This window comes from Rhinolophus ferrumequinum, chromosome 12 (assembly GCF_004115265.2).
Source record: "Rhinolophus ferrumequinum isolate MPI-CBG mRhiFer1 chromosome 12, mRhiFer1_v1.p, whole genome shotgun sequence".
Lineage (NCBI taxonomy): Eukaryota > Metazoa > Chordata > Mammalia > Chiroptera > Rhinolophidae > Rhinolophus > Rhinolophus ferrumequinum.
In genome coordinates, this window is record NC_046295.1 from 63,326,490 (window position 1) to 63,456,866 (window position 130,377).

At 36.6% G+C, this 130,377-nt stretch overlaps 1 protein-coding gene across 6 annotated transcripts; it reads left to right on the forward strand.

The window, feature by feature from the left end:
* Positions 1-910: 910 nt before the first annotated feature.
* Positions 911-86,644, forward strand: MUSK (muscle associated receptor tyrosine kinase). 6 transcript variants are annotated; one of them, XM_033123395.1, is made up of 17 exons: positions 911-1,321; positions 12,198-12,324; positions 13,057-13,208; positions 15,643-15,770; positions 16,975-17,116; positions 27,236-27,265; positions 37,089-37,118; positions 43,989-44,113; positions 54,023-54,182; positions 64,251-64,257; positions 70,117-70,380; positions 75,679-75,854; positions 76,504-76,527; positions 81,888-82,089; positions 82,600-82,791; positions 83,947-84,095; positions 85,480-86,644. In XM_033123395.1, the coding sequence occupies exons 1-17, from the start codon at positions 1,243-1,245 to the stop codon at positions 86,160-86,162; spliced, it is 2,670 nt and encodes an 889-aa protein (XP_032979286.1). In that variant the 5' UTR covers positions 911-1,242; the 3' UTR covers positions 86,163-86,644. The 6 variants fall into 6 exon arrangements, with proteins under 6 accessions (XP_032979286.1, XP_032979287.1, XP_032979288.1 ...); XM_033123396.1 differs by lacking the exon at positions 27,236-27,265; XM_033123397.1 differs by lacking the exon at positions 27,236-27,265 and having other exon boundaries at positions 37,092-37,118.
* The last annotated feature ends 43,733 nt before the right edge of the window (positions 86,645-130,377 follow it).

Consider the following 130,377-nt stretch of genomic DNA (forward strand, 5'->3'; position numbering starts at 1 on the left):
GATTTAGAAGACTATGTAGCCAATAGAAATAATGAGGTAGTGCCACATATATTAACATAGAAAAGTCTTGGAGACTTTTCTATCTTTTGGAAGCCACTCTTTTGTGCCTTCAGAAGAATCTACTGAATCTACTGCAAAAATTGGCTGACAGCATACAGCTGCTGACTCAGTGGACTCACGAGGCCAAAGAATGAGGGTGCTACCAATGCAAGGGGAAAAAAATCTCAAAACAATGCAGTAAGTGCAACGATAGAAATGTGCACAAAGATATTATGGAAGCCAGAGGAGGCAAACTAATACAACTTTGAGAAGACACGGAATTTTGGTTCTGGTGCAGCTGCCAGGAGGAGATGACGATCAAATTGAGATAGGTGTTAGCTGGGTGGGGAGGAGGGGAAAAGCATTCCAAGAGGCTGGAACAATATGAGCAATTCATGGAGGTAAGGAAGCTATAGATACAGGAAGGCATCGGCTTGTTGCTAAATATTAAAATAAGAGGTACAGATGGATTATAAAACAGGAGGCTAACGAGGTAGACAGAGTCTGGCAAGGCCTCCTATACATTAGGGAGGTTTGAATATGTTTTCATGTAATGAGGAGGTTACATGAACAGAAGTTAGAGGGTGGTAAGACAGACACAAGGCAGAGAGAACAGACAGGAGGCTGTCACTGTCGTTCAGAGAAGATGAATGTCTAAAAAGGAAGTTGGGATAGCGTGATACTAGTTGGAATCAAAGGAGGGGAAAAAAATCAAGGAATATTGAGTTGGTAACATCTGTAAGTATTGGTAATGGGTTGGATGTAAGAGGTGGAGTAAAGGAGAGGGAGGAGTCACAATTAGATACACCCAGGGCTCTGGTGTGAGTGGAGAGGTGGTGAGCTGAATCAGAAGATGAGCAAACCTTTACCTCGGGGAATACAGCGGTGGTTGCAAAAGGCATCTGGTATTGTCCTTCTGCCACTGTCTTAAAAGGGATTCTAAAGGGATTTTCTTTCCCTTGTTCCTCCAGCCGTACACTTGCATTACTGGCCTAAGTGGATACTCACCAGCTGGCCGTGTCCATCATTACGGCCAAGTCTGAGAATTCCTGAGTATACTTAGAGCCTGTGGAGCTGCTGACACAAACAGTCATTAGCAGACGACACTTTTGCAACAAACTATGCTTTAAAATGTAAACTGTTGGGGGCATTTTCCTAGAGTTGTCCAGAAGGAACTTTCTCCTGCCTGAGCCTGGATTAACCATGAGAGAGCTCGTCAACATTCCACTGGTACACATTCTTACCTTGGTTGCCTTCAGCGGGACTGAGATACTTCCAAAAGGTCGGTTTGAGCAGTTTTATCTTGTTGTTGCCTGGTTACAGTTCTAAAGCGCGTGTGTGCTCTGATCATGGCCGATTCGTATTACGGCAGCCTTAGGTTTTACTTGGTGAAGTAAGGACGCAATGTAGGGAGAGGGAGAAAACTATATAAATTGATGGATTGATGTTTTTCTTTCTACCGGTATCCCCCCCCACCTTAAGCTGTGCAATTAAAAGTTCAGCCGTACACTTCATGCACAGCCCTCACTTGTACAGGAAACATTAGCAGGTAGAAACGTTAAGACTGCAAGTTATCAAGGTCTGTTTTGTTGATGTGTATGTCAAACTTCAGGGTGATCTAAATGGGTGATGAAAACCTTTTTGCTCAGTTTGCCGGGAATATAATCAACCCTCCTCCCAGACATCCAGAGTGTTTGCTTCTGAACAAGAGTTCTTTCTATTTTCAGTTTGATTTTTTACAAAACTCTTCATAACGATTTTTAGCTCCTAAAAAATCAGAATTAGAGAAAGATGCACACAATTTGCCTGTTTGTAAAAAATGCCTGAAGACAATGGGTTCTCAGTAACTTTGAGGCCGAGTCATGATTTGGCTTGGCAAGAGACTATGAAGTTTTTTTCAGAGCCTCTGGAATGTACCGGAAATAACACCACCTCAGGGGAAAGGAAAGCAACTTAAGAAACTGACAAACACCTGTTGCAGTAGCAAGCATGTCCGTAGTGATATGGTTACTGGCCAGTGTATTATGAAACTGAGATAAGTGTATTTCAAACCAGGAAGAAAGACTGGAAAATATGTGATTTGTAAAGTGACTGAGGGCTTTGTTGAAATTGGAAAAAAAAAAAAAAATGAGAAAGCAGATTGAATGGTACTAATTAAAGAGTTTTCAAATTAAATGTATTATAGTAGAATAAAGAGTTCTGTGTTTTATGACATACTCAAATTAATTATTTTCATTTAGATTATTTTATCAAGAACTGAACATGCTTGCATTGTATATCTAAGTGACAGTAGAATCTGTATGTAGGTAGGAAACATAGCTTTAGATTTTGTGGTTCACTGAAATTTCTGAAGCCACAAGGTCAAGATTCAAACACAGCTTTTTTCACAGTCTGATTTCATAGACATGTTGTTTTGTTGCTGTCTTTTTCCATTTTACATGAGCAGAATGGTATCTTCAAATGGATTTCAAAATTTAATTGCCAACCAATACTTTAAGGTAAAAGAGAATTGAGATCTTTTCAAATAGCTAATGATAGCCAGAAAGACTTAACATTGGCTTTAGATTATTTTAATACTTCCTAATCATACAACGATGTCTGGTAAGACAGCACCTGGATGTTTGGACTTAGGGATTGGTAGAAATCTTATTTGTGCTATCGTAAACCACAACGTCACATAAAAATGACATGGTTAAATGCTAAAATTTACTAAAATTTAGTCTCCTAAGGAGCAGAACAATTGATTTTGATGGCTTAAACTAGAATTTGGTGCATGAAAAAACAAACAAAAAAACCCTCTCTATATGAGCAACTCCTAATTTATGTTCTAGAAAGAATTGATCTTCATTTTTCAAACTTTAGAGGTAAAACCCTTAATTCAAATGCATGCTATCTCTATTTTGAAAACTTCAAAACATGGTGGCAGAAAAGTAACAAAGTCAAACATCCTGGGTTTTAAATAAAATAATCAGATTGTTTCTCCAACTTTGTTTATAATGTATTTACTACTATAGCTAGATTGTAAAATCAAAAAAATTAAACCAATATTTTGCCTGAAACTAATAACAAAAAATAAATAAAAAGTTTATATAAAGAATGAAAACAAACCAATATTTTGCCTACTCTATTGTATTTATTGTAAAATCTAAATTAGTATACATTTAACATCAACCTTAGCCCAAAACACCAGGTGTAGCAGAGCAAACATCGATTAACTACATGGCCAGTACTGAGAATAAACATTATCATGAAAACACAGTCATTAAAATTTTAAACGTCAAAGTTCATAGAATATATTGATACAAAAAAACACAATAATATGCTATGATCTTAATATTTTTTAAAGTAATAAAAATGTTCCACACAAACTGTCTCATAGTTGTTTTCTCTATTCTTGGCAGAAGGCAATTTTTAAAAGAGTTTTTTACATGGTATACATTTTTCTTTAGTCCTTTATCATGAATAAATCAGGGAATCTGCACAATAATATATATTACAAAACAGACTGACAGATTTAAAATACTGTAAGGGTACTGAGTGGATTGTTTTCTGTCAGCATGCTATTTTCTCCATATAATTAATAACTGACTTTGTAGAATTAATAGTTTATTGTTTTTGTTTTAGTTTAATTGAAATTCCTAATGTTCAAAGACAGGAGGGAGAGTCACTATCTTTCTGGATCATTTTGACTAATGATACTTCCAACGATGAGTTCAATATTATAACCCACAAGTAGCAGAATTTTACAAACCAAACATACTTCAATAATATTTCATGTTTTATCGGTAAGTAATAAGTGTACAGTGGAATTTAAATTCTGTAGAAGTATAGGAGTTCATGTAAGCAGCACTGAATTTTTAAAATATGCACAAAGAACTCCTGTCCAAACTCCACTTTTAAAATTGCCCCATTTACTACCATACCTACCGTGTGTCCCCGAAAATAAGAACTAGCCGGACAATCAGCTCTAATGCGTCTTTTGGAGCAAAAATGAATATAAGACCAGGTATTATATTATATTGTATTGTATTGTATTGTATTATATCATATGACCCAGTCTTATAGTAAAATAATACTGGGTCTTATATTAATTTTTGCTCCAAAAGACGCACTAGAGCTGATGGTCCGGCTAGGTCTTGTTTTCAGGGAAACACGGTAGAAGTTTTTGAGTCGAGCGATTTATCTTTAGATATATTTGAGTAACCTTCTCTTCTAAATCATACATATACAGGGATAGGATTCACAGACCCGACATATGACTAATTCAGAGCAGGCACAGCTGTCATTGAAATCCAGGACACCAAGTCCTGGATGAATGTTTTATATTGATGTGCATTGGAAGAGTAACTCATTACGTGTTTGGGGAAACACAGTTGCTTTACATACTATTGACCTCAAAGAACAGAAAGAAAGAGCAGAAATGGCAAGATTTCTGCATGTTCCCAAAGGTGAAGTAGATAGCTTTGCAGTGAAATAGGACTTGCAGTCACTGGGGGAAAGTGACAAGTGGGGATTGAGTAGAGACCCTGAAGGTAGTGGTCCTGTTCAGGAAGATGAAAGCAGTGGACCAGAAGGATTACCTGCGCCATGCTGAGGACCTGGCTGGGTCTGGAGACTACACCTTCCCAGTGGCCCTGATCTGCACTGTTGTTTCACTTTGTCCAACAAAATTGTAAGAGCAGCGAGGACAGCCAGTTGGATTAGTTCAACACTAGTGATTTCCAGGGTCAGTGCAGTGAAAGGACTAGAGAGTAAAAGAGTTGAGAGTCTATGGCAACATACCATGTGGTATAAGATGAATAATGAAGAAAGTGAAATGAGGACATTAAAGGACGGGAAGAGAATGCTAAGATCAAATTTATTTCCCTAGTCTCCACTGTCTTTGTGTCGTCAGAGAAAGCATGTCACCTCTGTGAGTCTCGGCTTCCTCATAAAATGAAGAAGTGCTTACCGGTGCTCAACACATAACGTTATGTACTATGCTAAGGATTGTCAATGACCGGTGAAATCATCACTCCTGGGTGTATGCACATTTTAGATGAATCCCTATAGATCATGTCTTAACCCAAAGAAATGCCCTCAAGAGAGGCCGTTTCAGAAATTCCAACAGGCTGAGCCAAAATTCTTACCTGTCTATGCCCAAGGTCATTCCTGAAGTTTAGGACCAAGAGTGTGTTCTGTAACAAAGAAGCGATGATACAGCACTAATAAGTGATTATTGAGATTATCAATGAACCTTACAAGTTTCAAAGATAGCATAATAAAAAATAACATGTGTTATTACATCACCCGTAGAATACATGTGTCAGTTTCTAAGATAGGCCAAACGATGAGCAATACTGAATATCCTCTTTCTTTGGGGGCTTTGGAAAATTTCCAATACCAACGTGTTGTCTCATACTGAAAAAACAATACTGTATTCATGATGTTAGAAAAACATGAATATGATCCAAGTCTGAGCCCTAATTTTACCAAAACAGAAAGGATCAAATACACCTGACTTCTTTGTTTACTCAATCATTTGGTCGTGCTAATCAGCAGCTTCAATCAGAAGTTGGTGTGTCAATGACCATGTGCAAGAGACCATCGAAGGGTAATCCATGTCCTTCTCATTGAGTACCTAGTATTCAAGTTAAGTTACTCTTTGGGTCCAGAAGAGTATAGTGTTCATTTTCATGTATTTGTTATTCATGTGGTCCTTGGATTGAGGGAAGAAATAGTGCCCTAGCTTAAACAGGCTCTGGCTGAGATGAAAGCTGGATAGCAGTATGAAAGTAAACAAGAGACGTCTGCTGAGTCAATAAGTATCATTAAATACAACTATGTGATTGTGTCAGTAAAAATTTGAAAGCAGATTTATTTGGATAATTTTGGATTATGGGCACAATGGACTTAACCAACTATATTCTGCCTATAGAAATTGATATTGATGTAAACCTTATTTTCCCCTGTCTGTAACTACCGTGTTTCCCCCAAAATAAGACCTAGCCAGACCATCAGCTTTAATGCGTCTTTTGGAGCAAAAATTAATATAAGACCCAGTATTATATTATATTATATTAAAGACTGGGTCTTATAGTAAAATAAGATGGGGTGTTATATTAATTTTTGCTCCAAAAGACGCATTAGAGCTGATGGTCTGGCTAGGTCTTATTTTCAGGGAAACACAGTAGTACTATGCTGAACACCTGGTATTAAAAGATAGGAACTTTAAACCAATTTTAACCTTGAAGTTCAGCTCTATCACTTTGTACTTTTGTTATGTTTAGACAAGTTATTTAACCATTCTTGGCCTCCATTCCTCATCAGCAAATGTAAATAATAATAGTATCAGCTTTTATATTTATTGTGATAAATAAATGAGATAAAGAATGAAAAATATAATACACATCCTATAGCAGGTTCTTAATTTTAGATTCAAAAATTGTTAAAAAAAAAAAAAAAAACAGAGTCAAATTACATAAGACTGTCATGCCACTGAACGTTATGGGAAAGTGTTCCTTAGTAACACCTCACATATTTTTCCATGTCTAAGTTTGTCAAGACTTTCTAACATTTACTTGTGTGGTCTTAACTGATCTCAACAGCGTTTGTGTCACCTCACTGGAAAGACAATATTAATAGTATGTCTATTATCTCTGTCACTTCTGCATCTGTGTATATTTGAGTGAGGAGAAACTAATGAATAAAGTTTATTTTTTTATAAAAATAATACATGCTCATTAAGCATGATTTTGAAAACACAAAATATACAAAAGTGGAAAGGAGAAAAAGTCACCCATACTTATAGGACTGTTAACATATTCTTCCAAAAACGTTCTTCCAGTTTTTTCTACATATCCTAAAAAAAGTATGATTATAAAATTGTTTATATATGTCTACTGCCTGTCATTTTTACTTGACACTAAAATATGAGCATCTTCTGTATTATTAGTACTCTTCAAAATACTATTTGTAATGGCTGCGTAAATAATATCCTGGTTAGATAAGAGTTGCTGGTATATGTTTAATACCGGCTTCTCTAAGGAAAAAAAGGCCCTGATTTGTTGATTTCTCTAGTTGAAATACTCCAACCACAGCCAGTTTCAGGTAACAACAGTGAAATGGGAAGAGACGTGCAATAGCATGTCTTTATATAGTATTTCTATCATACAGACACATTAACTGTAAATAACCTCAAGAACATAGATAATAGTAAAATGCAGTAAAATAATTGGGAAGTGGTCAATTTTGAGTATTATGACTTTGTTTTTAACATAATTCAATATACGTTTATATAACTCAGCTTTTAATAATGGCTGTATTTAACAATTGTCTCACAAAATTCCTGAAAAATTAACATTTGGCTCTTGCAAGGCAGTATGAGCCAGCCCCGGCAGTTTTGTTAGGAGACACAACTGTGTGTCTAACTCTTCTCCCACTTTTGTACAGTAAATACAACTTAGTACAATCAATCTGTTTTATGCCGTAAATGTCATCTAGAGGCCTTTCCATTTAAAGACTATTTCCTTGGGATAGATTCCCAGAAGTAAATACGAATGTACATTTACATGCAATCCATGACCAGAACAATTGAACCGTTCAGGTTTCTGTTTCTAAATCACAGCATCAAGTAACACATAGGGGTCAATAACACCGGGGGCCAAAAACAATTTGAAGAGCTTTATGTATGTTCATTTATTTCATCTTCATGACAAGCCCATGTGTTTGTTTACTTGTCATCTCTAGTGGAGCAGGGAAGGGATGGAGCAGAGATATGAAATCAAGCCCTGTGCTCGAGTGCCTCTCAATGCCTATTCGCTCCAGAGTCTGTCTTTCTAAATAATGAAATCATTCAATGTTATCAATTAACCTTTGGGCCCGTCACTACCTGCATCCCACAAACTTAATCTTTTTTGCTTTTATCTCTTAATATCTACGTGATTAGACAATAAATCGCTTATTTTATTCATTAGTTGTTTAGAAAATATATACTTTTTTCTTAAGAGATTGACTTTCTCAAACTTTGTTATCATCTAAAGTTTCCTTCCATTGCATTGAAAAAGGAACATTTCTGCGGTATTCTGATTTGTTTAATTTTTTATTACAAAGATAATACGTATTCATATTTTTTACACTGTAAGATACAGCAAAACAAAAATATAAAATTATACATAATGCTTACACCTAGGGGAAAATGCTTTTTGGTAATGATTCATTCTTCTGTTCTCTTGTTCATATATATGTTGTGTGTGTGTGGGTGTGTAATTTTCTTTAAAAACTTATAAGCCTGTGACTTCCTTGTAATGTTTGGCTTTGGCTTTATTTAAGTCTATATTTTTAAACAACTATATTTTATGATTGTTGTATCTTCCCTATTGTTCATTTTACCATTAAATACCATTTCTCTTCTTTTTATAAATGCTTGTCACCTTATATTTTATTTTTTATATTAGTACTGCTTTATTGCTTTATCACTTTAGTATTTACTTTGTACATATTTTCCCTTCTGTTTGTTTCCAATATTTCTGTTTTACTTATATGTATCTTTGTTTTTAATCCTGTATGATAGTGTCTACCTTTTCATAGGTCATTTTATAAAACTGGCATTTACCGTGATTTCTGATATATTTGGGCATCTTTCTTCCACATTATTTTGTGCCTCCCATTAACCATGCCACTTCTTGGTTTACTTATCATCCTTTTCTTCTTCTTCTCCTTCTCTTCTTTTTCTTCTTTCTCTTCCTCCATTTCTCTTCCTCCTTCTTTTGATTGATAAGTTCTAGTCCCTCTTTTTTTCCTGCTGCTTTGAAAGTTTTGGTTTTTAATCTATTCTTTTAGTGATAACCATTAGTAATTTTTTTCTTTTGTACTATATCCCCTGTACTTTACAACCCTGTGACTCTTTTTATACTTGGCAATCTCTACTTCATCCCTTTCACCTTTTCATCCATCCTCCCAACCCTCTCCCATGTGGCTTCCATCAGTTTGTTCTCTGTATCTATCAGTTTGTTCCTGTTTTGTTTGTTCATTTATTTAGTTTTTTTAGATTTCACATATAAGTGAAATCATATGGTATAGATCATTTAGATATGGATACCATATGATTTCACTTATACGTGAAATCTAAAAAACAAAATAAACAAAACGTTAATAAAATTTTAGCGTGCATTTAACATGCATGGTTAAATACATTTTTCTCCTATGTTTGTTGTTATTTCGTACTTCTGTCATCTTCCTGTTTATGGCAAAGAGCTTAGCATGTTTTAAGTACCCATGGAACTTTTTCTCTGAACTTTCATCTTATAATTGTTTACCTAGAATCTTAGCTTCATTGTTTTTTAAACACAAAAATTAGTGGTTTGTTTTTTTAACATTCCACAGTGTGTTAAAATTGCAAATTCATGTTTTACCACCATCTATGCTTACTATTGTTTCTTATTTCTCACCCCTTTTTTGGGTATAAGTTATTTTTTACTGAGTTTATATACTTCAGTAACTGTTTCAGAGAAGGTCTATGAGTGGTCAGTATTTTCAGTATTTGTGTCTTTATCATCTTCATTTTAAAATTATTATCAAAATGGCTATAGAATTTCAGGCTAACAGTTATTTTATCTCAGCCCTTTAAAAGGTATTAGTTCATTGCTTTTTGGTATCAATCATTGATGAATAATCTGAATAATTTCATGTCAGCTTGATTGGCATTCCTGTTAAGGTAACTGAACTTTGTAGTAGAGTGTAAGATTTTCTATCTTTAATTTTCTGTAGTTTTAATCCAAAATATCTAGGGATAAATTTATTTTTCTTTATCTGGCTTGTCATTTGCTAGGAACTTTCAGTCTTAATATTCATGCTTTTTTTTTTTCAATTTTGAAAAATGAGCAGCTATATATCACTTTACATATTGCTTTTAGGCCATTCTCTCCGTTTTATTTTTCTGGAACTTGTATTAGAAGTACCTGTCAATCTATATTTATGTCTTTTAACTATTCTTTAATACCTTTCCTTTCTTTATTTCTCTATACTGAATTCTGTATGTTTTAACAGTTATTGCGTAGAAGTTGGAAAAGGGTAGCCTTGATACCTATACATGTTATTTTACCTAAAATTTCCGCTCTCTTATTTCAACTACTTTCTTTCAACCTTTAAAAAAACTTATGCCTCTTATAAAGGCCTCAGAATATAGTCCAGTTCATTTAAGCAATACATCAGTCAGTTTGTTAACCCTGGGGATAGAAAGAGGTCTAAAACATGGTCCCTGACCTAAAGCTCAAGCATTTTATAATTGAGTGTGGGACAAAGATATTAATAGATCATGTTAATAGTGTCTGTGTGGCAAGTGCTATAAGAGTGACATATACAGGACAAACTAAGGTTAAGTAAAGGGGCATTTCACCCTATCTTACAAATCAGGGAAACTGGAAGGAGATGATGCTTAAACTGGATTTTAAGAAAATAATAACATTAACAAGGGAAATATGGACTAAGTGAAACACTCCCAACCGCCACGTTCCCTCACTCCCAGCCAATGGGTGTGCCTTTGAATTCACTGGAAAAATAAGATTTGTTAGATAATGGATGCATCTTTTATGGCCAGTTTGTATTAGGTGTTTCATGAGGCTGTCACCGTCTACCCCACATCTAATACATTGTTCACACAGCTTACTTGGCTTTCATATGCACCTTTCATATGAAATGACCATATCATTTATTGTCCAAACCCAGGCATTTTTGGAGCAAAAGCAGCACGATTAATAGTTATACTGGGATAGCAGGCATAACTGATTATCACTCCATGCGTCTATCCTACCTTGTCATCTAGATTGTGGGCTCTCACAAGGCACCGGTATGGTTTACACATCCTTTTACTTCTAGTCATTACCCACTAATCCTTCTGTCCTCTGCCCCAATCCTAGGTAATCACTAATATATTTCCTGTCTCTATAGATTTGCCTGTTCTGGACATTTCATAACAATGGAATTGTACAATATGTTGTCCTGTGACTGGCTTTTTTCACTTCGCTTGTTTCCAATCATCCATGTTGTAGCATGGATCGGTACCTCATTTCTTTTTATTGTCAAGTAATATTCCACTGCATGGATTTTGTTTATCCATTAATTTGTTGGCAGACACTTGAGTTGTTTCCACTTTTTGGTTATTGTGAATAACACTGCTATTGAAATGGTGTACAAATATCTATTTGAGTCCCTGCTGTCAACTCTTTTAGGTATATACCCAGAAGTGGAATTACTGGATCATATGGTAATTCTATGTTAAAGGTTTTGAAGATCCATTATACTGTTTTTCACAGTGGCTGCACTGTTTTACATATCCACCAGCAATGCACAAAGATTCTAACTTCTCCACATCCTCACCAACATTTGTTGTTATCTTTCTTTTTGATTATAGTCATTCTCGTGGGTGTGAAGTGGTATCTTATTGTGGTTTTGATTTGCATTTCCTTAATGGCTAGTGATGTTGAGCATAGTTTCATGTTCTTGTTGACCATGGTATACCTTCTTTGGAAAAATGTCTCTTTGGATCTTTTGCTCATTTTTTTATTTGGGTTATTTGCCTTTTTATTATGGAGTCTTTTTCTAATCTGCTCATATGCAGATGTGAACTCTCTGTAAGTCTGATGAAACTTAAATTTCAAAGTATCTTATTTGCAGGAGCCTCTTATAAGACTCTCAGTGGACTCTAGCAATGTGTTCATTTGAACATATGTCTTATAGAATGTGGGGGAAATTATTTTAAAACCATTGTTAAGATTGTTGTCTCTTTCCATTCTGACTTCCCTTTGGTCATAGTACTTCCCTTCAAGTTGATTGGGATTGGGGTGGCCACAGATATTTTGTATTCATAATTTTATATATTTTTCCTTAAAGAGGGCACCCAAGTTATATAACTTTTGGTTTCACAAAGCCTGAATCTGCCCCTACTCATATATAATAAATTCTAAGTCATACTCTGCTGAGAGCCTTCTTGTTTGGATTCTCAAATGCCTAGTTTAGAAGCAGAAACAAAATTCTCTCTACAAACTGTTCCTTCCTTTTGGTAAATTTCTGCCATGGGAAATATAATTCTCACCCAGGTATGTGGTGGTCTCTGACTTCTTACACAGGGTTAGTCAACAGCATCCTAGAATGCTCTCATTTTATTCCTCCTCTCCTGTTAGCTCCTGTCATCACCACTCCTCTTGAAACGGTGGATGCCTTAGTCGAAGAAGTGGCTACTTTCATGTGTGCAGTGGAATCCTATCCCCAGCCTGAAATTTCCTGGACTAGAAATAAAATTCTCATTAAGTAAGTACTCTGCCTTTCTCTGGTAAGAATGCCCACTGCCTTGAGATTTAACTTTGACATAAATGCAACCACATCTCTTGGCAGTACTAAAGTTTACCTTCTAGAACATATAAAATGCAGAATTCCACATTTTACAAAGGTAAGATCTGACCTTCAGTGACGTTAAGAGACTTGCCCAAAGCAAAACAGTAATTTAAGTGACATGGGGAAGTCAGGACTATTTGCAGTCTATGTATTCCAGAGAACTAGAAATGGACCTGGCACATTTTAGGCTTTTAAAAAATATTTGTTTAGTGAATGAAAAAAATACTCAGTTAATAGTTACATCGATAAATATTTAACCCTTTCTGCTAGTCACATTTCTGTGTGTGCATGTTCATTATCTAGCTGTTATTTCCCAGTAATTATAGGAAGAGGACTCATGTATCTTGCTAACAATACACTTTCCTGAATACAGTAAACTTTACATTTGTTCTTATCAGTAGGCATCACCTTTGGAAAGCATTGTTGAAGGACTCAATGGTGCTTTGATTATTGGAACCTAGCAAAGTTTAGAATATAATGTTAGCTTTTTATTATTACATAAGGTTATTCCATTAATCAGAATTCAGTCAAGTTTCCTTTTACCGTTAATCTACTTCCTCCACTGACATGGCATCCGTTCGATCAGTTAATCCTAGCCAAAAATTTGCAGATGAGGCCCTAACCTGCCATTTCCTCTGTGACCTGCAGGCTCTTTGATACCCGGTACAGCATTCGGGAGAATGGGCAGCTCCTCACCATCCTGAGTGTGGAAGACAGTGATGATGGCATTTACTGTTGCATAGCCAACAACGGTGTAGGAGGAGCTGCGGAGAGTTGTGGCGCTCTGCAAGTGAAGATGAGTGAGTGAGAAAGACAGTCCCATATTGATTTTAAAGTTGACTTGCTATACTTTGAGATAGGTGGTAAATAGAGCCTCCTACATATATGGAGATTCAGCAGCTAGACAAGTTCAAGTTCAAAACACAACCCCGAGGCAGTTAATGTTACACTTTGTATTTCTGCCATCAATCACCATCCTCAAGGCAAGTCTCTGAGTTCTCTACCCTCTCCATCTTCTTGCCTTTACACAGCTCTGTTTGTTCCACTCTGGCTGCTTTCCCTGAGGAACCTCCCTCTTAAATTTTTACTGTGTGCCTTTAGAACAGCTCCATTACAACCATACACACCACCACCACTTTTTTTTTAATCTCTAACCTCTTAACAAACATTTCTCCTATTCTTTCACCTTATTTCAAGCCTGATTTTCTTGAGTGCCTTTTCAAACTTGGTGACTTTTCTGCTTAAATGGAGGTTATTCTTTCCCCACTTCACGTCCACATGTCACGGCTGATCTCCTCGCCCTCACTGTTGCATTTAAACTATTATACTGTGCATTCCTGTGCCACATCTGTCCTCTCATGAGGACTTATGCCATCTGACCATGCTCCCCTCTAACTCATCAAATCATCTATTCACTTCTAGGCACTCCCCCAAGTGGCCATCCCAATCGTTACAATTTTGGAATGCTTCCACACTGTTTGGTAAAGAGCTGCTTCCTGAGACCCCCAAGGTCCCTGCCCCCATCACTATTACAACTAGTCTAGGACCTTCCTCAGGAGTTCCCTCTCCTAACTTCCTTATGGTCCATCAAATAAGGACTCAATGCCGGCATAGCAGAATACCTCCAGCAGCCTGCTTCAGTCAGATGACCGGTTCTGATTCATCAGTGCCCATGTCTCCACCCAAAGTATGTTCCCTCAGAGTGGGGAATCCATTGTCCATGGTTCCACATCAAGACTCAATTTATCCTTAGTTTGCTTTATATTCAATTTCCCCTGAGGGTTCTCCTCACTGCTCACCCAACAGATCTATTTCACTGAGAAGATAGGATTTATTTGCTTTCAACAAAGGGTTCATGCCTAAGACATTATTTGTGACTTAGGTTTGCCACAGGGACCAATTCAGGGAACCCAGTAGAAGGAATGGATAATACTCTCTTTAACTATATCACAGGAATATCAACTCCTAAGCTAAGTTTTTGCCAGCAGTTATAGGACCACCCAACTCACAACTGAGGTGCCTGGTCATTATTTACTGCTATTGATCAGTAGGACTGGTATGCAGTCAAAAGTTATAGCAGGCAAAGTGATAAAGTTATAACATTTTCTAAAGCCTGTCCCGAATTTTTGCCACAGTGCAGGGCCATAGCAACTCGAAATGGCAATAAATACTTAGGTTAAAAATCAACAGACCATGCAGTTTTTGCAAATATCACTTACAACTACCACCAAATCACCTCCCTAACACATGTGCACAAACACACAGTTGAAGTAGAAAGAAAAAAATCTGTATTTTATGCTCTCCTCTGTCAAAGTAACAAATTGATTATGGCACATGACCTGAAAGAAATAAAATGCATCTATTTATCAGTAGTCTCTTCTGCACAAACAGTCCTCTGTTTTGCATCTGTAACATAAGATTACAACAAAAGAAATAAATTTAGTTTTCATTATTTTATGAATGTTTCAAGTAGTAAAATAACTGTGTCCTGAACTTGTTGATTCTTCTATGTATTAGATTTAATATCTTCTTCCTCTGAAAATATAATATTAGAGAATAAAAATGATCTGACATAAACTATTTCTTCTGAAAGAATTAATTTAAGAGTGTTTCATTGAATAGTAAATTACCTAAGTTTGCTGTGTAGAGTTACCATAAATTGCATGACAGAAGAGCTCTGATTACTAATGTAATATCTGGTTTACTTTCTAGAGGGTAAATCTATCTAATTTTTAATCATCAAATTTAATAGTCAAATTAAGATGAAAATTAAAGGGAAAGTAAGTCATAATTCAAAAATATATAAAAATATAAGCTTAAAAGATTTTTTTCAAATGTTTCATACCTGTTTCTATGAATTAAGTAATCTTGGATTGTTATGGTGACGGCTTATTTTCATCAACTTTTTATTAACTACCTTTCAAAGAAAAGAATACTATAAAAACTTCAAACTCCTACTGCTTCATGAATTTGTATTTTTCAAGATATTAACAAAATAGACATAACCTAAGCTTTTCAAAATGTCTTCTGTTTCATGTCCACTAAAAACCTGTCTTGGTGAATTTGTTTCATATCCACCAAAACCTGTCTTGGTGAAGCACTTGGTGAATTTGTAATACAATATGCCTAAAAGTACTCTTAAAAATGATATTTAAAATTAAATAGAAAGTTAGGAACTCTAAGTTTAATGAAGCCATATTGCCTTTTTAATTTTGAATTTTTATTTTCCTTTAGAACCGAAAATAACTCGTCCTCCCATAAATGTAAAAATAATAGAAGGATTAAAGGCAGTTCTACCATGTACTACAATGGGCAATCCTAAACCATCAGTGTCATGGATTAAGGGAGATAGCGCTCTTAGGGTAAGTGATTATTATGTTAAAACATGTTCTTACTACATTTTTGCAAACTTACAAACTTCAATTATAAGGATTTTTTTTTCATATACAACATTTTAAACAGATTTAAATATTTCTGTTTCCATCTTTGCAAATTGTAAGGCAGCCCAGTTAGGGCTGGCTAGGGAAAAAATGAGATGGGAGCCAGTAGTGTTAGGGATGAAAAAGGAGGCAAAGCTAAAGCGAAGCTAGAGGCTTTTTTGTTGGTTGGTTTGTTGGTTCATTGGTTGGTTGAACGTTTATTTTTTAACACTGACTCTTAGAGATTTAAGAAACACAAAAGACGGAACCAGGCTTCAGACCTGACAAACAGCTTCCGGGAGGAAAGAGAGAAATAAGTTTTGGAAGAAAAGAGAATACACTGAAGTGAAGTTAGAGCAGGAAGAGTCAAGACAAGACTGGTGAACAAACAAACATCTTGACAAATACCTCAATCATAAAGAGTAGTCAAATTCAAAATGTATTGTTCACATACTTATTTTGTACTGCTTTGGTGTCTAATACCTACATAATAGAATATTCCATGGGAAATACATAGATATTGATATACGTCAACTAATTGAAATAAAGTATACAATCAATTAGCTTTGTTTTATTTAAAATAAAACACATATCGTTAAATATTTACAGTAATCTATTTAATTCTCTGGCTTTCCTTTTGTTATAAATATTGAGGCATTTCCAACAATCAAAGCAAGTAACAATCTATGTATGTTACTGCATTTAGAGTCCCAGAAGAGTAGGTAAATGTAGTATTTTAACTTCACAAACCAAATTTTGTATTATTTATAGAACTTTTCATTTTTTCAAAGGGCATATATTAGCTTCAGGATACTCTATAGGGTGTGCAGTAAATATGGTAGTGAAAAAGCAATGCTTTTAATCAAACAGACTTGGAAGTGACTTTTAAGACATCAGATAAGCCTTGGAGTGATCATATGATGAAATAAAATAAAAATAAACTATATCTTAATGAGATTATTATTAAAGTTAATTTAGGTAATCTTGTACTATCTCATTTAATATTGTACGTTATACATAAGTGCCAAATAAATGTTCAAATGATATTTTTGATGATAAAAGTGATGACAATAACATGATGAAAGATGGCAAATGTGTCCTTGATAGAACGTGGACATTTAAAAATGCATGTGCCTATCCCTGGCAGGAAAATTCCCGCATTGCCGTTCTTGAATCTGGGAGTTTAAGGATTCATAATGTGCAAAAGGAAGATGCAGGACATTATCGATGTGTGGCAAAAAACAGCCTCGGGACGGCATATTCCAAATTGGTGAAGCTGGAAGTTGAGGGTAAGGAGCTGCATTCCTTCCCGTAACAGTGTTATCAGAGGGCCTCACGTTCCACTGTGAAGGCTGTAGTTTAGCTTGCAAAAGCAGAGATGTTGGTAGGCCAGTTACCACCTCAACTTTTCCAGATACTAGACTATGAGGTCAAGACCATGGCAAGAATAATTGAAAGGAGAAAGAAAATTTCACTAGTATAACAGGTCATATTCTATCTATTATCTACAATCACTGGTAATTTTGACCAAAACAGATTAAATTCACTATGATAAGAAAACAATAGAATACCACTTTAGAACTTCTGCCTGGCTTAGACAATTCTCCCTTGTTTATAAATTTGAAGACACTCATTTGATCTTTTGTGGTATACAGATATGACTTTCAAAAAGATATCAAAGAAAAACAATGTTTTCGCATACTGTATTCTATCACAAAGGGCTGAGAAAAGTAAAATACTGACCTCAAGTGTACAACGAAAACTGGTCCTAGTTCTGTAAGTCACATTGTCAAAATATTTTTCATTTTTTAAAATGTTCATGGATAATCAATTAATTCAACAACTGCTTGTACAATGTCTTAACTGAGAAATCAGAATCCAGATAGGGCTAGCTGTTCTGTCTATTTGGTTGTGGGATCCTTCTTGACCTAAAATTACATCACATTTTGCTGAAAAGTAGAAACTAGTAGCACGCCTGTGCTAGGTGAATAAACTGGGTACAAAACTCTTCCCAGTTCTTCTTGTTACAAACCATGGGATTAACCTATTTGGTTCCCAGTTTTCTCGGCTGTACAATAGTGTTTACTGTGAGTATAAAATGAAATAAAATGTTAATAGTTCTTAGCAGCATGTCTGGCCCTTTGTAAATACTCAATAAGTGTCACCTAGAAGAACCATCACCTATTTTTCTGCTTTTATCCGATTGATAGAGTGGACTATCACATACTTACACAGTTATATTCTAGTTAAATTGGGGAAAACTTCCAGGGTTCCCCATAGCTTACTTTGATTCCATCCTATTCTTAAGACAAAATTTATCCTTTACGCCATCTCCTCCTTCTCAATTTTACAGTTTTCTATTAGCTCCTTTAAGATTATTTTTTATTTCCGAGCTACATCTTCCTCGCACAGCTTTAATTATCTCATTTTCCATATTTACTTCTACTTGAGGCAACATTTTTATTATGTCATTGCATCAACTGTTCATAAAATTTCTATTAGCTCTTCATGGAAAAGAATGTGGTTGGTGGGAATAGTGGCTGTCAGATATAAAAAAGATGTATTTTCAGCATAGTTTTGCTATAATTTAATATCTTCTAAATTATCAATGCTATATAAAGCTCAGTCTGCAACAACCAGTTGATATTAATTATTCAGTGAAAAATAAACATACAAACACACTTAGATACACTGAATCTCTGCCTGGATTCAGTGTTTTTTTGAACTATATATGGAATGATACAGAATTAATGTTATCCATTTGTATACAATATCACAAAGATTTTCCTCTTCAATATATTAGTTTCTATATTACAATATACACTACTGATTTTTTAGGTCACTGTCTTCACAGATATTGAAATCACTTGCTCTAGATTTGGCCTAGAGAAAATTATCAAAAATCTCAATTAATTGGAGTCCAATTACACAGTTTGGTCTTGTCTTGCCATTTAACTTTTGTATCATGCCTATCAGTAAAACTGAATACTCTCTTCTTTCTTCCTAACATTTAAATGGTCATACTCATTACTTTAACAGTTAATAAATGCTAGAGGATTTATTAAACCTGCTAGTATTGAGAGCTCATAATAGTTAGAGTTACTCTAACAGTAGGTAAGATGATCATTTTAGCATACATGTCTATCTCTTCCCCATTCTAGACCCTATTCAAATAGCCAATATGCATGAAAATTTGTGACATGCTTAACACAGTTGTTGGTACATAATAAGCATTTAGTAAATGGCATCAAGTATAATTATTACTATTAGAACATAAAAATGACAGCAAATCTGTTTTGGTTCTTGAAGCTCAGAAAGGTTGGCTTCCACTTAAAAAATTGTTGAGGCATTTCCACAAAATGTAATGTAGACATGACCTATTTAAAAGGAAGTGCCAATTCAACCAACTTGTTCAGAACTAGTGAAAAACAACTGAGAGGCACATAGAAGAATCTCAAAAGTGCCAGCAAACGCCTGCTAGGTTGGCAATGGTGAGGGTTAAAGATGAATCTGGGCCATAGTCAGCCAGGGCAGATAAGTATTTGTTACGTATTGTGTCAGTGACTCTGCAAATTACTTTGAGCAAATTAGAATGAGAATGCCATAAGTGCCATCTGATACTGAGCTACACTTATTGCAAATGGGTATGCCAGGAAAAGATAGGGCTTTGTTGGCCATTGCTAGCTTCTGATGAGGATAAGCATTGCAGACCATAGATTTGGTACAGCATGTTTAGTAAATGTTAGGTGCCACAACAAACATAAAAGAAACACCCTTCAACACAGAAGGCAAGCTGTCTTTTTAGATTGTCATCCTCCGGCTTCTGGATCTCTGGAATGGCAATGCAAAGATATTCTACCCTTCTGTCTTATCTTACAAAGTTCAGACAGTGACCTACAAAATGACTGATGGAACTATCTCACTGAAGCATGGTCAAATATGGATGTTTTTCTAAAAGAATAAGCAATGGGATGTCTAACATTTTAAAATGCTAAATGCCTTACGTGAATTGTTTTATTTAATTCTCACTAACAGTCTGTGAGGAAGAGTCTATCTTTGTGCCATTTCAGGAAACTGAGGAACAGTGAGGATAACTAACTCAAAGTTGCAAAGATAGAGGTGACTCGGAAATTAAGTAATGCTGAATCCTGTCTGTTCTGTTAAAAAACAAGATTATCATGTATGACGTTGTCAAGAACAGTGTCAGAGGAGGATTATGGAAGAAGCCAGAATTCTGTAAATAATGGAGAATAGAAAAAAATAGAGAGTTGGGTATAGACAAAATTTTCAATAAATTTCCCAGAGAAAAGGGTGGAGTCAAAAAAAATGAGCAGTAGTTGGAGGTATATATGGCATAGAGGTAGTGTTGTTTTAGAAGATTGAAAGTGTTAAAATATAAATGAGAATGAGCCCAGAGAGAAGGAAAATTTGAACATACAAGAGAGAAGGGGAATAATTAAGGGAATATCAGTGGTGTTTGACAAGGCAAAATGGATGTGCATTCAGGGGACAAGTGATGCGATGAACTTTATACAGCGGGTGACCACATGTCCCAGTTTTCCCAGGACATTCTGGCTTACACCTGTTGTCCTGGAATAATTATTAATAGAGTCCCTCTTTTACTTTCAAAAGTAGCCAGGCTTTGATGATAAGTTATTATATGATCACTGTACTTAGACAGGAAGAGGGAACTTCCTTCCTTGTAACAGGAAGAATGGAGGAAGGGATGTATTCCCGTAGAAAGGAATCAATGAGTTTGGTGGATGGAATTTAAGAACGCTCTGTTCTGATGGTCTCTTTATCCTCTAGGAAGTAGAAAGTAAGACTATCTTCTGAAAACACTTCTGTAAAGGAGGGGAGAGGGATGAGGAGAGTAGAAGGTTTTAAAATAGCTGTGGGGAATGGGAGAGGTGACTCACAAGGGAAACCAGGATTCCTGGGTGACATCAAGTAGAGAACAGGACGTGAATATCGAGTGGTGTCAATTTGCCTCATTGCAGCGTTTTTTTCCCCAGCATTGCTCAGCACCAGGTGTACATTCAGAAAAAGTAGAAAGCTAAATCCAAAAGCAAGATACAAGCATTGGAGTTTTGCCAGGTATGAAAATAGGGCAAAGGATTTGAGAAGATTTCCAGAGAATGGTCGAAGCAATGAATCACAGAATCTTTATGTACCAAATACACAAACCTAGGATTAAACACTTATCACTCCAGCATTTTGACAGACAAGATAAGATGAAAATCTTCCAACTATAAACATCCAGAAATGCTGGGTTAGTTGCATAACTCACAAGAATAAAATGTAAATCTCCAGAGGCCAGGAAATGAATAGGAATTTAAAAAATAGAGCAGTAAGCTCATGAGCTGGTTCTGCATTGTCCTGGAGGTAATAAGAGACATGCCCACCTCTATAACCTAGAATATGGTTTTAAGACTCTTAAGGGACAGGAGGCAAAGTCTTGAGTCTCTGTGAAGTGGAGGTTAGCATTGAGGTCCTTGCATAAAGCACAGAGAAGCACAGAGATGAAAAGATGGACCAGAAAAATTCCATCCATGGGCACAGAAAGACAACACAGAGGCTTGTCTGTCTCTACCTGAATTCTAGGTGTGAGGGAGGAAAAAATAGGTCTTCTTATGAATAAATATGCAACACATAAGACTGTATCTCACGTAAGTTTGATATACTGCCAGCAAAGTCTGGAATTTGCCAGCTGGAGAAATTTACAAAAAACAAAGAAAAATACATTAGGAAACAGAAAGGCTGTTCTGATAAAAAATTAAACATAATTTTAAATGAAAAATATGATTACAATTAGAATTTGATGGATAAGTAATGGTATATTAGAGATAAAGAGATAATTCATGCATTAGAAGTTAGTTCTTCGAAATTTCAAATTCAGTGTGGAGAGACAGGAAAGATGAAATTATATTTAAGAAATAATTAAGGCTATGAACTACAGAAAGAGAGACTAGAGAAAATATAATAGGCTGTACTCAAAATCATGACTGGGAACTTGCCAACACTGATGAAAAACTTGTCAAGTGCAAGATGCATACCAAGTCCTGATCTGTAAAAATAAAAAGAAGATACATAAATCGTTTCACACGCAGATGCATCATAATGAATACCAAAGACAAAATGATGATCTTAAATTATTAAAGACAGATTACTTATAAAGGACAACAATTAGAATGACAGAAATAGAGAGGGTTTAGGGAAGCCAGCACTTTCAGCTATTCCTATAATTTGGTATAGCCTAGTGGAGGTCTTTTTGGGTATTTTGTTTTTTTTTTTAATAAAATCAAACTTTAAATTGTGTATAGATTTGTCTCAGTAATTTAACTCCTAATAATTTATCTAGAGAAAGTATTTACACAAATGTATGTTCAAGAATATCAAAAAGTGGGGCTAGCCCGGTGGCTCAGGCGGTTGGAGCTCCGTGCTCCTAACTCCAAAGGCTACCGGTTCGATTCCCACATGGGCCAGTGGGCTCTCAACCACAAGGTTGCCAGTTCAATTCCTCAAGTCCTGCAAGGGATGGTGGGCAGCGCCCCCTGCAACTAAGATTGAACAGGCACCTTGAGCTGAGCTGCCGCTGAGCTCCCAGATGGCTCAGTTGGTTGGAGCGCGTCCTCTCAACCACAAGGTTGCCGGTGGGATGGTGGGCTGTGCCCCCTGCAACTAGTAAACAGCAACTGGACCTGGATCTGAGCTGCGCCCTCCACAACTAAGATTGAAAGGACAACAACTTGACTTGGAAAAAAGGCCTGGAAGTACACACTGTTCCCCAACAAAGTCCTGTTCCCCTTCTCCAATAAAATCTTTAAAAAAAAGAAAAGGAAAAAAAAGAACATCAAAAAGTTATTTATAATAGCAAAAAAATTTTAAAGAATTTAAATTTGCATCAGTAGGGGACTGACAAAATATGTGATGAAATTCCATGTGGCCATTAAAAAAAATGAGATCAATCTGTACGTACTGACTTCTAAAATTATCCACCACATATATGACTTGGGTCTGTTTCCCATCTCTGAGCCTCAGTTTTCTTATCTCTAAAATAGGAGCAAAAAAACAGCACCTACCTGTTAGGTTGTTGCAATGATTACATGAATTAATATAGGTACAGTGTAAACACAATATAATTATTTGCTGTTTTATTATTATTTGTTTATAAGTACTTACATAGTGCTTACCATGTGCAAGGTAGAGTTCTACTTCTTTAGAAATATTAACTCATTGGAAATATTAATGTGTTCATTAGTGAAAAGTAGTTAAAGAACAGTGTTATGTCAACAAAATGAAAAGGCATCCTAATGATTGGGAGAAGATTTTTACCAATGATACATCTGATAGGGAGTTAACATCCAAAATTTATAAAAAACTTATACAACTCAACACTAAAAAAAACAGACAATTCAACTAACAAATAGACAGAGGACCTGAATAGACATTTCTCCAATGAGGACATATAGATGGCCAACAGACATATAAAAAGATGTTCAATGTCACTAATCATCAGAGAAATGCAAATGAAAACCACAATGAGTTATCACATTTTGATAGCCTGTCAAAATGGTTATCATCAATAAATCAACAAACAAGTGTTGGTGAGGCTGTGGAGAAAAGAGAACCCTCATGCACTGTTGGTGGGATTGCAAAGCGGTGCAACCCCTATGGAAAACAATTTGGAGTTTCCTCAAAAAATTAAAAATAGAACTACCTTAGGACCCAGCAATTTCCACTCCTGGGTATTTATCCAAAGAAATCCAAAGCACTAATTTGAAAAGCTATATGGACCCCTGTGTTTACTGTAGTGCTATTCACAATAGCCAAGATATGGAAACAACCGAAATGCCCATCAGTAGATGACAGGATAAAGAAATTGTGGTACATTTATACAATTGACCATTACTCTGCCATAAAAAGAATGAAATCTTACCATTTACAACAACATGAATGGCCCTAGAGGGTTATTATGCTAAGTGAAATAAGTCAGACAGAGAAAGACAAATACCATATGATTTTACTTACATGTGGAATCTTAAGAAACAAAATAAACAAATTATCAAAGCACAAACAAACTCATAGATACAGAGAACTGATGGCTGCCAGATGGGAGAGGGGTTAGTGGGCTGGGTGAAAAAGGTGAAGGGATTAAGAAGTACAAATTGGTAGTTACAAAATAGTCACAGGGTTATAAAGGACAGTATGGGGAATATAGTCAATAATATTGTAAGAACTATGTATAGTGTCAGATAGATACTAGACTTATCTGGGGGATCACTTGATACGCTATATAAATATCTAACCACTACCCTGTATACCTGAAACTAATATAAAATGATACTGAATGTCAACTATAATTTTTAAAAAATAATCATAGGGATATAAAGTACAGCATTGGAAATATAGTCAATAATATTGTAATAACTATGTACAGTGTCAGATAGGTAACAGACTCATTGGGGTATCACTTTGTGAGGTATATAAATGTCTAATCACTATGTTGTTTTGTATACCTGAAACTAATTTAAAAAATTGTAACAATAAAAAGTTTACAGGCAAAAGCAAATAAACAAATAGTGTTAATATATTATACATTAGAATACATATATCAAATTGTTAACAGTCATCATCTCTGCATATAGAATTACACAGGGGTTAACTTCTAACATATATTTTATATAGCTCTATATTTTTTGAGCTTTTTCAAAAGAGACCTTTATAATTAGGAAGAATTAATACATATATTTAGGCTTTGGAAAAAGTTATTTTTTCCAAACATATCACTTTTGATAAAAGTGACATCAACCTTTCTGTTCACTAGTTTGATATATATTTTTACTGTTCTGTTGCTCCATTCTGTTCTAGAACAACTGAGGGATAGGAAAAATTTGTCAAAGGCAATTAATCCCTATGTTGATTAGATATTCACAACATTTGGCTATTGGCAGAAGAATTAAGGTTGAAGGTGAGGTCCTAATGAACAGAATATGGAACATGCCATTTCCTCAGGGAAGGAATCAATCCATAAAAAAAGTAAGCTTGAGGCCCGCAAGAATAAGTAAGGGAGCCACCACGATGGAGTGGGAAGTGAAAAGATTCAGAGATCCAGAGCTGCTGGTGGGTTCTCTCCCCACGAGACTCGCCTTTCTCACTTATAGGCAGAAACCTGGAATTTATAATTTTATAGTGACTCAGAAGATCCAACACTAAAATTCAATTTGGATTCTGATTTCTCAGTGAACATTTTCTACACTTGGTTGGGTGTTATCATAAAGCAAGATAAAGGTAAGTTTCCACAGAAAAGTGAAGCACTACTAGGTGAGAACTATGTAGGTATAGTGATTTGACACTGGCAGGGGAGTCTCTGTGGTTTCCCAAATTCCATAGTCACCTGCAATGCAGAAAGGATTTGTTGATCTCACAACTGTGGAGGCTCTTTCTTTGAAAAGCTTAACCTCTGTGACAATGGGCTTTAGGAGCAGTTTCGTGGCAGGATGTAATGAGGGCCCAAGAAATCTATGTATCATATTTTATAGATTCTAATTTTTGAAATATTTTAAAATATTAAAATGGAAAGCATCTCAGAGTCATTGGTTTCTTACAATCACCATTGGCTAATTTTTGTTGTTGTTGTTTCTTTGTTGTGCATTTTAATATCTCTGAAACTGAGATTTGTCTTATTTGTCTTAAAGGCAATCAATCACACCTGGCTTGTGGCTTCTGCTTCTAGTAAGACCATTCCTTAGCTGTCTCCAAATGTGAGAATGAATATACAATGATAAAACAAAGATAAATCAATCATATTGGCTGATAAAGGTTTCCTTATATTAACTAGAAATGTTCCTTCTGCTTGAGATCATTTATTTTCATTAGTTCCTCATAGAGATGAAAGCATCATGTTCAGTAGCGTGATTCCATGTGGTCTTTCCCCAGCCCCCCAACATTTATATTTGCTGCATATTGGCTTTGTTAGATTGAAAACAGAGACAGAGTGACTTTCAGTGCCCTGTAGAAGGAATTCTCTTCTAAGTGAAGAGTCTGGTGTGTGTTTCTCCAATCTGCTTCATGTTCTATTAGGTATGGTGTGTATCCAAAGAATGATCAACGTATCTTTACTGAAACAGTTTTCTCCCGAGTACTCTAAAGGACAGAAAGACAGACACATGGCAGAGTGATAGGACAATGAAATGTCTTATCGCACTTTATGGAGAGGCTGCCATCATGGAGGCTTTAGATGACCTCTGAAGTGTAAGATTCTGATTTTACTTGTGTTTTTGACCAGAGGGATATTCGCCCTGTAAAAAATGTGCTTAATAAACACTACATCACAGAAATTAAATGCTTTTAATATGATAATGTAATTTCTTCTTGTTTTATAGCCAGAGGTCATTGTTACTAGTTTTTAAATCATTGGGAAAGATCCATTTAAAAATTTACAAATATAATTTTTTCGTATTTCCCTTATATTCTCACATATTTCCCTTGTATTTCCTTTATATTCTTTGAGTTACCTATTATGAAATGATTTATTTATTTGGAGCTGAGTGTGGATCTTACTACATTCAGAATCCTCCTTTGTGTATAGAAACTGGTTGAGTGTAGAATACTTAAGATCCAAATTAAAATAGACGGATGTTGGAATGTATTGGGCTCCCTGTTGATTGCATTTGCTATTACTTTGTTTACGCTTGGAGCTTTAAGCTATTAGGAAAAGATTGGGCAAAAGTGAAGCTGGAACCAAGGATGGTTTTCAGTCAGCAATACCAGTGGGAAGTGGTTGGCTGGCACCAGTACAAAGCTGCAAATGAAAGCCCTAGCAGCAGACAAAGAACAAGAACAGAGCCCTTTTAGGTAGAGTGTTATTGCAAGTTTCCCTAAGGTTTAAACAACTTCTCATTTGCATGGGGCCTCCAAAGCAGAAGCCTGTGTCAGCACTTGGGAGAGGCATTTTGGGGAGTGAGGATGGAAGGCCAGCCATTTGGCAAATTTAAGTGGCCTCTGTACACGAGTCTCCATCACTTGTCAGCACACTTGAGTACTGCCAGTCCATTGCTCAGTTGAAAGGCTTCACCACATGCCCTTAGGGTTGACCAGGTATATCGGAGGCATTTTTTTTTTTGAAGAATGTGTGCAGACATATGCAGTATATAAGACAACAAGTAGAATTCCAAACGACCAAATCAAATCATTAAATATGTATATAATATATACATATTATATAATATATATACCATATATGGTATGCAGGCAAATGTCAATAGATAAAACGATAAGATCAGGACTGGTTTCAAAAATGCTAGATTTCTGGCTGCCTTCTTTCCTTAGTGTGTCCAGAGTAGTGTAAGTGATCATGTAATGTTTACACAACATTTGATTCGCTTTTTCCTTTGTTTATGCTGCAGCTCTTAATATGACAAATGCCACAGAGAGAGGTATTTAACACCCCAAATGTGTGCTGTGCTCTCAGTGATTGCAATTTTAATCAAATTTGCAGTGGTCCTGTTCCCGGCATCAGTTCTACTTTGTGATGCCACTAACAGGTTTGATTTGCTGTCATGAGTACACTGTGTATTTAAAAGCCAAACAAAAGAAAAAGGCATAAACATTTGATATCCTGGGGGGCAATCAAGGGGAAAATTAAATCTGCATGATGAATAGGATGCATGCTCTAAGAAAAGAGTTTGACCCATTTGTTCTGACTTAAGGGGATATTATGTTGCATTCTCATCTGAAGAGTTCTGTAGTACTTTCAAGAAACAATGCTAAAGTGGTCCTTCTGTTGAAGAGTTATCAGTAAAGATCTCTAAGAAAAAAAAAGTTATATAATGATTATAGCACTTAGATAATAGTTTAAATTAAAAAACAGTTAGGCCCTCTTTAATTACAGGTTTGAAGAAAAATGTGCTTCAAAGATTTGCCTTAAATCATTTAAGATAATTGAATTATTCCATATAATGTTGACATATTGTTTGAAAGGCGATGTTGTGAGCTGAAATTTGCATACTCTAATTGAAGTAAGATTTTATTTCACTTTTTATGTATTAAAATGAGATGCACAAGTGCAAACATACATATACCAAAGAGGAAAAGTTCTTTCTCTTTAATGCATGAATTCCTCCAACAAAGATTCGTTGAGTGATTTTCCAGGCACTAGGCAAGACAGAGAAGGCCATGACTTCACTGGGCTTCATTTTGAAATGTAACTCTTTTGAATCATGCAAAGATATCAGGGAAAGCTATTAGAACTCTATGGTGATACGGAATTTGAATAATATTACATTCAGTTATTTCCTTCAGAAATCAAATATATGACTTTCAATTTTTAATTAATATAGTCATTTCCTCGAATGCATACAAGTTTCCATGACTATAGAAGGCATGCATATTCTAGAGGGAACTAAATGTTCTGGCCAATAACATAGACTCTAGACTCTTGAGAAAACTGTTTGGGCTCCAGAGTCTAGAGCAAACAGCCTTAGTACAAATCCTGGCTCCACCACTTACTACCTGTATAACTACAGGCAGTTCACTTACGTCTCTTTGTGCCTCAATTTCCCCACCTGTAAAATGGGGTGAATAATACACTTGATCTCATAAGTTGCAGGAGGATAAATTCAGCTAATGTACTTAAGGTTCTTACAAGAGTGCTTGGCACAGAGAAATCACTCAAATAATAGTTATCAATGTTAGTTCTAGGGCTAATGTAATTTCTATGCAACAAAAGCAATGATTTAAATACATGTGAAGACAATTGCAGCTCTTTATTCCATGTCTCATCTTTCTCTTTGAGGTTGAAGCAATACAAAGTTGAACAGCAAAAACTAAATTTTTATTTCAAATAGAGTAGATTTTGATTCACTTTGGTGCTGTCAGAAGAGGAATCATCAACTTTAAATTGGATTGGGCCCTAAAAGTCATATAATTCAATCCCTTACTTTACAGATAAGGAAACTTGAGACCAGAAATTACTACTTTGCTCAAGTTAGCAAGGAGCTCGGATGTCATGATCCCAAGGCGCAGATATCTTCCATTACCCCATTCTTGAGTCTTTCCTTTCACTATATTTATTCTGTGTAGATCAGTACTCTGAAGTGTTCACATGCTTTAGCATCAGATAAACCTGGGTGTTAATCCTGACTCTGCCACTCACTAGTTACGTGAGGTTGCATCATTTACTTAACCTCTGCAAGTGCATTTCCTCGTTTGTGAAATGGGGACACTGTCACTTAGAACATAGGGTTCTTAAAATGGACCAAGAGAGCATGTATCCAGTGTCTATGTGGTAGCTCTTTCATAAATATTGGCTGTTGTTGGTATTGTTGTCTGTTGTTTACATTGTTACAGAGCCGGATGATTCTACCCAGAGACTATTGCTGGTTAGGCTTCTCAAATTTCACAAACAGAATGTCAACATTACCAACTGCTTCTCTTGTTTCCAAAGAACATAAATCTACCCTCAATCAGCAATGCTTTGTACCTGCATTCTTGGTACTTGTATAGAGATTATAACTTCGAGTTGGCCCCACTGTGACAAGTGATATAAGGCAGCTTCTCTAAGAAGCTGTGTGAAGATGTACCTTTACTGGAAAACTAGAAAGGGCTGTTTAGAGTCAACCTGTCCAAAGAAAAATAGTATAACAACATGAAAGTCCAGGCAACCTTAGTGAATATCCTGAGCCTACATCATATTCTACTCACTAGAAAAACATCTATTTGGCAAAAATCTTACTGAAAATAGTGATCATTCCATCATACACTGCTCTGAAGTAAATCTCAAGTGAGAAATTGCTTTAAAATTTTAGGGGGAAATGGTCTCTTCTGAGAAACTGGCATTTTGTTTTCCTTCTTATGGAGAGAAATGTTTATTTTCTTTTGCCTCATTCTTTTGTGCTACCTGGCTTGTATCTCAGAATCCAATTTGATGTGCAAGTTACACTAAACCAACCAGAAGTCTCCTTTTCCCTGATATTAACGTGTTGTCATTTAATTTAATTTATTGTCACATCATTGATTATACGCACTTCAAAAATTCTATGGAAAGAGATGGAAATAATGAAACTGATGGATTAATGGAACTTTTCTTTCAAGGTAGTAGTTCTCAAACATCAGCGCAGACCTTATTATTAATAATAATGAGATCTAGGAGGCATTCCCCAGAGATTCAGATCAATAGGTCTGTGGTAAGGCCTTTTAACAATTTCCCAAATAGTCCTGATGTAGGTAGTAGTCAGTCTATGGACCACACTTTGAGAAACACTGACGTAAGGATTTCTACTTGGAATGTTTTTATTCCAGTTGAAGCTTGCAAATTTAAGGAGAAAGTTAGCGTATCTACAATTAGTAGGAGAAATGTTAGGGCAGCTTCAAATTTACTCATTTGTTGAGTGCCTACTGTACTCCATATAATGAGGTAATTCCTAAGGATACAAAGATAAATAAGACATGGCTTGTTTCTTGAAAAGTTTTCAAATATAGTGAGGAATATAGACATGTAAACAAGTAATTACAATAATTGAAGTTCAATATATTTGCAATGATAGAAGTTTGTAGGATACATACTCAGGAGGGGAAGAGGTAGTAAAAGGTCACAGAAAGCTTCAGAGAGGTGAGGTCCAACAGGGCTTTGATTGATAAATAGAAACCAGTTCATGGTACAGATCATATCACAATGAGAAATGGAAAAATGCAGATTTATCATGAGAGCACAGGCTGGCAGTACCTCATAATCAGGGAAAGAAAGGACTAGAGCATTTCTTATCTATTCATGTGTTACAAAAACCAGAATGAGCTGTGATTTGACTCACAGGCTAACACTGAGATTAGATTATACTCTATGGTATCCATTCTTGGACATAATTTTTAAATGAGTATATGTCTACCATCTTGTCTGCATAGAAACCTAGAGTTTGGAGGCCTATGGCCCTATTTGGGCACCTAGAATCCCATCTCAAAGGCCATGGAAATCCAATGCCACTTTAGACAACTGGGACCCTATGGGGTCACTTAAGATTAAGGTTTTGGCTCCTGTTTCTTTTCCCAGCTAAACAAAATTAAAAGTTAAAGAAATTAAGATTAAATAATTTCTGGTTTTTAATAAACTTTAGCTTCTTGACTGCTGTGAGAGCTCAGGTATCTTCCTTTTCATAAGAGTAAGTCAAAAATGTTATTTAAAAGTAAACTAAACTTTTGATAAATATACCATGATTATATAAGATGTTAATATTCGAGGAAGTCGAATGAAGGGTACTGGAACTCACTATGCTATCTTGCAACTCTCCTGGAAATCTAAAATTTAATTTCAAAACAAAACTCCTTTAAAAGGGTAAACTAAGAAAGGCTTCTGTTTTGGCAATTCAGCAGGCTAGCATCCTCTCCCGTTTAAAATCAGAAAAAATGATTTGTTTTGAAAGAATTGATTTGTTTTAAGAAAAAAGTGAATCAGAACTGAAGTCCAACTTTTTTGTGGGCTTATGGTTCAACTTCTAACATGTTTTCAGGGACCATTTTAACAAAATATTTTTATAGTTGCTCTATCGGCATCTGAGACTGAAATAAAAACAACTGAACTTCGTGTGGGCTCTGTTGGAATTAGTTGGTAAACACTTCGTGCTCACAGTCACTATTCACCCATCCCTATTTACAAGCTTGGAAATGTTATCATCTCAAAGGCCACAGAGATGATTCCAACCCAAGCCACTTGAGAGAATCATGATGTCACAGCGACAGGCAAGTCTTACTTTGAGAAGAGAGTGGCTGTTTGTGAGGGTCCTGTGTATGTTTTCTAAGGCAGCGTGCATTCTGGTGGCTTCTGAGATGGAGCCACAGTGGATAAACCTCCTCAAGCATAACTCTGCTTCAAAGGGGACAGAAATGTAAACAGTGGTGGCACACCAGGATTCCGGTATGTTTGCTTTAGCTACCAAGAAGTCAGGAAAGAAAAACCAGGTATTGACTTTGGTTTATCATTATGAATATCAGGTTTTCTTTTAATGAATGGAAAGCAAAAAGAAGAATCTGTTCAGAAACAAGTCCCACACAGCCTCGATGGGATTACTTTTCAAGCACTCCTGAGCCAATGCTTTTTTTAAGTAAAAAACAAAACAATTAAAATGACCCTTTTTGTTCTTTATAATGCTTGTCTTCTAACAGGCATCTCTGACTCAATAACTTCTAAATAGAATGCTAGATGAAACAAATGTAGCCTATTTATGAACAGATTCAAATAATCTAGTATTGATCGGCATCCATGTTTTAAAAACAGGGTCTGAAGAGTGGATTTCTCTTTCTCCAGAGTGATTCCTCTCTTTTCAGATAATTGAGCAATGGATGTCAGCACATGCTTTTAACACCCAGAAAAAGGGTACTCAACATGATCAATATCTGGAACGCAGCCAGCTAAGGGAGATTAAAATTTAAAATACAATAAAATTTAAAACCAACCCTTTTAAAAAGTCAGTTGGAGGAACAATTTTCATGAGTCAGAAGGATACTCTAGAGATAGAAATAGCTGAGAGAGAGAGGAGAGAGAGCGAGAGAGAGAGACAGAGAGAGAGAGACAGAGAGACAGAGAGACAGAGAGACAGAGAAGACCTGGCTTCAAAATTAGCCTTTAACCCTTCTAGTGTGTGTTAGCTGCCTATATTAATTAATTACTTTGTACAAATCATTTCATTTCATCGTCTCCATAATTCTATGAGTTGGGAACTGATATCTACATTTTCTGCATGAAGAAACTCAAGTTTAGAGAAACTGAACAGTAGCCCAATCAAACAGCTCGTAAGCAGTGCAGTGAAGATTCAAACCAGACCTGCCTGCCTGGATTGTTGTAAGGGTATGAGTATAACTGCAAAGAAAAACGACCCTAATAAACACAATTTTGATTTCCCAATGTCTAAGTATGTCCTTATAAAAAGCCTCAAATGGTTGTTCTTAGAGTACCAGACGGTCAGGGATTTATTTAAGAGATTGACTATGAAGAAAATGATAAACAATGCCATTTCATGAAGAGCAAGAATGTGCTACTTCAGCCTCTGTGCGACTTCAACTCTAGGTAGCTAAATTCCTATTATCTTCTTGGCACTCTTCACTCTTTCAGTCGAAAGAATGCAAAACTATCCCACACCGTCAGCCTGTTTTCTCTTTGGTTTTGTTTCTTTTTCTCCACAAGGTCTACCTGACCAGTATAATTTTACTAAATGCGTTCCTTTTATTTCTACCAGGGAAACTTGATGGCTTTCCCTCCTCCCATATCACAACACATTTCCCCACTAAATTCCTTCGCTAATCGATTAACACAGTGAATTGAGTAGGAAAAACGTATTTTTACCTTTCCTAGAATCAAATCACACACACGCAGACACACACACAGACACACACACACACACTCATGTTCAAAATCGAGGAGCTAGACCTTAATCAGTAGCAAGTATAAAAATGAATACTGCTTATGCATGCTTTGCAATGACCCGCCTATATTATTATATGACTGCAAATAAGAACTTACGCAAATTTACATTCACAGAGATAGAGAATTTAGAAAGAGTCTTTTATTCTTTGTATGAGATCGTATGTGTATGCCAGTTTCAGTTCCAGGTAAGTAAAGGGGGTAAGCAAGGGGTTCATAAGTGAGCAAACAGGATGGTGAACGGAGGCTAGCAAGCTTGGAAAAATGAAAATATTTGATGGATTTTTCAACCCCAGTGGATAGAAGTAGAAACTAGGTCTTATGGGTGACCTAGAGTATAAGGAAACCAGTTTGAGTTTGATTTAGAGCATATTCTTTTTCTTAAACAGAGCTGTTTAAAATGGGTTGCTATGATAATATTAAGTTGCCCGTAAATCAAAGTATTCAAGAAAATGATGGATATACTATTTAACTTGGATGTTGACTATCTCAGATTATTCAAAAAAGAGAAGTCTCTGATTCCCTATTATAAATATCCTACTGAACAATCCCAAGAATGCAGAGAAGGAAAATTCATCATTAATCTCTCTCTCTTTTTTAAAGAGATTGTGCTGGATTTTAGGGGAGAAAAACAAAAAAAAAACAACAACAGAAGTAAAGTATGATATGCTGCTCCCTTCCCAAACCCGCCCCCCCCAAAGATTACAAATCCATTTGAAAGACAAGATCGTGGATGCATTACACACAAAGCAGTTAAATGAGAATTTAGCAATTAAATGGGAATAAAGACCATGAAGCAGAAAATTTAAAAATTTATAAGTGGTAAAACAATAAATTCAGAAGTCAAGAGGGATCACAGTCTAGGCAAGCAGGATATATGGAAAAACCAGGACTACAGTTTGACCTGGGAATGACAATCTCATACACTGAATGGGTGTGCTCAAGCTTAAATAGATTTTGCAGATTATGCTTGCATTATTGTCTCTAATTTAAAGTAACCTCAGTTGTGTGTGAATGTGTATACATATGTGTGCATATTAATACATAAACATATATAAATATATATATGTATAAAGATTTATATTTGCATTTATGCATGGAAAGACATTTTAAGAGTCTGTGTATGAAAATGTAATTTCTGATAAAACTAAGCCTCATCCGAGGAAAAGGGCAAATCTTAGATACTCCTTTAGCTCTTGAGTTGGTTCTATGTATCTGCAGTGAAGGAAATGGCTGCATTCTTTCAAAACTTTGCACTGCTTCCAATTCCAAACAAACCAAGCAAAAGGAACAATAGCCACAATAACAACAAAGTGAAAACTAGCAAAGAAAAATCAGCATTATCCTCAGAGTATAATACACTGAGTACAGCCTAGGAAAAGATCCCTGGAGCAAAACTGAAAGGAAACTCAGAATTTTCCTGCACTTGCTCCAGAACCTTAGCAAGAGTAGTGGAAGAACAGTAAAATGATGAGTGAATCTGATTCTCAAAACTTACGGAGGCCCTTCAACATTAGTAGAATAAAATTTTGGAGTTATAGCAGCTAGGGAATAAGACACTTCCTGTATGAGTCCCACGCCCATCTTAGCTTCTTGTAAATAGTTATTTTGCTGGCAAAAAAAAATGATATTATATTTTCCAAGCTGGGAAATAATAAGCACAATTGTGCTGAGGTACTAGAAAGAAATGCCAGCCCAAAGGTATTCAAGTGCAATTTTTCAGGCCTAGCCTGGTCCAACCATGGACCTTCATTTATTTCTTCTGATTAAGGTCTGTGTTACAAACAGGGGATCTCTGTAGTTTTTCAAATGTCCAGTTGACCAGTTGTAAGTACAGGAAAAACTCATATTTATCCAATACTTATGCTTTACCAGACACTGTTAGGGATGGTGTAAAAAAAACAATTGCTTTGTTTAGAGCTACATTCGACAGATAACCTCTGCATCTACTTTAACAACCACAAATGTATTCAATCTAGAACAAAATAACTCCAAACCTATAGGAAAGTTTTATACATTTATTTATGCCCAATTTTTGAGGGCATGCCCAGAAGCTAGATCTCAATGCATTGAGAAAATGCTCCAAAGAAGGGCAGTTTTGCAGCTTATTTTATACATTAAAATTGAAGGAGAAAACATAAGGAAGGTACATGAAATCCTTTGGTGGTAGATTAAGGAGATGGGAGAAAGTAAAGTGAGGAAATCTCTTGGATTAGATAAAAAGCAAAATGGAGATACACATACTTCTTTTATACTGGTGGGTGCAGGATAGTTAATAATTAGAGATGGTATGCTGGGTACAAGATAGCAATGAGGGGTTCTGTGCTCTGGTGCCTGTGGTTGTGCCCTGAGAAGTCTAGAAAAGAAAATTACTCTGACATTTCAAAGGTATGTCATCCTAGATTCATAAGAACAGTGCACAGGGCTCACGTAAGGTCAAGATTGGCCTTTGCTAAGGAAGCTATAAGCCTGGGACCTGACTACCCACCCAGTGGAATTTATGATCAGACCATCCTGTGTGGTTCCTTTCTGTCACTGAACTTGTCAGGCCTGCCATGTGTCCCCCTGAGCATGTCAGGTTTATTACATAACCCCTCTTTGGTTCACAGAAACTTTAAGTAGTCTTTGACCTTAATACTTAAAATAAGAACGTGCCACTGACTTTGTTGGTGAAAGTAGGAAAAGTCCAGACAGAGTAAAGTCTAAATAGGAAATTATAATGCACTTAAATTGAAGGGGATTGGCTGTTAAATGTAAAAATGAGGACTTCTCACTACGATGCTAAGTAGAACAGACAATTTGAGGCTCTAAAAAATTTCTGGCTTTGCACCTGCAACATATCTGTGAGTCGCAGATTCCTTGTCTGGAAAATGGGCTGAATAATATAAATTATGCACAATCACAGGGATATGGCCAGGGTAAAATGAGATAATGTATAATGTATGAAAATATCCATAATCTGTGACGAACTATGCAAATATATTCTTACCGTTAAATGTAGTTAACGATACCATTGCTGTTTTATACTTCTAAACACATGTTGCAATTAGCTTTCACTAGTTCGAAGAAAGGTCTAAATTGCTATGAACAAATAAACCTTCCCAGAAAGAAAAATAGAACTCCATGCAGGATCTACATCTGACACGCTTATAGTAAACACTTTGGAACAATTAATTGTTGTCTCTTTTCCAGGATTTTTTTTTTAATTTATAAATTCTCAATTCTGCATAACCCATTTAGACATTTTTACATTTTTTCTTTATAGCTTATTTCACTGGTAGTTTCCTAGAAGATAGTGATCTGCTCCTCTCTGCTCTCTGAGCAGAGGAGAGAATGTCTGTTGGTGACAGGCTCTGCTCTGCAGAAAACCCCTAATCCTCTGTTTACCACAACATGAGGCTATTGCCATAGAAATGATAGCTGAGATCCCAGATTCAACATCACTGACTTCACAGCAGGGCCTTGTAAGAGGCAAAGCCAAGTTAACAAGGGGAAACACAATTTGTAAGAATAGTAGGCAGTCTGTTGCCTTGAAAGAAAGGGGAATTGTCAGCATTAAAATAAAAATGCATGAATAACTCTGTTGTTGGGTATGCTGTAGTTTATTTTCTGTGTAGTATCTGACTAAAAGTAATAATTTGAAATTTTATTTCATTTAATAGTTTGCTTTTAAAATGCCAGCAGTTTCTCTTGATTGCATTTGTTTCTGACTGAAATAAGGAATAAGCAGATTTAATTAATCTTGTTGCACAATTGATATTTCTGTGGTCCAAGATTTCCCTTTTCATGATGTGTTGTTTTTGTTTGTGTGTCTATTGTATTTGTTTGTTTTGTCTTGTTTCTATTAATAGAAGAAAGTGAACCTGAGCAAGATAATAAAGGTATTTTTTTCTTTCTTCTGCACTGTTTCTTTTTAAATGTGTTGTTCTATTCATTGATTATTTCTGCTGACGTTATAAACAACTCTAAGTGCCATTATTTTGTTAGAAAATACAAATGATGTTAATATGGTGAATATTAAATCAGCATTTAACAGCATTATTAGATAAGCTGCTTTATTACATACTTATTGGACCATTTATCTTCTATTAAAAAAAGATGAGTCAACATAATGTTTAAACTTAGTATGCCAAATTCTGAAAATGCAACAAAGTGAAATACATAAGTCAGTATGAGAATATAAATCTCACACAGATTGGAAAGAAAGTTACACTTTGACTAAAAGCCTTTTTTTTTTCTTTTCCTTTTTTTTTTTTTTTGATGGGGATAATGTTACAATTTTTGGAGAAATGTAAAATGTCAATGTGCCAGATTAGGTTTTTATTATTACTACTTCAAGAGGACAATTATGTACTACTACTCCAAACCAAACCAATCAAACTTAAATTAATTTTAATTGTACACAGATTATATATATATATATATATATATATATATATATATATATATATATATATATAATATATATATGTATTATATATATATAAAATATAATATATACATATTAAAAAATGTTTAGAGGAGAGTGGCTGGAAATTGAGTTTGTTTGGGAAAAACCCTACTGTAGAATAAGAGTTTTCCTTCCAAGAAAGCACCTTCCATCTTAATTCAGACTCAAATTATGTGCTGTTCTAACCTAAACTTTTGTATTTTTTGAATGAAATTCACAAGCCCTCATATAATATAGTTTGGCTCAAGGAATAAACCTTAGGTCGGTATTATTTGAAACAGCACCTCCTTTATCTTAGTTACTCAAATAAGATATTTGAGAGGTTTCCCTATTTCTAAATAACAGGCTGCTTACAACTAAATTTAGATAAAATCCTTTCACTTGCTCCTGTGTAATTTTTCTTAGTTTAGTTTAGTTTTTGCTTATGTTTGTTTTCAATTTACTCCTATCAATCATTGCTGGCTTAAATCAAGTAACCTTAAAAACCTCTTTAAGAGAAACTAGAAAATAATAAAGAACACGAGGAAATAAAATCCATGTGAGCTCATTGTGTCCTTTGAAATCATTGCTCAGAAACAGAATTTACAAAAGACTTAAGTATTCCTGTGGTCTTATTCCCTTACCAAGAAAAGAGACGTAATGCATCGCAAGCCAAACTGCTCATTAATTTCAGGACTTAATTTGGATCTGTTGCCCATTAGGCTTTCCATTACACACTATTGCAATTTCAGAGTGAATAATGGCTCTATCTCCTTATCACAAATTCATATTACCCCTTAAAGTGATAATCAATAATAAAACTTATTATGTCATTGAAAGTGCTTTGAAAAATGGAGTGGAGAGAGAATAGAATATGGTTATTATAAAGGGCTTTGGAATCACTGGCTGCTTAAGCCCATTTTGAAGGTAAGAATCTCAATCTGCAGTTAGCACTGTTAACTTTTCCAAAAGAAATTAAAGGTCCAAACTCATGAATACCATGAGAAAAAGCCCCTGGATAGACTGCCCTTGTCTGTTTTGTACGTTGGAGATGAACAATGGGAAAGCAAGTGGGAAAGAGCTTATGCCGAATTGGATACTGATGGATAAGACTATCTATTGAAGGAAGATTCGATCACTTTTTTCTTTAAAAATCCATATCAAAACATTTGTAAACAATGAAACAATATGGAATCAATAATAGACAAGTACTTCCTTATTACATAAAGAAAAAAAAACCAGTTGGAAACATTTTCCAAATTACTAAGTAACGTCATACCCCTTCTATGAAGAAGCTTGTTTATGTAACAGAAATACTTCTCTATAGTCTTTCATGCAAATAAAATGCAAGTAGGGATATTCAATGGACATTTTACTTGATGTGAAACATATCACATTACTTTTACAATTGATGACCTAGAATGTATTTTTAGTTTGTGGCTACCACTAAAAGAATGGGAATTTATTATTGAATTATGCCTAAGTTTGTTATTACAGGTGCATTATTATCCATGGAGGTTAGTCTGGCATTGTTTTTTTTAATTGCAACTGGCTTTATTGTTTTCAATGTTTGATAAATGTGGTGGAATTTCTTTCACCAAGCCTTCATCTTTTATGCTTGGAACTGGCAACAAATACAAATGGGTATAAAAATATCAGCTTTACTGCTGATAAAACTGGATTGAAAAATAAAGCTTTCTATTCCTTCATCCAAGAAATAGACTAACATAACTTCTGTTTTCTTATCCTCCTCAGCCCCTTGCTACCCTTCCACCTTTCACCCCGGGTTGTAGGACAGAGAAGCCCTGAACTGGGGGACTTACTTATTGCACATTAACCTAATACCCTTCTTGTTTGAAGGGTAACTGGGAGAATGATGGCCCAGAGAGGGCTGTGATAGTCATAACATGTACAAGTCCCTTTCTCCAACCTCAACAATCAGAGGAATCATTCATTCATTCATTCATTCATTCATTCATTCTTCATTCCTCATTCAACAAATATTTATGAATGCCTACTGTGTGCCATGTAGGATTCTGGATCTATCTATCTATCTATCTACCTACCTACATACCTATCTACCTGTGTACCTATCAATCAGCCTGTGTTAATGAACAAAACAAGCTCTACCCTTGTGATGCTTACATTTCAAGGAAAGAGATAGCCAAAAAACAAACAAACAAATGAATCAATGGTTAAGACAGGATGCTATGACAAAACATAAATAAGGATAAGGTGATGGGTCAGAAAGCATTATGGTAAGGAGACATTTGAGTTGAAACCCAAAAGACATTTGCAGCCTACTTCGAGGAAGGGAAACTGGCAGGAAGGGTGGAAGCTATGTTTCAGTATTGAAAAAAGGGGGCAAGTTTCTATTTTATCCTTTGGCAAGTATGTGGGAGTGGAGGAGAGACCAGCTTCCCTTTTTACTCCTGGCTTTTTTTCCCTTCGTAACTCATTGTTCTTAACAATAAAACCCATCATCAGCTAAGGGTATATCTGTCCCCTTGGAGGAGGAGACCAGCAGTTTGTCAGCACACTCTCACATTCATGAAGCCACCTGCAATGCCAATAGTGTTCCATTATGTCCCCTTCTGTGCTCCACTGGACCTCCCAGAAGGTTCTGGGACAGAGCAGTACATTAATTAACTCTAAGACCACGTTGAACTCCAGAATGATAACTGACTCTGTTTTATTTACCATCTCACATTATGCTTAGCTGTGTTGTGCAATATGTATGGATCATCATCAGAGGTTTTGCAGTGAGCCCAAATGATATTCCAGACAAAAGGAGGAAAAGAAAGCTGTCAATTACAACAAAATAAACCCTCCCTTATTATTAAATTTCCAGGAAGAATTTAAAGTTCCCAAATGAAAACTCTTCCATTTATAAATTAAAGGGAAAAAAATCTAGATTTCATTCTTTCCTAATTTCTTATCCCTCTCACCTTCAGCCAGAGGCTCTCATTCAGGTTCAGGGAAACCGTCAGTGTTATCTTCAATGGCTGATGGCTACAGTTTTAGAGCACCTGTGAGATTGAAATAATCCCACTCCCAGTATCTCTAGGATCCTGCTTTTTAAAGATTCTCGGAGGCAATGGGACCCATAAAATGATCATTTTAGTAGTCTCACGCTCCAACAATTTAGGACACACAAGTATAATAACCCCAACCCCTACAAGAGTTGTTTCAACCAAATAATGAACGTGGACTCAATTATGGTGCGCAATCTAGGTCTCCATTATTGTTGCCAGAAAACATTAGAAAAGAGGAGATAACCTGGGTTCGCCCTTACTAGGGTGCCAGTCAGTCTGTGCTACTTGTCAAGGGTCCACAACCTGTGAAAGCTAAATTGGGAGAAATCTATCGGGTGCTCAGATGGAGCATCATGTTTGTCACTCTGGAGGACATGTACACTGCCTCCTAGCTAGCTTATCTTCTTGAGAAATTTAGAATTTCCAAAGGGGCCAGCGTCTGTCACCTAATGTTGATTGATTTTCCTTCAGACCCATCTAGCATATTTGCAACACTTTATTTACTATTTCACCTTTGAGCCTTGTTTTTCTGGAACTTCAATAGACGTGTAGCCTTCACTCTCTCTTTTCAGAAGGCATTTTCAGGCTTGACTACCAGGACTGGCTCCATAATTTGTGAATCAGGTGCAAATGACAATGCAGGGCCCCTAGTTCAAAAATCACTAATAATTTCCAGACACAGCGGAAAATTAAAGCAACCATGAGGCCCTCTAGGTACATTGCTCTGTGGGAATACACAGGTCCCTCGCTCTTGGAGCAGACTAGGCTGACCACAATAGCTATTGCCACTCCTCTTGCTATGGCTGCAGATATTGCCTGCTAGGGAAAATTTACCCTGAGTCCCACATTTTGTTTCAAGTTAGCATCATGCCCCATAGAGTTCTGATCTAAAACTGTTGTGGATATTTCTGAAGCTCTTAGGACTGATACCTCTGCCAAATGTTTCTCCTCAGAAGCCTACCTTTCTTCAGGTTTTAGGTTTTTCTAGAACTTATGCTATTTCAATGGCAGAAGTATGTGTCCTAGCACATGTTTTTTTCTGGTGCTGTGGGGTAAGCTCCATTGCAATTATTTTTTAAATTGTAATGCTATTATACAATTTTCAATCTTATAAATAAGTAGATACAATAATATAGTAAGTTCCCATGTTCCTATTCCACAACAGCAATAATGACCAATAGTCTACCATTTTTGTTTCATCTCTCCCACTACTATTTTATCGCTGAGCAGGACACCGATTGCCACTCCTCTTGCTATGGCTGAAAATCCCAGACATTAATTCAATCGATCCATATGAACTATAATGTAAGGAGTTTACTTTTTTGTTTAACATAATCACATAACCATTTTCATTACCCACACATCCCCAGTTAACACTAATTTCTTAATTACCCTTTATTACCAGGACGGTGCAATTTTTATCTTATTGTATTAAAAAAAATGTCTTTTTTACACCTGAATTGTTGAAAACAATCTAAACAAGATCCACATATTACATTTGGGGTTATGCCCCTCAAGTCTTTTTCAATCTCTAATGGTTCCCTCTTTCTTTTTTTCCCGATGCCATTCATTTGTTGAGGAAACAAAATAATTTGCTCTGTAGAATTGACTATATTCAGTATTTGATTGAATTGTATCCCCACAGTGTTGTTTACCATGTTTCTCAACCCTCTATTTTTTGTAGGTTGGCAATTAGACCTCAGGACTTACTTAAAATCAGGCTCAATTTTGTTTTTTCTGGAGAGGAGGAGCAGATTCAGTTGCATTAAGATACTTGATTCACTTTTTTAAAAAACCACAAGTTGCCTTGAAGTTAGCACCTTTCTTGCTTTTCCTTTCTCCTGGCTTTTGAGCCCAATATTTGTATTTCTAGCATGCTTTTCTAAATTCCATCTCTTAGAGTCTTCAATATCAAAAGATAGAAAGTTGAATAAATCTGAATGTGCAAATCTGAAATTAGAATCCAATTGCTAAAAGCACCCAATTGTCAAACAAATCATATATTCCTTTACCTCCTTGAATCATGCAATCTTTTTTAAGAGGTATTAAAAAATCAGATCAACTTCTAACACAGCTCTGAACTTGATCTATTCTTGTCCTGTATATCTCCTGTCTAGTATATACAGGTACTGTCTCCCCTGTACTTTCCTTTAGAATCCAAACTCTACAAATTTCAGTTAACTAGAAGAACTAAGCTTTAAAGAATTGCGTTAATTCGGGTTTCTTAGTCTAATATTATTTTTTGAACTTAAGTTCTGGGTGGGAAAATGCAAGGACACAAAATATTATATTTACAGTATAATGGGCAATTTAATGGTTTAACGAACACTGATTTGAAGTCAGAAAACTTGAGTTCACGTTTCTCACCCATCAGTTTTTTCTTAGCTAGGGAAAAAAACTTAAATTAACCGAGATTTAGTTTCTTCATCTATTTAATAAAAGCAGGAATCTAGCTGAACTTTGATGCGTCTTCCAAGTTTAGTGATTTTGTGATTCTAAGTATCCTTCAATATATTATACACTCTGAGTCTCACCTCCATTCTTTAGTTATAGGTAAAATTTCTTTTCACATCAAAAAAACTTCATCTTATCTAATCAGTGGCGATTCAGCCTCAGAAAGGAATATAAATTACTCATTCACCTGTCCACACATGGCCTAGAATGTTCCTTTTCTTTTTGGCCCAGTATGCTCATATTCTGAAAAGTTTGACAGATTTTTGTCTGTCCTCCTGCTATGATACAGTTGAAGGTGTAAAGCATTATTTTGTTAATTCAATTAAATGCTATTACTTTGGCCAGGCACTCTTCTAGGTACTGAATGAAACAGGCAAGGTTTTTGGTTGCTGACAACTCATATAAATCTACTGGGGGGAGACAGACAATAGGCAACAAATAAATAATTTCAGATAGTGAAAAGGTCTGCAAAGACAATGAAACAGGATGATGAAAAAGTGAATGGGGGGAGCGTTACACATTCTGCTGAGTGGTCTAAGAGCATTTTTCTGAGAAAATGTCACTCAAACAGACTTGGATGGCACAAGGAATCTCGTGCATGAAGACCTGAGGGATGAGTGCTCTAGGCTGAAGGACAGCATGGATAAGCTCCCAAGTTGGGAGCAAGCTTGGTGTATCCTGGAGAGGTGAGACATGTAGGGTCATCGCATAAATGGCTTAGAAACCAGGACATGGCATTTGGTATTATCTTTATGAGAGGGAACATGGAAAGATTTTACACAGGAGAACACTCCCTACAGGAGAATCACTCACCACTTCTATTTTCCTAACAGTTTTTGCCAGAATCCTGCGAGCTCCTGAATCCCATAATGTCACCTTTGGCTCCTTTGTGACCCTACGCTGTACAGCAACCGGCATGCCTGTTCCCACCATCACCTGGATTGAAAATGGAAATGCTGTGAGTGCCTTCTGTATGGGGACTTGTCTGGGAAAGAACTGCTGGTGGTGCATTTCAGGATACACCATATATTTGTAGAGTTATCCTAATCTCTGTCATTGGTACCACCTGTACCTCCGTTTTTCAAAGACTTCCAATATTTTCATCCTAAAAGTCACTGCCATAGAAATTGAACACCATGGGTTTACTTCTTTCCTTATATCATGGGAAATAGTAGAAAACAAAATTCTTTCTTTATGCCTTTGTGTTAAAGGGAATTGTTAGCGATTCCTTCCCATACAAGTAAAATAATTTTCACAAAACTCATCAGTTTACGAATTAGTTCACTGCTGGAATCTACTTTGATGAAAAGGCATCCAGAATTAGAACCCATATCGGTCAATTCAACATTCTTTTCTTTTTTTATACTGGTTATAATAACCAACATATATTAAGTGACTGCTATAAGCTAGGCCCTGTCTTAAGCACTTCACATATAAGTATTCATTTGTTCATTCTACAAATATGTATTGAGCATCTCCTGGGCATCAGGCACTATTCTAGGCATTGTGGACACAGGAGCAAATCAAACAGGCAAAGTTCCTTGCCCTCAAAGAGCTTACATTATGATAGGGAGAGAAAAATGGTAAGATAAAACAAATAGAATAATATGTATTCTATGTGGATCATGTCCAATGCTTTGGAGAAAAATAAAGCAGGAAAATGAGGCAGAAAGTGCAACCTTAGCAGAAAGATTCCATTTTTCAGGAGACTGGTCAGGGAAGCCTCATTAAGATGAAGACATTTGAGCTAAGGTCTAAAGGAGCTGAAGGAGGAGGCTATATAGATAACCTGGGGGAGATAACTTGGGGGGAGGTAACCGAGGAAAGTCTCTGAGATAAGAGTGCACTTGGTATGTGAGAAGAACAGCAAGTAGGTCAGTGTGGCTAGAGGGCAGTGAGCAAAGAGAAAAGAGGTAAGGGGTTTGTTTAGGGGTTGTGGATCATATAGGCTTGTGCAGGTTGTTGAAAAACCTTTGGCTTTTATTTGAGTGAGATGGGAGCCATTGTAGGTCTGTTTCTGTTGTCTGTTTTTCTGCTGACTCTTGTTTATTGTGTTTTGTTTCCTTCTGTGCCTCCTTCTCTTTGACTACCTACTGTTTTTTGTTTTGTTAAAAAAAAAAAAATGGCAGGGATTAATTTGAGGTCTAGTTGAAGGTACTTTTCTCCAGAGAGAATTTTTGTTTGTTTCTGCTAGGGATTAGAGGCTACTACTAATCTCAGACTACCTTAAACTAAATTCAAGGTTTGAAACTTCTTGGACATCCCAGATAATATTAACATAGTCTACAATTCTTTATGTGGGTTATTTCACTTGTAGTTCACACTGATATCTCCCTGACATCTAGTTCTATGAGATGTTAGTTTATTGTATCTCTTATTAGACTCCTCACCTTTATGTAGCCTGAGTTTTTATTTCTATTTTTTCATTCCTTGTAGCCATCAAAGGAAAATTAATATTTTCTAGGATTGTGTGGCGGGCCAGCCGCCACAAATCGAACAGTACCTGAATGGGGGAGTGGGAATGAAAAAAGACACTCACACAAAATGATGATGCGGCCGGTCTTCAGTGATCCTGAAGCCCAGAGTTTACTTTCCGTTACCAATTTATACCACCTGTGTACGTGCAGCTTAACAATCATGAGTGTGCATTACCTCATTGAGAGTAAATTTTTAACTTCTACATAGAAACTACAAAATCACTGAAACTTCCCCAAAGTCATTTTCTCAATGACAAAGCCCACCAATTACCCTGATAATCATCAATGATCTGTGTCGGGGAACTGGCCGTTCCCACCTCATTCCTCAGCAGCTTGCAAGCACCCTCCAGTTGCAGGCAGAGACAATGCCTCAGGAACTAAAACTGAGCCAGTCCGCAAGGCTTCAGAATAACAAGAAATCATGGCTCCCCACAGGATTGAAAAACTCTCTGAGGAGAAATAAAAGCTTCTAAGTTTGTTAAATCTGTTAAAAAGATTTTTTCAGATTTATTTTTAATGTGAGAGTTGGTCTGAATAACTTAGCTTACCAATATTTGAATTAGGAACCTGTAATAGATTATTATTATAATGATATTTTATAGACTTTAACCATTTGTCTATTTATGTTTGATTTGTACTCAGTTCCTAGATACTCTTTGAGGTTAAGAATATTTATTTTTAATCTTAATTTAATGTGTTTTAATGTAAATATATTATAAAGTCAACAAAATACCTGGTCATCAATTATTTCAATTGTAGTTTTTCACTTTAAATTGCAAACTTTCCATTATGTTAAATTGTCATACTAGAATACATTGCTTTTTAAGTTTAATTGTATTATTTCAATTTGCTGTAATTTTATTTAGGATTATTGCATCTATTTGCAAAAATGTGAATGGTCTATTCTTTTAGTGAGCTATCATGATCAGGTTTTGTTAAAATATTATACAAGCCCTACAGAGTCAATTGGCAACTTTACATATTTACCTTTGATACAGAACTGGAGGTGAGGAACTTGAGATCAAATCTCTCTGAAACTCAAGGACATTTTCCTCTACCGTATCTTTAATTATTGCTTCTCTCGTCTCTGCATGTTCTCTACTTAGATTTCTGTGAAATGAATTTCTTTTGAAATTAAATATTTCTGATCTTTATACTGTGCATATTTGTATGAAGGGACAGGGGGAGGCCTACTTAATCTATCCACCTTTTCTCAAGCTCTAATACCCACCATAAATGTCCACCGCAGGAACCCACTAAAGCTCTAGTCCATGGACAGATGCTGCAGCCTGGTGCTATGAGGATACATAATAGCTCCAAAATTCTCCAACAACTTCACTAACTCTCTCAAAGTCTGCTCCTACCCTTACATCCCTGCTATCTGAACTTTGGAATTTTCCATGACTACCTAGGGAAATTTTATCCATTCTCCTCTCAGTAAACCTCTAATTTTGTGTTTGGTTTCACCTACTGAGTTGGTATTCATTTCTTTATCAATCCAATCCCACCTCTTTCTGTCTTCCAGAAATTGCTGAAAATTTCTGGCTCATTGATTATGATACCTTTCCATCCTTCTATGGATTTATTTTTCATAATTGTAGGATTTATTTCTCTTTTGAGATTTCAAAATGGAAAAAGAAGAGTTTGACATGTAGATTAAGATTGTTGTTGTAACTCAGGAGTTGAATAAGCATGATTTGTTTGTAATACAACCTTATTTAATACTTTATCTGCCCTTTTAAGTTTATTCATCAGGGTGAGTTATTTTTCCACCATTGAGGCTTACCTTAAACATGCTCTGTGACTTTTCTGCTCACTTTTAGGTGATTTAAAACCACTAACACCATCCTAATTTAGTCATTTTAAGTGTCTAATCCTAAATAATAACCCAAGCCTCCAACTACATTCACAAGTGAGAATTTTTCCATCCCCCATTTCTCAGGACTCTTGCAGGTATGCACCCGCCTTCCACACAAGTTCTGGGCGGGCTTCTTAGCTCATATTCATTCTTCCCCTACTTCCTAACTGCTACTTATGACTCCTACAGGTTTGAGGTGGGAGGGGCAGTAATTAGAGGGGAAAAGTTCTAATCTAACTGACACTCTTTTAAGTTTGCTTTATAACCCTGTGCCTGACAAGTATTTAAAACTGGCTCTTTCAATTGTGAACACACTCATGATTCGTCAGAAATCAGGAAATTCTCCAGATGATACTATGATGCCTTTTCCTTAGTATAGTTATCTCCCTCTTAGCCCCTAATTTCTTAGTTAATGGGAAGTCTTTCTGAAGTTCCTTTTGGAAGGATTGAAAATAACTCCAACTCAAGTCTTCTATTAAAACTTCGTATCTACAAACTCTTGGGTCCAGATCATTGAACAGAGTTACTCCCTCTTTCCTCCTTCCGTTGAATCTGCTAGGTAGCCTGATTCTGCCTCTTAGATTTTATAGGTGGAAATTAGATACTTGCCTGCTATGTCAACAAATTCCAGGTGTGTCAGGGTTTCAAAACCACCCTCATTTTGATGAACTCAGAAAAGCTGTTATACTGTTGCTTATAGTTTATTAGTATGAAAGGATATAGGCTACAATCAGTAAAGGGTAATCAGTTGTTCTCTCCCGCTGGAGTTCCTTGGAGAGCACTTAATTCTCCCAGCAACGATGTATGACAATATGTACAACGTATTCTACCAGGGAAGCTCGCGTGAGCTTTGGTGTCCAGAGTTTTTACTGAGGGTCAGTTACATAGTCACGTGGAGCCAATATGACTGACTTTAGCTAGTCTTCAGCCCCTCCAAAGGTCAAACTGGTACAGCATGACCTAGGGTCCCTGGTGAACAAAAAAGATATTCATCACAATTTACATTGTTAACATAAACTATCTGGCATGACTCAAGGTCTCATGTATACAAAGACGTGCTTATTGGACAGGATATTCTAAGGGATAAGAAGTTATCTCACTCAGGGGCCAGCTAAAGACCCATGCGCAGGTTTTGGATTGTGCAGGGTTTGAGCATCTGAAGGCCACTGAGTTAACCCTTTACTACATTGCAGTGGCCATATATCAATTCTCTAGGTGGTTCTATTAAGGACCCTCTTTTATGCTGTAAGGAGATGGGGTGCACTTTCAAACCAGTCCTTTTGGTGGGGTGAAGATGGTTTTCAATACAGCTGAACAACTCAAACCTTGATTAGTCATCTAAAGGGTTCTTAATTATTATGATTTTTCATGTTTTCCAGCATAGTATCTCTCCAACTTTTCATATCTTGGCTTCAGTGTCCGTATATTATACTACAATATATTAATGATAGCATTTTAAAGTCAAAGGAGTATTCCAAATGCGAAGAGAAAAAGGAGAGGAAGGGAAAAAAGAGAACTAGGACACTGGACCTTGGAAAGGAAGAAGGGGAAGGGAGAGAAGACTGTGTAAAACAAAGTGCATCAGTGTGTGAACTGTGGATGGATGTTGTAAATCAGGAAAAAGATGTCAGATTCTAAGGCTACCCCATCTAATGAAGAATATCATCTTGCAATAGCACCCTGTACGGCTTACAATTCATTTATTATTTTTGTTTTCACTATTGTTTTTGCTGAAGGGTTTTTTGTTGTTGTAAATGTCCCTCTTCAGCTAATGTAATTTTAGGGGAGTCCATTCACCTCTCAGACATTGATTTTCCCATGTCCACAACGACAGAGATGTTAGGTCGCTGGAGAAGATGATCTCCAATACAACATGAGAACTAAAGTTCTCTAATTTTGCTATGTTACAAAAAGTAACTTGTAGACCCTGCTCTTCTTTAGCTCTTTAATTAAATCTCAGTGTCATTTAAAATTTGAATCTCATTTGGCAATGTGTTTTGTGGCTCTTCCATGGAAGCTGTTGTAGTTTCTTAAGGCTCTTAGGATAGTGTAAAGATGTGCACTAAGAAAACTAAGAGACTGACAATATGACTTTACTAATTTGTCTTACTCTGTGAAAACAGTAATAAAGAAAAGATATATGCTTTAAACAAATTCAGTGTTTTACAAAGGCTCTATCAGTTTAGAACTGGAGGATGCATGATTATTCTGTGTTGGAGTTGAGGAGTAATAAAAAGTCAGGTGGCTTGAGTTAGTTTGGGTCTTACTGAGACCCCAACTCAATCATTCAAGAAGTCATTCACAAAAAGGAGAAGGCAAAATAGATCCATTGCCTCAGATGCTAAAACAGGAAAAAAAACAAATAGTAATTTTTTCCAGGAACAAAGCAAAAGCACATCTGCATGTCTCATGGTCAGAGAATGTGTGTTGCTCTTACTGCCAGTTTTTGGTCTTGGTGATATTCACCAAGTCCAAATCAAAATTGAGATAACTTTGCCAATGCTGACACACACAAATCACAGGAAATGGAGACAATTTCAGGACTTTCATGTTGTACAAGTAGCAAACCAGAAAATCTATTATGGAGCATAGGGAAGAGCCCACAGCCCTGATAACATTTTGGGTGGCCCGAATGAAGATGAATGCAGACCGGAGAGCTGTATGGCGCAGTATAAAACAGTTTGAACTGTGGCTGTTCACTAACTACAAGCCAGTGAACTAACTTCACTAACACACTACTAAGTTCAACGGGTACTCTAAAAGATGTAAATGCTCCTTTTTCCTCCTCTGTGAACCAATAAACTAACTCCCTGAACAGTTAGAGCCAAAAAACAAGAGAAAGGCAAGCAATGTTCCCCAAAGTGATCAAGAACAATTTTGCTTTGTTCCTGTGGAAATGTCTTTTATTTTTCACGAAAATTTGTAGTCTTAGATGAACTCAGAGTGACCAGTAATATTCCTCTTGTTTTACAACATTGGAATAGTAGTTTGATGTGGGTAGAATAGAGCTTAATTTCCTAAAAGAAAATATCCTTGTACTTGGATAACAAGATTTATTTAAAGTTATAATATCTCTATCATTTTGGCATTCAATTAAAAAAAATGTAGAAAAATTGCAGGTCATCTTGCTTTGTTCAATAAATACAGTTCCTAAAATATTTTGAAAGTTGAATCATTTTAATTTGTTAGGAGAATTTTATCAAATAAATAGACAAATCATCTGTGTTGAGTTGAGTTTTTTTTTTTTTTTAAGGGAGACTAACCCATATTTTACACATATTTTTAAGAGGCAGTATTTTAGGTTTAAAGTACATAAACTTTGGTGTCATCTTATCTTACTAGCTGTGTAAATCAAAATAATTTCATACATCAATTTTTATGTGGAATATTTTAGCAGTCAGATTGGAAGAGGCCAATATTTACGGCTATGCTGATCAGAAACAATATGGACAATGTTCTCAGTCTATTATCCCTTTTTCTATGATGCATAGACAAACCTTATTACAACTCTCTGAACAAGAACACCACGGGGCCACACCCTAACAGTTTCATTAGATAGGCCCAGTCTGCTGGAAATATTTGCAAGACAAGTCCACTGAGGCCCAAATACCTTTTAAAAGACTTCCTATGCTAACTAAGGTCAAATCTATGCTAAGGTCCATAACTGGGGGTAGATTTCTCTCAAAACACAATTATTAATGTCTTAATAAGCCACCTTCAAAACACTTTCCCCCACACATCTCAGGTGTGAACTATTACGCCTATTTAATAGAACTTCCTGTTTGCCGTGTGTTGAGTCACTATCTCAGAAAGAGAATACCACACACAGAGCAGTAAGCTGTATATCCAACTCCTCCAGGTCACTGTACCTACCTGGGGGACTTGGAGAAAATATTGTTATGTACTGGAAACACCAGATACCGCCACCTAGGCCATACCTTGGTCAAAGGTCACAGCAATAATCTGAACTCATCCCTTTGATCTTTTGAACTTGAAGGGCAAAATGATCAACATGGAGGGAAAAGGATTGTTTTTATTTTTAGGTCATCAAAAATACTAAACTGTTGGTCAGGATGATCCACGCAGAAAGAAAAACAAATTCAAACTATGACTAACAAGGCCTGCTGTGCATGAGTCACCAACTGGATCAAGCAAGGCCTCTGGAAACAGGAGGAAAAGCATTCAGGAGCCACATCATAATCAAGCAATGAGCCTCATAACTTGGTCTATTCGCTGACCTATTTCAACACCTGGATGAAGTCCAGGAGAAGGGAGGTCAGGCAGTTTAAAAACCATCTCTTTTTCCTCCCAAGAATGTTTTCAGTGACCTTGAGGAGGTGTTTAGGAATGACTTTCTTAGGTGTGAACATGAAAATAGTGAGGCTGCAGTCAGCACTAGGGGATTACTCTTTCTGAGTTTTTTCCAAGGCATTATACTTCTCGAAGGAGGGAACTAACTGCGAAGGAGGAAGGTAACTGTTCCGTAGATCTCACTTCTACAAACTAGAAAGGGATATTTATAAATAAAATATCCTTAGAGTATACAGCATGTCGATGGAGCATAGAGGTTTGAGGTCTTTAGCTTTTCTCTCATTGCTGCCTTGTATTAAAATTCAGGGAGAGTCCAAAATTGTATTTCAAATTGCTCAGTCCTCTAGATCTAACTTGTTCCTCAAACTTGGACGCTCAAATTTTTAAGTTGCACTTCCGATAAATAACATAATGATGAATTTGATTTGAATTCCCAACCAAGTATGTGTCTCTTATTTTTCTCTCTGCCTTGTCAATTTCTCATAGAGTCCAGGCTGCTTATCTGGGGAAAGTGCCACAATACTTGATCTGACCTGGGACGTTTCCCCAGTTAAGGTAAACTGATGTTCACACAAACCAATTTTTATCAGGAGGATGGACACTAGTAATGCAGGTAGAAAATAAAAAGACAATGAAGCTAATTGGACAAACTTTCACTGCCTGATTGCTACAGAGAGTGCTTGGTTCCAGGGGCAGGCAGCTACCTGGCAACAGAAGGAAGAAAGCTGGTCTCACACCAGGGCTTCCCTCCCCCTTGCTAGTCTAATTGTGAAAATCCTCCTTCGAGCAACACAGTAAAACATCTGGCTCCAAATTTCTCATGTCCAGCCTCGTTCCCTTCTACTGGACGGAGAGATCTCTGTCGAGGACCCCAGGGAACCCACCTCCACTAATCCGAGATAAAGTATGGCAAACCAAAAGATGATTCCTTAGTGGTCATTCCATTCAAATTTCCCTCAAACTTGCATTTTCCTCTTCATGCAAACAGGGATGATTAAAGAATAATTATTAAACAGATGGCATCCGTACCGAAGAAAAGCGTAAATCACCATTTTTAAAAATGCCACCAATCTGATAACATTTAAGTCAGACATTTGTTTTGCTCCTGGTTGGCTGATTTGCTGAGGTTGTCGTTGTTACTGTTCTTGTTTTCTAATGATTGTTCATTTGTTCTCCACTTGTAGGACTAGGGAAAGCCCTGTAACAATGATTTAAAGCACAGGTTTTTGGATCAGACAAACTAGGGTATAAATTCTAACTCTGCAACATAATAGAACATACTGGGCAGCAGTCTTTCTCACAGAGTTGGAATAATGATGACTAATAAATAAGACACTTACGTATATCAACCTGTCAATTATATGCTACATGCAATTGATATCCTGCTTCTTCCAGGACATTTGATTTTCTGATTTAAGTAAGTTTGACATGATGTGTTCATGCCTCAGAAACAGAATTGACTTCACAACCATTTTTTCTTGATAACATCCATCTATCTGATGTGCATTTGTGGGGAACTAACAGGAGTTATGAAAATAAGTCCAAAGTATACAATCTTTCATTCCTGACCGTTTCTATCTTCAAAACATAGAAATACATCTTGGAGGATCCACAAGTATATCTTTCCTACATTGTATTAGTTATCTATTGCTGTATCACAACCATCCCAAAGCTTAGCGGCTGAAAACAACAACCATTTTATTCATGCTCACAAATCTATGGGTCAACTGCGTGATTTTGCCGAGTTGGACCAGTACTGCCTGATCTTGGCTGATCTAGCTCCTGTGATTGGCAAGTCGATTGGGTGCTGGTTGGTCTAGAATGGCCTTCTTATATATCAGGTGGCTGTTGTTGGCTCCCAGCTAGAGCAATGGGAACAATTGGGCCATGTGTGCCTCATCCTTACAGAAGGTTACAGGTTCCAAGAGCAATAAGAAAGCAAACCACAAAGTGCAAGAACTTTGTAAGTCTCTGTCTTTCTAAGTCATGTCACAAGGCCAGTCTAGATTCAAAGCATGGGGAAAGATGCGACGTCTTGAGGTAAGAGCTACAAAGTCACATTGCAAGGTCATAGGCATATGGAGGGACGTTTGGGGCTATTTTTGCAATTTACTGCATGCCTTTTGATTCTAATCTTAATCCTTTTTCTTTCAAGTATGCTGATGGAGCAATTTAGGGAATCCTTGACCAAATCTCTTCTTTTCTCCCCCTACCGCACCAGGTTTCTTCTGGGTCCATTCAAGAAAGTGTGAAAGACCGAGTGATTGACTCAAGACTGCAGCTGTTTATCACCAAGCCAGGACTCTACACATGTATAGCTACCAATAAGCATGGAGAGAAATTCAGTACTGCAAAGGCTGCAGCCACCATCAGTATAGCAGGTAGGATGGATTTTCACCAATTGCATTGCTCCAGGAAAAGAAAAGTCTTGGCACTATTCCACAACAGCATAATAATGGACAGAAATCTTTTTTTCTCTTTTCTCTTACCTCCAGTCCCCTTTTGGACTATTTCTCCTTCATGGGACACTCACAGAGGTTGACCTTAGATAATGATTTTGCTGATTTGTTTGACTCAAAAACTAAATTCTCAAATACCTGCCCAAGTACTGGGTTAACAGCTACGAGGAGCTCATTCGCTCCAGTGTTGTTCTGGGCCGCAAGTTTATGTCCTCCAGTCTGACCTTCTTGCATCGGAGTTGTTAATGCAGTTGTCCTTTCTTTTCTTTTCTCTCCTTTTCCTCTCTCTCTTTCTTCTTTTCCTCTCTTTTTTTATTTCCCTCTCTGGGTGAATCAAACTTCCCAAGGCTCTCAAAGAGTAAGTTGGTAGGTATTTAACATGGCTGTGCCAATTTCTTCATGGCTATTTCTTGTGGGCATTTTTCACTTAGAAGTAAGTGATCTTGTGGTCTTTCCTGTTTCATGCAAGCGGCAGCAGGACTCACAGGTGTTTTCAAGGAAAAGGGCTGACACCTGGATTTCTAGGATATTTGTGTTGGGGTATCAAGGTTTATTTTTAAAATTTAAATGTTCCAAAGGCTTCTGAGAACACATGTGGAATTCCTAGAGATGAAAATAATCCCTGTATCAGGAAATGCCTAGCATGTTATATTCATAGTATGCCTACCGCCCGTGAGTCAGCAGAGATGCTTGTTCTCACACAGAAGTCACACATTGGTAGAACCTGTGCCCGAGGCCAGCTTCCAAGAGCCTGGCTATTCTTATTACAGTGCCACTTCTTTGATCTTCCCTAATGGGAAGTTTCCAGTAATTTTGTGATTTTTAATATGAGGTGACTAGAGACCACAGGGAAATATATAGGCTGGCCCTCTGAGGCATGCCCATGAAGGAAAGGGAAGATTCCAAAACCAAGGCTGCCTTCTGCCTTCTTTTGCAGCAATATGTCTCCCTGGATTATCTTGAGACATCATGTCAGTTATTCTAAGTTTTCCACTGATGGGAAATAATTTCTCCCAGAGAAAATGGGTGAGAATCCTAACAGTAAATTCAACTCAATTTAACAAAAAACAATAAAATGATTACTAGTTACATGGTACTCTATTGTTTGTAAAGTATTCTTACATGCATTCATTACATACACGGATTCAGGCCATTGTGTTAGGTAAAGTGATGCAAACTTAATTAACAAATGGGATAATTAACAATGGAGTGCCTTCCAGGGACTTTCAGTCTAGAAAAGAAGTCAATCAGCCATATATTAGGTTGGTGCAAAAGTAATTGCGGTGTTTGCATTTCTTTTTTAACCTTTTCAACCACAATTACTTTTGCACCAACTTAATATATTATGGCACAGATTATGTTCTGTGGCAGAAGCATAAACAAAATACAACAGGAACACGAGAGAGGGAGAGTTTAAGGGAATGGAGCAGGAGTCATGAGTATGAGATGAAAAGGCTGAAGTGTGCTCAGAAAACAGCAAGTTAGTTGGCATGGCTAGAACATAATGAAGACTGGGAATGAGGTGGACAGAGGCAGAAAGGTTGCAATGTGGGTTCCAGCCAGGTATTAAAGAGCCTAAGTAGGTTGAATGTATTCTTCAATCAATGCGAAGTCATTTAATTTTAGAGGAGACAAGTAGTAAGAGCGAGGCCTGATGATTAAATTCGCGAACTTGTTGCAATGATGTTGCTAACCTTTTTTGATATCAGAGAGATTATTCATTATGAATTTGTACCAGCTGGACAAACAGTTAACCAAGTTTACTATTTGGAAGTGCTGAAAAGGCTGCATGAAAAAGTTAGACGATCTGAACTTTTCACTAACAATTCCTGGCTCTTGCATCATGACAATGCACAAGTTCACATGGCATTGTCTGTGAGGAGTTTTCAGCCAGTTAACAAATAACTGTATTGGAACACCCTCCCTGCTCACCTGATCTGGCCCCCAATGTCTTCTTTCTTTACCGAAGATAAAGGAAATATTGAAAGGAAGACAGTTTGATTATATTCAGGACACTTAGGGTAATACGACAACAGCTCTGATGGCCATTCCAGAAAAAGAGTTCCAAACTTGCTCTGAAGGGTGGACTAGGTGCTGGCATCGGTACATAGCTTCCCAAGGGGAGTATTTTGAAGGTGACTATAGTGATATTCAGCAATGAGGTATGGAGCACCTTTTCTAGGGTAAGTTCACAAACTTAGTTGTCAAAGCTCATATAGTCATTTATATCCTTTATCAAATTAATAGAAGTTGGGTGTCAAAAGTTTGAAAGGCATGGCAAGAAGTTAGGAGGCTATTCCAGGAGTCTAGAAAAGTCATAAAGTTCTGAACAACAACAGCAGCAATGGGTACAGACAGAAGAGAACAGATGCATGAGACCTATCAGGATAGAAATGATAAGATGTGAAAGTGCTTGAATGTGGCAATGTTGTAGAATAATGAGTTAAGACGTATCTGAGATTTGAGGAGGTGTCTAGGACAAACAATAATAGATAACACAAAACATGAGAACATGAGAAGATTCAGGAGAAAATAAAATAATTAAAATTTTGATGCCTTTTAATTACTTGAAATTATTCTAGTCTCATTATCTTATGTTTTATTTGATATTTGATCAATACCCAATGTTGTATGTAGGTCCAGAGAAAAGAATCTATAAAATGTGTATCTGAATTCTTAATTCCTCTACCTTCCTCCTTTCCACAATATACCAAGCTGGAGGGACTGATCAGGGATGCTCCTTTAGTAGTAACCTTCAAAGCCAACCCATCGTAAGTACGAAAGCAGAGGTATAACCAATAAGAAGAAGAACCTTATAAAACGGGTATACTTACCCCACAAAGGCAAATTCATCACATGGACATGATTTCCTGATGCTGAAAGCACTACAGAACATGACTGGTACCATATTGTCTACAACAACACTGCCCCTTCATCTTTGTCCTAGCCCAAATGAGAACCTGATCTAACTGCATTAATGAATACAATCTGCCAACAGAGGAAGCTGTAACCACGCGCTCCCGCCACCCCCCAAATAACAGTATTTTCTGATGTAAATAGAGCCTTAATGTGTGGACAGGCAACATGGAAAGGTAATGTCCCAGGGTGCAGGGCACAGTGATCAATGTTGAGAATTCAGCAGAGTGAGGATTGGGGCAGTCAGCAATGGCAGCCCAGGGGAAACAGCAATCGAATTTGCGTGGGAAAAGGGCTGGTGGGAGCAATGAATGGACTGGCACGGAGCAGCAGAGAGGGATTGGAATCTGTTGCAGCAGCAGCGTTGAATGCAAATGAGGAGCTCTGACCTCAGTAGGGGCAATGGTCATGTAGACTGGAACCAGCAATGACTTGACTTTAGTCAACAGACCTGGGACTACCTATTTAGCAAGTGTTAGCTACTGTATTTGAACTAATAAGTGGGAATCCTTCTGCATATGGAAGAAAATGTTACTAAGATGAGTAAAGAGAAACTCCCTCAAGTTGCTAATTCATGAAAAACTACAAGACCACTTGTTCAGCCTCTGATCTGTTTTTTCCGGTTGGGTCTTACTGATGATGAGGAGATTTGAAGCTCACCTGCTTTTCCTAAATTTTCCCCAGGAATATCTAATGAACGTGTCTCACAGGTGCAGTGGAAGAAGACTGCGGAACCCCATCAGACATCTGATTGTTTCTCTTCATCTCTTTAACCTGTTCTTTTCCATTAAACTTGCTAGATGCCTCATGACGGTCCTTCTGCCATCATTGAGGAAACTACCTTCCAACACAGGGTGCTGCCTGGACCCCATTCTAGAGAAGTGTGGCCACTTTGGTAGAAAAGAAATCTGTTGAGTCACTCTAATTCAGAATCATTTCAAAGAAGCATGGTCTTATGCTCCCTTGATCTTCCAGAACTTGGGTGTGGCATCTGCTTTCTCTATTTCTGTTTTCAGCCCCTCTCTCTTTTGGCCTCTGATTGGGTTGGCCAGAGGTCCAGAGCTTTGAGTCAGGTATGGTGCCTCTCCTTGACATTCTAGCAATGCTTTCTTACCCCAAACTCTCTTTTCTCTCATTTCAGTGAACCTCATCCTACTCTACTGTTCTGTAGTCAACAGCCCCCTTTGTCACATTCTTCCTGTCTCACTTTGAAGCTTTTACTCCATCTGTTTATTTACTCATCCCAGCGGGGAAAATTGGAAATGGAAAAATCTGGTCTAGTGGTTAGCATTAAGTCTAATGATACTTCTAGTGTTTAAGTACAAGAAAAAAATAAAGATCAGCCTTTATTTTCCCAAAACTCTTCCATGTGTATGTCCAAATCCTTATGCATTGTTTGAGAAATGTGATATACTTCTTTCTGATTCATTTACATTCACTGTTAGTTATCAAAAGGAGTCAGAAAAACTTTTGGAACTTCTCTCTATGAACCAGGAAGTTGCATTTCCCCTCCTGTCATAACCCCAAAAGGTTCAAGTTGCAATTTAAACTTGCCAGGACACCAGATAGTTGGCAAGATGCCTTCTCTTTGTCATCAGAATCCCTTGGCCCTGTAGCAGAGACCAGCAAGACACCAGAGATCAGCTCATGGTCCCTCTAATGAGCATAGTCCTGAAAGAGGCAGAGGCCATCAAAATAGACACAGGTATTAATTCTACCAAACATTTAAAGGAGAATTAACATCAACCCTTCTGAAACTCTTCAAAAAAATTAAACAAGATAGAACATTCCCAAACTCATATTACTAGACCAGCATTATCCTGATGCCAAAGCCAGATAAGGACACTACAAGAAAAGAAAACTACAGACCACTATCCTTGATGAATGTAGATGCAAAAATTCTGAACAAAATATTAACAAACGAAATTCAGTAACACATTAAAAGGAGCATACACAATAATGAAGTGAGATGTTTCCCAAAGGTTCAAAGATGGTTCAACATATGCAAATCAATAAATGCGCTATACCACATTAAAAGAATGAAAGATAAAATATGATTATCTCAATAAATGCAGGAAAAGCGTTTGACAAAATGCAACATCCTTTTATGATAAAACCGCTCAACAAATTGGGTATAGGAGGAATATACCTCAACAAAATATGGGCCGTATATGACAAACTTTCAACCAACATCATACTCAACAGTAAAAGGTTGAAAGCTTTTCCTCTAAAATCAGGAACAAGACAAGAGTATCTACTCTCACCACTCCTATTCAACATAATACTGGAAGTCCTGGCCAGTGCGATCAGGCAATAAAAAGAAAAAAAAGGCACTCAAATAGAAAAGGAAGAAGTAAAACTGTCTTTGCACATGCTATTATCTTATGTATAGAAAATTCTAAGGACTTCACCAGAAAACTCCACCAGACAATTAAGTGAAATTGCAGCATACAAAATCAACATACAAAAGTCAGTTGTGTTTCTATACATTAATAATAAAACATTTGAAAAAGAAATAAAAAAACCATCACATTTATAATAACATCAAAAACATTAAAATAGGAATAAATTTAACCAAGGAGGTGAAAGATCAATACTTTGAAAATTCTAAGACTTTGATGAAAGAAATTTAAGAAGACATAAATAAATGGAAAGGTATTCTGTATTCATGGGTCAGAAGAGTTAACATTATTAAAATGTCCATACTATGTAAAGCAATCTACAGTTCAATATCTATCAAAGTTTCAATGGCATTTATCACAGAAAAAGAAAAAAATGAAAGAGTTGACAAGTGTCAGCAAGGATGTGGAGAAAAGGGATTATTTCAGCACTGTTGGTGGGAATGTAAATTGGTTCAGCCACTATGGAAAATAGTATAAAGTTTCTTCAAGAACTTAAAATTGAACTAGCATATGATCTAGCAATCCCATTTCTGGGTTTATACCAAAGAAAATGAAAACAGGATATTGAAGAGATATCTGCACTGTCAGGTTCATTGCGGCATTATTCATAATAGCGTCTGTGAATGGACCAATGGATAAAGAAGATATGGTGTATGTACATAATGAAATATTATTCAGCCATAAAAAGAATGAAATCTTGCCATTTGCGACAATATAAGGATGAAATTCAAGGGCACTGTGCTAAGTGAAATCAGTCAGATAGAGAAAGATAAATACTGTATGGTCTCATTTATATGTGAAATATAAAAAAGCCTAACTCATAGAAAGAGAACAGTGGTAGTTACCAGGAGCTGGGGGTGGAGGAAGTGGGAAGTTGTTGATCAAAGGGTACAAAATTCCAGTTATAAGATGAGTAAATTCTCGGAATCTAATGTACAGCATGGTGATTATAGTTAATAATACTGTATTATATACTTGAAAGCAGCTAAGAAAGTAGATCTTAAATGTTCTCTCTCTCTCTCTCTCTCTCTCTCTCTCACACACACACACACACACAAAGTGGTAATTATGTGATATGATGGAGGAGTTAGCTAATGCGATGGTGGTAATCATTTTGCAATATTTAAGTGTATCAAATCAGCACATTGTACACCTTATACTTATATAATGTTAATCAATTGTACCTCAATAAAGCTGGGGAAAAATAGACATAGGGATAAACGAAAGGAAAATACATATTTGTATTTCCCATTCAGAATGACATTGATAACACTCCCACCTTTTGCAATGACCCTTCTTTGGACTGACCTCAGGGTCTGGAGCTTCTAATCACTAAATTTAAAACTCAAATGAACATATGTAGCATGACCAAAAATGGGCAGTAAACAGAAATATGATGGGTCAGCATTGGAGTCCCCACCTTCCCACATACAGTAGTGTCCCCTTATGGACAGGGAATATGTTCCAAGACCCCCAGTGGATGCCCTAAACTGCAGATAAAACTGAATGCTATATACTATGTTTTTCCTATACAGACAGTTAATTTATAAATTTATTTTTCCTATAAATACAGTTTAATTTATAAATTAGGCACAGTAAGAGATTAATAATAAATAATAAACAATAAATTAATGATAAAATAGAACAATTATAACAATATGCTATAATAAAAGTTATGTGAATGTGATCACTCTCAAAATATCTTACTGGACTGTACTCACCTTTCTTCTTGTGATGATGTGAGACGATACAATTTCCTTACGACGATAGAAGTGAGGTGAATGACGTAGGCATTGTGACATAGCATTAGACTACTATTGACAACCTCTGCATACAATTTGGTTTTCTTTCCTTATTAAGTCAAGAACTTTTACCTTTTTACTTAAAGGAAGCACTTTACGACTTCTCTTTGGCATCTCTGAATTTCCCCCATTACTACTCTTGCACTTTGGGACCACCGTGAAGTAAAATAAGGGTTACTTGAACACAAGCTCTGTGATACTACCACAGTTGATCTGATAACCCAGCTGGCTATTCAGTGACTAACGGGCGGGTACCGTCTACAGCAGGGGTGTCCAAACTTTTTTCAACGGTTTTCACCAAGGGCCATATGCGGTAAAATACACAAAGAGCCGGGCCACTCACTGGAAGTGAAGTACGTATTGCCTCACCTGGTTTATTTAAGTAAACTAAATATATTTTTGGAATTTGCTGCGGGCCAATTAAAAATGGATCGTGGGCCGCAGTTGGCCCACGGGCCGCAGTTTGGACACCCCTGGTCTACAGAGTGGAGACACTGACCAAAGGGATGATTCACATCCTGGGCCCCATGAAGCAGAAAGTCACGAGATTTTATCACGGTGCTTAGAATGGCGCGTAATTTAAACCTCATGAATTGTTCATTTCTGGAAGTTTCCATTTAATATTTTCAGATCGCAGTTGATTATAGGTAACTGAAACCACAGAAAGCGAAACTGCAGTTTTATTTTCTAGGAGTTGATGTTTCACACTATTACATAAAATAAATAGAACTTTGGGTTATACATATTTTGTAATCAGTAGAGCTGACTGAATGTACTACCAAGTTTCATGCGCTCTCTCTCGTGTCTGATAGTCACACTTCCCCTAATACTCTCCCCAATTATGAGACATACGGTGATGTAGGAGGAGCACGTGATCAACTATACTACTCACTGCTTTAGCCATGATAGGTAGAGAGTGTCTTTATCAACAAACAGACACTATCCCCTGGCATTTCATGGTGGCTTTATCTGGTTTCATAGTGATTAAAGGTTTTTTTGTTTTTAATAAAAGGGAATATAATAAATGAGTAACAGCCAGTAGCCACACTGAATTGCTACCAGCTATTCTGCAGGTAGGCAAAAGAGTTAAGCATTCCTTTAACAATCAGGCAGCTTTCGTACATTAGAGTCGCTGTATAGTTTAGAAGACAGCCAAACTTTTACTGACTTTTCCAGATAATTTAAAAGATACTACAAATGTTGATGACTGTTGAGATTTTTGGAATTTTTAAAAATTTAAGTTTTGAGATAAAAGCACTTGTTTGTGATTGCAAGGTTCTTGGACCTCTTTCCTCACTCTCCCCAAAAAAGGAAATGTGGCTGGAGAAATTCCTATAAGAAACACATGGAATCCCAGTGAATAAAAGCATCCTCTGATTCTCTTAATATTCTTGAGACAACCAAGCACTCTTAACTTAATTTCATTTTTCTTTATCTACTTGTCCTTGAAATAGAAACCTATCTAATTTTATTATCTCCACCCAAGTACTATGCCTGGACTCTCTTTGGCATGTCTCCGTGGTATTGAATCCTCCTCTGACATCTTAAACTGAAGGCTCTTTGATATACATAACCTTGGCCTCCTGATGTTTCAACAAGTTTCCTTACTCAGCTGCTCTTAGAATCTTCCTTTACCTCTTCCAATTAGCTACCATTTTCTCTGGAAGAACTTCCTGCTGTCTACTTCCATCTGTTCTATCTGCACAGGAGCAGAATTGTCATGAGTTTTGGGTCATGTAGGTGCCTCATGTAGGTTGGTTTTTGACCCTCATCATTAGGCTCATTTTAACAAAAGTCCATAAAGACAAGAGTCACACATTCAAGGTTACAAAAGTCCTCATGGTCACCAATCCCGCACATGCAAAAAGGAATGATTAGAAAGACACATTGAGTTTACAAGGTTTTTCAAGAAGATTGACTTCTCAAAGGAATTCATTTGAGAATCCTTAAAGGCAGCAAAAGAAGGACACCCAATGGACCTAAAAACCTTCCGACAGAGTTAGACCTAGACATTAGGAGACATTCTATTAAGGCCAATTAGTTTTAGACAAGGCATGTTTTACTTACGTTTATCACGGGAGTTGAAGGACAGGAGGAAGTAAATCACAAAGTGCTTGGTAAAGAGTGTGAACTTTTAGATTTCCTATACAAAAAAAAAAAAAAAAAAAGATAGAATCACTCAGAAATGCTGGTCACTATACCCTCACAAGGACGCCCATGCCTTGGGAGTGTCCAAGTTGAGGCCATTGGTGCTAAGAGCCCCCTAATCCACCTGAGGGGAGAGCAGCTCCCTCAGGGCCCTGAGCTTTCACTCTGTGGGCATATTTCATGGAGCCCAGTGCAAAATAAAAATACAAGTGTCCCTTGTTAAAAAATTAAGTATTTCAGGAGCGCACTAAACTAAGCACGTGGCCCTTCTCTGTGCAAGACCCTGTGTGTCTGCACAGGTTGCTCGCCATGAAGCCAGTAGGTCTGTGGGAATAACAGCTCTCTCAGCTCTCCTCCATGCTCCCTTCTCACCTCTTCCCATTTAACCGCCACATCTTGCTTTCACCATGCAAAGTCCCTGGGTGGCTAACAGAGGGAAATTCAGAGCTATGACACTGCCTGGGCTGATGGTGCCCACGGTTGCTTCAACTTGAAAAGAATTCAGTTCCTGGAGACACTTACTATTTTCTTAATCTCAGTCTACAACTCTGCCTTGTTAATGTGGTATCTGGCCTCCTAGCAAAAGCAGAGAACTTTTCAGAAACTTAGAGATTAGAGGTTTCAAAGCTATCTCCTGCAAACCTTAAGATGAAAATGTGCTAACTTTTGTTTCTTTCCCCCTTTAATTTGGTTTCCCACGGAACGTCTTTTCCTGTTAACAGCCTGGAGGTAAGATATCGTTATTACATTCATGTTCTGTTTTGTTGTGTTTTAATTTTGTTTGGCATGCCGTTTATTGTCTATTTGCTGAGCACTGTCATCTTTCAGAAACGTTCTAATTTCTAATGCTTTTATTAATAATACTCTTACAAGATAATGGTGAAGATGAAGATAGGTAACATCTGTTGAACACTTATAAAGTATCAGGCATTGTTTTAAGGGCTTCACATGCATAATTTAAAGTTATCCTCAGGAAATCCTATGAAATAGGTACTATTATTATCCTTATTGTACAGAAAAGAAACTAAGAGACTTCCTTTGAACTGGAGAGTTCCAGTGACTTACACGACTACTAGTAAATTATAGGCTTGGAAATGGAACCCAGAACTGACTCCCAAACTTTCCCTCATTGCTTTTTCCTGGTGATAAGAAAGTATCATCTTGTAACATAACATTTTGCAACTTACAGTGTTTTATTTGCAGTAAAATTGACTTTCATAGAAACTCTGTGAAGTGTGATAACTATTTTTATCTAATCTTACAAATGATGACACAGATTCAGAATGATTAATAATAGTAATAACGATAATAGCAGTTAAGTTTTGGAGTACATTTCTGATCACCACTTTTCTCATATTAACATTTCAGTGACTTAATGGGGCAAGAACTATTATTATTCTTATTTTTTTTATCGCTGATGCACCAAGGTTGCCCGGACCACATAGCAAACCACAAAGCCTCAATCTGAGCTCAGGAGGACAGCCTCAAGAACTTAGATTGGTAACTACTATACTAATCCAGATAGCACAGGAACTGAGCAAGACCTAAAACCCCAATCACTGCTTCTAATTCTATGAAATGAAATAATTCATGCATAAGAAAATTTGGTTAGTTCTTGATCTTGTCCCAGTTCATATAGCTTTGATGTATTCTTTTACCTGTTTTAAGAGACAGAGTCCTGATCCTTAAGAACTCTACAGGGAAGCTGAGTCTCTACAGAAGGGATGTAGAACATAAATGCGGTAAATGTTAAAATGCAGACTACTAGCAGAACAGATGCCATCTTTCATTCACACACGATTCGGCACACCTGCCCTCTCTGTATATTTTTATACTATTCACTCTATTCCTGGCACTATATTAGAAAGCAGAGAAACAAATTAAACTGTACATATTCCCTGTCGCCAAGAAATTTACATTTTACTAGGGGACAGAGAAAGAGAGAGAGAGAGAGAGAGAAAGAGAGAAAGAGAGAGAGATTACAAGACAACATAATAATGGAAGCAAATACAAATTCCAAGGACTCAAAGACAGAAATAAATCATTACCATGCACATAAATGCGAATGAAAAATTTTAAACTCATTAGTACTCAAATAAATGTTAATAAAATAAAAATGCCATACCCCTTTTCACTTATGATAACATAAGCACTCCCAAACTTTGCTGGTAGAGAGAAAATTGCTATAGCCTTTATAGAGAGCGTTTAGCAATTTTTATTGAGAACCTCAAAATTGTTGTATCTATTAATCAGGCAAATCCACTCTTAGTAATCTAGTTAAGGAAATAATAAGTGTATGAACAACAAAATTCAAAACAACCTTATATTTATTAGTGAAATATATGAGCAATGTCACTATCTATTAATAAGATAAATTGGTGTGATTTTAGGACCATGCTTTTGAAAAACATAATGGTATAGGCAAATGTCTAACGATCATGCTAAGTAAAAATGCAGGACACAAAAATATATTTACAAGATAATTCTAATTATCCTGTTGATATAATTATATACTATGCATAGTATATATAATACTGTTATCTATTATACTTATGTATACACTAATTATAACTGACATATGTACAAATAAATAAAATATACAAAGTATTTATATACTGGGCTAAGATAAATTTTGAAAAAAAATTAAATTTAAAATTGCCGCTACATCACTCTCTATTTTACACAATAAATAGGTAATAATTTTAGTCAGAAGAAACACAAGAGGTGTTTTTCATAGAAGGCCATGTCCTTCTCCTTGAGGACATTGGGTTTGGCATTTCAGAAAAATGACATTTGATCTATCTATGCCTTAGAGCAGGGATTGGCAAACTTTTTCTGTAAAGGGCCAGATATTAAATCTTTGTGGGCCATACCGTTTCTGTTGCCACTGCTGAACTCTGCTGTTGCAGGGCAAAAACAGCATAGACAATTCATCAAAATGCGAACATGGATCTGCTCCAATCAGACTCTTCTTATAGACACTGAAATTTAAAATTCGTATAACTTTCACTTCTTAAACACCATTCTTAGTTCACAGGCAGTATAATAACAGGCAACAGGTGGAATCTGACCTGTGGGTTGTAATTGCTGATCCTGCCTTAGAGAATGAATCACATACAAAGACACTAGGCATGAAAGAATAAAAACAATTCCAGTTTTCTTTGGAGATTGGAAGTGGCATAGAGGCCCAGTCATCACACTTTTGGGGAAAGTACAATGGGAGACCGGGCAGATCATACATAAGGAAAGAAGGTTGTCTATACCAGAGGAGAGGTACAGGTATGCCACCCCTAGGGAGGGTGACAGAAGCTGTGGAGTTTCCACTGGAGTGGAGGCGTTGTCTTAACTCAAACAAACCAAAGCTGGTCATCTGCACGTGCCCTTTGGACAAAGTGTTATGTGTTCAAAGGAAGTCGAGGTCTCACTCATAGAAACCGCAAGATGGTGTTTAAAAATGGGATTCATGCATGTTAAAGCAAATAGGAGTAAAAGGCGTAGTGGGAATCCTTTAAATACTCCACTTAACCAAGGAGAATTGTCTGCTATAAAAGAAGTTAAAACAGGGACTTGGGATGAAATATCCATTGTTGCCTCTAAAAAGAGAAACTACAGAAAGGAAGATCAGCCAGGTTTAGTTTGTCAGGAAGAGAGAGAGAGGGACTGGCTCCAGGTGCCATAGTAACTAGCATTTTGGGAGACAGTCTGGCAGATCATTCCAAAATAACCAGCATTCTGTGCTTAGATCCCTGTGACCTCTGTCCCACTGTTCAAATGAACAACAGGACCAGCTGCTTCTGCTATTGCTCCATCAGCAGTCCCAAGATCTGCCTGCAGAGAAACATGACTTCAGTTGGACAGGGAGGGGTCTCATCACTTGCAAAAGACAGCAGAGGACACCATGGAAATTCTTTGCATTTATCTTATTCACCAATTTTTGTTGTGAGCTTCTTTTAAATTTTGTTTAAGTGATAGCAGGAGGTTGAGGGATAAAATGGCCCAATTTGTCTCTGTGTTTTGTGTCTAAAATTTGAACGTTGCATAAAATTTGAGGTTTAGAAGTCTGCAAAAGAAGAGAGAAAATGGAAAAAGAAGTTGTTTCTGAACTCTGAAACTGTGACTGGGCATTCTCTCTTTCTCTCTAGATGATTCATAGATAGATAGATAGATAGATAGATAGATAGATAGATAGATAGATAGATAGAGATAGATATAAAACATATTGATATATTTGGTCCTATGTATTTCTTACATTTTAGAACTAATTCTAGCATAGATATACTACCAAAGCTAAGTCTTTTATGCTCCCAGAAACATCAAAGATGTAGAAAATTAATAAGAACTATATGTACTTTGTATTTTATGTTTTTTTCCCAGCATGCAAAGGGTTTTCATAGGCTAGTATAAGCTTCAACCTGGCAGTAAAAATGACCAAAACTATAACTGAGATCTCACTTCTATTCAAAATCTAGTCTGCTTTTTTTCTTTGGATTTTTATTTTTTGCATCATATAGCTATTGCTCAAAAATAAATGAGGACTCAATACTCTTAAGCCAATTGAAGTTGTTCAAAGATTTTTTTAGGGCTTTTATTAAAAGAAGTAGCAGCAGAAATCCAGAGGGAGAGATTGACAATTGATTGTTAATAATCCTAATCTCTGAGGCTATTTTCATTAATTTTTCTTTTGTGTATTTTTTCTTAGTTTCCAATGTTTTTGAAAAATGTTTTTGTGTAATTAAAGGAAAAATTATGAATGCTTTTAATTTTAAAAATACAGAAAAATAAAGAACAGAGTCATTCAATAGTTAACACATGACAGCATGAATAATTATCAGCAGAGAGACACTGGGGGAAATTCGCATTTAACTTTTATGTGATACAGTTTTTTCTGTTAATAAAATAGTCACACCTGCTCTTACCCGTCCTCCCTTTTTACCAAGATATTATATTAATATGTGAAACCATTTCGTAAACCAGTTTGAGCAATATCTGGTTATTAGGTATTATTATTCAGTTCCTTAAAGCGCAGCTTTCTTGCTTCTCTTGAACTTTCTTAGTGTTATTATAGACTGGGTTCCCTAAGAGGAGTAGTCATGGCTTTTTCTCTGGGTGTTTTCCCAACCTTATCTGGCCCATGTTTTCATGAGAGTTTTATGTTTTCTTATTCAAGGACTTCTTTTGAAAAATCCCCAACAAACGACAAGTAATGCAGTCAAACTCATGTTGGCTAATTACTAAAAGGCAACTATGAATTAGAGGAAAATTCTGTATTACCAAACATTATTTTAAAGTATATTGTTTCTTGGAAGTTCACTGTTTTACCTGAATGAGTTATATCTCATTTAATAGATTTGCTTGCAAGACGAGCAAATAATGGTTTCTAAGTATCGATTTTTCAAATTCAAATAGGGTTTCTTAACAATATAAAATTTGTCACAAATTCCAATTTGTTTAATTTTCTTACCTTATAATCTTTTATATAAAGATAACAAAATGCTAAATTCCAACAGTTGGACAAATTAAATGAGAATACAACTTAAAAGTTTTCTGTCATTATTAAAGATAGAGATCTTATGGAAGGCATCAGAATATATTGAGACCATACCAGTGCCTACACGTAATAAGTGCTCAATAAATATTTGTCAGGTGAGTATAGGAATTATTATTATTTTTCCAAGCATGCCATTAAGAAGGCAGTGGATACCTGAAGAGAGTACCAGCAGCGTTATCCATCCTCCCTATTGTTCTCTTCAATTGTTACAGCAGATGAGCTTTAAATCTTATTTTTGGGTTAGCCCTAGAGATTCTACAATTTTTCTCCATACATATTACCCTTTAGCACACAATAACTTGAGTCCAGAATACTTACTTACATCGCTATACAGATTAGGACATTGGGGCTTTGAGTGATCATATGACTTTCCCCAAGACACTTGATGAGAAAGTAGCGAAGCTAAAGATGCTACTTAGCTCCTCTGAGAGCCATATCCTATGCTTTCTTCCCCTATGTGGCTCTTTTTATTCTTTAATAGAATGCTGGAAAGATGTGTGAGTGACAAAATCCGTGTATGGAAGGTGTCGCAAAGATGTATGCATACAATAAAAGTCAGGTACTTAACTATCCTAATACAAACTATTTTTGTAAAGCTATAAGCTTTTTGGATCAGAGTAATTATTATGCTCAATCATTTGTTAATCATCATGATGAATATATTCTTTTCTATGTATTTATTTGCCTTTGTAGCTTATTTGTAAGAAGCATGTGAGGCTGCTTAACTAAGAGCAGTTAAATTCTATTTATAATGTAAATGATAAAAATATGCATAGTTTCTAAAGCTTTCCACATCCATTATCACCCTTAATCCTCATAATAGCCCCCTAGAGTAGCTGGAAGTGATATAATAGTGGGTGGAAATGAAGACAATATTCAGATTGAACATGTCAACCAAGTTGTTAGTGCAATTGTCTCCTATTTTGTGATGCAGAAGTGGAAACTAAAAAAAAAAAAAGAAAAAAAAGAAAAAAGAAAGAAACAGACTGAATGCTAAGAAATAACATGTGATTGGGAATGTTGTTCATTGCTTCTTTCAGTAAACCACAGAAAGATAACAAAGGCTACTGCGCCCAGTACAGAGGAGAAGTGTGTAATGCTGTACTGGCAAAAGATGCTCTTGTTTTCTTCAACAATTCCTATGTGGACCCTGAGGAGGCCCAAGAACTATTGGTCCACACGGCCTGGAATGAACTGAAAGCACTGAGTCCAGTCTGCCGGCCGGCTGCAGAGGCTTTGCTGTGTAACCATATCTTCCAAGAATGCAACCCTGGAGTAGTACCTACTCCTATACCCATTTGCAGGTAAAATTAAAAATAATTAAATAAATAGGAAAACGTATTTGTCTGTCTGCAAACAGGAAGGGTTTTCAAGAGAGGAAGTTGTCATGTGCAATAATAAAGGCAAAACGTGACTTTTGTCCAACTAGAAGGTAATTATTGGACAAAATTCCTACCAGGTAAATCTACCACTGATATCTTATAATACAAGGCCTCTGAACTTCTAGAAAATGTCATAAAAGGTATGTTTTCTTGTCCTTGTTATTGTTTGTATTATCATATTCATAAATATCCCTGCTTTCTATGAAACAAAAAGAAATCCTAAACTAACACGGACTTCATTAGTAAGCCAAGATAGAGAAGGGAAAATAAAACTACATTTCAAGTGTTTCAGCATTATTTGCCATTAAATGTGAGATCATGGTCAGTATTTCAGAATATTACTTTATACTGTATGCTATATGTATATTACTTTAAAATACATTCCACCCAATATTCTAATTTAAGTACTGGCACTCTTGTCTCATATGGGGGGAGGGAAGAAGTAGATTCTTAAAAACCCCCATACTCTTTAAACACTGAAATTCATAAATCCATGTTCAATAGAATTATCTTTGCCTTTATTTACGTCTTATGTAGAAAAGACAGGACTCAATCTGGCTTTTGAGACAAATAGAACAAAGTTCAAATACTGTTTGTACCACTTTGTTATGCGATCTTGGCTAAAGTTCAGTGTCCTCATCTGCAAAATAGAGTTGAGAGGATTAAAGGATAAATTGCACTCATGGTTTATATTAGAAACTGGATCCATATTGTTTTCTTTTGATGAAAACTACCAACACAGTACATTCCTACTTCTGTTTTGATAAAACCAGGAACTATTTAAACACTGAAATCATTTTAGCACATTCTCTATTTACCAAAAAGGACTATGAGGTCATTAAAATAGGGGCTCTATGCCTCAACTTACTGCAGATTTTGAGGGTTTGGAGACATTGTAAAAGTAATATAATTTGTTGTTTCCTCACCTAATAAGATTATATTTTCATCAAGCGTGACATCTAAGTATCTCTCAAGGAACACCCAACGTTAAAATTGAATTGTATCTTTGGATGATAGCACAAATTAATTGATTAACTTTCCAACATTTATGTCCTAGATCAGTTCACATGCATGGGCCACAAATGTTCCTTTTAAGATTGAAAATAATTTACCCTTTTTGTGTTTTTAGAAAAAACATCTCTTTCATTGAGATTTCAAATTTATAAAGTAGCATAGTCAATTATCTTCTAAATGTATACGTCATTTGTAGTGTACTTAAAATTTATTTTTCCTAATTCCAATTGTCATTTAGATAAGTATTTTTTATCTGAAAGTTGTTTCTATTTTTTTAAATCCTTGTAGTTAAACATTTTATTTGAATTGGGGTCAGGAAATATAGTCTAAATTTTTTACATTTTTATATTTTATTGAGGTTTTGTTTTCTCTGATATATAATTTTTTTTGCTAAATCTAATTTATTTTATTTTTTTTAATTAAAGTTTATTGGGGTGACAGTTGTTAGTAAAGTTACATAAATTTCAGATATACATTTCTGTGTTACATCCTCTATGAATCACCTTGTGTGTTCACCACCCAGAGTCAGTTCTCCTTCCATCACCATATATTTGATCCCTTTTACCCTCGTCTACCACCCTCCTCCTCTCTTACCCTCTGGTAACCACTAAACTATTGTCCATGTCTATGAGTTTTTGTTTCTCATTTGCTTGTCTTGTTCTTTTGTTGTTTTTGGTTTATACACTACATATCAGTGATATCATATGGTTCTCTGCTTTTTCTGTCTGACTTACTTCGCTTAGCATTATAATCTCAAGATCCATCCATGTTGTCACAAATGGTCCTATTTCATCTTTTCTTACCGCTGAATAGTATTCCATTGTGTATATATACCACAATTTCTTTATAATTAATAATTGTAAAAAATCAGACATTTGAAAAAAAAAGTCTCTGCTTTTAAGGTACAAAATTTATATGTAAATATTAGTGTCAATAATTAAATTGTCCAGTTCTTTCTGCTCTTAAGTGAGTTTTATCTGCTTGATTCAACAGTTCAATAGTGATGCAGTAAACACTTTTTTTTCCTAAGAATGAATTCCTTGCAATTCTGCCAACTTCAACTTTTTACACCAATACATTTGAACTAACATTGGGCTTACTGTCAATAACTAGTAAGGTTACTCTTCAGATGTTCTCATTTTATTCTTCCTTCTTTTTTTGCTATGTCTTTTACAATACTTTTGTTTGCCTTTATCCTTCAAAGTGGTTACAAAATCTTAAACAATTTTATATTCTACTTCTAGTTATTTCTGAGATTTTTAAAAGCATACTATTGCTCATGGTTTTCTAATCATAAACAGTCATTCAATAATTTCCATGCCACTTTCCATGAATGGCAAGGAATTTCAATTATTCAACAAATACTTACTGAGCTCTTACTGGGCTTCAAGGACTTTTCTAGGGTTATTTGTCCATGGCACTTACATTCTAGCAGAAGACAATGTGCAAGAGGCATAATAAAAAACCGTGATACTTCCTTAGAAGGTGTTAAGTGTCATAAAAAGAGAAAAAACAAACACCAGAGTAATGAAGATCAGGAGTACCAAGGGGTAGGGGGGAGTTGTAATTTTAAAATAGGGTGCTGAGTGAGGGTAGGCCTAATTAATAGAGCATAATTTTACTGAGTTCTCCACACTTGCTTTTTGAAACATTATCTGAATTTATAAACCAGGTTAGTATTATTTTATTCGATTGTGTTTATTTTCGGCTTTTACATTTGATTGCATAACCACATATACAAGTACCTAGAGGAGCTCTCTCTGTTACCTTATCCCTCCCTGATGCTCACTGTCATTTGTTTCATAGGAAAATCTGTCTTTTTCTTAAATTCTCAGTTTTGATTCATCTCCTGTTTTGCTGAAATAGGTGTTTTTTAGATTATGTTAAAAAAATTTTTTCCTGTAATTCTTATATGTATGTGGATTTGACAGGGTATTTAAGTCTTGTGTTACATTCAATTTTCCTCAAAATTCTATACACTCTCACCAATTATTTTTTGTTTATGTTTTAATGAAGAACACAGAAGGTAATCCTGAATTTTGCTCTTTTACAGTGAATATTTTTCTCTTGCCTGATGGTGGGAAGATTATTACCTTAATCCTTCAGATGCAAAATATTTATAAAATTCATCTGGGAGTCGATCTCTTTTCATTATTTTCTTTCTTATAAGTTATATATATATAAAATAATGGAAAATATGCTTTAATCATCAGGTTTATTGCTCTTTTTATCTTAAGAATGTTTTCTTATAGATCTTTGAGTATTTTTCTATTTTATGTGCTCCAGTTGTCTTGTTGGGACACATTATTATTTGCAGTTGGTTGTGTTATTATTTATATTGCTTACTCCACCCTCTCAGTTATCTCTTCACATATCATCTACCTTTCATTCTTTCTTCTACATTCAGTTAGGACTTCTAAAGTTTTCCTCTATTATTTATTCAGTTTCTTATAACACCATTTCTTTGTAATTTTCGGTGAAGATTTCAAGTCTTTAATGTTGGTTTCACTTCTTTGTGGTCTTTATTTTCTTCAGTTATTACCACATTCAAGTTAACGTACTCTTCAATCTATTGTCCGTTTCATCCTGATTTTTTGCCTTGTGAAAAACTCTTTTACAGAGGGCCTGCTTTAATGCATGCCAACGAAAACAAAGCAAAACAACAACAACAACAAAACATTTTTCTCATGTGTTTTTCCATGTAGAATAAAATATAATTTTCCCAGGTATTTGCTTCCTCCACATAATGTGGGCTACAGAATTTTTTTTCTTATGTCCCATGTTGATTTTTGTACAGTTTAACTGTGTTGTCTAAACGCAGAAGGCTGTGCTGTGTGCTCAAGGGTGGGACCCAGGCACAATAAGAAGCAAGTTAAGCAACACTCTGCTAGTTCTTCAGCTTCTCAGAAGCTTGGAAAGCCCCATTGCTCCACCTTCCCTTGTAGACATAGGAAGAATTCGAAATCCTATTGTTATACTCATGACCCCCTGTATCCCATCACAATTGTGTGCACAGCCCTTTAATCTACACGTCTAATTGGCCCATACTGGCAAGCAATTACCTGGGAAAGCAGTAGTGTAAGCATGGGTATTAAAAAAAGACACCATTGTGGCATACACACACACGCACACACACACACAGACACAAACACACTCACAACACACTCACTCACACACTCACAGACACAGACACACACTCACACACACTCACACACACTCACATACACACACACTCACACACACACTCACACACACTCACACACACGCACAATTTCCTCCTCTCTATATCCTTCAGATAGTGAATGAACAACATCACTATTATTATCGTTAACTTCTTTAATTATCTTCAATCCTCTTATTATTAACCCCAAGTATCTTAGTTTGGAGTTAACCATGTTTCGCCTATGTAGTCTATCTTATTTTCTATAAGATAAGCTGGAACAAATATTAATCCACACAATTCTAATTAGTCCACAATTGTAATTCTGAAGAATCCACACAGTTCTTCAGCCTCTTCACTCATAATACAGCATATGAATGAATAGAACAGATTCATGTTCCAATAGGCATTACTCTGGTTTTCTCACATGGAAGCACACACGGCAATGGCACAGGACTTGGCTTCTCCAAAGCTAGGACAGGGTAAGGACACAAATGCTCTCCTACAACCTGTCAGGAAAGTGGTGCTGCTCTGTTTGGAAGACACATCATGCCAAGGGCCCTGTGCATTAACCCCGAGATCACAGGAAAATCTCCCAGGCTGGGCACTGATTGACAAGGATCCGTGACTTTTTGTGTGTGTGTTTTTAAAACTGTGTACCTTGTTTCTGTACCTTTGTAGCTATTTTAATATAAAGTTGAGAGAAGACAGATTAGGGATTCCTAACCTAATACCTTTTTAATTTAAAAGTTCTACTTTTTTCCCAAAGGAAAAAAAAATACTTTACATGTAATCTTACTTTTCAAAAGTAGCGTAGCATTAATTATGTTTTAAAAGCAAAACAAGATAGCCTTTTATCTCACAGAGTGATACCACATATTCATAAAGTCTCACATTATTTACAATAAAACAGTCCTTTCAAAAATCATGTTGCAAGAACAACGTACTCTGATGATGTTTTGAACATACCGAGTTTAGGCTCGGCCACAATTTTGGTTTTAACATGTCATGATTCATCAAGTTTTGTTCTCCATAAATTATTTTAGAGAATACTGCCTGGCAGTGAAGGAACTCTTCTGTGTGAAAGAATGGCTGGCGATGGAAGAAAAGAACCGCAGAGCAATCTACAGATCTGGGATGCATGTGCTGTCCATGCCAGATTGCAGCACGCTCCCCAGCATGCACCGGGACCCGTTGGCCTGTACCAGACTGCCATATTTAGGTAACAGTTCTCTCAAGAGTTTGGAGGTTAAGAGAAATTTACTGTTTTTGAAGAAACTAAGTTGTGAACTTAAATCTCCTAATTTTTCTAGACATTTCTAATTGTTTTTCCGAGCTCTGCCTCCCTCAGACATCTAATAACAGATTTCTAGTGCTCTCCTTATTGCATAGGTTAGCATAAGGATTTACTTCATTTGTTCTCAAAGAAATAGAGCACTTTTAACTGCTGCTTGAGATGTTACCTTGTTTTCTCAGGGGACTATTATGAGAGCTTGTAACATTTTCTGGAACTGTGCAGAGAAATGGCTAAGAAACTTCTTGTACTTTGTCAGAGGAATGGAATAAAGTCCTCTTTCTTAGCCAACGAAGCAGATTTTTAAGCATGCAAAAATAAGCCACATGTTTGAAAATGCTGATCTCACAAAACAAAGCTGAATGGCTGCATGTTGCTTTAATGAACTTTGTAAGGAGCTCTAACAGCTAGCTGGTTTAACTTCAAAGACGCAATCCTTTCACATTCGAATGCAAAGAACGTTTTCCAGTTGCATATTAAAGAGCTGAAAGAAGTTGCAGTTCTTAGCACTCTCTCACAGAATACATGAGATACATGGATGCTCATTTAAAACACATTTTTATCCTTTCCCCTTCAGATTATAAAAAGGAAAACCTAACAAGTAAGTAATTTTGTTTGTGCCCTTGAAACCTTATGTGTATGTAAATGGATTCATGCATGCGTATGTACACTCATACTGAATAACGTCCAGAACAGACTGTATACCTCCTCTCAAAGGCTCGCCACCGTATCACCCAGGGTAGAACATGAAGGGAGATCATTTGAGATCACACTTTATAGCTTCTAATTAGGCCATGGAGAGCACCACATTTAGCGAATTACACAAATATCTCCTACCTCAAGGTTATTAGCTTGCTTGATCCCTTATATGGCTATAAAATTAGCCAGATTGAAAGTGTCACCTTCTGACTTTGCATTCGTGATTTTTGTATCATCGAATTCTTTCGAGTGAAAACAAATGTCTGTTTCTTCATTGAGCCAATTCACAATCTTCATTTGTGACAACAGATCCTACTTTTAGAAGATAGCTGTTCTTTAAGACAGCTAATTTCTAATATAAAGCTTACAGGGACAAATCAAAAGGGTAGTCTCAAAATTCCTAGAAAGAATTCAAGAAGTTTGCTTGAAAAGGGATGTCCTAGAACCTAACCTGTATCAAGTAGTGCTTTAACCTACCAGAATCCAGAAATCTTCAGAATGATATTAGAAGAGGTTTTCATGTCAGTTAACTGCCCTTAATTTGAGTGTTCTAAGGCTTATTTGCTTCCTGTGATACATATTCCAGCCTAATAGCCTCTGAACTTGGCTAAATGCCAGGTTTTACCAGCTTACTTAAAGGATGAATACTTAGAGTTATTAAAAAGAAAGGATACTATTGGTTGCAAATGAATCACTCAGAGTTCATAAACAACAGTTATGAAAAAGTAAAAAAAATCTATTATTCTGGAAGCCTGTCAAATTGTTATTCCCAAATTGAAGGAATTAAAAAGAAATCTTTCTATTCTTTGTCATATAAGCAGCCAAACTTTACTTTGATTGGACTTTTAATTGATGACTGGGGTCACTGTTATCCTTCAATTGTTTACTTATTCATCCATGCATGTGTCCATTGAGGGTTACTATGAGGGAAGGTGCTGACATTTAATCCTAGATTAGACAGGAACAACAGGCACAAAAAACATCCATATTTCTGTCTTTCACACCAATTGTAAGGATAGAAGTATAAATTAGCTATAATAAACTCATTTCCTATTCTTGAAAAACAGCTTTATGAAATCTTTTGTACATATAAGAAAATGAACTCCAAATGATCATTTTGTCTGAACATGTCAGGGGAATGTCTAAGAGTGTGCTCCCTGAGTTAAATTCAATTATTGTTATTAAAGAAATTGGCATAAGCTCTTCAGGTAGGTCAACAGTTGAACAAAGAAGGCATCCCCATTAGGTAGCGTTCCATATTCTACGGGGGTGTGTAAAGCTCTCATGTATTTCTTGAAGAGTTTCTTGATTCTGAGTAAACGCTAAAGGATATTACCAGTTCACTTTGAAGGGTGCTGGAAGATTTTTGTAAAAGTCATTCGTTTATCTTTTGTATTATTTCTTTCTTGCTTGGACACAGACGAGAATTTCAGGAGTTTTCATTTTATAAGTTCTCTTGCTGAAGTGAAATATCTTTTTGAGCACTTAATTCCTCTGTACTATTTACACTATTTGTCTGCTTAGCAGGCATTTCACTATTCCTGAATTCCTGAAATCTCTGGGCCCCATATAGTTTATGTCTTTCCTCAGATGGGTTTAGGTGACAGAGTCTCTGAATCCTTGCCTATCTTCAGAATCACTATCTTTTACCTGGAGAGTCGAAAGCTGTATTATCCAGATACAGAATTCTTGAGTGACATTTCTTCTCTCTCAGTAGTCTAGATATATGATCTCACTCTTTTTTTACTTCTAATTTTGAAAATGAGTTGTCTGCATCTGGTTACTTTTTTCCTATAAGTACTTTGTTCTTTCTGTCCAGAGAGAAACATAAAATTTCTCTTTATCCTTGTTATCTATATGGTAGAAATCCCGTGTAATGCTGTGTTACTAAACATCTCTTCCAACTCCACATTCAGGACTTCATATTGATAGCTTAAAATCAACCATGGGGGGTATATTTATACCGTGGAAGTCAAGCTGCAGCTGGGTGATCTTTCTAAAGCAAAAAGCCGATCACGCTGCTCCATTGTTTAAAACCCTCAATGAATCTCTCCATTTACTGTAGGGCAAAGTCCAAACTACTTAACTTGGTATAAAAGGCCTTTTATGATCGACACCTGACATCTGCAGCCTTACCTATAGATACTCCCAGCTCAACAATGAAATCTTAAGTGTGTTCTTAGAAAGGCATCACAACTGCTTGGTTCCTGCCCTGGTCCATGTTATTCCTTCCTTATAGAATACTATCTCCCTGCCCTGGCTCCACCCGACTCCTTCCCCTTTTCTACACACACACATAGATACACCTTCAACTGGTTATTGCCTACTCACCCTGTACATTTACCTTAGTTACTGACTCTAGAAAACTTATCCAGTATGCCTAGACCTAGAGCTGGGCTGCCTCTGGGTGTTCACAAGCATCCTGTTCTTACCATTCTTGAAACACTTTTTACATTTTACTGTAATTATCTGTTTACTAATTGTTTCCCAGTTAAATTCTTTAACACAAAAACCTGTCATGTCCACCACAGTATTCTTGATATGTAACAATCAACATTAATTTAATGAATACAGTAATGTGTGGATGAATGAGTTAATGAAACACTCCTGATGTTCAGAGGAAAAGGATAAAGAGATAAAATTGATGAGGAGAAAAGTTTAAAAGGAAAGAAACTGGAGATCCAAACTGATCATTTGAATTCAAACATATAACTAGTCACTCTAAGGAAGACCAGCGTAAATAAATCAGAAACTATAATCAAGGAATAACAGAGCAAAACTATCCTTAGAGGAAAAGTAATTAAATCCATAAAGCAAAATTATTGTTCAAACTATGCCAATTCTTGTATTTTGAAAACAAATCTTACTAAGTCACCATGGATTTTTCTTTTACTATGCCATCGAACTCTATTTTCTGATATTTTTGAGAAAAATTACTCCTATATTTACTAATGAGATTATACTACCCATTTATGAATTACATTACATTCCCTCGCATGTTAAATATGGTATGAATTGCTCTGTAAAATCCAGATATAAAAATAGCTACTTCTTCCCTTTTTTTCATGATTGCTCCTACTTTATTATTAGCAGCAAGTTCCACTCTCCAATTTAAGGCCCCCTCCCCACCTAGCTTGGATTGATCTTTAAAAGATTTTGGATGATTCAGTCCGAAGAAAATAAGATCGACTTTCAAATCAATCAAAGAGGAACCTGGGAATTCTGTTTAAGTCCACCATTTCTGTGACACGTGATGAGAAATGCTGTCATTGGTTCCGCACAGATGTCTTACTGCTGTGCTGGTGTTCTTCCAGTTCCAGATGCCACTTGAGTCACAGTAATGACCAAACTTGGTCTCCACAGGCTTCAAAACCACTTTCTTAACAATAGGTGCTCCGGAAAGAATCACTGTGTCCTTCTAGGCTAAGCAGTCATACGTGGGCACCCCTTGTAATCTCTGCTTTTACAGTGTCCTATTTCACATGGCTTTAGGCACCTACTTTAATAAAAGATTTCTTTTGACTTTGTAATGTTTTATATTAATATATTTCCTTATATTAAATCACTGTTCTCTTACCATATTGCAGTCAATTGCTAATCATTCACTTAGGATCTTTTAAATCTATGTTCAATAATCTATGAATGTGCTTTTCTTTTGTGCTAACATTGTTAGGTTGTGACATTTGTATTCTAATAATGTCCTAAAATAATTTATTTTTTTTTCTCTTACTGGAACAGACTATAAAATTTTAAAATGTTATCTCTGCCAAGACCAAAAGAATGTATCCATAATTCCATAATGACTTTTAAATTCCTACTTATAGCTATATTCAGATTTTCTAATTCTTTAAATTTGGTAATTAACATAATTTTCCTTAAGATTTTGAAAATGTAATTGCATAATTTTTTTTTGCTGGACTTTGACTCATGTCATAATTTCTTTATCATTCCTAATTTGTATGCTTGTGCCTTTCTTATGGTTTAAAATTAAAATTCTTCTGATTAGATTACTTAATATTTATAAGACCAACTATTCATCTATTTTTTAAGTTGATCGTTTGTGGTATGTGTATTCTAACTTATTAATTTCTGCTTGTTTATGACTGTTACTTTATCATCTATTTTCCTTTGTTTTCTGTAATTTTTGTTTCCTTTCTAAAGTCTTGAGTTAAATGTTTAGTTCCTTCACCTTTATTATTTTTAGCTAATGGAAAGAAATAACACTATGAGTTTATCATTCAGCACAGCTTTGGCCAAATTCCATACACACAGTTAGCAAGTTATTTTCTAATCTATGACTGTGGCTACCTTTTACTCATTGATTGAAAAGATACTCAATTTTTTTTCTTTTTTGGATTTTATTTAATCTATTGTTAATTGCATTTTGGTCAAAGAATAGATCTGCATAATTTCTACTTTTTTGAGTTTTATTGAGATTTACCGTTGTGGCCTGAGAAGATATCATATCTGTCAGTATTCCACAAATGTTTGAAAATAAGTCTATTCTCTCTTTTTAGTATACAAAGTTCATTCTTTACTATGAAAACATTCTTATTGATTATATAATTAAAATACTCTGTATTCATATTTTTGTCTTTATTCAATTAAAAGGATTTAAAATATAATTAATATGGTTGTTTCAATAGATACACAACGGACTTTGCACTCTACAGAGTGATGCATCTTTTGGTTTCCAGCAGGAATGCAGATTTTACCTTGTTTTGATATTGCATTGACCTTTTCAATAGGAATTTGGCCAAAGTTCAGCTGTTAGACAAACTAACTTCTGCTCAATTGTGTCTCAATATTTCCATTTTTCATTTTCTCCCATAAACTTTACTCTATTTGTAAATCAACAGTAAATGTGTCTAAAAGCTCAGCTGTAGACAATACTGACTTCAATATTTAATTTCATGAAGATATTTATTTAATAACTTAATTTCCATGATTGGTTTTGGGTTTTAAATAATATGATGCAATGTAAAGAGCACTAACCCAGGATATGTATTTGTTGTGGGGGAAAAAAATGGTTTTTTTCCTCTGAGTCTCATCTTTAAAATTCCATGATTCTATAAGCTGGATTTACTGACAATTGGACCTCACTGGATTCTTACAATGGGACTTTACAGACATATAACCCGAGAGAATCTGATACATAACAACCTATTCTTAAAATTAAATTTAGTTTACTGATTGCTTGAATACAAAAATTGCATCTTAAAAGTTTAAGAAAGAATGAAAAGAATTATTGTTTCCTTTCAGCATTCCCACCAATGACGTCCTCAAAGCCAAGTGTGGACATTCCAAATTTGCCTTCCTCCTCCTCCTCCTCCTTCTCTGTTTCACCTACATACTCCATGACTGTAATAGTCTCCATCATGTCCAGCTTTGCAGTATTTGCGCTTCTTACCATAACTACCCTTTATTGTTGCCGAAGAAGAAAACAGTGGAAGAATAATAAAAGGTGAGATTCTAGTTTAAGCTAGTCACATGTAGTAATGTTTTAAAGTCTACATATTTGATATTGGAATTGGGGATAAGAAAAGGAATACTTATAACACTACCAGTCTCTTTATGACATCCATTGCATTGCTTTAAAATTAGGCATCCTCACCATGATCTTTAGAAATATCGATAACTTTTTGCATAGGATCACATGTCCTACGGTTCATTTTTCACAGCAGAGAGTATCTAAACAATAATTTGGAAGAATATGGCTATTCCTGCTTGCCATCTCCCCCCACATCTCCATTGCCACTGCTAGATCGGATAGTGACAGAATCCCTGAGGAAATGTGACTTTTGATTCTAGACCAAACAAAATAGTTCAACGCTCTAAAACTGAAGGATCTTTGGCTGCTCAGTGACTTATTTGTTTCCTTCTAAATGACTTATCTCTTTAGAACCTAAGTCTGAGTACAAAGATCTCACCTGGTTCTAAACTCGTTACTGACCATATCTGTTTTAACCTGCAGAGAATCAGCGGCAGTAACCCTCACTACTCTTCCTTCTGAGCTCCTGCTAGACAGACTTCATCCCAACCCCATGTACCAAAGGATGCCACTCCTTCTGAACCCCAAATTGCTCAGCCTGGAGTATCCAAGGAATAACATTGAATATGTGAGAGATATCGGAGAGGGAGCATTTGGAAGGGTCTTTCAAGCGAGGTAATTTTACTCTTGTAAAACATCTCTCCTACTGAAATATGTTGTGTCTGAAAAGTTACCAGACCATGACATTGATGTCTATGCAGTATGTATCACAGTTATTATTAAATTAGTTCATCTTTAGTGTCATTCACCTGATTTGTACTGAGTATTATACTTTGAATCTAAATAATTTCCCTCTCTGCTGAAAAATAGGGTTGTGTACATGAAGAGAATCTTTATTTGTAGAGTATTCAAATTCCAAGCACTTAGCAACATTTGATCATCTTTCCTTTTCATAAAAGCATTTTGTCGTACATTTTTAATCATAATTTCTCGCACTTGTTCTTAGGAAATAACTCTCACATTTACTTCTTCTCCATTTTCTATCACTATATTCTCCACTTTATTTAAAGTTTACCTTGTACTAATGTTTCCATTGAAGAACTCAGAGCCTGATGTGTGTAGATATTAAATATGAGTTGGTGTTCATAGAATGGCAACATAGAAAAGGAAAAATAATGCAAAAATGTCAGAAAACAATACGCTCAAGAGATGAATATGTATTAGGGCCAACATTAGCCCTTTGTGTGAATTGGGATAAAATACCCTCTCTGCATCGATGTAGCTCCACAGACACAGAGCGGGGCCAGAGAATGTGGACACCAATTGTCACTTTGTCCTAGTGCTGTTGAGTAGAACACAACTTTATGTGCTCTCAAGGTGGTCCTGCTATGAAGTTTACATGACTAATGAAAACCTAACACAAATCCTTACTGAAAACCAAAAATATGCAAGGTATCATTTTAGGTGCTTTGAGAATATAAAGGTGAATAAGTTATGGTCCCTGCCTTCCAGGAATTTAGATTCTGGCCAAAGATTAAGGGGTTAAGATGGTAATGGTAATCCCATTGGGTCTGTGCACTTTTAAATACTGTAATTTATAAGTAATGCATTTTTCAAACTTAACCTATGTTGAAAGTAGCCCTAGTGATTTTTCTTAACTGGAATCAAGGAATTTTAAGTACAATCTACTACTATTGGCATTTTTCTTTGATTCTGTGGCTCTAAGAAAGGCTGCGTACATGGGGGGATGTATATGTGTGGGTAGATATAATGTGACTATGTATAATATTCCTGATCTTTGATTTCTTTCTAAATAAATGTACCCCTCAGGGCTCCGGGCTTACTTCCCTATGAACCTTTTACTATGGTGGCAGTGAAGATGCTCAAAGAAGAAGCTTCAGCAGACATGCAAGCAGATTTTCAAAGGGAAGCAGCCCTCATGGCAGAATTTGATAATCCAAACATTGTGAAACTCTTAGGTATGAAAATATAAGTGAAGAAATTTATGTATCAGAAAACAGAGGCTTTCCAAGGTTTTCATAGTTCATTTATGCTTTCCTCACTCCTTGATCAGGGAGATGTGTCTCTTCCTTTCCATATAATATTTTCTGTGTCAAGGAGTGGAACATTTCATTAAATCACCTCAGTTCAAGAAAATTGGGGTTTTTAAATTTCTCAGAGAAATATGTTGTCATTTCATTAATTTTTCTCTCTAGTAGATATAAATATACTGATAGCTAAAGTCCCTGGAATTAAAAACTAACCCTAAAATAAATAAGCCAAGTTAATAGTATTCTTCATTTCTCTTCATTTCCCTTCCTGAACAGAGACATCTAATTATTACCTGAAAAAAATAATAGATCTAATAATGTATTTTTTATGGTGACGTAAATTTGTGCCTAAATGATCTAATATTACAAGTTGCCCATTTTCCCTCTCAACAGTAGCAAGATTTTAAGATTTGCAAATGTGCTCCTGACACTAAATCTGAGTCTATTTGTATTAACATTCTGTCCTTTCTAAAATGAACATAGTAAAACCTAAGTTTCAGAATGGTTTACTGCAGCAACCTTGAAAACTTCATCTAAGATTTTGGATTGTTTTTTGGATTGTTTTTCTCCTTTCCAAATTTCATACATCTTCCATTATTATCCTACTTCAGTGAACTACAATGTTTCCCTGAAAATAAGACCTAACCAGAAAACAAGCCCTAATGCGTCTTTTGGAGCAAAAATTAATATAAAAACCAGTCTTATTTTCGGGGCAATTTGGTATTAGGTAGGGCTGCTATGTCTCCCGTTCTTACCATATTTCCCCGAAAATAAGACGGTCTTATATTAATTTTTGCTCCAAAAGATGTATTAGGGCTTCTTTTCCAGTTAGGTCTTATTTTCAGGGAAACAGGGTAGTAGAAACACAGAGGAATTACGTTATATACTCAAAGCAAACATCCATTCATAAATTCATTCTCTAAACATTGAATACTTGCTCCGCCAGACATGTGGCAGGTTTGCAGAATTTAAAGAAGAAGACATGACCTCTTACTTTCAATGTGCTAAAACATTGTGGGGGAAACTTCAAATAAATGAATGATTATAATATAGGATAGTAGGTACTATGTTGAAGGACGATAAAAGGAAAATCTGATCCTGGAAGGGTCGGGAGCTAAGTAACCCTAGAAGGAGTGATAAACAAGCTGCATCTTAAAAGGTAAATAAAAGATGTTTACCATTTGACTGTGATGCTGTCAACAGAAAAACCAGTTCCCCATATTTTCTGATCTGGTCATTTGCTTTTGGAGTGCTCTTTCCAGTGGGTCACTTTCGAAACCCAGCCTAACAAAGGATGTTATTTTGGTTCCAGGTGTGTGTGCTGTGGGGAAACCCATGTGCCTGCTGTTTGAATACATGGCCTATGGAGACCTCAATGAATTCCTCCGCAGCATGTCTCCCCACACCGTGTGCAGCCTCAGTCACAGCGACTTGTCCATGAGGGCTCAGGTCTCCAGCCCAGGACCCCCGCCCCTCTCCTGTGCTGAGCAGCTTTGCATCGCCAGGCAGGTAGCCGCTGGCATGGCTTACCTCTCAGAGCGTAAGTTTGTCCACCGGGATTTAGCCACCAGAAACTGCCTCGTGGGTGAAAACATGGTGGTGAAAATTGCCGACTTTGGCCTCTCTAGGAACATCTACTCAGCAGATTACTACAAAGCTAATGAAAACGATGCTATCCCTATTCGCTGGATGCCACCTGAGTCCATTTTCTATAACCGCTACACCACAGAGTCTGATGTGTGGGCCTACGGTGTGGTCCTGTGGGAGATCTTCTCCTATGGCCTGCAGCCCTACTATGGGATGGCCCATGAGGAGGTCATTTACTATGTGCGCGATGGCAACATTCTGTCCTGCCCTGAGAATTGCCCCCTGGAGCTGTACAATCTAATGCGACTGTGTTGGAGCAAGCTGCCTGCAGACAGACCTAGTTTCGCCAGTATTCACCGAATTCTAGAACGCATGTGTGAGAGGGCAGAAGGAACTGTGAGTGTCTAAGGGTCAAAGATGTGCAAAGAAAACACTGCCATGTCTCTCAGGCTCTGTGAGCCGGAAGAATCCAATGCCAGAAGCCCATCAAGAACCACATAGGAAAGAATAATAGTAGACATGAGTAGCATGTGGTTTGTTTCTTGAGAAAAGCAAAGACAGTGCAGAACTGACCTATTGAAAGTTGATGATTGGAAACACAGGCTAGGAACTATGTCAGATAACCAGAGACAACTACTCTTCCTCATGGGGAAAGTTTGTATTACATATTGTACTGGAAAGAATGTCATCTGTTCAGTTCCTGAAATAGCTGGCTGCAGAGTAAGAGTCTGCTGTATTAAATTTTAATATAATTGAAATGTGATACAGAACTTCATTTTTAATAGAGTTAATTCCTGTCCATTATGAAAGTGGTATAGCTTCATGTAAGATATTTAACTAAAGCACAGAAAACAAAAGAGAGAAACCATTCATTGTCTCCCCACCCAAAGAGGAGTGTTGGTTTTTTATTGAATTTCTTTCTTGCATTTAATGCATTCTTTTATATTTGTCTATATAATCTACAGAGTTATGTTTTACTTTATTGATAGGGCATTTGTAAGGAATAAAATGACAAGTCAGCAAGGCACTATTCTTACTGTGATTTTTAGTTCCCTGTTCTGTCTTTGTGCTTCTTCTCCTTTAGAAGTTTCTGCTTTGTATGCACTTGTCATGAATTTAATCTGCTTATTTTATTCCTACAGTTTTTCTGGAAAATGTTTTTGTGTCTTACTAGTTTACCCTTTTCTTTGAAAAATTTATTATTACTTTTTCCTTTGCTTTAATCTTTATTTCTTTCTCTTTCCAGGACTTTCTGTCCTTTTTTTCAGTTATTTACCTATTTTTTTCCTTTTATTCATATATACGATAAGCATTCTGGCCAAAATAATTTTTTAAATAATATTGTGGACTGATATGTATATATACCTTTTGCAAATATTACCATTTTCTTCTGTATTTACTTTTAAAGCCACACATTTCAAATTTGTCATTCTTTCATTTTATTGCCCCAGTCTATTAAATCTCTTAAAACATGGTTTATAACATGGGGTTTCACAAGATGGCCCTGTGGCTTTGATTTATTTCAAACGTGATATTTTTGTGCCTTCTGACAGTTTTTCCTTTTAGAAACCAATTGAATAGGCAGTAGAATTAATACAGTGTTGCTTACCAACTTTCTGCATGACAATCTATCTTTTCACATTTTGTAATTCTAAAAAAAAATATCTGGAACTCAGATTCCTGGTGCACAAGATTTCTCAGGGGAGCTCTACACAATGTATCTTATCTCTAAGTCCCACATGAGTGATAAGAGTATGAATGCAAATTCTCCTGAAAAGCTCATAAACAAGGAAGAGAAAAATAGCAGTTTACTTTGTAACTGTTTAGTTGAAACTAATCGGAGGTTATGCCGTGGAGAAACAGTCTGAATTCTTAAAAGTAGAATTTCAACTGTCTGCAGGAAGGCTCCACCTAAAATCTCCAAATCTGCCTTCATGCAACAACTTGTCATTTTTGCTGGTAAACCTCCCATTTCTTATTCATAATCACTCAGGCAAACAAGACAAAAACAGAAATTACCCAAGACTTTGTCCCTTTCTTCACCCCTGATGTTTTCTCAATTTTACTTTCTAAAACCCTCCTGTCATGTTCCCTCCCCTTAACCTGACTGCCTGTTTCTGATGCTCCATCACTGCCTACCTACCTATTACCTAATCTTCCTCCCTTTTCAGGCCAGAGCAGATTCCATGGGTTATGACAATGGAAGGACATGTTTAGTCACAGTTCTGACTCATAAACAGGGAATTAGGAAATGAGGATTGAGACCTAGAGAGATGCGTTAGGAAACTCATGACTGTAAGTCCAAACTGAGAGTCATCCAAGGAGCTAGATGGTTGCAGCATGAGTCCAAAACAGAGAGCTGTGAGGCCAACAAAGCAGACCCATTGAAGAGGCCCACCAGCGAGTCTAGAACTCTCATGTAAGTATTCATGGCATACTGTTAATATAAATAGCTCACATACATGTGTCACATATGCTCTGCAAATTTCAAAGATGTCTTCAGGTTTCCTCAGCGGACAGAGTTTTATTACAAAAAGAGAGGCAATGGAAGTCAGGCCAATGGGAAAAGCTAGGGCAGAAAGGCAGGCCAGAAGAGTTCCTCATAGTGCGTACATGTGGCTTGTGCTGCCGATATCATGTTACCCTCAGGACCGGGCTTCCACAGGCCCAGTGTTATTGTCTGCCACTTGGAGCTCATCTCTGCTTCTCTCCCCGCAGCTGAATAACGGCCCTGACTTTTCTGTCTCTTCCTCATGGCTTCTACAGCCTTACGGATTCTCTGTCTGGGTGTTTTTCAGGCTCTGGTATTCAAGATCCCAAAGCAAAAGAAAAAGAAAAAATGAAATGTAGGTAAACCCAGCGAGTGAGCGGACAAGCAAGCAAGGAGATATTACGTAACCATTTGACTTTATTAAATACTTAAAGTAATTGACAACTACAATAACAAGTAGGACTCCCATGATAGGAATAGTTGTAACAAAAATAATACTATCAATAGCATTTATTGAATGCTTACTGTGTCCATTCTAAGGACTCTAAATATATTAACTTAAACCGCACAACCACCCTGTGCTGTTGATACTATCATTATGCCCACATTTCAGGTGAGCAAACAGGCACAGAGAGATTGTGTAACTGGCCCAAGCACACAAAGGAACAGAGCCTAGTTTATGACCAAAAGAGGCTGAACTCTCAAGCATCATACTGTGGGGCTTCCGTTCGTTAGAGAGGGAACAACTGAACCTCCATGACTGTGGAGGTGATTTGTAAGTTGTACGTAGCTTCAGAGCACACACTATATACTCCTTGCACTATTAATTTCTGACCCCAGTCTTTTTATTGAATAGCACAAAAGTTGTAGCATGGTCAATGTAATCAGAAAGTCAAATAGATGCCATGTTTACTTTTCTGTTAACTCCAAATGCATTTTCTAGTTATGTTAAGATCTCTGTCTTATTTCCTTAGTGCTCACCTGAAGGCTCTGTATCTCTGGAACGTGGACCCATTATTTACCAGTATTGCTTTCTTGTTTAAATAAAGAATTTTTTTCCCCACTGTTACATCATTTTATAAATTCATAAAGAGAGATGAGAGAGAGACGTACTCACAAATGCCACTGTTAACAAGTGTCAGGACCGGCATCAGTGAGATACCAACAAGACAGTTTAAGTGGTAGAATGGCAAGAGTACCAGCGTATATAGCACGTAGCACCCAAAAACCCTTTCCCTGGTATTGTGAAAAAGCAGAAAAAGAACCCTTGTTTTCACTCTGCAGTATATTGTGAATCTCTTCCATGTCATGAAATAGTCTTCAAAAAGTCCAGTTTGGTTTCTGAATGATATTCCATTTTATGGCTACCCCAAAACTTAATCTCTTATTTTTTTTTTTAACATTTGAGGTTTTTGTCTAATTTTCACTGTTATAAATGATACTGTACCAATCATCCTTACTTGCACATGCCTGTAATTATTTCCTATGGAAATTCTGAGAAAGAGAATGTCTGGGCCAAATGCCATGCACAGCATGAAGGCTTTCGTTCCGTATTGTCAGGTCTGTAGAAAGGGTGTTCTCATCTCTGCATTGTACAACAGATCCCACAGCCCTAGCCATTTGCTGTCAGAGAGAATTAATTCTCTATTTTCAAGAAACCTTTTGACTATCTAGTTATAGAAAAAGATTATCTCATTTTAATTTCACTTTTTAAATTACTAGTGAGTTTGAACTTTGCTTTTGCCTAGGTCATTGGTGGTTTTCATTTGGGGAACCATCTACAGCCCATTTTTCTATTGTGTCGTTCATTTTCTAATTGATTTAGAACACTCATTTTAAAAAGGAATATTAAACGTGTGTCGCACTTCACACAAAGGAGAAAACACATACGTACTTTTACCTGAAAAGAACATTTACAGTTGACCCTTGAACAACATGGGCTTGAACTGCATGGGTTCACTTATACACGGATTTTTTTCAATAAATACTGTTTTCAGTCAATGGCGGGGAGTCCACAGATTCAGAGGGCTGACTGTATGCATTGATTTCATATCCACAGAGTTTGGTGTCTGCAAGGGGTCCTGGAATCAATCCCCTGCAGATACTGAGGCACAACTGAAGCTTTTTGGGAAGTCAAAAGTTATATGCAAATTTTCATCTGTGTGTGTGTGGGTCGGTGCCCCTAACCCACGTTATTCAAGGGTCAACTGTACATTTTTATTGCAAAACCAATACTTGTCTATTTTTTGAAAACAAAAAAATAACAAATGATAATATATAATAATAATATATACAATGTATAATAAAGAAACCAAAAAAACACCAATCAGTGGTAACTAACATTAGCATCAAAATAAATATTCCTTCAGCCTTTATCCAATAGGTAAGTAGATAGGGAGGTAAATAGATGACAGATAGATAATTTTAAACACAAGATCAGATTGTTTCAAACTTTGCTTTTATCACTGAATGTATAAATATCTTCCATATCATGTATTCATGCACATCATTTTTGATGGCTGAATAGTATTCTATTACATGGACATACCTATTCATTTAACTATTATTCTATTGCTGGACATTTGGTTTATTTCTATTTTTCATTAGAGAAAAATATAATGTTTTGGTAATTAATCCTGTTGCTTAATTTTGTGAGCATCTATCTTAAGTAGTGAGTTCTTTAGATATAACTCCTAGAAATGGAATTTCTAGATCAAAGAGTATATACACTCTGTATTGAGAAACTACCTTCCTGAATTATTTTATCACTGTATACATCTTTCAGTCAAATGAGTTGATTCTTTACACCTCACCAAGACTGAGTGTTAGCCTTTCAATCATTGCCAATATAATAGCTTAAATTTTTCAGTTTGTAACTTATGCTTACATTTCTTTAAATAAGGTGAAAATTTTTTCAATGTTTTGGAGACAATTGACTTACTCTGTGATTTGCCTCCTACTGCTATTTTTCTATTGGATGTTATCTTTTTCTTGTTGCCTTGTCAAAGCACTTTATATACTAAGGAGTGAAATTTTGTCATACATGTTTTACCTACTTTTATCATGTTAAAAATGTACTCTTCTTTTTGTCTTTTACTATAAGATTTTATTCGTCAGGAAAGAATGCTGAATTTCCAATCTATTGAAATGATTATGGCTTTTTCCTTAATCGATGTTTTAATATGTAGAAATGTATGAATTGATTTCCTAGTGTTGAAATAGCTTTATATTCTGAGAATAATCTCTCTTTGGGTATGTCCCATCAATGTTGTAATTTACTACAAAATCTGTTTTCTTAACAATTATTTGCATCAATATTTATAAATTCATGAAATTAAAAGTGTATCACTTCTCTGTTAGTGTCAGCATTATGATAGTTTCAAAAACTTAGGAGTTTCTTTCTCAATGATCTTGATTCATTTATTTTTAAATAATTGTTATTATTTATAAAAGCAATATACACACATGGATTTTTTTTAATGTTCTAAGAAGGGTACAAATAAAAGTTCTCCTCTTCCTGTTCACCTCTAGTCTCAACCAAAGTACAAACCACTTTACCCATTTCTGGTTTCAGTTCTTCTGGTGATTACCAATGTAATTCTAACAAATATGCTTATATCTCTTTCTGAATTATCAATTGAAAGAGGTATGTAATAGCTCCCTTCATAAAATGTGGGCAGTTTAGAACACTTTTACTCAAACTGTCCCTGTCCATTTCCTGAGATATGTTAGTTATTATTATCAGTTATATTGTTTATCATTAGAGCTTTAAAAAATATACTTAAATAGAGGTTATCCATTGCTTCTGGACTAGGTAAAATACAGTTAGAACTCTGATGCTTCCTGCTACAACTTTTATCCTTTCCCCTACACTATACATCAGTCAGTTGTATACCTATTTCTATGCTGTCAGGATCCGTAATATTTGCATTTTGTTTTGCAAAAATTTAGGATTTGAATATTGACTATAGGTTGATTCTACTTATGAAACAAAAAACAAAATACCTACAATCATATTATGTAAATATTTATGCATTGCCAAATAAATCCTGGTATTCAATTATTTTAATTTGATAATATATTTTTAATCTCCATTACGTTTTTTATTTCCTCTATTTTATGGATGAAATATTTACAACATCACAGAATTTTTATGTTCTCTTCTGTTTATTACATTATTTTTTCTTTCTCTTTATTCTATCTCTCCTCTTTTTTGTTTTTGTTTTCCGTAAGTGCCTAGCGATCTTTGATTTACCATATATAATACAAATGAAGAGTTGTTTTGATTTATATTGGTATATTCGTATTGATTCTTATTGGAGTGGGGTTCCTTTGCAGTTTTGTTGTAGTGTTTATACATCAGGGCCTCTCTTCAATAGGGATGGTATAGGCAGGCTGTGTTAGAACCCCTAAGATTGCCAACACCACGAAACACTCTACTCTGAGCATATAATACTTTGGTATATTTCACTCCTGGAGACAGCTGTTATTCTTTCATTCTTTCCATCCCCTGTGAGAATCTAATGCTCTCCCCATATTCTACCCTGCCTCCCTACCTAGATGTAATACTCCCACCACAGGCCCTTCCCAAGCCAATCTTCTAATCTATTCAGAGAACATTGTGTGGAGCCTCAGCTGGTGGTGAAGCCTTTTGGTGCACCTGTTCCATATACAGGCCTCTCATTGGCCACCCTGACTGACAACCCACAGCACATCCCTGCTCTTGGCTGACTCAGAGCCTGGAGTCCTCATTCCTGTGAAATCACTTCCCACCTCCCCTGTAAGCTCACTCATGTGTACTATAGGCAGCAGTTTACATTTCCTGTGTCCTGCATCATTCATGAGTAAGAACATTAAGATACTTTCTGCTTTCCAAATATTTGTCAAAGTCATGGCACTTTGATGGGTTTCGGCATGCACATAGATTTATTCTTATTCACATACATTTACTGTCACATCTGTGAAATTGTGGGGAGGAAAGGAAAAGGTCTGTTTACAATTTTGATCAAGAAGCCTCTCTGGAATAGTTCAAATAGCTAGCAATTATCTGCTCACTCATCCTTAATCTTCTCTGTTGGTTCTTTCTATCCTCCTTCTTTCTCCCAACCTTTTAATATTGGAACATGCTGCACACAGCTCAATCCTTGGGCAGCATGTCCTCTTTCACCTATCCTCTTCCTTAGTGATCTCATCCAGTTGAAGGGCTATAAATACTACTTGTGTACTGAAATTTTTGTCTTTAATTCAAACCTCTCTTCCCAGCTTCTTACTCATATTTCTAGCTACCTATTATAGATGAAGCTTCAAATTCTCCTCACGAGAGCCAGGTGCCATTTAAATGCTTGATCTAGGAGCCAAGCTGAAAACTGCTTCACAGCCTGGGGTTGCCTTTCATGTAAGGGAGGAGTCTCAGAGCCTCTCCACTTAGCGTGCTGGTGCTGCTGACTTAGGTTCTTCTTCTCAAGAGTGCAGACTGCTTCTAATGCCCTCTCCCATTCGCATTACAGCTGGCAGAAGGTCACCAGTTTTTTGCATGTTGCTGTCCCCCATTCCTGATTTGCAGCACTGATGTAGGTGCTTCCTTTTTAACATGGTCGACGTGTCAATCTGTGAGAATTGGAGAGGGAAACTTGATGCCGTGCTCATTCTTTAACCAACATCTTCCTTATTGTGGGCAGGATTCAATCTGTCCTTGTGGATTCAAATCTTTACAACAAACCTATTTCAGGTCACCACGTTTTTACTGTTTCAGGTCTGTGTAAGTAGCACAGTCACCAAGATACATGCACTTAAAAGTCTTTACTTTGGTACAGATCACCATAGAAACAATGGCACCTCTCACTGAGTGGCTTGCAGTGCTGTGAGTCATTACATGTACGGAAGGGTCAAAAGCTATATCAGTAGGCAAGACTCACAGGCGTGAGGGTCTGATTAAAATCAAAAGGCTTGTTTTGTTTTTGTAAACAAAGCTGGATGGATGTGTGTCTAGACGTTTGGTTGCTTCTAAAAGATCATACCGTCTGAGTATGAAGCAAAATAAAGGTGAGGAAAAATAATGACACAACTTCTAAACCTTTACATGTCTTCCTTACTGAGTCCCTCTTTATTAAAAACTTGTAAGAGATTCAAAAGGCAGGAGTTTTTTCTTATAAACTTCATCATCATACCTATAATTACACAAGTAGCCATCATGACTCTTCTTTCAAACCACAGCCTCTGGAGAGTATACGCCATATTTAGAATTTTGCCCATAAGAGGAGAAACCACCTGGACTAAGGTTATGTCAGAGAGATGCTAACCACACACACAAAAATAAAAAAATAAAAAAAAAATAACAGACTTAGATATACACCCTCATTTTCTGGGTGTGCTCTTAACTATTTAGAGCTGTGATTAAAATTAGAAGTGCTGGCATAACACTGCTTTCTGACTTTCCTTTTTAGCAATGTTGCTTAGTATAATGCTCCTACTACTTCAATTGATGCTTTATTCAAATGTGGACTAAACATGATTTAATGTTATCTCCACTTCTGCTATCTTGTTTCCTAAAGTTATTGGGATGTCTTTTATTTAAGGATTTAACTAAAGTCCATTGAGTGTCGTGTAATCATTTATTTTATCTTCACTCATTTAAGCCACATTCCCACTCAGAGATCACCTGCTCAGGAGACTCTCAAGATCATTCTGTCCCACAATCACTCTGCTCAGGTCACTTTGCTTACGGCAATCTGAAAAAAGAACCACTCTGAATTCAGTGCATTCCCCAAAGGACTCTCAGAAGTGACAGGCAATGAGGACTGCAATGAAGAAAAAAGACCTACAGAGTAATGACACTGAGAGAGAGAAAAAAAAAAAAAAGAATAAACCCAAAAAACAAAAAAACAAAAAAAAACACAAGTAAATTTAAGTTCTAAGAAGGTACGAAAGAAGACCAGGAACTGCCTGAGGAGTCATAATTTTAAAGATAATTTTTAATAATAAGCTTCATTTTTTTTTCAGGAAAATATCTTTATCTCAATTTATATGACAAACCCTGTCATATAAATTGGAAACTGACAAACCCAGTTTCCAATTACGAGATCAGTTTTGCAAAGCTTTTATGAACACATTTAAAATATTTAAACACTTAAGAATTATGGAAAGACGTATATACAGGTAACCACTATATAACATGGTTTGAGAATTAGAGAAATCCCCCCAAAACACGAGGGGTGATAAGCGCTTTTAAGAGCAAAAGATATGTTATTTGAAATTTTTCATTCGAGCATGGATGTTGTATCAGATTTGACTGCAGAATTTTAAAATTTATTAGAATTTTAAATCCATTTTGTTCATGGAGTATTAAGTTCAGAGGATGAAGATATCTTGTCAAAAAGAAAACACCCTCGGTTAATGGTGCTTAGTAGTGATGACGAAGAAAACATTATTTAATACATATTAATATGTTACACTTTGGGTGAAAATTGCTTTAATAAAGATATTTCTCTTAATTATAAAAATATAATAGTATGTTGTTGTTTTTTAAATTTTTGGAACCTAACCTCCTTTTTTGTACTAATTTTTTGTTTCGTATAACACGACATTTTTAGGGAACCTAACAACCGTGTTATACGGGGGTTACCTGTATCTACTCATCCAATTTTAGAGAAATGTGGGGAAAATTCGGTTTTTCATATGAAAGACCTCTTTTCTTATTGCAATAAATGTGAACTTATCTGGCACTTCCCTGGAATTTATTACTAGGTAGATCATTATGTCTACGACAATCAACAAGATGACACCAAGATACCACAGCTCTACAGGAAAAACCATTAATCCTTTGACATGAACTTTTTATCCTAAATTCTACACTTTAAAAATCTACACTTGGACTTCCCCCCCACACACACACAAATTACCTTGTATTATTCAGTAACCTGCCAATTTGCATTAACAATAAATTTCGAAGATATTTTTATATTTTAAATATGAACGAATACATTATTTTAATGGGTGTATAATAAACCATGATATGTTGCAGAAGTGTCATCTAGACATACAGCAGAGAGAGTAATGAAAGGTATGGACTCAGGCGCTGACTGAAATCCCAGCAATTTGCTTAATCTCTATGCCTCAATTTTTCTCATTTATAAAATGATAATAATAACTCCTAGTCACAGGTTGTTAGAAGGATTAAATGAGTTAATATGTGGGCAATGTTTAGGAAAGTTCCTGATACGTAGTAAATGTTACCAAACACTTTGCTAACATAATTGTGTCTAATTTTTGTAATTATATAGAAAGCTGCCCTCTCTATTACTGTAGCTTTAGGAAATAGTAAAAAGATATGTGCAAGAATATACTAATAGAACTGAAATAATTGGGTCAAACTCAAAAAACATTTTCAGAGGAACTTTAAAGTATGTTGCAAAATTACCCTCCAGAAAACTTGCAATAATTTATACAACCAATATCAATGTATAAAACTACCTGTTTCTCATACTCTGGATAACTTAGAATGCCATCGAATTTTAATGGCATTTTTAGCCAGTTTGATGATGAAGAAACTTTATCTCCTAGCTTTAATTTGATTTATTTTTATTGCTGGATTTTTTTTTATTGTGGAATTGTTTCACATATTTTTTTATTAACTTCCCTAGTTTCCATGGCTAATACAATGTTCCTGCTTATGAACTTTTTGATTGAATCAATTGAGATTTAGAATAGGGGAAGGCACTAAAAGGCTAAATGGTATGCTGAAATCATTATCTTGGATTCAATGTCTGAGTTTCCTAAACTGTCAGTTTGGAGATATTCCTTATTGTTGAGTTTATTTTTATGGATGCTATCATCTTGTAAAAGAATCGTGACACATTATTTTATGTTGAATGTCTCCCTTAACACTGGCATAAATCATGGTAACAAAAGCAATCTTTTAGGTTAGTCCAGGATCCTGCCTTCCATTCTTGTTGAAGCAGTAGCTGAACTTCAAAAAAAAAAAAAAAAAAAAAAAAATTTCCAAATTCAACCTTAGCTGGCTACAAAAGGAATGAGATGGAAGCTGCTTGCCTCTTCCACCTTTTCTTTAGCCAGCACTATCATGTTTCCCCGAAATAAGACCGGGTCTTATATTAATTTTTCCTCCATTAGGGCTTATTTTCAGGGGATGCCTTATTTTTTTCATGTACAACAATCCACATTTATTCAAATATAGTCTTGTCATCTTCTTCTGCAACATCAGCATAACAGCCTAAATGCATCTGTCTGGCTGAGATCTTAACTGGGGCTTATTTTCAGGGAAACACGGTAATAGCACACACTCAACCCATTAGTTAGATCTTCTCTACAAGAAAGCTACTACAGATTACTAGTCATGGGAGATGTGCAGTCTCCCAGGCTTCTGGAGTCCTCAAAGTTGCACAAATGCTGAGAAGAGACAAGGAAAGAGGAAGGAGAAGAAGCAGGGAAACACCATTTCTATCCTCTTCACTGTCTACAAACTATAGGGCATCTGACTTCTAGCATGGGTGCAATCTGAGCTCTCGGCATTTACCAAGAAATCGAGATTCTTTCCATAGCTCTGATGGAGACTTTTCCTGGAGACCTATGCCTCTACATGCTGGAAATGCAAAAGGCAAACTGTCCCAGGTAAAGTCTGGTAAAACATAACTCTTCCTGTCATCAAGGATCTCACATCTTTGCTTACCCTTGGGAAAGTGCTCAAAGCAGATTTGACAATATTTCACAAGTCCTACAAAAGAATGAGCTCTGCAAGGAAAATTGGAACAATGTACTTTATCAACAGCACCAGGGAGTCTCACTCAGTATGAAGAATCCATAGCACAGCCCAGTACCAACCTCAGATCTAGGCAAGAGGAAACCCTGACTTGAGTCCCACAATTTAGGGCCTCACTCTGCTCATTCTCCAGCCATGGCCCTTCTCATGGAGTGAAAGGTTCAAGGAGCCAAGGAGACATGCCTACCTACACAGAGCCTGTATCCCTCCTTTTAAGCCATGCTCCAGATACCAGGGACCTTAGAATTTCAGCATTGGCATGGGCCCTTTCCGAAGTCCCTTCACCCCAGAGTGGACAGTTCTTGTGGGTGTGCACACCTCTGTGATGAAGGGGTTAGCCGTGGGGCAGCTGTTATGAGAAGAATGAGCACAAATGTGTGCACAAGGCCCTTCAGGTATTGGGCAGACCCAGGAGCAGGAAAAGAAAGGAGAAGGACGACAGTCCAGGACCCAGTTCTTCCCACACCACCACATTCCAGCAGAGGGCCCGGAAGAGTCCTAGAATCCATATGTATAGGATAGTACTCAGTTCAGGCAATAATAGAGCTCCTATATGGCAGGCACTGTCTGGAGAAATATATAATATACCAGGGGTGCCAAAAAAATGTATACACGTGACTTGTATTCATGTTTAGTTAATATAAGACCTGGTATTATATTATATTACATTACATTACATTACATTATATATTATATCCGGTCTTATAGTAAAATAAGACTGGGTCTTATATCAATTGTTTCTCCAAAAGACGCATTAGAGCTGATTGTCCAACTAGGTCTTATTTTCAGGGAAACACAGTATATAAATTCACGTAACCCTGACAACAATCCTATGCCTATAAGATATATACTTACAGGGAGGTTCAATAACCTGTAACAGGTCACAGAGCAAGTGATGGGCCCAAGATTTGATCCCACGGAACCTGCTTGCAAAATCTGCACTTCTAATTATGTCACCATTCCAATATATTTTTCTTTTATCCCTCTGTGAGTTTCCAACTTGGATAAATTTAACATGCATCAGAATCCTCTGTGGAATTTTTTAAAAATCAGGATTTGATGGGCGACAACAACTTGCTTCGTGACAACAGCAGGGTGTGTCAGGAGCTACTGAGGAGTTTGCTGCATAGGAACTGAACCCGGGCCACGGAGTCAGGGAGGATTTCCTGAGGAAGATTATCCTGAAACAAGTCTTATGAGAGAAGTCCAGCATCGGCGGGCAAACGGGATGAGCGCAGGATAGTCTCTTGGAGCCACCCACAGGAGAATAAGCCTGAAAACAGAGAAGAGGGCGCTTGACCTTGGGGAACTCGCTGCAAGACACCCTCAAGACGGAGGGGGAGGTACCGACCCAGCCCTGAAGGGTTTATTATATCTCCAAGTCCGTGGCTTTTATTCTACAGCCACCTCCTCTGAAAATTTATACTGAGGCAGTGAAGAAGCTATGTCTGTCCTCTGAAAATGTGGCCTTTTGAATATTCAAAGATTGAATCAGAGAAACTTAGTAGCGCCTACCCTTACTTTGTGGGCAGGACCAATGGTCCTTACAGAGGACAAAATTATTAATAGTAAAATCATGATCTCTTGACCCAAGGCAGAAATTCATTTCTATTATTTGTCTTTGTTGGGCCTTCCTTCTCACTGCTGTATTTGGGAAGGATGTTCCAGGTTTTGCTTTACACTGCTCATCGCTGAGAGTCTGTTGTTCAAGTTGAGGTAGTCACTTGCAGTTTGGAACCCCTGTCACTTTTGTGCTACTTTTAGGCATTCTAAGCATCACAGCTATGTCAGGCTAGGAACTCCTGTGCCTACATAGGTGCCGGAAGCAACCATTCACCCTGGGGGTCCTGCCGTCTCACCAGGGCACCTGCAGAGTGGCTCTCTACCACCACTGAACCCAGAGACTTCAGTCCCCTTCTCAGCTTTGGAGACTCTCTACTCTCTTGCAGCTTTTGTACCTAATCTCTCCAGTTGTTTTTAGGTTTCCCCATGTGCTAAGAAGAAAGACTGTTCAAGCAATTCAGGCTTCCGGCACTGAAAAAAACATCTGTGGCAAACGAACAAAGGCCTTATGGAATAAATTTCAGAGGGAAAAGCTATCTCAAATATCTCTAAGTTTTCCAGCAACAAAAAGAAAACGCAAAGTAATATGTCAACAAAGAGACATGTAGGATCTTTGTATTGTTACACATTTTGCATCATTTTAAATAACACCGTAAAAAAATCATTGTGTATGTGCCCATATGCTTGGGACAAATTTCCAGTAGCAGAAACAGGAGATGTCACGTGAGGGCCCAGTGACCCACACAAAGTTTTGCTTGTCTAAACCCTTGCCAAAGTACAGGGATGGGTTTGGACAAGTAAAAACATCACCACAGGACAAACAGGACAGACCTCCAACAGCAACAACTGTGGCAGTAGATCTGATGGACTGATTGATTCATCCTGCCAGTTCCCCTCTTCCTAGGGAGTGTTAGGGCAGAGCTGGTCCCCTTTGACTGGGGTCCTTGGACAATTGAGTACACAGGAGGAGAGAACTCAAAAGGAAGAATTAGTGGGTGTTTGAATTAATAATTGGAAAAATAAGAAATGTGAACAGATTGTATCCCTGGCTAGAGAAATGGGTCAATAAATACACAAATTATCAGAGTCACAGATTTATTCACAGCACAGGGCACAGAATATATAGAAAATGTAGCGTCTTTATTGCTTCCTCAAGAGTCCCCACCTGCTACATAGAAAGCAAAATTACTGCTCATTTAACCGCAGTAAACTTGGTCCAATACCATTATGGAAACAATTCTTTACGAACTCAGCCGCCTCATATGAAATTTGCCAGCTCTCAGATGGATTTTCACATCCCCTGTCCTTTTTCAGGATGGGATCTGGCTAAGTGGTGAGGGGAATACCTGACCTCATGGAAGCGAGAACAGGAGGTCCAGGGTTACATGCAGCACCCCTGGATCCTGGCTGGTCCCTACAGAACAAAGCTTATCGGTGTGTCTCCACACTGGTGACCACTGAGGTGTGCATGACTGGTTACGTTCTAGTATGTGTGTACAACCAGAGACCATGGCCCAAGGCATTTGGTCCCATCCCAAAGGTTTTACCTCATACCTATTGTAGACCATAAACAAATGAACGAATAAATTATTTCATTGGAAATAGTTCAAATGTTGAGAGATATATAGAGCCCAAAAGTATCCATAACAATGTTCCAAATACAATGTGCATATAAAAGCCTAATTGGTTTAATTATGTTCTTTTCTTATTCTAAAACAAGCCAAGACATTTTCTGTTTAAGATCTAGGAATTATAATCATATGCCTTTCATGATTCAATGGTCACACAAAATACCAGCCAGAGATAAGTTTTCCAGTGTTCTGGGAAAATGGCACGCTACTATAATCGTGTTAGAACCATTTACAATGACATTGTGTATATATAGCCAAGATTTGCTTTTCATTCCTTCAAGCCAGGCCAAAGGGGGAAGCCTCCCACCAAAACTTCAAGGCAAAGGGATGAAAACAATTGCTCACCCTCCCTGAATCTTAAACCTCAAAGATGGGGTCAGCTAAGCCAGAGCTTTGTGTTGTTGGACAAACCCTGGCTGCAGACCAGCAATGCTGGATGGGCAATTTGCCTGAAGCACTTGTGAGCCTGGAATCTCTTGGGCAGAATCCTTGGCTTGAGAAAAGCTTATCTCCAGGAAATATCTCTGCTGGGGGGCGTGAGGTGGCAGAAAAGTCTACTTTGAGATTTTTTTTCAGCAGAGATTTCAAAACAATCCTCATTTCTGTGTCTTTCCCAGATAGATAAAGAAGCTTAAGAGCTGTTGCAAGTTTTAAGGGAAAGACTGTTGAGGTAAAGTTGGATTAAATCTGTAATTGCTATTGGCAATTTGCTCCTGGAATCAGTAGCACCGAAAGGCAGCAAAGAGTAAATTTTATGAGTGTGTGTCTTTTGAAAGGAAATCTTTAAAATTAACATCCTTTTTTGGTCACAAATTGAATGAAAAGGTGCCATAAGTGATATAAAATGGACAATGTGCACATAAATCAATTTACTAATATTACTCAACTTGAGGATTTCATGGTTAGTAATCTTAATTTGGGAGGGGTTTATTGTGGGATTTTAAATGTTTAAATGAGCTTACAGTTCAAGATGGAAGAGGAAACACATGGATTTGTCTCACCATCCGGGGCCTCAGTAGACTACAGATTTGATAAATTTCTAGAAGGTGGAAAGCAGATGAGGTCATGCTGACAGATAACAGAGCATAGGAAACAAGAGAACAGTTCAGTGAAGGCAGAAGCCATTCTTCTTGGCTAAACCTTTGAGAGGCTTCTGGCTGAGCAGAGACAGGTATAGAGAGTAGAAGGGAAAGAAAAAAATAGAAATCCCTTTCCGCCAATGAAACAGCTGTTCCTCTCAGCCATTTACTCCTTTCCCATGCAGAGTGATAGGTAGCACCAGCATTTAATCCCCAGCAAAAACTAGAGGCTATTCTCTAAAATATCCGTATCTGAATATGGAGGGAATCAAGGTTGTCCATGTGTATTGGCATCTCAGGTAAATGGTCCTTATTTGGGGATTTGCCTGCTTGCTCATCACTTTTACTCTGCAAATTAAAGCCTGCCAAGAATACCAGACCTGCACTGAGCCCTCCCATTCAGGGAAGAGGCCTATTAGAAGAAAGACCTATAGGAAAATCTCACAGTTGCACCTTCACATAAGGGAACAGAGACCCACAACCCCCATCAGCAGACATCTAAGACAAACCATAGGACCAAGGGCAGGGACCAAAATGAGCTAATTATAAAAAGGAATAATGACCTCTGGGGAAAATGAATTTCTCACAGAATTGAGAAGATCTAAGAAAAACATATTCTAATTAGTATTCTTGGAGAAGTTTGAAAAGATACTGCATCCCAAACTACAGGTTTGCTATAGAAAAGAGAAAAACAATGAGGTTTTCAAATTTTTAAATATTTTGGCTAAAAGAGTCAGGTCAAGTTGATTTCATTAATGATCCCATTTCTTCATGCCTCACTTTATCCACATCCCTTGCGATTTAACATTGCAATACCTTCTCTATTTGTCACTGGGTTCACCCAGGTGACTTCCTTTAGACAATGATGCTAGAAAATGTGATATAGGCAGAATCTGAAAAGATATGTTCCCTTTCTTGCCCTTCTGCCATTGCCATAGAAATGCCCAAGCTAGGCTTCTGGATATATGTGAGAGATACATGGAATAGAGCTCCAGAAGGCAGCTATCGTGCCTAAAAGAAATCAGAAGAACTGCCCACTCATCTCAGCTAACAACGCCCCTCAGGGAGGCTTTCCCTGACCTCTCCACCTAACGAGCACCTTCTTGGCAATGATCTCATTAGCTTTATATGACCTCAGAGCACCCATCACTACTGAAATGATTTTTTTTTTTTATGTCTTTGGGTTCATGCTTATTGCTTGTTCTCTCCACTCGAATAAAAAAATGCCACGGCATCAGAGATCTTGTTTATCTTATTCACCAGTGTTTTTCTAGCATCTACAACAATGTCTTGCATTTAACAGGTTATCAGTAAGTATTTGCTGAATAAATGAATAAAAAATGAAGAAATAGATCTGCAGAGGGAATAATTGGAAAGAAGATTGGTTATTAGGAGTGATAGTCCAAATATTTACCAACTGATATGACCCAGGAACTCACAGATTAGAAAGGTCACATCATCCATCTGAGGCTCGGAAGTCCCCTCCTGCCAGATGAATAATACTTTTGTTAAAGAATCTAGGGAAGATCCAAAAGACCCTGAAGTATTTCAATATTTTAACTACTGGGTTGGTCCCCAGTGCATATCATCTGAAGACCACTATGCTGGTTAGGACAACCATGGGAGATGCAATAGTAATAAAGTCCCATAAAGTGGACAAATACATCAAGTGTCTCATTTCTGAGTACTCAGTAATATCATCTTAGTGTCCCAAATCATATTGCTATTGTCCGATCCTATATTAGTGTTTCCATGGCTATGTGAAAATAGGATTGAAAAGCTTGAACATCAAGCTCTCAGGCACCCCTCTTGCTTTATGGGGTTGAAGAAAAAAAAATGAGATCCCTTACACTTCTTAAAAACTGCGGGACTCTGAGTTTCCCGCTTCTCCCACTCACATTTCTCTGAAGTCAGTAAGGCACTACTTCTGCTTGGCAACCAAGAACTGCCCCCTCTGATTTCCCAATGCCCCTCTCTCTGCCAAGAGAATCTTTCCCAGACAGGGGCATTCAGGAGGAATAGAAGTCTCCAGAAATCAGAGGGAGGGGGGAATCCCACAGAAAAGGCCCTGGCAGTACTTCCTTAAACGAATTCCACATTTGGATAGGAACAAGCAGCTGACACATATTATGAGAAGATTAGGAGAGAATGTGTACTGAATAGTTCACCAAAACCAACAAATAAAAACAAAACAAAAATTTTCAGGCTATGGAGAAGAATGCTAGTTGAAAGAATAAAGCCATTAATGTTCCATAAAAATATCTGTTAACTGCAAATGGCAAGTTAACTACTAACCCAAATAATCGAACTAAAACTTAACTTGTTTGGTTGGGAAAAAAAAAAAAAAGAACAAGCCTGGCAATTAGAGCCAATTTTTAAAGAGAGGGATGGTTTATTTCTCTAAATGCCCTTTTAGTGAACAAACAAGCGTAACTACTAAGAGTCCTTTGGAAAGCCTATCAAGAATGATTGAGAAACATTTTTAATGACTTCAAATTGTTATATCCACTTGCACATAGATGCATAAAATAGATTATTATTGCTGTATTAAGTAAGTATCCTGTCTGTTTTCTTAGAAACATCTTTCCCCATACGTCTTAACCGTGAACACATCAGCCTACGCAATAACACGATGAGTAAAACCATAAATAGGTTGGATGCTAATTAATGAATTTTTCCATTTTTAGAAAAACAGCAGCATTATCCCAGAAAGATTGCAAGTACACAGCTCTTAACCCTACCTCCTCCTGCCAAGGAACTGTTAAATATTTATAAATAGAAATCAACCATAGAATAGAGGCTTTCTGATTAATGGGGCAAGCCTATCAGGAAACATCCAACTTGAAAGATAAAGCCAGAGAAGTCTCGAAAGCCCCTCCCATTATAGCTTTAGGAATTTTTTCCCCAGAACCATTAACATTCTACAACAGACAGAATTCCAGCATCTCTACATCTCATATACAGCAAAAAGAAGCCAAAAAGAACCAGAGTAATGGGGGGAAGGGCGAATGAAGAAATCACATAGTCACAGCATCACAGCAGAAATTACCTTAAAGACTAAACTTTGCTCTGTTGTTCCGTTACAAACTTTGGTCTGTGAAATCATTTAGTCTCATCTAAAATCAAGAGGTAACTGACATGGTATATCGATATGACATGGTGTCCAGGGAAGACCAGCCTCGTAGGGATCACTCCAGGCTCAGGGTTTAACCAATAACCTAATAATAAGAATTAGTAACTGACAATAGAGACATATCATAGATATGTATGCGGAGAGAAACGGGGGGTGGAGGTAAGCTGTGATGACTAAGGTTGTTAAACAAAAGTTCTATGTTTTATTCCATGGTTTGGAATGACATTGTTGCATAAAATCCTAAGCTGAGTCACTTCATTATTATAAGCCAAGAAAGATGAAATGAGAGACCCATTTGGCTTGTGTCCTTACTATCTTGGGGCAGAGATTGGCAACCTCAAACCACAACAATGCCTGAACAAGTCCTATTTTTCTTTCAAGTAGACCTCACATCAAAAGTGGTATAAAGTCTGTTCTGACACTTACCCTAATTACAGAGAAGGGCCAGTAGTTTCTTTTGAGAATCAATGTGTAATAGAAAAAAAAAAAGTTATAAAAATCACTTATCTCCATGTTGAAGTAGTAGTTTTAGGCACTTTATCTAGTGATAAAAAGTTAGGTATAGCTTATTGCTAAGCCAGGTGGAACAAAGCTTAAAATCAAGGTCAGACAACTGGGAGAAGATAGAAAAGCAAACAGTAAATTTTGAGCAAAAGCGGAGGACAGATGGAAGTCAAAAATTAAGACCTTAGAACACTCAGTGGCCATATAGGAAAGCCTAAATACCAGAAACAGGCCCATTCAAAGTCAAGGACACAGCAGCTGGAGGACTGTATGACAGAAGCCATGCATAGCACCTCTGAGAACCAAACTTTATAGCAATAACAAGCATGAATAACAGACAAGTACAGACAAAAGTAATAGATGTACCCATCAGGGAGATATAAGATTCAAGAGCTGAGGAACTGCAACTCTGCCCTTGAATTGCCTGTGATACTTCTGTATTCTTATAATAAACTCCCAACCCCTTTTCTTTAAGTCAATTCAAGTTGCTTCCTGTTACTTGCTGCTACTGGATTTTAATTAACATGGCATACGCACATCATAAAGATCTTGAAGTATATTGCCAAGTTGTTCCCCAGAAAGTTCACAGGGATTCATTTACTCATATACAACAGAGTCCTGTTTTTCTCCATTCTTATTAACTCTGGATATTTCTAGTCTTTCAAATCTTTACACAGTATTTTATATATTCTAATGGCTGGCCTACTCACAAATAACTTTTGCACACTATGGCTTTGCCACAGACACACAAAAGGAATGGATTATCCGGAAGAGATGCTGGACTCAGAACAAGTGCTTCTATTGATATAAATGTGTGTTATCTTCCACTGGGAAAATGTGAGATCATTTGTGGCTAAATATGGGATAGTAAGATCATGCTAAGCAAGGAAATCATGAAATGAATGGACACAAGGGTGAGTGAGTGCAGCATCATAGCCTGGAACACAGCAGACACCTCTTGTGTCTCAAGGAAACTGCCCAACCCATAAGGATTTCCTCTTCTCTTGATCCCACTGACGTCCAAAGATGAGCCACCAAAAGGATACCTAATCCACCATGCTACATTAATTATAACGTTATACAATAAAAGAGAGATGAAGTGTATTAGAAAGGAGGAAACACTGTCATTTTATAAATCAGACTGATTACTCTGATGGCCTATGAGTAACTGAAAATTATAAGAAGTTATGAAAGAGTTCAGGGAGGTTGATACTTAAAAATAAAGACATACAAAAAAACATGTTATACATAAAACTGGTTAAAATATGCAATACAGATTATTCCACTCTCAACCACAAAAAATATAAAATATCTGGGAGCTGGCATGACAATAAATCTATAAGATCTATATAAACAGCAGCAACAACAAAAAACTAAGTTCTATTTGTGGAAATAAAGACTGTTTAAATTGAGACACATGTTTTGAATGGGACTATTTAATATTATAAGATGTAAATTATCTCTTGCATTCAATTAAAATTCAATGAAGATATATTTAGAACTTGACAAAAAATATTCATCTGCAAAAAAACCCCATGATTTATAAAATCTTGGGCTAATAGGGGGGACTTATTAAAACACATATTAAAGATTATCACAGAGCAATAATAAAAAAAAGTGTGGTATCAGAAGTAGAATAAACCTACAAAAAATTTTTTTTAATTAAATAAAAAGAACAATGTGGGGCAGAGACGCATGTGACTTGCCCCTGTTCTTGGTCACCCAGAACCCAGCTATAGCCAGAGATCAATAAAGAAGGAAAGTGGGGGGGAACAGACTAAAGTGTGTGTGTGTGTGTGTGTGTGTGTGTGTGTGTATTTGACATATGATAAAAATTACATTTCAAATCAGTGGGAAGTGAATGGATAAATTAATGAATTATATTTGAGAAAAATAAATAAATTTAAAACCATTATACATCTATCACATTGAGCTACAAAACCCCAGTATCTTCTCTAAGTAGTTCAAGCAGAAAGGAATTTACTGCATGGTACTAAAAGGATCGTTAAGAAGACTGAAAAATAAAAAAATACACTATAGGCTATAATTCCAAGAATGACTTCCAAAGCCGCATGGCAGATCTGGGCTAAGAGAGTTGGTGCCAAATTGCTAAGTTGCTTCTACAGTTGCGGGATCTGAAACGACACGTGGCTTTTGCTAGTTTCTGTATCATTGAAATGAGTGTTGTAAACACCCCCTTTCTCCCCCATTCAACTCATTTGCAAACTAGCAACTCACTCACACAAGTACATTCGAGTCACAAATCACATCGGAAACATTCTTTGCACAGATGCATGAGAACTGCAGGTTTTGGCTTTCCAACATGTGCAATGCATGGAGGTGCATTAGACCAGTTCACACAAACCAAAACAGCCCTCAGAAAATTTACATATGAAGAACCAAATTATAGAGTAGAACAAAATGTAGATATATTAAGTAGTTAAACTATTTTTTAATAGTCTAAGTATTAATATGCTGTATATTATAGTGTGTTATACAATAATATAAATTGGAAACATCCTAAAATTATCAGCATAAAATTGCTTAAGTTAATTATGGTACATCATATGGACTGTCATGCATCTATTAAAAGAATTCGAGGACATTTAATAATATGAAAAGATGTTCATAATGGATCATTGAATTTTAAAATTACATAACAGAACAGTATGAGCAGTATAAATCCCATTTTGTGAGTTATCCCTGGAAGTTATGTTATTAATAGATATATTCATGTAATATACATATTTAATTTATAATACGTAACAAAACATATATGCACATATCTGGGGAGATAGAAAATGAGAGTGAAAAGGCTATAGCCAATATGGTAGCAATGACTATCTCAGAACAATGGATTTGTGGGTTCATTTTATTTCTATTTTCTTGCTTATAATTTCTTAGATGGATATATAATAACATAGTATCTCCTTTATTACAAGAGAAGGTTGTTTTTATAAAACAACAAAAAAGGAGAACAATGAACTAATATAATTTAGAATAAAGATTTTAAAAACCTAAGTAAAATATTAGCTAACAAATGTTTTTTTAATAAAAGCTAACATTTACTGGGAACTTACTATTTGACAGACATTGCTCTTAGTGCTTTAAATGTATTAATAGATTTACCCTTTATAACAACCCAAGAGGTAGATACTATTATCATGTTCGTTTTATACTGAGGGAGACTAACACACATAAAAGGTCAAGTAACTTGCCTGAAGTGACACAACCAGAAAATGGTTGAGCCGGGCATGACAAACCGATTACAGAACCCAAGCTCTCAATTACAACACTAAACAGTGTTGTCAATATTATTAGTTAACATTTCCTGGCACCAACATACAATACAATCCAGCCATTTAAGGTGTATAGTTCAATGGCTTTTAGTATATACACAGAGATGTGCATCCATTACCACAATTAATTTTGGAACATTTTCATTACCCCACAAAAGAAAATCCACACCCTTTAGCTGTCACCACCCATCCCCACCAATGACCCTAGGCATCATACCAATACGTGACTTTCATAATCTATTGTATCTTTACATCAGCCCTATACACTAGGGGCTAATATCTCCCCTATACAGATGAGGAAACCGAGGCACACAGAGGTTAAGAAACTTGCCCAAGCTTACACTACTAGCCAGCAGTAAGACTGTGACTTAAATTTAGGCAGTCTGCCTACATAACACTTCTTTTAACTACTATGTTATGCCACCATGACCACATTATATGATAAAAATTGAAACTTATGAACAAGTAGAAATTATTCCAGAAATATAAGAGTGGTTTGATTTGAATAAATCTAGTAATTAGACATATCAATAAATGCAATTTCAAAAGCATATGCCAAAAAGCATTGATAACATTCAATATATAGTTCTAGGGAAAAACAAAATAACAAATACACAAACAAACAAAAATGATGGGGGAAAAAAGAAAACACTAAACAAGAATAGAAGTACGCTTACACACCTGTCTTAAATAGCTAGCTGCCATACCTAATAGTGACTCAATGAAGGCATACATAGTAATAAAGAATAAAACATGTCCATTGTAGTTACCCTAACTTAAATTTATTCTAGAAGTTTCAACCAATGCAGTAAGTCTATAAAAAGGAAAACTATGAGGTTTCTCTTGAAAACCAACTGCAAAAATAATTATTTCCATATAATACATTTCATAAATAGAAAAATACTAGAAAATCAACTTCAGAAACATGTTTCAGTAATACAACATCCAGTAATCTAAGAAACTCAATGGAAGACTGTAGAAAATAAAACAAGATAAAGCATGGCAGTGGCCAAGGGAGTGAGGATTAGAGTTCAAATCTGTCTTTCAGGCGACTCAGTCCCCATAAACTAGAAATCATTAAGTCCTGCTTCACCTCCCAAGAATGCATACCAGTTAAGATTCTTTACATTCTTTTCCCTTGACTATTTTCCCTGGAAAAATACTGGAAACCACAATGTTGAATGGATAGTTTATTTTTGTGTGTCAGTATTTTAACTGGAAGAGGAGAGGATTTTTCCTAGATCTTTAAGCTACGGTGATTTCACATTTTATTAGTGATAAGATTTCTCGCCCACGTGGATAAAGGACAGTAGAAAAGCTAAGGAGTAACAACATTCTCTTCCTCCTGGTCCTGCTTGTCAAAACCTCCCGTTGTGTGGAGTAAAAGGAAAGGATGGCTCAGAACGTGCATGTCCATGTGGCTGCAAGGAAATTAGAGTGACAATGGAGCCCCTTGCAGACTGCCGGAGCCACCAGGGGTCCAGGCGGAAGAGACTCCTCAGCTTTCCACATCCAGGAGCTCAAATGCATCTGCTCAACGAGGGGCTATCAGGATAGCCAAGAGCTTGAACCTAACGAACTTACCAGATGCTTTTTGATAAACCATTCGTTGATGCATCTTTATTCTCCTCCCTCCCACAAAGATTCTGAAGGCTAAGAAGTCAATCTATTCTTTAGAAACAGATCAGTAGCTGAAACGTACCAAATAAAAACTGACATGGAGTCAGAACCCTGGTCTGCAGCCCAAAGTATCCATGTGAATATTATGTGTGACCTTAGCTGAGCCATTTAGCGCATCGTTCACTTAAAATTAGCCTCATGAAGGTCACCTTTAACCGGCTGGTTCAAGTCCGTAGACACTTTTATTAAAATCTCACTTAACCTCTCTATGGCTTTGGACCGTGCTGGTTACCCTTCCTCCGTGGGCTTTCGTAACATCGCCTTTCTGATTGTGCCCCTAGCTGTCAAGTGGCTCTTCTTTATCTCACTCCTGACATCTAGGATCTGATTGGCATCCCCAGTTATTTGGCATTTCAGTTATGTAGGTTGAGGTCACTTTCCCTGTGAAGCCTCATCCAAATCCACAGATTCAAGTTTTAGAACTTTATCCTGACACCCAGAACTAAAGAGTGGACATCTCTCCTGGAACGAGCCATGGAGACCTAAACACAACAGGCCCCAAACTGAACTAAACGTCTACCCCTATGCGTCCCACATGCCCAAATCAGAAAGTCTTCATGTGATGTTGATGTGACTAGTCTGTGGTTGCCCCTTTGAGGAGCAAGGTTTGAGAAGCAAGGCTCCTTTTCATAACCCCAACAACTGGATGGTTAAGATTTGTGGATTCTACCTTGTTTATATCCTTTCCCTCATCAGCATCCCCACCTCCACTGCCTTCATTCAACATTTTATGACACCTCCTTCAGTAGCCTCTCTACTCACTCTGTTCATCTCCCAGACACCCTGCTGGACCATGCCATTTTTTCCTACGTACTTCTCCCATAATGACAAATCTGAGACTCTTAAATGGCTTTCCATGGCTTTAAAATTAAAGTTTCTCTGTCTTGTATGCAGGGCCCTTCATCCTATCTCTAGACCTTCATCTTCAATCACCTTCCCACATTCCTTGCATCTCAATGAATTACTTCTATTTCCCCAAACACATCGTGCTGTCCCACGTACACTTGCCTTCCTGCTGTCCCTTGCTCCTATTGGAATGCCATTACAAACCCCTAAGCTTATTCTTCGCTCATTCTCCCAGGATCAGTTCATTTGTCAGCTTCACATGAAGTCTTCCCTTATCCCCAGTGTGAGAGTTTGCATTAATGGTCACAATTTTTTTGTCATTCTCTACATTTACATTTTTGCCATGGCCTCATCCTGAGCAAAGTATACGTCCCCACACTGCAACTTTGAGGTTGGCTTTGTGCCTTGCTTTGGCTAATATCACAGAAGCAGAGAGGATAGTGCCAGTTCCAAGGCCCTTTTATACAAACTTGTGACATCGCTATGAGAAGAACATGTCTGAACCTATCCCAGTAGAAGCATGAGAAACGCAGGGAGCAGAAACTCTCCAGGAGCTGATTTCACTGAGTCCCACTTTGATCAGCTGACCTTCAGACCCACAGACATGGAGATAAATGCCTAATATACGCAACTGACATTTTGCGGTTACTCATTATTTGGTATATTATATTAGGTTGGTGCAAAAGTAATTGCGCTTTAAAAGGTTAAAAAAATATATTGCAAAAACCGCAATTACTTTTGCTACCTAATAGCAGTCGATGAAGTGACACAGCCAAGGTGGTTTATTTGTCCATTCTCTGTCTTCCCATAGTATCCAAGACAAATGAAAAACCATGTTGCCTTCCTGCCATTACTACACATCACCAACTTCAGCCTGAGGAGAAAAAACTCCTCTTTTCATTCTGGTAAAGTTTTTAAAAAGGCAAGAACACCCCCACCTGGCACAATCCCCCACCACCGCCACCAAATAAATGAAGCCTTGAGTCCTTTAAGTTAATAATTCTCTAATCCAAACAATTTTACCCTTGACTTTTACAAGACTGATGCCTACACATATAGGCAAACCTTTATTTATAGATGACAATCATCTGGAGAAACATGTTTTTCTGCCAGGAACAAGCTAACTTTAACCTTGGTTATTTGGGGGACCCCACCTCTCTTGAAGTGTGGAGTAATTTGAAAATCTTTGCAAGTAAAAATACTTTTATCTTAAGTAAAAATACTTTTATCTTCTTCATACGTTTGCCTGTACTTTGCTACAAGGTAAGGCGCTGGGCATTGAATTCCACTGAGGTCTTCGTACATATTCCAAAAGCCTATGCCTTGCAAGGATGATGGTAGGTCAGAGATTTGTCAGTGACAGCAGAAATCTGCAAGGCATTGTCTTGGGAAGGCGGCCAATCAAGAAGCCTGGGCCAAAGTCAGCACCAAACCCCGAGACAGGCCACATGGGTACCCAACTCTTACACCCATGACAAGGTACAACTGCACTTGTTTAGGCAGCTATGCAGTCTTAGGCCCAGGTGAGAGTCGTGCTGGCACGGACAATCTCTATTGTAAAACTTTTCACATGTTGGCCCAGAAGTTTTAATTCTTTTGTTGTCTATATAGATAAGCCTTGCGATACTTGTGTACCGATATTAAAACTCACGACTGTGAATATGATTTAGCTGTATGAGACATGCTTCGGATAGAATGTTAAAGGAAAAACAAAAGAAAACAAAATTGCTTGCACACTGTTATTATAAGACATAGTCCTACAAAATATACACGACAAAAACGGTTCTTAGCTAAGGGAAGAGTGATTTTTTTTTAAACGTTTCCATTTTTCAAAATATTCCATGTAAAAACATAATCTTATGATGAAGATAATAAATGTTTCACATCAAATAATACCCACAAATAACAACTGAAAAATGAAAAAGAAAGGTCTCCCAGTGGGCATTGAACCAGAAAAAAGCAGTGTGAAAACCTCCCTGGCATCTCCCCACAGAGATATTCCCACCAGGACTCCACTGCTCATTCTAGGCCACATGGCCCCTTCTTCAAATGGGGTTGGAGATAAATGACTCACTCTTTTGCTCTAGGTTTCTAGACTCCACACAGACTACAGTTCTCCCAACACATTACAACTGAGACAAATATTATTTACTTCAAATATACGCTAATTATATATTCATGACAAGTTTTCTTGATTAAACATGGGACATACCTTGTTCTTCTGTGGAAGGCTTTGAAATATTTCAGCAGCAAAAGTACTCCGCTTTTTTGTTAAGTGTTTACATGCCTAGAAGCCTCGTTTTCATTTCGTTTTCGGAAGATGCGTTTTCAGACCTCATCTGTAAAGCCAAGGCTTCCTTTATTTGGCAGCCCCATGCTCTACCTACAGCCCCTTCCGGCTTTTAACAAATGTGAATCAAAGCAGCTGGCCCCACATATAAGTGAGAACATATGGTATTTGTCTTTCTCCGTCTGCCTTATTTCACTTAGCATAATGTTCTCTAGGTCCATCCATAGAGTTGCAAATGGTAAGATTTCATTCTTCTTTATAGCCGAGTAATACTCCATTGTATTGTACTGCAGTTTCTTAATACACCGGAAACTAATAATTTAAAAAAAAAAAAAAAAAAAAAAAAAAACAGCTGGTCCCAGCCCTGTTCATAGTAACCCTTCACAGGTTTGTTGTTAAAACTGTCCATCAGCTTTAGTGGTTCAAATTAACTCACCTGCTCTGTTTGGCTATACCTCTGATGTTCTGTTTTTTCAGGAAAAAAGTGAATTTTTTCCCTTTAATGGGAATACCTGTGAATATCTCCCCATTAGTATTAAACGGGAAGTATCTAAAAGGAATACTCTATATTGGTGCACATATCCTCAGCATTGCCTGTACTGTAAAGCAGACTGTAGGGTAGGGTGGGGAGGGGAAGCAATAAAAGATACTTTGTTTACCAAGATTGATTTCTTTTATAGGATATCTCACATATGCAGGATGGTACGCAATAAATTCAATCTGTGTGCTAATAGAAATCTATTCTAAATAACAGATTAGAAATCATCTGTTTCCAGAACAGCCAGTGTATAATACCAAAGAAATTAGTATGAGATTCCTATGGGAATAATCAAATGGCAGGAGCACTATTTAGAAAAGATTCTGTTTGAGGACTAAAGGAAGGGAATACAGAGCTTTACAAAAAATGGAACAGGAATGTACCTCTTCCTCTGCAGAGCTGACAGGACTATTTGAATAAGAACACTGGGAGCAAAACATCAGAAACAAGAATCTGGGACTGGATTTATCAGGAAGAGTTCAGAGATTGGCCAAGTTGATAAAACGAGGAATCCAGGGTCAGGTTCTTCCTATAATAGAAGCAGAGGGGTGAGTCAGATGTTCATAAGCTGAGGTTTGGAGAACCATTTCAGGAAAGTGCCAGAATTTTGAACTCAGGTTAGGAATAAGCAGAAATGGGGCTATCGCAGCAAGGACAGAGGCTGCGACCATTACAAATCTTGAATACAAGTGGACCTGGCTCCTGGATGATGCCACATTCAAAGAAACACAATAATAATTTTAAAATAATTATTAATAATTTTTTTTAAATTTTCAATCTTAAACATGCAACTCAAAAACAAACACAAAACAGTAAGTGGTACCCAATTCAAAACCCTTGTCTTCCCTCTGATTTACTATGGAGCTCAACTTCATATCTCCTCCCCTGAGCTCTTTTCCCTGTTCCTCTCCCATCTCCAATTAGGGCTTTCTGTGCCCTTTCGCTATTTCCAGGCGCTGTTGAGGAAAATGCTCCTCAGAGAGCAGTGGAGGGGAATAGCCAAGGTGGGAATGAGCTTTCTCTTGGGAAAGGTAGGATGCTGAAATGATTTATATAGATTCATAATTTTGACTATGTCTCCCTGTCTCTCTGGTCAAAATTACAGACACACACACACACACACACACACACACGAAAATTCTAATATTAAGCGGGGATCCCAAAAACTCTTTGTCTTTACAGTCTAGCTTTCCCCCTCTCTTCTCCTGGGGACATCTGAAATCACCTTTGTAATGTGCTGTTGAATGTCTCTCAGGTGAACAACGAGCCACCCTCACCGCTTACTAAACTTGACGCCTCAGATGGGCAAGTACCTGAGAAGCAAACACAGCCCACTCAGTATTTAGTCAGAGGTACTCCAGGAGCTCTGTCCCAGTTTTTGGCACTGAAATTCTCTCTCTGGTAACAATCCTCCTGTTGCAGACTACCACTAGATGTCCTTCTTCCCTTCAACCTAACCAAGAGAATGAGTCTCCAGTCCACCTTGGGGTCTGTGACCAGAAGGGTGACAGAATATCTGTGTGGGCAGAGCCTCTCATTGAAGAATTAGAAATGTAATTCAGAGTCAGAACTTGGCTGCCTTGGAGAGTCCCACTGACACCTTTCTTTCAGGTATTCTGTCTTTAAAGAGTGGAGGTGCGTCTGCAAATTCTATCCCAGCATTAAGTTCTTAATTTCATTAAGAAAACTTGTGCCCCCAAAGCTTTACATGTTGATTTCTTTTCCTCCGTAGCTCTATTCTTCTTCACAAGTAGCGAAGCTTTCAAGGGTTGTCAGAGTAGCAGTGACTTTCCAAACCATTAATAATTCCTCATTGTAAATCAACACTGCATGAATTGTAGCATCTCCACCCATTGACCACACCCACAAAAAAGCTGGTTCTCAGACTCTACCAGTCAGTAGCTGGTCAGGTTGAGCCATACTGGGGATACCAAAAAGTGACATATTCAGTTGCTGAGAGGGCTCAGATCAGCTCCAATGCTGATCAAGTTTATTCTTCATTGATAGAAAAGATATTCATCAAAAGTACCTTGCAATAGAGAGGATCACTAGCTTAGCGCCAAAGCTCCTCCTCTCAGAGAAAAAGTTAACACGAAATCATAAAAAAAAAACCCTTAAAAAAAATCACATTGTGTATTTTCAGTGTAGTTTAAAAGACTATGGGAACACATAAAACTAAGATAGGTACTATGGGAAAAGGAATAATTAGAGAACAAGAATGAGCTTCTATGGGGGAAAAGATGATCTATGCAATTAAAAAATAACAGAGACCAGAAATAGTAGAATGAACACTGGACTGCTGAAAACAAATAAGAGCAAGCACACCACCAATTCACTCATCTAGTCAATAAATAGTATTTAAGTACCTCCTCTGTTTTCTCTTCTGGCTCATATCCAGACACTGGGGATACAAGAAGCAAATAATCCTTGCTCCCATGGAGCTTTCATTCTAGTGGGAATTCTTACAGAATTTAGAGCAAAAAGAGACTTATCATGTAAATGATAAGAGAAGTGGTCAGTAATGTGAATGATAGATGAGGATGGTCCAACATCTATATAATTAGGCCTTTCAGAAGGAGACTAGCAGTATCCCAGGTCAGTTCAGGCTCCCTTCCCATGTTTCTGCCAGGCCTTTTGGGGGCAGCAGGAAAGAAGCCCCTTGCCCTGGTAGTTTCACCCCTGCAGTTTTGGTCTAAGGCCTCCCCACTAGGCCAGGCCATGTGTCCCAGGGGTCAGGAGCAGGGGCCTTGCATTCAGCAGGAGCTGGGATCAAATCCTGGCTGTGTTTCTTAGTTCTGGGTGACTTTGGACTCATGACTTTTTTTTTTTCTCCATCTGAAAGTAGTCTCAATAAGCACTGCAATAAGACCAACCACACACACACACACACACACACACACACACACACACACACAACTAAGGAGCACATGAAAGAAAGACTAAAAGAGAATTCCTCTGAGCTGATTGAAATGATTGAGGTTTACATCAAAAAGACTCACTGAGTCCAGAGGAGAAATGGCAAAGAAGCATTCAATTATGTTAATATTAAATTTAAAACATTTAAGTTAAAAAACATTGTTAGAGATAACAAGCACCACTACATAATGATAGAAGATTTAATTCACTAGGATGATCATTTCAAACATGAATACAACTATTAAAATAGCCTCACAATACATAAAGTAGAAATTCAGGGACCCCTAAGGGAAAAAATGTACCATCAAAGTAGATCCTCATTTGTCTTTCTCAATGGTTGACAGGAAAGCAAAAAACAGAAAAAAAGCAGCAAAGATTTTAAAACTTAATGAATATCTTCTCATGAAAACATACAGAAGTTTTTATCTAACCATTAGAGAATATTAGTTCTTCTCAAGTCGACAAGAGACATTTAGAAGGAAAATGGATACTAAGATAGACACTTGATTTCTGAATTCCAAAATAAAGATGAATTTCCACACTATGATAATGTACCAAATGGACAGCATTGATCATTCCTGCAACACTCAATGCTAGAGATAATTGAGCAATGTCCAAAAAAATTTTTAAGAAAAGGATTATTACCCAAGACCTATAAACTCAGCCCCCCAAAAATGTTCCTGTGAGAGGAAAAACGAAACATTTTTTCATACACAAGCAGTCACAAAGTATGCTGTCTGGAAGAAAACAATCATTCATGGAAGCCAAAAGAAAAATGATTCAGCATAAAGAGGTAAAGAAAGAGGAAGATGGGGTGTAAAAAAACCTAATGAGCCAGATGACCAGCAAAGCAGAGTTCTCTAAGGACTTGTTGGCATATGTTAGCAAAGATCCTTCCAAAAGAAACTGCCTTGTGAAAAAAGGGATCTGAAAATAAATATGCAGATTTTTTTAATATATGAGAAATTTTGGAGAAAAGGTTAGGAAGGAAGTAAAACTTATCAGTTTCTGAATTTGAAAAAGGGAAACATTCTTTTTATTGATAGAAGTTAAATGTTATTGAAAAATATTTTTGAATGTATAACTTCAGAGAAACTAAAAAAGTAATTTCAAGATGGCAAACGAGAACAAAGAAAAATAAGCCTATAGAAAAGCATAATAAAGTGCATTAAAGAGAATCAACTAGTAATCCGATTATACAAAGCCTCATGGAATGAATAGTAAAGCAAAAACCAAGCTTTTTGCTGTTTATAAGTTACATGTCAAAAACAAAATAGAGTTGGAAAGTGAAAAAAGAAAACAGCAGGCTTGGAAATACTAACATTTGTAGAAGTCTAAATTCAAACAAACAAAAAATTCTATTTTATCAAGTGAATAAAACAATATTCAACAATATTCATCTAAGCCATGAGCATTGAATTTGGCCAAAATCACAATGGGAGACTGGCATTACTACCATAATTTGATACCTAAAGCTGAAGAAAATAAATTATGATATAGTAAATTAAATATATCAATCACAAACTTTTTTAGAAAAAAAACAGATCTGTATATATAGCAAAGAACTCACATACTTCACAAGATTTTTGGGGATTTGACACATTAATTATAAATTGTAAATAGAACAAATGTAGAACACCTAAAAAGTATTGACACAAAGGAATAGTATGTAATATATTCAAACATTTACCACTGTAATAATTAAAATAAATATTAAATTATTAAAATAAATACTGTTAAAATATACAAATTGTTAAACTGAAAGAGTTGAAATCAACAGACTACCTTTTCTCTTTCTTATCCTTTCTCTTTCCACATATGTACATACATTTATAACACATACATGTGTACATATGAACAATTCCATAATTGGTGTTAGAAAAATTGCCTTACTTCTTGGGAAAAATAAAGGTACATCTCCACTTCTTACCGTATACTTAAATAAATTGCAGTGAAATTGAATACTTAGCCACTAAAAATAATAGAAGCACAAAATAAATGGAACAAAAGATAGTCAAATATATTTATAAAATGGGGGAGGACAAAGGATTTCTAATCTTGTCACAAAATTCAGAAACCAACCATTGAAAATAATATAGAATTTATTAAGGGACAATGAAAAACTTTTAAGTAGCCACAGACATTATATTCAAAGCTAGGAAAAACATTCATTTTACAGAAGAAAGACAAAGGCTTAGTATAACAAACAACTTCCCAATTAAAATGACCAATAACTCATAAAAAAATAGAAAAAGGACATGCAAAGAAAAATAATAAACTTATGAAAAAACCCCTCAATCTCACTTTAATAAAGAAATCAAAATTAAAATAAAAGTGAGAAATAGTTAAACACATACCAATTTGGGTAAGAATCAAAAGAATTTCTCAGGACCAATATTGATTAAGGCATGAGAAAATGGTGTCTCTAATAACTGGAAATCTTCAAGGACATCCAGTAAGTTGTATCAAAAATTGAATAAACATATTCACTTGTATCAGCAATTTTACTTCCAGAAATTTATCTTAGTTGAAGTAATCAGACGACAAGTGCACAAAGATAAGTAAGCATTTTTATGAAGGAAAAAGTAGAAAAACTTAAATATTCACCAAGCATTATTTTAGCTACAATACATGCAATACAATACAATACAATACAATACAATACAATACAATACATGATACCATGGAGTATCATGCAGCAATTTAAAAGCTGAAATACATGTGTATGCAAATGCATGAAAGTTGTCCAAAATCAGGGGGAAAAAGATTGCAATGCAATATATATGCCATGATCCAATTTTTGCATGATGTGATTCAAATTTATAGTTACATCTTGAAGGTAAAAAAAAAAAAGTAACTTTCTTTATAACTGAATTCAAACTTCTGAGGTCCTATTTCCATTCAATGGTAGGAAAAAAACCAATCTCACTCATGCACGGCAACTTCGAAAATTATTCTTAAACTTAGTTTATTGAAACTTAACCCAGTTTCCTCTGGAAAACTTTTCTCCACACTCCATTTTTGTCCTACTTGCTTGAAGCATCTAGGTACAGGAGGAAACTCCTGGATGTTATGGCATTGGAAAGAGGAGGTGTGGTCTATCTCTGAGACTCCCAAGGATTCCAGGCTTGTCCCATCTGGTGTCTGAGGATTAGACATGTTTCAATCCAGGCATAGCAGGTCCTGCCTTGCTTCGGTGTGTTTGCAGTATGCACTGTTGCTCTCTGTGGTTCCTAACATGTCCTCAGGCCGAGATCATGCACATTTTACCTTCTCCATCTGAGACACTCAGCCTCTTCACACCCACAAGGTCTCAGTGTTTATGCAAGCAATGAGTTTTTTTGAGAGGATGATAGCGCTGTTTATTTTTTAAAAAGATAAAATCATAACTATTGTACAAAAATTATATGAATATATGGCAAGTATATTATTCAGCTCATTAACTAATGAGGGAACCAGTAAGATGTTACAATCCAGTTCAATGAGGATTGAAAATGCGGCATCTGGAATCCCTTCCATTAATATTAAGCTCCAACAAGGCAGCTGCCACTAGCAGGCTCCAAACTACAATAGGGAGGAGATAGTTTGGGCCCACCAGCCAACCCCAGAAAAATCTCAGTAGGCTCACTGCTTACAGTTTACCTTCGTCATTTCATTGACCTTTAAATAATGTGACCTGATTTAATGTAATTAAATTTGTTAGACTTCACTGATTGTGTTATTGGTGGGATTTACTATATTTGGTTGAATAGTGTCTTCTCTTAAATCTATATTTAACGTAGATAGTGCAAACATCCGACTATCTCATTATTTCCTCCACTGTAGTGCTTTTTTCCTGAGCGCTTACACATTGAAACATGTACTCCCCACCCTCACCCCAAATCTGTTCCTTCTCTAAGTTTCCTTGTCTTAGTAAATGGCACCCCTATCATACAGATGCTTAAGCCAGAAGCAAGAAAAATTTCTCTATGATTTCATTTTCCCATTTTCCCAACACACATCCCATCAAATTACTAAATCTTGGTTGGTTTTATCTCTTACATATATCTAAAATAGTCCCATTTTTTAATCTATTCCACCAACACCTTAGTCTAAACCAACATCAGTTTTCACCTCAGATACATTGGTAGCACCTTACTGATCTCCTTTCATCCACTCATTCCCTCATCTCAACAATTATCCAATTAGCAAGTTTTGAATCTGCATATCTGATCATTTCTCTCTGTCTTGAAACCCTCAAGTGGCTCATTGCCCTTATAATAAAGGAAAAACTCCTTAGCATGAATTACAGGGTTCTGCCTGATATAGTTCCTGATAATCATCCCAACTCTAGCCCCTTTATTTCATGTTCCATGTATATAATCTTTCCAGTACTTCAGTGCATGGTCGAAAATTTTTACACATGACATTCCATCAACCTTCCCATACCTTTTTTTTCACCTAGGTAACGTCTCCAGTCCTCATCTGTAAACTTTAAAATTACTTTCTCAGGGGAGCCTTGTTTGTTGTCCCATTCCACCTTCTCAGGCAAAGGTAAGTCCTCTATAATAATTCATTTCACAGGTAATAATTACTCTTCCAATGGCCATCCTCCTTTCTAGACTGTCAGCTCTGTGAGGATAGGTACCATATCTTTCTTGTTTAGCACTCTTTCTCAAATATGAGGCATAAAGTTTAACACAGCACATAAACGCTTTATTAGTGATCACAAAAAATATTTAAAAGGAGTTTTGAAAAGGTAAGGTAGTCTGACCCTATTTTTGAAATATAAAATATAAGTAGAGTTATATAATATGAAACTAAATGTAATGGATATGTAACTAGAAATGCATTCAGCTGTGATTAACAGAAACCTGAAAAGCAAACTAGGACTTTTACTTTCCTTACATCACGAAGAACCTCAGTGTAACAAATCCAAAGCCTGTGCAGCAGTCACATAAAAATGTAAGAGTTGTCAGCTTATAGATGCTCTTAAAATCAAGCGACTAGATGAAAGCACCTAGAAAGAAAAGACAGAATAGGCACAGGACTGAACTTTGGGGGCCCTCAGCAGAAGAAATTGTTCAATAATATCGGGGGTGCCAAAACTATGTATACACATGACTTGTATTCATCTTTTATTATTGGTATATACTGAGTATTGCAATTTTAATACAGTATTTTTTCCTTTCTTAAAAATGTGCATACATTTTTGTGGCACCCTCTGTATATTCTAATAATACCAAAGAAGTGACAATGTGACATTTCCAAAGCTAGAGTCATAACTGTGACCTTTAAGGCAGCTGCTTTGGTGAAGACTTAAAAGAAAATGAGGGGAAAAAAATGGTATTGGAAACTGGAGAATAGAGGATCCTTTGAAAAAAGTGGCAGAAAGTTTAGTAACACTGACACCTACAGTAACATGGAAAGTAGAAAATATACCTATGAATTGGGTGGTTTAACTAACATTTCCACATATAGTGTTGGAGGTTTTGCCTGTTTTCTTTTTGCCATTCATAGTAAAATGCAAGGAGAGAGATGAACAAAAGAAAGACTTAAAAATAAAGGTTCCAGGAATTGTTTGATTTGAAAACTCAATTTCTAAAAATGGCAAATGATGCTAAGTAAAAAATGGATTCAGGCAAAGAACACATTGAGGGCACTATCAGGAAAACATGGTCTAAAAATGAAGCTATGTTTCCGACTATAAAATGTTTTTTCGGATTTCAGAAAGATCTAAATTGGTGCCTCCAAGGACCATCCAAACAACAGGGCTTCTAAAAAACTAAAACGTATTGTTCCTGCTATAAATATTCATGGGCAGGGTTTTCTGTGGACATACATTTTCAACTCCTTTGGGCAAATACCAAGGAATGTGATTGCCGGGTCATATGGTAAGAGGATGCTTAGTTTTGTAAGAAACCACCAAACTGTCTTCCAAAGTGATTGCCATTGTGCATTCTCACCAGCAGTGAATGAGAGTTCCTGTTTTTCCATATCATGGCCAGTATTTGATGTTGTCTGTATTTTGGATTTTTGCCATTCTAATAGGTGTGTAGTGGTAACTCGTTGTTCTTTTAATATTTAATTCCTTATGGACATATGATGTTGAGTATCTTTCATATATTTATTTGTCATCTATATATCTTCTTTGATAAGGTTACCAGTTTGGGTCTTTTGCCCGTTTTTTAGTTGCATTGTTTGTTTATTGTTGAGTTTTAAGAATTCTTGTGTATTTTGGATAATAGTTCTTTATCAGATATGTCTCTTGCAAATATTTTCTCCTTGCCTGTGGCTTGTCTTTGCGTACTCTTGATAGTGTCTTTCATAGAGCAGATGTTTTCATTTTTAATGAAGTCTAATTTATCAGTTATTGCTTTAGTGCATCATGCCTTTGCTGGTGTAGCTAAAAAGTTATTGCCAAACCCAAGGTCATCTAGATTTTCTCCTATGTTAACTTCTAGGAGTTTCATAGTTTTGCATTTACATTTAAGTCTTTGATCCATTTTGAATTAATTTTTGTGAAGGCTGTAAGGTCTGTGTCTGGCTTCATGTTTTTGCATGGGGATATATACTTGTTTCAGCACCATTTGTTGGAAAGACTATCTTTGTTCCATTGTATTGCTCTTGTTCCTTTGTCAAAGATCAGTTGACTATATTTGTGTGGGTCTATTTCTAAGCTCTCTATTCTGTTCCATTGATCTATTTGTCTAGATTGTCTCGATGACTGGTTTTATAGTAAATCTTGATGTCAGATACTATCAGTTCTCCAACTTTGTACTTCTTCAAAACTGTGTTGGATATTCTGGGTTATCTGCCGCTCCATATAAACTTATTTTTTTTTCCTTTTTTAAAAAATAACTTCTATTTTTCGATTACAGTTGACATATAATATTATTTTCAGGTGTACAACACAGTGATTAGACATTTATGTAACTTATGAAGTGATCACCCCAATAAATCTAGTACTGATCTGACACCATACACAATTATTGATTATATTCTCTATGTTGTACTTTAAATCCTCATAACTATTTTGTAACTACCAATTTGTACATCTTAATTCCTTCCCTTTTTCACCCCAGCCCCCCTTCCATCTGGCGACCATCAGTTTGTTCTCTGTATCTGTGTCTGTATCTGCTGTTTGTTCATTTATTTTTTTAGATTCCTCATATAAGTGAAATCATACGGTATTTTTTTTCTCTGACTTATTTCACTCAGCATAATACTAAGTCCATCCATGTTTTTGCAGATGGCGAGATTTCATTCTTTTTGATGACTGTGTGATGTTCTATTGTACATACGAGCGTGTACGACTACTTCTTTATTCATTCATCTGTTGATGGACATTTAGGTTGTTCCATATCTTGGCTATTGTAAATAAGGCTGCAATGAATATATGGATGCAATGTTTTTCAAATTAGTATTTTGGGTGTCTTTGGATAAATTCCCAGTAGTGGAATTACCGGGTCTTTCTTTATCTCTTGTTATAGCCTTTATTTTAAAGTCTATTTTGTCTGGTATAAGCATTGCTACCCCAGCTTTTTTTGTTTGTTCATTTCCATTTTCATATATCTTTTTCCATCCCTTTCCTTTCAGTCTCTGTGTGTATTTTAATCTGAAGTGAGTCTCTTATAGGCAGCATATGTGAGAATCTTGTTTTCTTGTCCATTCATCCTCCTATTTTGATTGGAGCATGAAACTTATTTACATTTAAAGTAATTGTTTATAGATATGCAGTTGTTGCCATTTTATTCTTTCTTCTTCTTTTTGTTTTTTTCCCCTAAAGAAGTCCCTCTAAGGTTCCTTGTAATACTGGTTTGGTGGTGATGAACTCCTTTAGCTTTTTCTTGTCTGGAAAGCTCTTTATCTGTCCTTTGATTCTAAGTGATAGTTTTGCTAGGTAGAGTGGGTAATCTTGGTGGTAGGTCCTTGCTTTTCATCACTTTGAATATTTAATGCCAGTGCATTCTGGCCTGCAAAGTTTCTGTTGAGAAATCAGCTGATGGTCTTATGGGAGCTCCCTGTGGGTAACTGCTTTTCTCTTGCTGCTTTTGAGATTCTCTCTTTGCCTTTACCCTTTGACATGTAAATTATGATATATGTTGGTGTGAGCCTCTTTGGGTTCATCTTGTTTGGGACTCTGCTCTTTCTGGGCCTGTATGTCTATTTCTTTTGCCAGGTTAGGTCAGTTTTCCATCATTAGTTCTTCAAATTGGTTTGCAATTCCTTGCTCTCTCTTGTCCTAGTGGTACCCTATGATGTAAATGTTGGTATGCTTCATGTTTTCCCCAAGAGCCTTTAAAGTGTCCTCACTTGGGGGGGGGGGTTCTTTTTCTTTTTTCTGTTCTGATTTGGGTGTTTTCTGCTACTTTACCTTCCAAATCACTGATTCAATCCTCTGCTTTATCTAACCTGTAATGTATCTAACTTGTAATGTTGATTCCCTGTAACGTATTCTTCATTTATTATATTCTTCAATTCTGACTGGTCCTTTTTTGTTTTCTATCTTCATTTTTATGTTTTCTTTTTTGTTGACATTTTCACTGAGATTATTGTACATCCTTTTAAGCAGTGTTTTGTACTCTGCATCTGGTAGATTGCTTGTCTTTTTTTTTTTTTTTTTTTTTTTTTTTTTGTTCTTTTTCTGGAGGTTTGTTCTGTTCTTTTATTTGGGACATATGTCTTTGTCTCCCCATTTTAGCTGCCTCCCTGTGTTTGTTTCTATGTGTTAGGTGGAGCTACTATGTTTCCCAGTCTTAGTAGAGTGGCCTTACATTGTAGGTGTCCTGTGAGGCCCAGCAACTCAGTCTCTCTGGTCACCTGAGCCAGGTGCTCCAGGTGTGGCCCTTGTGTGGTTGTGTGTGCCCTCCTCTGGTAATTGAAGATTGATTGCTGTTGGCACATCAGTGAGAGGGATTGACCCTCAGGCTGATTGCTTATGAGGACTAGCTGTGACTACAGTGGAGGAGCTGATGTGCAGGGGCTGACCATACAGAGCTAGGTTCACTTTAGTGGGGCTCTGGTACCTGCAGAGTCCGCCGTTTGAATGTCATTTGTGGAGGTGATTGGGTGATGCTCTGGTGTGGTCTGCAGATGGCCACGTGGTGTGTTGGTTCTGGGGCCTCTTGGGAGGGGCTCTGATGCAGGCCAAGGTCACCTGCTGCCTGTAAACAGCTTGGGGACACTTGGTACGAGCTACAAAGTAATCTGCAGATAGTTGCCACTTGTGCAAGGATTGGGGCTGCTTAGCGAGAGGTACAGGGCATGCCGAGGCCAGATGTTGCTTGTTTGGGGTTTGTGAACTTTTGAGAAATTTTAGGAAAGTCTGCAACATGAGCCAAGACAGGCCATTTGTACGGAAAAGCCACTGGATGTGGCTTGGGTGGGCCTGAAAGTTGGGTGGAGCATGGTCTCAGGGAATCACTAGGATGCAGCAAACGGTATTAGCTAGGTTGATGAAGATTCAGATATGGCACCGCCCATGCGTGCAGCTTGGGTCAGGGGAGGGCTCAACAAAGGAACAATGGCTTCTGCCAGCAGTTCTGTCTGGAAGAAAACTGAATTGACCTGAAGCCAGATGATTCAGTTCTGCTCTGTATGTCCCTGGTGCCTTTTGAGCCACTGCCCCAGCACTGGAGCTCAGAGCAAATGAGTGGGTCAGCAAGTAAGTCCATACATGGGCCTTTTAAGAGGAATGCCTGGGACAGTAGCCCTCTGTCTCACTCAGCCACAATCTCCACTGTTCTTCATAGCCAGAAGTTTGGGGACTTCTCTTCCTGGCTCTGGAAACCTGGGCTGAGGATACTGGTGTGGGGATAGGACACCTTGCTCCTCATGGGGACCTCCATAGCTGAGCTATCTCTCCTGATTTTTAACTGCCATATAAGCATCTCTGCTTCTCCTACTAGTCTTGACATGGCTTCTTCCGTATATCCTTGGTTATCGGACATTTGTTCAGCTAGACTTCAGGTGATTCTTAATAAAGGTTGTTCTGTAGTTTAGTTGTTATGTTGATGTGGTCGTGGGAGGAGGTGAGCATAGCATTTACCTACTCTGCCAACTGACTGGAAGCCTCCCTCCATATAAACTTGAGAATCAGATTGTCAATATCTACAAAATACCTTGCTGGGATTGGGGCTAGGATTGCATTGAATGTAGATATCAAATTGATATAATTTCTTCCTTAAGTAGAATTCACCAGTGAACAAATCCGGGCCTGATTCTCTCTGTTTTGGAAGGTTATTGATTATTGATTCATTTTCTTTAATAGATATAGACCTATTCATATTGTTTATTTCTTGTGTGAGTTTTGGCAGATTGTCTTTCAAGGAACTGGTCCATTTCATTTACGATGTCAAATTTGTGAGCATAGAGCTGTTCATTGTATTCCTTTATTATCCCTTCAATGTCCATGAGATCTATAGTGATATCCCCTTTCATTTTTGATATTAGTAATTTGTGTCCTTTCTTAGTCTGGTTAGAGGCTTATCAATTTTATTGATCTTTTCAAAGACTCAGCTTTTGGTTTCATTAGTTTTCTCTATTGATTTTTTGTTTTAAGTTTCATTGATTTCTGCTCCAATTTTATTTTTTCTTTTCTTCTGCTTATTTTGGTTTTAATTTGCTCTTCTTTTTCTAGTTGCCTAAGGGGAGATTCAGATGATTGGTTTTAGATATTTCTTTTCTCCTATATGCATCCACTGCTATAAATATCCCTTTAAGCACTGTTTTTACTGCATCCCACAAATTTTGATAAGTTGTAGATTCATTTTTATTTAATTAAAAATATTTTTAAATTTCTCTTGATATTTCTTCTTTTACTCATGGTTTTTGGAAGTGCTTTATCTCCAAGCATTTTGGGATTTTTTTTCATCCAAACTCTTTTAACTCTTTTAACTAAAGAAACTTCAAAGATTGGTAACATCCAGTTTGAGTGAAGATGTACATTTAAAAAAGTTCTCTTACACCATGACTATAAACTGGTACAATTTGGAGGGAATGTATTTTGGTATTCTCTACCAAATTAAAAAATTTTAATGTAAATTCCCTATGATCCAGAAGAGCGAAAAATTAGAACCCTAATATTCATCAAAATGTAATACTATTTATTAGTCACAATGTTATGTTGTAGTACCAAGTGAACCACAAAATCTCACCATAAACACAGCAAATGTTTATTTCTTGATCATGCTATGCAATAGGTATGTGTTGGCAGGAATTATGCACCATATAGTCATTCAAGGTCCTGGGCTGATGGGGACTTCACTCTCTTCATATTCACATCTCTGTGCTTGGCGTTCAGGGAAAAAAAGATCTGGAGAGTAGCAGAACGGCTTTTTACTTCCTCATTGGCTTTTAACTTGTCACAACCACTCACAACCCACTGGCCATAACTAGTCACATGGGCCTGCCTAACAGAACGATAGTTTTCCAAAAGCCCAGAAAGGAGAAGAAAATAACATACTAATGGACTCTAAATATCTCTGCCTCAACTACACAGTGAGTAGATATGTATTTATCAAATTTGGGTATATCTCTGTAATGTACTCTCAATTCAAATAGTCCAAATACGTTATATAGAGAGAACTTACTTTGTTAAAAAGTAACGTCTCCACACGTTTCTGGATAATATTTTTGTATATTAAATTCTGCTCTTTTATTTCTCCGTTTCCTTCTTTTTCTTTCTTCCTATTCAAAAGATCAAAGGCTCTGTGTCGCCAATTTTAAGGAGAAATGCGGCAGGATAATAGAAGAAATCAGACTCAAAATTCTAGTTATTTAGTCCAGAGATGAATCCTGAGCTTCATGTGTCACACAGCCACGCCCCTACTGCAAAGTTCTCTTTAGATGGCTCACAGATATTTAAAACTTTACTCATTATCTTTTTCCTGTAAACTCGCTCCTCAAACAATGTTCCTTATTTCACCATATCACATCCTCATCCATCCTGTGGCTAAGGTCATAACCTTCGTTATGACCTTATCCACACAATCACTGGGTCCCAAATACCTTTTGAATGCATCCATCTCTACACCTCCATTACTACATTCATCTTTCATCTTAGTTAATGTGACAGCGTCTGATCTTGTCTTTTTCCTTTAGCTTTCTTTCTCTTCAATTTATTCTAAAGTGTAATCCACTTTACTTACGTCCTTTAATCATTCCTTTTATTTACATTCTTTAATTCATTCCACACAATTCTCAGGATAAAATGAATTTCAAAATCACTCAAGAGATCATGCCTGCCTGCCTTTCAAGTCTCATTCTCAAGTCTATACTTGACCTTCTTTTCGAAATGACATGCATTCTCTCACTAAGCATTTACACCCATCTTGCCTGGAATTCCTATCTACCTAGCCTAGATGTGTGCCCATTTTACTAATGGGCTGTTTTGATGTACACTGATTACCAGAGTGAGTGCAAGTTCAAGAGCTTGACCAAGACACACCTTTATGCAATTCAGGCCCAAAGTCAGGACAGTTTCTGTCCTTAAATGGAGCCTTCCTAGATTATCCTTTTAAAGGTAGTTACTCTCCCTTCCTTCTCTAGCCCTTTTATTTTGATGTCATACCATAGTGTCCTTCATAACTCAATGCAATTTGTAATTTTACTTCTATTTATTTCTCCACATTTTCTCCCTCACTCCTACTAAAATATAAGCTTCATTGAAGATCTTGCATATCTCATTCACAGCAGGATCCTAAGGGCCTAGTACGTAGAGGGCGCTCAAAAAGTTCTTGTGAATAAATTTAAGAATAAATGATAGTAATAACAACTATAACACATAATTATGATCTTATAGTTCTCAGTAGAGAACCATTTAAAATGCCACCATATTTTTAGTTTTGTTCTAGTCATTTTGATCAGAAAAAGGAGGTGGAGAGTATAAAACTATC

Coding starts and splice junctions, on each gene's coding strand:
- MUSK (XM_033123395.1), top strand. CDS start 1,243: ATGAGAGAGCTCGTCAACATTCCACTGGTACACATTCTTACCTTGGTT. Junction 17,117..27,235: donor GGTGAAGCTGGAAGTTGAGG/GTAAGGAGCTGC, acceptor TTTATGCTGCAG/CTCTTAATATGACAAATGCC. Junction 27,266..37,088: donor GACAAATGCCACAGAGAGAG/GTATTTAACACC, acceptor TTCTATTAATAG/AAGAAAGTGAACCTGAGCAA.